This window comes from Bubalus bubalis, chromosome 8, assembly GCF_019923935.1.
Source record: "Bubalus bubalis isolate 160015118507 breed Murrah chromosome 8, NDDB_SH_1, whole genome shotgun sequence".
Lineage (NCBI taxonomy): Eukaryota > Metazoa > Chordata > Mammalia > Artiodactyla > Bovidae > Bubalus > Bubalus bubalis.
Genome location: NC_059164.1, coordinates 76,548,155 through 76,655,978, shown reverse-complemented (window position 1 = coordinate 76,655,978; position 107,824 = coordinate 76,548,155). Strand labels below are relative to the sequence as shown.

At 55.8% G+C, this 107,824-nt stretch overlaps 2 protein-coding genes across 20 annotated transcripts; one reads left to right on the top strand and one right to left on the bottom strand.

The window, feature by feature from the left end:
- Nucleotides 1–326: 326 nt before the first annotated feature.
- On the top strand, nt 327–9,676 carry YKT6 (YKT6 v-SNARE homolog). 2 transcript variants are annotated; one of them, XM_006051306.4, is made up of 7 exons: nt 342–608; nt 2,959–3,041; nt 4,252–4,352; nt 5,377–5,481; nt 5,745–5,810; nt 7,136–7,237; nt 7,909–9,676. In XM_006051306.4, the coding sequence occupies exons 1-7, from the start codon at nt 505–507 to the stop codon at nt 7,942–7,944; spliced, it is 597 nt and encodes a 198-aa protein (XP_006051368.1). In that variant the 5' UTR covers nt 342–504; the 3' UTR covers nt 7,945–9,676. The 2 variants fall into 2 exon arrangements, with proteins under 2 accessions (XP_025147149.1, XP_006051368.1); XM_025291364.3 differs by lacking the exons at nt 7,136–7,237; nt 7,909–9,676 and adding an exon at nt 6,994–7,131 and having other exon boundaries at nt 327–608.
- A 2,537-nt stretch (nt 9,677–12,213) lies between these two features.
- On the bottom strand, nt 12,214–103,606 carry CAMK2B (calcium/calmodulin dependent protein kinase II beta). Of its 18 annotated transcripts, none has more exons than XM_025291348.3 (24): nt 103,392–103,606; nt 70,081–70,175; nt 53,399–53,458; nt 47,649–47,703; nt 43,544–43,609; nt 38,146–38,218; nt 34,826–34,928; nt 34,650–34,733; nt 33,860–33,954; nt 33,574–33,696; nt 33,007–33,090; nt 32,177–32,219; nt 31,183–31,257; nt 26,155–26,195; nt 25,928–25,999; nt 24,421–24,465; nt 22,748–22,796; nt 21,310–21,423; nt 20,925–21,005; nt 19,980–20,093; nt 15,073–15,148; nt 14,852–14,946; nt 14,343–14,577; nt 12,214–14,072 (listed from the first exon to the last, which is right to left on the bottom strand). In XM_025291348.3, exons 1-23 carry the CDS (start codon nt 103,454–103,456, stop codon nt 14,345–14,347), a joined length of 1,941 nt encoding a protein of 646 aa, XP_025147133.1. In that variant the 5' UTR covers nt 103,457–103,606; the 3' UTR covers nt 12,214–14,072; nt 14,343–14,344. The 18 variants fall into 18 exon arrangements, with proteins under 18 accessions (XP_025147133.1, XP_025147134.1, XP_025147135.1 ...); XM_025291349.3 differs by having other exon boundaries at nt 26,155–26,192; XM_025291350.3 differs by lacking the exon at nt 24,421–24,465.
- Nucleotides 103,607–107,824: the final 4,218 nt, after the last annotated feature.

The following is a 107,824-nucleotide window of genomic DNA, read 5'->3' as shown; positions in this document are numbered from 1 at the left end:
TAGGGTTTACAAAGTACTGGCGTGTGGGTGGGGCTCTGTGTCTAACTGCTCAGAGGAAGGACAGCCCCCGTGACACAGGTGTTCCTACAGTACTCAGAAGGATCGGGAAGAAGCAGGGGGCGCTGGGAGGACTCAGGAAGGCTAGGGAAGGAGGGAGAAGGCCTCGGAGGGATAAGGACAGCGGGAGAAGGGTAAGGACTCCCACTGAGACAGCGAGGTGGCCTACGAAATCCCCACAGCCCCTCACGCGCACGCGCAGAACCCTGCACCACCCCCCTCGTTCGTGTTTCCGGCTGCTTCTTTCTGCATCCGGGGCACGAAAAGACTCCGTTAGGCCTCGGGCGGCAGCCCCTGACCGGAACCGGAAGTGGGCCCCGAGCCAGGAGAAGGAAGCCGGTGGCCGACCCGTCAGCAGCCGGCGGCGGCCTCGAGGGGCGGCGCTACGCTGCTCCCTGCGAACCGGTGCCGCGGCCAGGCGGGTGGCCGGCCCAAGGGCCCGGCGCCATGAAGCTGTACAGCCTAAGCGTCCTGTATAAAGGCGAATCCAAGACGGTGCTGCTCAAGGCCGCATACGATGTGTCCTCCTTCAGCTTTTTTCAGAGATCCAGGTGAGCGGGCCCTCGAGGGCGGCGCCCGGACGGGGAGGCCCGGGGTCCGGGTTGGAGACCGCCGGGGAATCGAGGCCCGGGGCTTGGCCTCCCGCATTGGAGCCGGTGGCCTTTTCCTCGGCCTGTAGCCCATTCTGGAATGTAGTCCGTAATCAGGGTTTTTCAAATTTTCCATGTTTTAAAAATGACCGGGGGGCTTTGAAAAAGTGCAGATTCCCCTAGGTTCACGCCCAGTTGAGTTCCAGCAATCTGTATCTTAAACCAGCAACTCCCCCTTAGTGGTTCTGATCCAGGAAGCTCACGTGCCACACCTAAAGCGCCACGTTTGTATTATTTGGCTGGGCTTTCCAACAGTTCGGTGTGAGAGTTCCTGGTACACTGTCATATTACGGAGGAAGTCACTGAGGCCCCAGGAGATGGATACCAAACCAGCCAGGACTCCAACCCAAATTGTATGCTCTTTACGGTTGGGCTCTGGTGGTACAAAAGGGTTCTACAGTGAAGATTTGGAAGGAAGCATGGAGGTTTTAGGGCTTACAAGCCTTTGAACATTTGCAAGGCACTTTAATGCAATCAAGTCCGTGTTAGAAGTAGCACAGACACTTAACCGCCTGTTCGTGGGAGGGGTGGCGGTGACTCAGGCACAAAGGGAGAAAGACCCTACAAAGTCTGTGGTCACCCAGTCTCCAGGTCTGGTGGCATCTGGATTCTGTTTGCATTACTTCATTGGGCTGTTTTGTTCTTGATGAGAGTGGCTTGCTGGTGGGATCTCAAACAATTCCTCCTGTTATTTTGTTGAAACTTTCTGCTGCTTTTTGGGTCCTTCTTGGTACTTAGCATTCTCTGTCATGACCTCTAGTCTCTGTTCTGTGTTGCTGCTTTTCTGTGATGGAACTTTGGGTGCTAACTTGGTTAACTCTTGATTCTTTTCCTTTCTCTCTTTCCCCTACCCACATTTACTGACGATCCTCAGAGATTTCACTTTAGGACTTTCATCTTACTGGTTTTCAGTATCCAGACCAGTTTCAGATAATTAATACAACTGCAGTACTGTAGGGAAATCTCTACAAGTGTCTCTTAAAACAACACATAGTCCAGTTGAGCCCATTGTTTTTCTCATAAGTCCTCCTGTCTTCTGTTCTGCCCACCTCATGATTACCAGAATGCGAACATCAGACCTTCAAAACGTTTTCCAGCTTTTCTAGCACTTGTATGCAGAATGTCACAATGAATGCAGTTCTTCCTTTGTCTAATTATAGTTCTACTCTAAGCTCTGTCTCTTTAGTTTTATTGCAAGGACTTCCTTATTTTAAGACTTACCTCTAAGGGATTTTTCTGGTCCTATTCACTCTCTCAGGATAATAATAACAAGTAATATTATGCGCCAGACATCGTGCTAAATGCTCATTTAGTCATCACAGCACGTCTCAATATATAGACGCAGTAAGTCCCTTACCAGAGGTCACACATCTCATAAGTGGTGGAGCTGGGATCCCAGCCAGGGAAGTCCACTCCAGACGTGAGTCCTCACTCTGCTGCATGGCTCTTGGTGTGATCTCAGGAGTATATGAATCTGCTGGAACCAACTGTGGATTCCACAAGTCAGGACCCTGCGCTGACAGCCCTTTATATGACATTTCCAGTCAGAGGCTTCTTGTTAACGCTGGTTCCTCCAGCTGGACTGTGACTCTTCTATGCTGGCCACATCTTTTTCTTGGGCCCATGAACCTCCTCCTCTCCCTCAGCCGTGGTACAAACCAGTTTCCGTTTCCTTGTCTTGGCTGAGCCCTTGCCCTCAATTCCGTCCAGAATGTCCCTGGCCCGTACAATGGATTAGCCCCAGCCGACCTGAGGCTAGAGCCAGCATTCACTGAGGATGCCTGTTGCATTGCAGGGTCCAGCGTGTGGCAGCTGCCATAACTGACTGTGCATCCGCTGAACAGTTTTGACCACTTAGGTGTCTCCATCACAGATTTTCTTTCTTCCCGCTTCATGGGAGTTAGTAGAGCCTTGAGAACAGGAGCTGGCCTCTGCTTCACTACTGTGTCCCAAATCATACTCTGACCAAAATGTTAAATTAACTATAACCTGTAGAAGATTCCCCAGAAGTCTGGAAGTGGGTTGTTTGGGTCTGCTCGGTAGCAAGCAAATGTGGTTTGAATGGTTGTGATAATGTGTAATTATCTGTATTCATGGTCATCGACAGAGTGTTTATTAGTTCTTCCTAAGGTTGGGAGGGAAGGAATGAAACCAGGAAGCAATGTCTCCTTAGTGTATAAGCTCAGGGGTCACTTTGCATTGTATTGGGGACAAGGTGACAGGAACAGGTAATATGTGTTGTGTTTCTTAGCGTCCAGGAGTTCATGACCTTCACAAGTCAGCTGATTGTGGAGCGCTCAGCGAAAGGCAGCCGAGCTTCTGTGAAGGAACAAGGTGAGAGGGCCCACCACCTGGTAAGCGCGTGCTGGCCCAGCCACCCCACTCAGGGGGCCCAGAGCTCTGTCCACAGGAGGGCTGCCTTGTGACGGAGAGGGCTCCCAGGCCCACAGTCCTCTGCTGGCTTCTCTCTTCCCTCCTCCTCCATTTCCTGGTATGCAAAATTCTATGCCCACTGATGGTATGTTGGTTGCTTGGTTAAATCACCCCCAAAAGCTTAGACTCGCTTACAGCTAGGGTCTGCCTCTCTTGGAGCAGTAAGCAGCCTTCCTGCTTTGTCCTCTTCTGCCTTTGCAGTTGTAAACGTCTCAGAAAAGGACCTCCACCCAGCTCTGTTGAGGAAATACTGTATTCTGTGCTGCTTAGTTCTTTTCCCCATGAACCTGGAGACCCCTTATTTTTCCTCATGACCTTAGTTTTTTCTTCCTTATGATTCAGGTTTCCTGTAAGAATTTTTATGCATTTATTTTAGGGGCATTTGGTTAGCTATGATATCTCTGAATCCTTTCCAAATGACAAAAAATCATTTCAAGGATTGTGACTGTTTTGCAGGAACCCTGTACAGGCTGTACCCTTGATAATCCGATGATGTCAGCACAGTCGTACTTGAGACCCCAGCCAGCAGTGGCTCATTCTTTTCTGGATTGGCTTTATCTCTTCCTCCCTCTCCTGCCCCATCCCCACCAAGGCTCACCACAGAGTGGAGCAGGCTAGGTTACTGTAGTGAGGAAGCCTGGGGCCCTGACAGGTGATTTCCTCAAGCCAGGAAATCTTTTACCGAGTTTTTTGTGTATATATGAAAATGGAAGCCACTTAGCTTGTCCAGAGTTCCATCAGCTTGGGAGCAGAGCAGAGCACCTCTGAGGGTTGAAGCTTCCAAGACACAGGGGAGCCTGACCTCGAGCTCAGGGTAGGACCTAGACAAGCCCCTGGGGCCGTTTCCTGGGATAGTTCTGCGCCACTAGTGGTCCTTCGACCCTGGCTTTGCGCACTGGGCCTTGGGACTTTCACTCACCCTGAAGCACGTGTTGGTCCACACTGCCAGCAGAGCCCCCACACATGCTGCCCTATGTGCAGGGCTTCACCATAAGCCTGGCTCAGAGCCGCTTTGCTGACCCAGAGGACAGAAGCCCAGCACTCTATCAGTCCAGCGGCTTTGGAGGGTGAGAAAGTCTAAAGCCCTCATGCCATCCTCTTGTCTCCTTAGAATATCTGTGCCATGTCTACGTGAGAAATGACAGTCTTGCGGGAGTGGTCATTGCTGACAGTGAATACCCATCCCGGGTGGCTTTTACCTTGCTAGAGAAGGTGAGTGTGTAGCTTGGCTGGACTGTACTTGGGCAGTCAGGCATGGACTGGGGCCAGGAGTGACGTAAGGGATGAAATAGTGTGTCCAAAATCAGCCTGCTTTCAGCCTCTTCACTCTAAACCAAGAGACAGTCTGGGAGCCTTCTCATTCCTGTCTGTCTCATCCTGCCCTACCCTGGTCCCCCACTGATTTCTGCTTCTCATCCTACTAGTGTCCCTGGGGCCACCTTGGCTCTCCTTGTAAGCCACAGAGTGCCAGCATCTCCCCTTCCTGGTGGGGCCTTCAGGTCAGCTCTGGCTGTGCTTTCGCCCCCACTCACTCCTCTTGCCAGCTGTGCTCCTGCTTCCGCCCTGAAAGTCGTGACTTTCAGTTCCTTCTGAGCCACACTAGGCTGCATGTTCTGCCCCATGACCCATCTCCCTTCTTCCCCTCCTCCCCTCTTTCAGGCCATCCCTGCACACACCAGGCTCCTCCCCACCTGCCGCGCTTCTGCTCAAGGAGTCCCCCTGCTGGCCCATCCTGCAGTTACAGCTGCTCCTTTCCCCAATGTGGGGCTGGTGCCTCCTCATTCTTCATTGTGTTTCTTTGTGGTGCGGATGATAAACTCCTCAAAGACCCTGACCCCACATCCCCTAAAACACTCATGCGTAAAAGCACATGAAGTCTGGTGGCTGCTTAAGTTCAAAAGGCTACTTAAATTCAAAGGATCTAATTACCTTTTTGAAGAATTGTTTTGAAAAATTAAAGCTCCAATATCCTTTTTCCTGGAAATTCACAACCTGAGAAAAGTGGAAATCTGTAATTTGAATTTCTAATAATTTATCATTCCCAGATGAGGTTCATATCAGGCTGGGCATACTTGGATTTTAATTCCAAGAATACTGAGGAAGAAGAAACTTGGACCTAGATTTTCTCCCTTGCAATTAGCCATCCTCCTCTGCCTTCTTCTGTGGGTCCTGGGGTCCTGAGAGCCTCTTTCGGATGAGCGCTGAGATGGGATTGTTGAGCTCCTCTGTCTTGCAGGTGCTAGACGAATTCTCCAAGCAGGTCGACAGGATAGACTGGCCAACTGGATCCCCTGATACCATCAAGTACGCAGGCCTGGACAGTCAACTCAGTAGATACCAGGTAAGGTGCAAAGGCTGTGAAACAGAAAAGCCAATGGCCATGATGGTTGTGACTCTGGGTGATGTGGAAGTTGATGTCCTCCTGAAGATCGCAGGAACCTGCGTTAAGACCTGAGCGCCTAGGCAGCCTTTTGCTTTTCCAGCATGTGTTTAAGCAGCCTGTGGTTTTTAACTTCCGAAAGTATATCCAGCTTGCTTGGTTTTGAGCCCTGTTTCCAGACAGCTACTCCAGTCCTGACATTTTTATTTTTGCTTCTTCCCTAGAACCCCCGAGAAGCTGACCCCATGACTAAAGTGCAGGCTGAACTGGATGAGACCAAGATCATCCTGGTAAGGAAGTAAATTAGGGGACCAAGTTCAGGAACAGAGAGGCAAAAAGATTTGCCAGCAGTCAAGCCCACGCAGCTGATGCTTGTTTTAATCATAGTCCAAGCACTTCTGAAAGTGGTGGTGGCCCACCTGTCCCTGTGCATCAGAGGCTTGAAAGCCAGACTCACTCAGACAACCACTCTGTGGTTCTGCCTCCATGGTGCCTGCCTTAGCCTGACCCACAGCCCAGCAGATTCCTTCTTTTCAGAGTGTGGGTTTCGGTGCATACTGAGGCTCTCTGACTAAATACAGGTCCCGAGTTGTCAGAAACAGGCCTGATTCAGAAGAGCGGGAACCCTGCATTTTACCTGAAATCTAGTTTGCAATTGCTGTTTTCTGCTTTTGTTTTTAAACTCTGAGCTACCTTTGGCTTTGGAATGAAAATTAAGAGATGAAAGCCTTCAGGCACCTCTCTGTCTTCTGTAACGTTTCTCCAGGTTTCCTAACCAGGCCCTGTCCCTGCCTTCTGCTGCCTCAGAGCCTCAGTCTGTGAGCAAGCACACAGAGGCAGGGGACACGCCCACTGTCTTTCCTTGTCTCTCCACAGAGTGGATGGGTCCAGGTCACCCAGCCCATTCTGGCTGCAGTGGTAAAATCTGGATTACTGGTCACGCTGCCTTTTATCCATCCCATTCATGTCTTGATCCAGTTAACTTTTTATGGTGGAAATCTGAGTTGCTCAGCCGTGTGTAGAGATAAAGAATGTTTTTGCTCATTTCTCATTCTGTGCCATTTCATATGTCCAAACCTAGGGTAATGCCAATTGCCTCTGAGGGCCTTGCAGTTTAAGCAGTGGCCATCTGGGGTGGGAGCAAGTCAGCCACTTCCTGATGGCCCTGGTGGAGGGGCTAGGGGCTCTTGTGAGGACCTCCATCCCTCATGTGTTTGGAAAGGGTCTGTCTGCCCTAAGTGCAGAGGTGCTCTCACAGAGCTGATAGTCATGAGATTTAGACACAGTTCCGCTGGGGGAAGCATGACACAGCTGTGCAGTAGGAATGTGTGTGTGTAAACATGGGCACAGGGGGCCTCTCCTGGAGTGTGGCTATCTAAGCCTGTGCTTTGGAGGATTTGGGGCAGTGCTTTAAGTCCAGTTAGAACCTTCTAGGTCCTCCAAGAAGGTCATTAGGCCCTGTGTCCTCCACAGGTCTGGGTCACTGTCTTGATGCTCACATGTGGGGGAGGAGCCAAAGGAAGCACTTTGCTGTGACTGAGCTTCGTGAGGGACTGGCGTCTGCTCACCTTGTGAACAGAGCAAGGCATTCTTTTGTGTCTTTCCTCTTGTCCAGCACAACACCATGGAGTCTTTATTAGAACGAGGTGAGAAGCTCGATGACCTGGTATCCAAATCCGAAGTGTTGGGAATACAGTCTAAAGCCTTCTATAAAACGGTGAGTGTGTCCTGGCCGCTCCTGGGCACCCCGTCAGTCAGCTCTCCCTGCCTCTGGGCTGCTTCTCCCCCTCCCCCAACCTCCCCAAGGCGAGGATGGGTCCTCCTCACCCCTGCTGTCTGAGGGGTGCCACCTTCCCAGAGAGGTTCCGACATTTCTAATTTGTTAACTTGGACTGAAGTGTTGCACCGTTTGGACAGTAGGGGTGCTGCATTTGCTTGATCAACCCACACGCGTTTGCTGTCATGATGATGGCCCTTGGAGGGAGATGCCTTTGGGGTTAGGAGGTATCTGAACAGGAGGTGAAGGAGAAGGTAACAGAGGCCCCATGAACCAAGTGGCTACCTCTCTGTTCTCTGAAGATATTCTCAGTAAGAAATACCCCCATGGGGTCAGATAACTTTATGGGGAGTCAAGGCTGGAGCGAAGGAAGAGACATTCTTGTTCTTTATACTCGGCTAAACAACAGGAAGTTTCCTTCCTTATCGATGGCATTAATGGAATGTGGACAGAATAATCTTGGGACTGTGAACTACTTCTGGATGGCTTCCCTCCACTTCTCTCTCCTTGGTGGTTCCAGAGCCCCTAGTAAGGCCAACTGGTCCCCTCAGAGCTCCCAGTTCTATATGTGCTGAGGTCTACCTCTTCAGCTCTGTTTTGTCTGTCTCAAGGCCCGGAAACAAAACTCGTGCTGTGCAATCATGTGACGGCTGCCAGCAGAGGCCCCTGCGCTGGAACGCCACCATCATTCACATCAGAACCACGGCCCCCCAGGAAGCAGAGCCACCTTGTAACAACCCAAGTGGGAGAGACTCAACTTCGGCTTTGGAGCTCCTGGGAGAAACCGAAGGGTGGATGGGGACCTGGGGGTGGGGAACGTTCAAATTCACATGTCTAGTTATTTCTGAAAAGATACTGAGGCCCCTAAATGTGTATTTGGGGGCCAAATGGAACCATAAAACTCAGTGACTCCATAGATGTTACAGGGCTCATTTCTAATCCCCTGGGAAGGATGTGGTCCCCCAACTTGTGCAAGGCCCATGGGGGGTTCAGAGCCAGCTCTTTGTGGATCTTCACATGTTTGGGTTTTGTCTGTATACTAATTATTAACACTACAAGGAGCAGGGTGCCCTGACTCCAGGACTGGGGAGGGACAGCCACTGTGGGGCTGCAGTGGGCATGGGGGCGGGGTGGGGGGCTCAGGCCAGTGCTTCCGTGTTGGGAGGAGACAGCTACTGGACTTCATAAATTCTGAGACCTAGTTTGCATTCCTGCTGAGATTGACTTTGACTTTCTGCGGTACCCATCCAGCAAGCAAGTTCGTAAAGAACGCTAGAAGTGGGGGAGGGGGCGCTTGCCCTGACTTGCAGTTTGGCTTTGAGCATCTGGATCAGAGCACGTGTGCTGCAGTCTCGTGAATAGTTGTCATTTGCCTCTCTGGTGACAAGAAAGACTGTTCTGACAATCACCTGGGACTTTTGTCTTAGCAAGTGACCTTCACTGTGGCCACAATTTCTAGGCACCAAGAGAAGATGCCAGCCAGCCTGGGGGCTCCCAAGCATCCACTTGTGGTCTGAGCTGTCCACACTCCAGCCCAGCCCCCAGCAGAAGCACTGCTGAGCACCCCGCCCCCGCCCTCAGCAGCATGAGGCCTATGGCTCTGAGGCCCAGCCCTAAAAGCAGGTGCAGGGAGCAAGCCAGGCAGTAGCCCAGGAGGTTCCAGCTCTTCTCAGCCTTGCTGGTCCCTTGGCCCTGCTGCCGTGTTGTAAACCGCCTCCTAGTGCCCTGCTGCGCTTCCTGAGGACGCAGGCTCCGGACACACCCTTGAGAACCAGTCTCTGTGGACGCTCCTGTTGGAGCGGTATCAGTGTGGTCTCATCCTCCGGTGTCCTTCCCTGAGCCCTCTGTTCTTGCCCTGTCGAGGAGGTCCACTGCCCTGACAGGAAGTGCCTGTGGCCTTGAATTCCCTGGCATGGGCCAGAAGTGGGATCTGCGTGGCCTCCGAGGACCCACCCTAAGAAGTTTACCTGCCAGCTGCTTGTTTTCTCTGGCCACTGTACCACCAGAGGACTTGGCCTAAAAGTAGCCTACCCATGTGAGTTCTGCCATGTTTACCCCTGAAAGGCGCAGGCCTGGCCTGCTCACTGGTCTCTGATGTGGCCATGACCACCCCTTAGGGATGATTGAGAGTTGTCTGACTCCTCCCACTTTGGAGGGTACTGGGGGTCGGGGGGTGGGGGTTGGCCAAGATTGGGAAGAGGGTGACAAGGGTGAGTAGGGCTGGCCGAGACCTCTGCATCCACCCTTCCTCCAGCTCCTCTTGTCTTCTAATGTTAAATCATTTGGCAAAGTGTATTTTAATAACTGCTGCCTAACTTTTCTCTGTGTTCTGTTTGGAAGGTTCCTATCTGGATAAAGTTGTCTTTTGAAATTCCAAAATAGTCTTGTGCTTTGTTTTGGGCTTCCCAGGTGGCAGTAGTGGTAAAGAATCCACCTGCCAATCCAGGAGACATAAGAGATGGGTTTGATCCCTGAGTCAGGAAAATCCCCTTGGAGTAGGAAATGGCAACCCACTCCAGTATTCTTGCCTGGAGAATCCCATGGACATAGGAGCCTGGTGGCTTACAGTCCATAATCACAAAAGAGTTGGACATGACTGAAGCAGCTAAGCACACAATGTGCTTTGAGCCACAGGGACCCCTTTCCACGGGAGCCCTGCCCCTCATGCCGTGCCCCTGCCGAGTGTGGGGTTCACCGTATCCTGGGGGGAAGCAGCCTCTACTTTAATGCCCCCATTCTCCTGTCCCCACCCCTTAGACCTTTCTAGCAGGAAGTGGGGGAGGGAGCCCCAGAGTAGAGAGAAGTCCTGCTCTGAGTCCTGTGACCTGGTCTTCACTGCACCGTAGAAACCACCTGGGAGGCTTCCTCACAGCCACAGCGCCGGGGCCACACACCCAGAAACTCCAGCTGTGTCTGCTGGGGTGTGGAGTGTCCTGTGCCCCCCGGATCCTTGCATCCTGGCAACTCTGGTCCTAGTTTAGGGAATGTCCTCGGCAGGTGGTGGTTAGACTGTGAGTGCTTCTCACCTATTTCATTGCTGGCCTGGGACTGACCTGGAGACCCCTGAAATAGGGAGTAGCCTGGGCATTTCCGGCTTTTCCTGCTCAGAGGACCCACCAGGGCATGCGCCCAGGGAGCTTTGCCCAAAGCAGGTGTTCTTTAAAATGACAAATGAAAGGCCCCTCACTGACTTCCCTCTGCCTATCCTGCCATCCCTACTTGGGGGGCTGCCAGAGGACAGTTTCAGAGTGCTGGATCACCTCAGGATTCCTGCAGGATCCCCAGTGGGGGTGGGGTGGGGCTGTGGCAGGTGCCCAGAGGGAGGCCTGGCCTGGAAAGCCGCCTCGGATTACAGCTGATAGGTGAGCGGAGCCCTAGATGCTGCGGTGGTGGTGATGACTCCTCTGCTCACTGGCTCTGTCCTAGATTCTCTGCACCAAGCTCTCTGATCTGCCCTGGTGCTCCCTGGGCAGCCCTCATGCCTGCCTGCACACCTGAAAGCCCCTACCAGCTACCACCCACAGGGCCAGAAAGGTGGCTGCAGCCAGATGCCAAGGCTGGACCAGGAGGCCTGTTGTGCCCTAATGGACAGGACTGAGCAGGCCTGAGGCAGCATTGCCTCATCAGAAGTCACTTGGACCCGTTGGTGTGTTTGGTGTATCAGATTGTTTGGAAGCCCGTATTTCTGTCCTGAGAAAGCTTAAGGTGTGAGGTACAGACAGGCAGCAGCACCTGGGGACCAGGAGTAGAGGGGAGGCTGTCCATCTCAACATGAGGGTGTCTCTGGGGTGTCAGCAAGACTGCCGGGGACTGCCCAGGAGGGAGGAGGGCACGAGGTCTTTGAGGAGCACAGGCAGGTCCCAACAGCCCTTGCCTGGCAGGGCCTAAACGTGTGCAGCCGTGAGAGAAGATGTTCAGAGAAGCAGGCAGCTTTGCATCAGTTGTGGCCATGCAGCTATGTGGCCGCGTGGTCAGAAAGCCATGGAGTCGGCCATGTGGCTATGTGGTCAGGCGATCAGACAGGTTGGATGGCCACGTGGTTAGGCAGGCATGCGGCCCGCGCTCGCTCAGCCGGTGCAGGCCAGGAGTGTTCCCAAGGAAGGTGCAGAGGCTTTGTATCCCTGTGGTGTGAGGGTGCAATGGGTGACTGGGTGCCGTGTCCCTCCCTCCATGTTGGGGGTGAGCTGCAGAGGGAAGGCTGGTGGGGAGCGCCTGGCTCTGCCCACCTGGGCCCTCAAGCCCCTCAGTCTGGGCCCACCTGGGAGCCTCTGTACCTGGCATCCCTCTGTCGCCCAGGTCTCAGCTCTGGGCTTCTGCTGTTCGGGTCTCCTCATGGAGCCTCTCCAGGCCGTGGCTGTCATCGCCTGCTCTGTCGTCTTTGTATCCCAGCCGCCACCACTCTGCTCCTGGCGTCGGTGTCTCATGTCCGTGCGCTGTCTACACAGCCCGCGTGCAGGCCCACAGGAGCAGCCCCGGGGGCTGCAGGCACCACGTGTCCCAAGCAACACGCACAAAGACCAGATAGGTGGAGGGAGAGAACGGACAGGGCAGCAGGGCTGGGGCCTGGAGCTCTTCCCATACAGATCTGCCCTCCTGATCTCATCTTCAGAGATCGCTAGAGTGACCAGAGGCTGGGGGTCCTAGGACTCAAGGCGTCATTTTTGGTTCCTGTGTCTGGGGCTAACAGAGGCCTTCAGGAAAACAGGAGGGAGGTGGGAGCAGCTGGCAGAGTTTGACCTGCAGCCTCACGGAGGGGCCCCACCTGGGCATGCCGACTACCCAAGATGGGCTTGGGAACATCTGGCCTAGGGCTTCTGCAGCCTGGCCAGCCCAGGGCCCACATGGCAGGGGAGGGACCTGCCTAGAGGTGAAGGGTCAGCTAGATACTGGCAGAGAGCACCCAGATACACCTGAAGCAGTTTGTCCTGTTTTCCATTTATTTGCAGTTTCCCGAGACAGAACAAAATAATAATTTTGTACACTTACAAGGCTCAGAAAGAAAAGACAATGAAACTCAGCAAAAAGAGAGAAGAGGAAAGGCCGGCCAGCACCGTGGGCAGCCGACCCTCTGCAGGGCGGGCCGGCCGACGCCGCCACACCGCGGACATCTAGCTAGAGGAGCGGGTGTGGCTTGCTCATGAGGGGTCATGCAAAAGAACTCTCCCCCAGAAAAAAAAAAAAAATCCCCAAATTATCCCAGACAGGCAGCTCCCTGGAGAGAACGGGTGAGCAGGGAGAGGAGAGGAGGAGGCCCCAGGAGGTGAGGGCAGCTGGGCCGCACGCTGTCCACGGCGAACCCTGCCGCTGCCCAAGGCCCAGGGAGCCCTGCAGATGTTTACCCTATGTCCATGGGTGGGGACGGCTGTCCTGAGCACAGCCGCAGACAGGCAGGTGAGCATCCACTCTGAGTGTCTGTCCATGGACAGTCCCCCTTGGAGACCAGCATCCTGTGTCCTGTGCCCCACTCTGGGCCCCTCCCTTGGCTTGTGTAGGGGGAAGATAAAGAAAATCCTTGTTGAAAACAACATGAGTTGAAGGGGCAGATATTGGGGTGGGGGGGTGCGTCCTGCACCTCTGGGATCATGACCCCTGACCACCCCCCAAGTACAGCCCAGGAGGCCAGGTTATACCCACCCCCATGCCAGGCCAAACACTTGGCTCTCTCTGCCACCACCTGACCATGCGGCCCATCCCAGAGGCTCACCAGAGTGCCCACCAGCACACAGGGGGACCCACCTCCCCACCCCAGGGTCCCTGTCGCTCGCAGCTCAGTGCAGCCCTCTGCTCCCTGCTGCTCTGGCCCAAACTCTAAAAGTGCAGCCTCTTCAGCAAACACTTGCCTGGCCCCTGCCTCAACCTGGAAGCCAGAAACACCCGCCCACCTCTGACCCCTCTCTCCTTTCTGCCTCACACCCACATGGGGACGGGGGAGAAGGTGGGCAAAGACGGAGAGGTACCCAAGCAGAAGAGAGGCCAGCCCAGGGGTTCCCTTCCTCAGCGGGCTACTGCCAGCACTGTCCTCGCCCATGTCTCCCGCCAGGTGTGAGATCTGAAACTAAGGTGTGCCTCTCTGCAACCCCTCCCCCAGTGCACCTCCCTGGCCCCGACTGGGCCAGAGCTGGATCCCTGAGCCTCCTTGGATGGCTCAGTATCCTCCCAGAGAGGCTGGCCCAGCCTCTGCACTGCTCACCCATGCTGGGAACACGGGGAGCCCACATCCACACCTTCTCAGGGAAGAGAGGAGGGAAGGGAAGTGGGAGGGAAGTCAGCCGTGCTTGGGCCCCCTTGCCACCCCCCCAAGCCCTCCCCCGACAACACCTGACACTCCTGACCAGGAGCCATGCACGGCAGGGAGGATGCAGACTTTTTGGGGGGTGGGCACCACCTAGCAAACACTGTTCCTCGGGCGGCAGGCCCTGGTGGACAAGTTCATTCCCCCGGCCAGTCCCTGGAGGAGGCCAGGAGTGGATGGACACGTGGAGCTTGGGTGGGGTGCGGCCGGAAGGTTCGAAGCCCCACAAATGCCAGTGATTTTTACAGCTTTTTCCCTTGTTTAGTTTTTTTTTCCGCTTCATCGACGTCAATTTTGTGTGTGTGGTTGTTGTTGTCATCTTGTTTTTAAAAAGAAATCACATCTGGTCTTGGTTTTCTGCAGACACAGGCACCAGGGGAGGAACGAGGCAGACACAAACATGCGACAGGCAGGCCGTGTGCCCGAGGGCAGCTGGGCTCCAAACACCGAGTCTGTCCCGTGGTGAAACCAGCCGCAGTGGCTCTGAAACAGAGCGGGTGCCAGGACGAGTGGGTCAGCTCTGGGGGCTGCTCTCCGTCTGACCCGGGTTTGGTGGCTGCAAGGTGGGCACCTGCAGGGCTGCCCTGAAAGGGGCCTGGAGACCCTGACCCAGCACCCCCACTCCCCTAACACCAGGCTTGCCTTATGCCCAGGAACCTGCTGGGCCACCCCTTCTGGCCACCCTTTCCGACAGCCTCCCCCAGGCTGCAGCCCCCACACCCCGGACTGCACTCCCCTCCCCCAGGGTCTCACCTTCACTGCAGCGGGGCCACGGGCGCCCCCGAGCAGTGGAAGTGCACGTTCTGCCACTTGCCATCTCGGCGATGCCACACACGGGTCTCCTCGGACTGGCTGGTGCGGGGCCGGCCTTGCCCGTCGATATACTGCGTGAGGCGGATGTAGGCGATGCAGGCGGCGTCCTCGCCGATGACGTGCACGTGCGGGTTCAGGATGGTTGTGTGGATCGGCTTGCTGTTCTTGGCGAGCACTGTGGGTGGGTAGGGGCTTGGGGTCATGCCTGCCCCCACCCAGCCCCTCTACCAGCCCAGCCTCCTCCAAGAGCACCATCTGGCTCCCCATCCCTCTCCCTGTGTGTCCTCACCCCTCATCCCTGTGGCTCGGGGATTTCTGCCACAGAGGGTGGAGCAGTGGCCCCTGACCCTGAGCACAGAGGGGACAGGGCTCCCCTGGGCCCCTGACTGGGGGTCCGTGGGCTCTCCAGGGGCACCCACCCTTTTACCCTCCCCCCGCCCTGCACTCACAGTTCTCGAAGTAGAATCTGTGGAAGTCCATCCCTTCAACCAGGTTGCCCAGGGCTTCAGGCTCAAACGAGGTCAGGCCTGGGTCGCAGATTTTCCTGGGGGGCAGACCCAGGTGAGGAGGGGCCCCTCAGAACCCGGTGCTTCCATCCAGCCCCCTCCATGTGGGGAAGCCCTCCAGGTCCACCCCCCCATCCCAGAACAGGCCAGGCGCCCCGACTCACGCGTAGGCCTCGAAGTCGCCATTATTGACAGCCTCGATGAGCTGCTCCGTGATCTTGATGATCTCCTGCTTCCGCGCTGCAGGGAGACAGCTGCCCAGTGACCCACACACCACCTGTGCCTGCCCAGGAGGGTCCGGGCAAAGTACCCCGCCCCCATCCCCATCCCAAGGCTGCCCAGCTCAGACTGCTCCCTTCAAGGCCACCCACGGCTTCCCGGTTTCCAAGTCCAACGAGCTTCCATCTTGTTTGTCTTAAATACAATATCCCTGAATGACACATACTGCATCCGTAGCACTGCTGCTGCTGCTGCTGCTAAGTCGCTTCAGTCGTGTCCGACTCTGTGCGACCCCAGAGACGGCAGCCCACCAGGCTCCCCCGTCCCTGGGATTCTCCAGGCAATAACACTGGAGTGGGTTGCCATTTCCTTCTCCAATGCATGACAGTGAAAAGTGAAAGTGAACTACCCGTCTGGAAAATGCAGGTCAGGGAAGCAAAGCCTGCCACGACCACCCTGCATCCCCAGTCCCCCCAGCCACGTGCACTGGACCCTCAGCAGGGGATGACCCTGTGACACTGTGACCACCCTTCCTGGCTTCTGCCCCCCAGGCATTGCTCTCTAGTCCTCCATGCACCCAACAGCTCTTGGGGGGTTGGGGGCAGGTGTCTACTAGGGGCCGGCTCACAAAGCAGGGAGTGGATTGGAGGCTGCAGGGCCAGGCCTCTGTGCAAAGGCCAGGAAGCAGAGCCCAGTGGAAAGCTAAGCGTGGGCCTCACCACCTTCTCTCCATGGAAGTCCACAGACTGCCGGCTGGCCTCCCGCCTCTTCCTGCCTCCACCTATTTGTGGTCCTGGGCCCCAGGCCAGTCCTCTGGCATCACTTTTCCATCCTGCACCCTCTACCTGAGGCCCTGGGTTGGCAGCCCTCTCCAGGTTCCTACCCACTTGACCTCTGGTCCTAGACCAACCCAGTCCCTGGGGTGCTTGCCTGGGGCCCCCCCTTTATCTCTTTAACTACCGTTTATTTTCAGGCTACATATTTTAAACACATGGAAGAAGCACAAAGAATAACATAGCCCACACCCTGCTGGTTCACATCTGAACAATTTTTATATTTGCTTTAGATTTCTTCCAAAGAGAGAAAAGCTTCCACATAAAGACACAGGTGCCTGTGTTCCCTTGAGTCTTGTTCTTCACTCACTCTCCCCAGAGAAGTACCACCCTGAGTTAGGTGCTAAACCATGCCTGTGCAGATACGTCGACACCCAAAGGCACACAGGAAACACACACATGTGCGTGTGCACACAGCCATGGACACACCCACACATGGTGATTCCATAACGCAGTAACACGCCAGCAGTAAAACCCAGACCCAAGAAGAGCACTGAAGGCGGCACCCCAGTTCTCTCCACACCCCTCTCCAGTCACGGCCGTGCCAGCCACGCATCTGTGCACCCTCCCAGGGGCGTTGTGTCCCTCTGCTCCCCGCAGTACGTAGGACCACAGGCTCTCTGCAGGGCCACTCCTGTGGATGCACATTCCCACCCAAGCAAGCCTAAAGACAGGCGTCTGTTGCTCTCCAGTGTCCAGCTGCCAGTGCAGCTGGGCTCAGCACACGTGTGAGTTGATCCACAGCCTACATTCCCAGAGCAGGAGATGCTGCGTGTGAGCGGGGGCGTGCCCCTGGGTCATGCGGCACACCGGCTCTGGACAGTGGCTGCTGGGTGAGCCCTGTGACACCCAAGGGGTCCAGTGCATCACGCGCAGGTGTGCACACGTGCCCCTTCGTGCACAAGGGTGCATACTTGTGCGTGTGTCTGTAGTGCCTGTGCACGCCAACCTGCCAGCACACATGCGCTTCCCCGTCTAGAAGAGACCCTCTCTCTGCACTGGCTGTGCTTCTGCTGGCTTCTGTTTGTTTGGTTTTTTTCTTACAGAACTCCATGTCTGGACTGTAACAAGGTTTGGGCTTCAGGCTGTCTCTGCAGAACCCAGGCCCCCGCTGGAAGCTGGCCTCCAGGAAGGGGGCCCAACTGCCCTGATGCCCCCATCCACCCATAGAGCTCTGTCCCAACACAGACACATGCGGGTGGTCCCTGTCCTCACCTGCTGGATACTTCACACCTCCTTCAGCACACCCACTTCCTCCCACCCCATAACACAGCTTCTCCCCTCTCAGTGCTTCCTCCACAGCCTGCCCACCTCTCGGCCCTCTGCCTGGGCGTTTCCCAATTCTGAAGGCCCTCTCTCCTCTGGACCTCATCAACCCCCACTCCCAGTTCACCTGTCATCTTCCTGGAAGTGGCCTCAAGCCTCAGTCTGTGATCTCCCACTGCAGCCCAGCTCCCCCACCAGATGACACCCCATGGGCCAGGGCCCCTGGGCTTGTCTGACAGCAGCACCTGGCGCCTGCCCCTCCCGTCCCTGCCCTGGGCGGCCGGTCACCCTGGACCCCGCTGCCTCCCTCCTGAAGCACCACATCCAGCCCCTGCTCAGGAGCGCCCACCTCCCACTGTGAGCCACTCTGTCAGCTCCAGGCCATCCTGCTAATCTCGCTAAGAGGACATCTACACATCCCAACATCCCAGACACTTGTCAATCCCCCTCTTGACAGACAGTGTGAGCTGTCTCCCCTCCCAACATAAGCCCTCAGCCAATAACCTTGCAGCTGGAATTGAGAGACCTTTTTTTCTGTTTTGTTTCCCCAAGCACTCTGATTTTATGATCGCCCTACTGAACCGTGGTAAGTGGGCCGAGTTTTCCACTTAATGAGGTAATAGTATTTTTAAACAAATCGTAATTAAAAATGGAGTCGGTGTAAAAAGAAAGTATTAAGTAAATAGAGCTCTAAGGTCACAGAACACATTGCAAAGTCTGAAGTTTGGGAAACAGCCCCCATGCCCATTCTGCAGATGGGAAAGCTGAGGTTGCACAAGCCCAGCCACAGCCCAGGAATGAGCCAGACACTCCTGACCTGTGGAGGGACTCTGCCCTCTCCTTCCTTGTCGTACAGAGCAATCCTGCCTCCCCAGGTGGCATACTACGCAAAGGGACTCCTGGTGGGGGTGGGGGGAGGGCTGGCTATCAAGGACAAGCTGCCCCCACCAGGCAACTCCAGAAACAGAGCTGAGGTGCATGGGCAAGAGTCTGGCTTGGGAGAAGTCCCAGAGTTGAACCGTAGCCCTGCATCCACTCTGGCTCTCTTGGGGAGAGCTAACAGGCTAGGGAAGCCCAGACATTAGCAAAGGGTCTAGGAGGACCCTAGTGACCCCAGGTGGACCCCAAGCAGCTGCAGGGGTGCCAGGAAGTCCCTAGCCACACCAGGGAGGCAGCTGCACAGGATCAGCCTGGATTGTGCATAATCCCCGATTATGGAGAACCCAGGGCAGGCCAATGGGCACCAACCCATTTACCATTGACAGCTGGCGGGTTGGCTCCCGGGAAAAGAGGCTGCCTGTGACCCACCCCAAGGATGGCCCTCTGCAGCCAGGCCTCTGTGCCAGTGGGGGAAGTCCCTGGCCCCAGAACTGGGAAGGGGCGGCCACTCCACTCTGGCGTTCACCCACTTGGCCCACTGAGTGCCAGAACTCACCCCGAAGTGACCACTCAGAAGTCCCTTCTCCAGGCTGGCCTGACCTGATCCCTTCACCCAGGACCCCCACACACATGGAAGCTGGCTGCTGGGAACCCCAGGTGGGAGGGCAGGAGGTAAGAGGGCCCCTCTTTCTGAGGGACACTGATAGGGGCCACCCCTCCCCAGCACTCTGTCCCTCCCCTGCACCCTGTAGGCCCAGCCACATGTGCCAGGAGTCCAGGCCCCGAGGTCCCCTCCACTCAATCCTGGTCACAGCCCCTTCTGCGGCCCCACCTCCAGAGTCAGGCTCAGGACAGACCCCCAAAGGGGCAAGCCTGTGCTGTGCCTCCCCTCCCCCACTCCATCAGCCTGTCCTCCGAGCTCCCTACCTGGGCTGGGCATGCCCCAAAGGCGGGTCATGGCCTTGGGCCGGGGTAATATTGCAAGGAGCCCTTGGACACAGCCCTCCACATCTGCTACCCTCAGCTTCGTTATCTGTGAAACTAGAGGCCATGAGGGTCCCGGATTTGGGGACACGGAGGCCTCTAAACTGGAATAAGACCCCGCACAATTGGGGACGGGCAGAGGCTCCGCTGTGTGCCCACCAGCAAGACTCAGCTCTCTCACCTCTGAGACGCATCTCCACTTCCTCTAGCAGAGCCTGAGTTCAGGCCACAGCCCCCCGAACCCCCGGCCTTCCCCTCTGCTCCCAGGGCCTCCCTCCCACCCACCTACCCCTGCCCTGGCCCCCAGGCATGGCTGGCAGGGGTGGGTGGCGGGGGTCGGCACCCCCACAGCCCGGCACTCACCCAGCCTCTCCCCCGCCATGCCCGGCCCCCGGCCCCGAAGCAGCTTCGCCTCTGAGAGCCCGGTGTCTCCCCGGAGGAGGGGGTGGCTGCCGCCCTGGGATGTCATCCATCCCTGTAAGCGATACTGGCGAGCAGTCGGCAGACGGGCTGCAGACGGCAGTGGTGGCTCCTCCCTGCCCGGGGAGGTGGCCCAGCCCCGCGCCCGCCCCCAGCCCGCCCCCAGCCCGCGACTCACCAGCCGGGCCGACCCCAGACGGCACACGCCCCTTCCTCACTACCACTACGGAAGAAATCTGCAGCTCACAGCCCCTGGGAGGGAGGCTCTAGTTCAGGGAAACCTGCCTCCTGCTTCTCTCCCCACAGGTGCGCATCCTTAACCGAACGGCAGCTTTGTGTGGAATTCCCTGGGTCCCCCACCCAGGAGCCGACCCCTTCCCAGAGCCAGGGGGTGGCGCACCTCAGCTGGAGGTCTCCACACCCGAGAGCCCCCAGGAGCAGCCAGCGGGGCCACTCAAGGTGCTACTTACACGGGGTGAGTGGGGGGCCTGGGAGAGCCGGAGACGGGCAGGGTGGGGGGCCCTGGGCTTCTGGGGTCCCCGAACCCCTCCTCACCGTGTTCAGGATGTCAGAGATCCTGGGGGCTGGGGTGGAACAGACGAGACGTGAACACGAGGCAGGCGGGGGACACGCAGGAGAGAAAACCTATGGGCTGATGAGCCAAGCCAGAGAGAGTGGGGGGGTACGGAGGGGTCATGAAGGGACAGAGAGGGATGGAGAAGGGATGTGGGGGGTGGAGGGGGACGTGAGGGACAGGGGTGACAGAGAGGGGCGTGGGGGACAAGGGGGAAGCTTCAGGGATGTTCAGGCAGCTGCACCTGTCTGACCAGGTGGGGGTGGGGAAAGCTGCTGTGGGCAGAGGGTGCCCTCCATAGAAGGGCAGCCTGGCCCAGGAGAGGAGAAAGTAGTCCCACCTGGGACAGGCCCAGGGTGGGCACCCCCAGGTGAGGACGGGATGGGTGAGTGGAGGAGTGCACAGAACGCCCAGCCCCTCTGGAAAATTAGTTCTGCAGGGAGGTCAGGCCCTTTCTTCTTCCTTTAAACCCATAGGCCTCTGGTCGAGAGGATTTCTGTAACAGCTCCTCGTGCCTGGATGCCCATATGAAGTCAGCGTGACTGACAAGGTCACGGCCCATGGCCCAAGAGGCAGGGTACATGGTTGCTCCGGGTGTGGGAGACCCTCAGGGGGTGAGGTCTGGGGCTGGACAGCAGTGCAGGGAGCCGTGTGGGAGGTGGGGGCGGGGGAGCCGGGGGAGAGCTGCCTTGCAGAGTTAGCGCGTGCGCCCCCTGATGCCTAGCCAGGCCGGACAGTTAGCCAGGCCTCGGCAGCCTGGTCCAGGGGCAGTTGAGGCCGTGCATGGCAGGATGCGGGAGCCACTTGGCAGCAGAGGCAGCAGGCCTGGGGCACTACTTACATGGGGTGGGCAGGGGCCCCTCGGCTTCTGGGGTCCCCGAGCCCCTCCTCACGGAGCTCAGGATGTCAGAGATCCTGGGGGCTGGGGTGGACAGGAGCAGACACGTGAGGAGGCGGCGGGCCAGGCTGGTGGAGAGGAAGCAGGCCTCCCGCTCTCTCCCGCCCCAGGGTGTGTCTCAGGACCAAGGAGCCCCAGTCCTGAGACCCCCCCAGGCCAGTGGAGAAGGCCCAGCTTGAGGGGCAGAGGTGCTGGGGAGCTGCGTTGAGGGGCTGTGAGGGGCAGGTTGGTGCCCGAGCTCAGCTGGCCCTTGGCCCTTGAGTGAACCCTCAGAGGAGCTGCTGGCCCCTCCAGGAGACCCCCACAGCAGCAGGGCCCGGCTACTTACATGGGGCGGGCAGGGGGCTAATGGGAGCCGGAGACGGGCAGGGCGGGGAGCCCTCGGCTTCTGGGGTCCCCGAGCCCCTCCTCATGGAGCTCAGGATGTCAGGGACCCTGGGGGCTGGGCAGACAGACGAGACGTGAACACAGGCAGGTGAGCACACGCAGGAGAGACAAGGGGGTGCAGGAGGATGAGAGGAGGCTAAGCTGGAGAATCACACGGTGGGGTCCAGGGCTCCTGGGGTACCGTCACCCCCGTGTGCCCAGGGCTGTGAGATCACAGCAGGTGTGTGAGGAAGACACAGGACCACCCACAGGGCTGGACCCAGGGCGGGAGGGTTGTGTACAGTGCCTGCCAGGACCAGCAGAGGGCAGGCCTGAGCCCACTGGGGCTTCTCTGCATGTGATGGATTGCCTAGCTGAGGCTGAGACTCCCCCGGCCCCTGCCCCGTGAGGCCCCTCAGGCATCTGCCGATCGTCTCCCAGCCAGACAAGGGGTTGGCATGAGGCTGGCTGGCTGGCCCTCTCCCCTGGGCTCCTTCAGTCTTGGGCCGTCTCAGGCCCCCGCCTGGTTGGGGCGAGGGCATACATGCGAGGACAGGGCCTGGGGGAGATCTGTGTGACCTCCAAGCTCCATGCCGACGGCTCAGGGCCCACAGTCTGGGGAAACCACACGAATGTCCACTCGCTCTACATCCAGAGGCCAAAGCCTTGTGCTCGCTCACTTCCACTCTAGGGCAGTGGGGGATACTCAGGACAGGGTCATCGCATCTCCCAAACTGGCAGAGCGGCCACCGCCGGCCCAGCGCTCATCTATGTAGAGTGTGGCTGAGAGGCAGGCTCCCCAGGCAGGGGCCAGTCACCTGGCATAGGTAGAGTGCAGACCAGATCCCCTCCCTGGGGCAGCTGAGAAAGCTGAGGGTGGAAGAGGGGCACCGGGGTGAGCACACACCGCCCGGTACCCTGGGGCACTGGTGGGGCTCAGATAGAGCCTAAGCCAGCTTGGCCTGGGATCCCTGAGTGGGGAACGGGGCACCTGTCTCTGCAACCTGCCCCCCAACAATGAGCGCAGGAAATGCCCCTTGCTGCCCATCCACGTATCAACTGCCAGCTGGGTAGGCACAGGTTTAAGGACCTTTGAGAGAAGAAACAGCAAATTCAACCATGGAAACTGGGTGCACAGCCCCTGGAGCAACTTGGGAGCCCATGCAGAGAACCGTCCCATCCAGGGCAGTAGCTTCCACGCTGGTCAGGGCGCCCAGGTCCACCAGGCTCTGCTTGGATGCTCTGCCCAAGACTGCCCAGTGCCAGTCTGTATCCAGCCTCAGATGGGGCTATGGGCCTGAGCAAGTCAGCCCCTCATCACAGGACGTGGCCTTTGCTGTCCCTGCCCCCCACCTGCCAGTGGCCTGCCCACCAGCCCTGCAGGCGGGGAGGTTGGATACCTTTTGTGTCTTCATCCTCTATGGTGGTGTGGGTGCTGTCAGATGACTCCTGGGGAGACATGGGGAGGCAGCGGGTCAGGACATGGCCTCTGCCCCCATGGGGCCTGGGCCCCAACCCCAGAAACCTACAGGAGGCAATGGCGCTCACACCATACGCAAGGGTCACCCATTTCTAGGCTGGGCCACCCACATCCCCAACAGCTGAGGACCCCAACTTCTCCTTCTGCCAATGAGATACACCCAGTGGAAAGATTAGCATGCTCAGAAGACACTCTTTAACAAGATAAAAACTGTTTTGGTTTTTTTTTGAAATTCCAAGACGCCTGGGGAAGCAGGAAAGCATCCACAGCCTTCCCACTTTGGCAGACAGGGTGGAAGCTGCCAGTAGGTCCTCGGGAAACTTGACCCAGCCCGGTCAGAGTGCGGCAGCACCATACCTCCTCCCCAGGCCTGCGCCATCCAGCCAGGCCTGGCTTTACCTCTCAGGTGGCCTGAAGGGCAGAGAGGTAGCCCCAGCACCTCCTCCCTCACCCTTGGCTTGCTGCCCTTCAGATATAAAACCAGATGCCCTCCACCTGTGACCGAGTTCTCAGAGAGCTTGCTTGCATCTCAGAAGGAACATCTTAACAGGGTTCCCAAGGAACCTGCCCCCGCCGCAACCCCCTTACTAGACACTGCTCTGGGCTCTGGGCCAAAAATGGGGCATCTACAGGTTGTAAGATCAGGGCCCACGTCACAGAATGTTGTCTCAAGGCCCCTTGCAGGGAAAGCAGGGCCCTCACCCCAGACACCAGGTCCCAGGAACACCTATCCCTGGCCTCAGTCACAGTGGATGCCCAGGCTCTTCCTAGCACCTCGAGGCTGGGTCAGCCCAGACGCAGTGGCCCACAGCACCCCTGTCCTGGTCTGTGGCCGGGATGTGTGGGGACCCTTTGAGGATCTCAGGCCCAGGTGGGAGTCTGGGTAGGGGTAAGGTAGTAAGGTCCTAGAAATGCAGCTGGGCTGCCCACCCAGCACTCCCACCACCCCAGAAAGCCAGCCCCTTCCCTGGCCGCAGGGTGAAAATGCTGATGTGATGGGAGCTGATGCCAGAGCAGAGGAAGAGCAAGGGAGGGGTCAGCTCAGCGGGAAGCACTGGGCGCGGTGGGCAGAGGTGAGCAATGGGTGAGGGCAGGAGGGTCTGTGCTGCCCCCCTCCTCCTGGCCCCATACTCGGGGGCACGCAGGGCAGCCCCCATTGGCCCTTCTCCCCTGGAACACCCAGCCCTTGGCCACACGCCGCAAAGGACACCTGGGCTCTTTCTGGCACCCTGAGCCTCTGAAGTGGGCCCTGCCTTCGGCTGCTCCTGATCAGGCTGGGCCTGGCCACCCCCAGGGCAGGATGGAGAGGATCTGAGAAGCGGAACCTGCTCAGGATGGGAGGAAGCCCAGGCTCCCGTGTCTGCCAAGGACTTGGTACAACTGTGCCTCCAAGGACGGCACCTGGGGCTTTTCCCCAAAGGAGCAGCCCGTGGACTTGGGGGCTCTGTCCTGCCTCAAGGGGGGCGGGTCACAGTACACCTGTCTCAGCACAAATGCTTCCCCAGGGTCAACATCCCAGACCTTCCCCAGGGCCAGGGGTCTGCCTCCCGGCTGAGCAGACGCCCCGAGAGGGTGGCGAGGAACACGCAGTACCTTGATCCCGTCCACGGGGTTATGAATGACGGTGGTTTGAGGCTCCTACAGAAGAAGGAAGCACAGAGGAAGGAAAGAGTGCAGTGAGAAGAGGAGAGCAGAGGCCCCCGGGCAGGAGCCTGGGAGAGGAGAGGAGAGGGTGGCAGCGGAGCAGGATGGAGGCAGATGTCCAGCAGGGAGCGGAGCAGCTGGAGAGGGACCTGGGGCGATGCGGATGGGACGAGCAGACCAGCCCGGGGCCTCGAGGGCACCAGTGGCCAGAGGCCGATAGAGAGAGTGGGCTGAGGGCAGGGGTGAGAAGCTGCACGCTGGGGTCCCTGCCTCGGGCGCTCTGCCCTCTCTCTTTGCTGCCAGACCTCCTGCCCGCCATGGGCAGGGCACAGGTTTGAAGATGTCATGGAGTGGGGGTGGCACATGGGATGGACGGGTCCGAGACGGGGCTGGCTGCAAGGCCGGCGTGCGGGACCCTTCCCTCCTGGGCCAAGGCCACCCCCCACACCTGTGCTCGTGGTGGATGCCCGTTTGGCAAGTCTAGCCTCCCCACGGGTAGTCCAGGGCTCGCTCCCAGAAGCAGGGCCTGAGGCCCGTGGGGACACCAAGTGTACTTTCTGCAAACTCGGGACCTGTGGACCAGCAAACCGCAACCTCTTGGGATTGCCTGCTCTACACAAGACACCATAGGCACACAGCAGCCTGGGCAGGAGGGCCGTGCTACTGGCCACAGCCCTGCACCACCGGCTCCATCCCCTGGACAGGAGCCTCCAGATGAAGGCTGGAGCTGGTGGGTCCCTGTGATCTCATGTCTACACACCCGTCCCCATCAGGGGAACCCCGGAACCCTCCAGGCAGCCACAGGCCAGCACAGCCATAGAAGTGTGTCTCCCTGTACCCACCGTGGCCCTGTAGGACATGGACTCTGATGGGGAACACCATGGCTGCCACTGCCCTAGACCCGACAGCCACTGCTAGGCTGTCACCAGGGAAAGCCAAGGGGTCTCTGTCTCCCTCCAGATCACTGGGTGGGCTCTGAAGCTAAAGCCAGGCTCATCCATTCTCCCTAGGGAGAAACCAAAACCCGCCCCTCCCAGACAATGCACCCCTGCAGCAGCCAGGAGAGGGGCTGGCAGCCTGTCACCACCCCCAGCCTGAACCACGCCTCCTGCAGAGCCAGCCCCGCTGAGTTCCCGGCCAGCCTCCTGAGAGCAGAAGAACCGAGGTTGGTGCCTGGACCCTGGGTCTCAGTCTCACCGGGCCCCTGATGGTTCCCACTGCTGACCATAAGTCAGCAGGGGGCTGTCCACTGCACCCGAAATGGGTTCCCTGGCACTGGGGTCTTCCCTCACCCCCACATCCTAGGGCAGAGGGGCCAGTAAGGCTAGGTGTTGTCTGTCAAGAGACAGGCTGGGAACCAGACCCTGGCTTTACCCCAGGCCTCCTGACAGTGGCCACCACACAGCCGGGGTACAGGAGAGGATGGCCAGGAAGTGGGGGCAGAGGGGTTCAGTACCAAGGCGGCTGGAGGAAGCGTCCCCTTGGGGCTGGTGGCAGCAGCACTGTTCTTGGTGCTATTCGTCTGGGGCTGCAGAGAGAGGAAGAGAGGCCATTAGGGGGAGCATGAGGCTCATACCCCTTCCTTGAGTCGGGGGAGGCCCAGAGGAGCTTTGGGGACTGGGCCACGCTGCAGGCTGAGGTAGGGGGCCCACCACTGCCCCCCGGGCCGAGCCAGAGCCTCACCTTAACTCCATCTGCTTTCTTGTTGAGTAAACTCTTGGCTGCTGCATTGGAGAAAACGGACATGGTGAGTGAAGGGCCTGGCTCCCACTGCAGCCCACCCCCTTGGCGTGAGGCAACCTTGGGTGCCTGCAAGGACCCCAGGTCCCCAAGATCGAGTGAGCGGGCCACCCCAGGTCCCAAGGCAGGGTGACTTCTGCCACCTGGGGCCCGCTGGGGACAGAGCAGGTCTATGTCCAGTGCTGGGCAGGGCCACCCTGCGGGCGGCCTGGCCAGGGTGGCCTGAGGACCCTTGTCCCCAGGACAGGGGCTTCCCCCAGCCCTCCCCCATGACCTTGGAGGACAACAAGACTTCTCTTCCCACCTGAGACCGCAGCTTCCAGGCGGGCAGCACGTGGGATCCCCCAAAACGAGGGCAGAGCACTGCCCTTGCCCCAGATGAGAACACAGGACAGGGCAACAGGTTGGGGTGGTGGGCACCTCCCAGTGATTCTCCATGTTCTCAGGCAGGGATAAGTGGGTTCTAGCTGGCCACCCACATAGGGAGGGACTTGTCCCAAGCCCAGGTGCCTGCCTGCTTTCAGCCCCCCAGACCCCCTCCCTCGGCAGACAGCACTTGGAGCTCTGCCCCACGGCCAGGCCCCAGGCCATGCCTCTCGGTTCAGAGCACACACACACAGGGCAGCCTCGCTCTCCCTCCTAGCCCCCCCGGCAGCCCCGGCTTTGGGCCACTTCTTGGCCTTGCTCTGGCAGCACTGACAGGGCCAACACGGGCCTCCGTGCCCATCCACCAAGGACCTTGAGCTCTGAGTCAGGCAACAAGAGGACACGCCTGGGGGAGGGTCCGAAAGGCCACCTGCACCCCAGTGTCCCACAACCTCTCAGATGCACGGCAGACAGCCCATCTCACCCCAACCTTCCACCCCACCGAAGAGGTCAGGATGGCCCACTCGGCGACTCTGCCTCTCTGTGCACCGGCTTGAGAGGTGTGACCTGCCACACCCCCACAGGCCCTCAGCCTCCAGCGCCTGCCCCCTCCACAGCAGTTAGTTTTAATTACAGAACTTAAAAAAAAAAAGAAGAAGAAGAAGTCAGCTTACCTTATGGAAAAGGAAAGGTGAGGAGAGGAAGAGAGGGAATGAGGAAGGAAGGAAGAGAGAGAAAACAAGATTTGTGGAGGTTCAGGCAGGGAGCGCAAGTCTGCAGCCCGGGATTGAGCGGCTCCTGCCTCGCCCGCCCTGCCCACGCTCACGCCAAGCGGTGCCCCAGGACGGCCGGTGCAGGTTAGAGAAGCAGCCCAGGTCAGACGCCAGGGGCAGGGTCCCTTGCCCTGGAAGAAGGTGGCACAGCCCCCAAGGCCGGCTCTGAAAGCTCTGGCTAACCAGCCCTGAAGTGGGGGCTGCCTGCTTGGAGGGACCGGGGAGCCCCAGCAGGTCTGCGGGGGGCACTTTGCTGCTGGGGACATCCCCAGAGACTACTGACTCTGGACGGCACATCAGAAAGACAGGCACTCAGACCCAGAGGGATGCAGCAGTTATCAAAATGGGCCCGCTCCCCACCAATAATATCTGCATCACATAGCCTGGGCCAGCCCCAGACCTCCTGGGTGGGCTCAGTTTAATTGTTCATTTACTCTGAGGGATCCTGATGCTGTTTCAGTTTGAGAACCACTGATCAAGGTCTCCAGTAGGGTGGCCAGGCCAGTCCCCAGCTGCTGGGCCCCCACCTGCTGATGACCTTTTCCTGTCCAGGTGGCCATCGCCACCCTCTGGGCTTTGTATGGGGACACCAATGACTGTCCCCAGCCAGAGGGCCCTGTGGGGTCATCGGAGAACCGCTACACTGGGCGCAGCTTTAGTCCCCAGGCTTCCTCCCCAATAGCCCCACAATACCCTTGATTTCCTCCTAGGATTCACAGGGCAAAATTTAATGAAAAGCCGGACTCCTGGCCCCACCTCTTATCTGGTGGGCCTCACCCCATGAGAAGCACCACAGGATCCCAGTGAGTGAAGGGACCCCAGGCCTTTTCTTGTCCCCCCAGCCTGGCCGCTCTGCAGAGAGCGGCCGCTCTCTCACTTGGTGAGGCTGGTCTCAGGACCACACCCTGATGCCAGGGCAGCCCTGCCCTGCAGGCCTCTGGGGCCACGTCCCGCTTCCACTGGGGGGATGCTGGAAAACCTCCCCTGGTGGCAGCCACGTCTGCCTCCCTGTAACTCAGCACGGAGGAACCGCCCAGCCCGTCAGATGTGGGAACTCCTGAGCCTCCAGGGCCAACAGCCTGACTCCTGAGCAGCAGGCCACCCCTGCTGACCTCACCTCTCTGCTCCCTTGCCCACCTCCAGTGCGCAGGGAGGGCGCCACCGCCCCTGAAGTGGGAGTCATGCTGTGGTGACAGAGCCCAGGGACCCTGCCTGTGCTGGCCAACCAGCTGGCTGGACAGCCTGGAGGAAAGTGGTGTCCACCCCAACTTGAAGGCACTTGTCGTGAGAGCTGAGCAGGTGAGCAAACTGACCCCCAGCCCCCAACTTAAGGTGGGCAGTCTGGGGAGAGTCACCTCCCAGTGCCACGCAGCAGTGATCAGCGGCACTCCCAGCCAGCTCTTCAAAACCAGTGCAGGCCAGTGCCAGTCTGAGAAGTCCAGCCGGGGCCAACTCAGGGCCCTGGTGGAGGTGGAGTCAGCTGTGCCTTGGGCTTCCCCTTGGGCAGGAAAGGGGGCCCATGGGTCAGAGCCTGGGTGGAGGCAGATGGAAACCCTGGGACAGCCCTGGGTCTTAGGAGGGTCCCCTTCAGTCCCTGATTCTGTCAGAACCCACATTCCAGACCATGCTATTCAAGACAGTACCAGTTCCGCTCCCTAAAAGCCATCCTTCTGGGGACACAGACCACACCACGGCCCAGGCTCTGGGAAGCCTGCAGCAGACACCTGTTATTTGAACTGACTCCCACATGCTCCTCCCTGGGAATCCCCACACCTCCATGTCTGGACACACAGCTGCCCCCATCCTGACCACAGCTCCTGTCTGCCACATTTCCTAGAAATTCACATCTCTGGCTGAGATTAACCAGGATCCTGTTGACTCCCATCTACATTAACGGTTGAAGGCATAGGGAGTTTCTTCGTGTCTTCTCAAGTCAAATTCATTACTATGCGGCAGGAACTGAGGTGAACCAACTAGGCACCCTAGACCCCCGAGGAGACAAGCAGAGCCCTCTGCTCTACCCCACCCCGGGTCCTCAGGGCCACGCCATCACTGAACCCCAGCAGTTTGGCTGAGTCTCCTCTCGGTGAAGGCCCAGTGGGACCAACCAGGATGCTTTGATGAACTGCAAGAGATCTACAGACACCCAGTCTTCCGCTGGCCGAGCGCTCTATGTCACCCTAGAGGCCATCATCCACAGAGAAGCAATGTCCCTGGGACTGAGCCCCCTCACCCGCCATGTCTGCTGGGTCCAGCACATTGGCTGAGGTGGGCTGTCCTAGCGGGGGTGTGAGGGCTCAGCCCACAGGGCCCAGCCATTACCTCATCCCCTAGCTCGTCACTCACGGACAGCCATGCTGGGCTCCGTCCACATGCATGGACCACCCCAGGACACTGCGGCCCCGGGCGCCCAGGGCGGAGCCGCACATGCTCGCGGCCTCATGCACCGACGCCCCACATCCACTTGCAGGCAGCGGGCAGTGCAGGCGGGAGCCCCGGGCAGAGAGCGGCTCAGAGGCGCCTGCCTCGCTCACCACCCTCGGTCTTCACCAGGAGCCCCTAGTCTCACCGTTCCCTGCCCCTCTGCCCCTCCCTCCCCCCAGGCACTCCAGAAAGGCCCAGAAAATGAAGCTGACTCAGGATAGCCCCCAAAAGGCCATCCCACTGGACCTGTCCACTGGGCTCACAGCAGGAGCGTGGACCCTCCTACCCAGGATGATCCTGCCCTGAGCACCCCAGGAGGCAGCATTTGGGGTCCTCTGGGTGGGCAGGCTGGCCTGCACATTCTGCAGGGTCAGGGGGAAAGAGCCAGGCTGGACATGTAGGGAAGAAAGGGCCTAGGCCTGGGAGCGGCTGGGCGTCTGCCCTGTCCCCGCAGACACTTGAGGCAGCAGCAGGAAAAGAGGGCTTCTTCTAGCCACACAACCCCATCTGGGGAGCACCTGGCTAGCCCTCAGCTGCAGCTCCGCCCCCCTAAGCTCGTGCCACCCTCAGCTTGGGTTAGGGCCATGGGCCCCCTAGGAGGTCTTGGGGTCTAACCTCATGAGGTCTAGCCTCATGGGGTCTGGCCAAGGTCACAGTCGGGTGACTCCCTGGGGGGTCTGCCCTTCACAGGCAGGGGCAGCAGATGGGCGGACTCTGCCTCTCCCCTCATGGGCTGGGGACGAAGTGAGGCGCCTCATAGAAGGAAACCAAGAGGAGGCCTTCAGTCATTCTCTGGGAGGCCGAGGGCCACGTCTTGGGGCTCACAGGGCAGACATACGTGTTTGAGACTAAGTACAGACCACACTGGCCTCATACGGAGCATGAGTGACGGGGAGTACAGTGCACGTCCCTGAGGGCAGGTAGGGGCCAAGTCCGGGGTGGATGGGGTGGCGAGTGGGCTCTCGTAGGCCAGGGTCTCTGCCCATGCCCTTCTCCCCAGGGTTCCCATTTGGGATTCAAACCCCCTCAGCAGCAGCCCCAGAAAAGAGGTTTCCTGTCTTTCTAAATAGGCTCTTGATGGACAAGTGGGGAGTGAGCCTCAGAGAGCAAAGGGCTCGGACCAGAAGTGGAGTGGGGGTCTCCCGACCCCCAGACTCAGGCATCGGGACCGGGGAATTTAGTCAAATGCACGCAGGGTGACACGGCTCGGGGGTCACCTCGGTTGGCCCCTCCTATAACAGGCAAGGCTGCTGGGACATGGGTGCTGGCTCCCTGCCCAGGGTGGGGGCTCTGTGAGCGTGTCCACGGCGGGAGCAGGGGCTCCCGGGGCCTCTGGGGTGGCTCTCAAGGCCCTGCTGGCGGCTGCGTGCAGCGAGGGGAGCTGCATGCCGACAGGCGGGACGTCTACCTTGTTCCACCAGCCCCATGGTGGCGCCGGAGGCCGCGGTGGACATTGTGGCCGGAGCGGTGGTCTGTCTGCCCACTGTTAGCACCGGGTTAGAGACGAGGGGAGGGGCGGACACAGACGAGGGGTGGGCGAGGTGAGGGAAGAGAAGAGACAAAGGAAGCAGAAGAAGATTAGAGTCAAAGTTTAGGTGACGGATGGTTCCAGAACCCCTTTCACAGGAGCGTGAAAACAAGATGGAGACCGATTGACATTGGGAAAAGCATTTGCCTCCTTTCTCCTTGGAAAACCCCAGTGGGGCCTTCCGGGTGCCCGGCCGGGCATGCGACAGGACATGTCCTATTAGTGTTGGCGTGACAGCATCCCCCCGGCCCGGCAGCACAGTATCACAGCAGGGTAACAGGATGGGGTGGTGCTGACGCAGACGGACAAGGAGGACGACCACAGACGCTCCCGCGCCGGCATCGCGGGCGACAGACAAGCCACAGGAGAGCGAGGGCGCGGCAGCCCCGCCTGGGGCACGTTGTCCCCGCTAGGCCTGCCCTGTCCCGAGGTCTCAGGGCCGCCGATAGACCCTCGGAGCGGCCGCACGCCCCCAGCCCTGCCCACCCTTCGTGCCCAAGCGGGCGGCCGCCAACCAGCGTGTCCGGAGCCTCCCCTCGCCTCCCCTCTCCCAACACAGAACGGGTGCTCAGAGGATTCAGGACAACAACGAGGCCACAGAGGTGCTGACCAATGCCTGGACAGACACACGGAACTGCGGCCCACCGGCAAGCAGCTCAAACACAGACCCAACACTCAGGGACGGGCCCTCGTGGGGCCCGGCCAGAGCCCAGGCCTCCTCTGAGGCCCAAGAGTCTCAGAGGGAGGAAGGCCGGGCCGGGCCGGCAGCAGAGGACGGGACTGTGGGGGCGAAGACAGGGCAGGCGGCTGGTGGAGGGTCACTCCCCAGGCTTCCCACCGCAGGCCTGCTGCTCCCGGAGATGGCTGTTCTCACCTGAGAAATTCCGTGTGGCCAGCATGGTGGTGAGGATCGCACCCTGGAGAGAGACATACGGCTGAGGCCAGGTGGAGACCCCCCCACCCCAACCCCGGGACCTGGGGTCAAGGGCTCTTAGAGAGGCAAGAGTTCTACACGTCTACCAGCTGCACCCAGAAAAGTCATCTCATGCAGAATTAACAGTGACCTGTCCTGGGCCCTAAACTATCCACCAAACCAAGCTTCTAAAGTGCTTCAAGACCCCTGGGGGCACTGAGGCTGGGGGTCTGCGTCTCCCCACAGCCCTTCCTCTCCCTGAGAGGTGCGTACATAGCAGCCAGGGGCCTGGTCAGGCCTGAACACTCGCCCTCAGCACAGAGCAGCCTGTAGGCAGGACGGGCCTGGTGCCCAATGGCCTCCTTGCCCAGGGTCCCCTCCCTCCTGCCCCTCTGAGCAGCAGAGCCTGGCTGCTCTCCTGACCAGAAGTGCCCTGGGTCAGAAGCTTCTCAGCTCACTCCCACCCAGACAGCATGACCGACCACAGGGCATGCCTCCCAGCCCCCTGCCACAAGGGAACCCTAGGAACACCTCGTGGGCAGCATGGGAGACTGAGGAGGGGCCAGCCGACATCTGGGCACCTTGGGTGTCATTGCCATGGAAGGGACCAAGTCCACCTGGCACACCTGGGATAACACCAACCAGCAGCCTGTCCTGGGTGGCTAGGACCCCTGCCAGGCCTGCTGGGACCCCTCTATCCACCCCCAGTGCAGGGCCCTTGGCACCTCCAGGTAGGTGAGCACGTGAGCATGGCAGGGCACCCTGGCCACACACTGGGGTCAGCATCTCACCTTGAGCTTCCTCCGAGCATTGAATTTTTTCAGGCACTCCACGGTCTCCTGCCTGTGCATCATGGAGGCCACAGTGGAGCGTTGCTGCAGGAAGGGAACGAGGGAGGGCGTTACTGCAAGGAGCCTTGAGGGGCATCAGCTGTGTCCCCAAGGGGGGCTCAAAAGAGGGGAGGTCAGAGAGAGGCTCAGGGCAGCAGCACCCCTGGGGCTCTTGTGCCAAGAGCTACCAGCTACTCACATCAGCCGGAGGCCACCTGTCCCCACTGCCTGCCTAATCTCCCAGTCCGTCACCTCCTATGGCCGTCCACTCCACCTGTCCCCATCACCACCTGGCCCTCACCCTCCTTTGCCACTTCATCCTCTCACACGCTAGATGGCGCCTCTTCTTCTCATGGAGCTCCTGTCCTCCCAGGGACTGAGGCCTTTAAGTCACCAGCACGTCCCAAGCCACATAGCATGTCCCATGCTCCCATAGCCCTCAGGAGACCACAGGACCAACCCACTGGATTCGAGGAGAGGGCCCAAGGTTAACATGCTAGGGGGTGGTCCGGGGCTGGTGCAACTTACGCAGACCCATGGGTGTTTCAGTGCCTCGTGTGCCGTGATGCGCTTGGCGGGGTTGATGGTCAACATCTGGTTAATGAGGTTTTTGGCTTCGGGAGTGACCGTGTCCCACTCAGGGGACGGGAACTAGAAAGGAAAACCAGGCACAGGGGAGCCTGAAGCCCCCTCCCCAGACAAGAGACAGAATTCTCCAAAGGGCCTCAACTGAAAACAGGGGTGTCACCCCACACCCTGCCTCTGCCAGCCTGCCTCCCCCAGATGGGGAGGGATGGGGGTTCCTGGCACTCACATCGTAGGCCCCGGCCTTGATCTGCTGGTACAGCTTGTGCTGGTCCTCGTCCCAGAAGGGTGGGTAGCCCACGAGCAGGATGTACAGGATCACCCCTGGGGAGAGCCAAGAGCCCGGGGCCTCATGCTGCTGCCCTCACTGCCCACGCCCAGCAGCCCAGCGGCCCAGCGGAGCCCACCAGCGCAGCCACACACCAGTCACATGCTGCTACGGGGTGTCTGGCGTGTGATCCCGGGATGGGAGTCAGATGCCCAGCCCTGGTACTTAACAGCTACAGGACCCTCAGCTAGTTTCTCAGCATTGGCTAGGGTGGGGGTCACTGCCCAAAGCCAGCAAGTCCCATGAGGACACTGGGGTCCTCAAGCACCCCCTCCTCTCCATCCCCACAGCCAGCGTCAATCAGTGTTCCTCTTTGGAGACCCTCATGTTTGCAGAATGGCATAAACAGCTCCTCTGCCCCCGATCCTACTTCACAGGGGAGGCCCCCCCCCCCCACTGCACTGACTATGGGGGAGACGCCCCTGGCAAGGAGGCAGCCCTGCCAGGGTGGTCCACACAGCCTCCGCCCCTCCGGTATCCATCCCCCATCCGGGCACTTGCTGCCCCTTCTCCAGACTGCTCTGCCGAGCGCAGGGCGGGGAATGGGTTGGTGGGCTTCTCGGCAACAGCCAGGGTTGTGTTAGTAATTCCGGTCTGGGTGGGGAGGGTGCTCCCAGCTGGGGGCAGCCAGGTGTGGGTCTGGTGCAGTGCTTGTGGGTGCAGCCCACCTCGCCCAGCACACCAGCCTCACCGCACGCCCAGATGTCCACCGGCTTGCCGTACGCCTCCTTGCGCAGGACCTCTGGAGACAGGTAGCCCGGCGTGCCAGCGAACCCTAGCATGAGGGGAAAGGGTGATGTGAAGGACCACAGGGGCGGCCAACACCCCCGCCCTGTTCCCTGGCCAGCCAGCCGGCCAGGTACTCACCAAACCACGCCTGCTGGTCCCCCTGCACCTCGATGGCCAGGCCGAAGTCCGCCAGCTTCACCGCAGCCCCTTTGCACTTGCTGGCCAGGAGCAGGTTCTCGGGCTGTGGGGAAGGTGAGCAGCCCGAGGGTGTGGGGTGACACCCAGGGGTGTCACCAGAGAGAGGGGGACAGAATACCCCTTGGCAGACAGGGGTGCACAGGTCCCCTGACCACATGGGTGTCCCCCCAGCATAGCTGACACCTTTGGCTTGAGCACACCCCAGAGCCTGCACCCCACAGTCTCTGTCCCCCACTCACCAGGGGCAGGGACGTAAGCCCTAGAGCTGAGGGAAGCTGGTTCTCAAAGTGCAAGCTTGTGAACTCGGGGTGCTGGGACCAAAACAGCACACCCTGGAGGCCCCAGCAGGCCATGCAGGACCCAGACCCCTGCTGTAGGAGGGGTTCCCTCCACCCACCAAGGCTGGCTGCACAGTGAGAGCGGCTGCTGGAAGGTTCAGGCACTTGCTGCAGGATGGAGACTCTCAAAGGGCAAGGAGAAACAACCAAGGGCCCCCGCGGCCTGAGCAGTGTAGGACATCCAAGTCCCACCAGCCCTGGGCTGGCTGCTCACAGGAGGGGAGGGTCCCGTGCCGACCTCCCAGCCTCGGGGAGCAGCGCCCTTGCTCATGCAGGAAGAAAGGGTATTCATCCCTGTCCCACTGGGGTGCCAAGGAGGCTGCTGCCCTGTGACCAGGAACACTTGGCCCTGAAGGCCCGAGGAGTTCCCTGCACACTGCGTCCTGCATGCTAGGCTCCTTCATCCCAGCCTGTCCCACCGGCCTCGCCACCTCCCAGAGGGCAGCGCTCAGAGCTCAAAGCCGCTGGACTTCCTCATCCCTGGCTGCCTGGCGCTCTCCCGGCCCTGAGCCCCCTCACCAGGCCACCCTCCCGACAGGAAGGTCTGCTGACACCATGCCGCCCACCTTAGTGCCACCAAGAAAGACAAATGCCGCCAACTGAACTGAGTTAACTCTGCTTGGACACAGGGGTGTGAGGACAAATCGTGTGGCATAGATGAAGCATGCCAGCCCACGAGGCAGAAACCAGAGCTTCTCCAGGCCCCACACAGCTTGTGGTCGAGGCTCCATCACTCCAGGTGACACGTGCTGGGGATACCGTCTGCCCAGCATGGCCGGGAGGCCCCTGAACACCTTGATTTTGCCAGTGTGAGTGGGGCAGGGGGAACCCCTACCTCCCCACAAACCCCACACCAAGAAGTCTGAAATAGACAGAACATTGCAAATCAACTATACTTCAAATTTTAAAAAATTGTTTTTTTAAAAAAAGAAGTCTGAAATACTACAGCTGGGGGCTTGACCCAGCTTCTACAGATCAGATTCCCCCAACCCCAAGGAAATAAACCAGCATTCTTTGGCTTCCCAGGTGGCGCTAGTGGTAAAGAACCCGCCTACCAGTGAAGGAGACATAAGAGACGTGGGTTCAATCCCTGGGTCGGGAAGATCCCCTGGAGGACAAAATGGCAACCCACTCCAGTATTCTTGCCTGCAGAATCCCATGGACAGGGGAGCCTGGTGGGCCACAGTCCACGGGGTCACACAGAGTCGGACACAACTGAAGTGACTTAGAATGCCTGTCTGGGAAGAAGGAGCTAAGGGAACCTGGTCCCTGGGAAGAGCTGGGCAAGAAGGCTCCTCCCTGGGAGGAGAGGGAAGGGACCCAGCTGGGTTGCACAGGGATGTTCCCACCGCCGGGCTCCACCCTGGCTCCCTCATAGGCACCAAGATGGCACCAAGCCCTTCTGCTCTCTCCACCCTCCACATCTTGGCTGAGAGGAAACCCACCACAGTACTGCTTCTGGAGGTCTATCTCGGCCAAGATGACAGAGGCCTCTCTAGAGGAGGAGGGATAGCCTGCTTCCCCCGACACCTGGTGGGAGAGAGGAGACCAACTGGTCCTAACCCCTTTTTCTTTTTCTCAGCAAGGATTCTGTGTGCCCTGAGGCCACACCTGGGCTGGGGAGAGCACCCATCTGCACTTCGGAGCTTTGGGCTCCAGGTCTGTTATGCATCATGAGGTCCAGGATGAAGGAGGGATGCGTGTCCTCTTCCCTGCAGCCCCTCCTCCCAGAGGCCCCTGAGTGAGGCCCATGCAGACAAGACACAGAGACAGAGGGGCACCCACAGGACAGGCAGTCAAGGAGGGGAGCCTGGGCAGACCCATGAGAGGACAGGGGACCACACACCACATGCAGAGTGGGAGCGAGGACACATGAGGGCACAGGGAGGGTCCCAGGCCTGTTCCTGGTGGGACATCCCCTCAAGAGCAGCTCCACAGCATCAGCTCACACACACACACACCCACACACCTCTGGGTAGCCCTAGAAAGATGTGACTCCATTCAGCCCTAGCACCCACGAGAAGGTTGGTCTCAAACACCACCAGCAGGGATGCAGGCCCAGGGGTCCCCCCACCCCCTGCAAAACCAACAAGAGAAGAAACTGACCCAAACTCAGACCTGGAGAAAGCTGAAGTCAAAGAAAGGAGGAGAGATTGAGAGGAGGAGGAAGGGGGAGGCGGAAGGGCAGGAAGGAGGAAGGGGGCGGGGGAAGGCTGCAGCTCCTCCTGAGGGCCCCTCCCACCACACAGAGGCCTGTGGGTGACAACCCTTGTTTTAAACGATTTGCATTTTGCCCAGAGCTGAGCCAAGGGCCACAGAGATGAGTAGAAAGGACTGGAAGTTTGAAGAGACCAAACTGGCCCCTCACCTCCTGCTCCCAAGGCATCAGCCCCACCTGCGGGTACATTCTCTGTGTCCCTCCTGCCAGGTCGGAATCTCAACTGGAGCCCAGAAAGCGAGACCCCGCGTGGACATGTGCTACTAGGCTGATTCTTGACAACTGTCCCCTCTCAGCCCTGAAGCCTAGAGGCATTGGGAGGGATGTGTACAGACACTTGCATGCGTACACACACACAAACACACATGCACACACACACACAGTCTCACACACATGCACAAATGCACGTGCATATGTACACATGCTCACACATACACACGTGTGTGCACAGACCCACATTCTCACAAGCATGCACCTTCAAACACAAACACATGCACACACATGTGCCAATGCACATGCACACACATGCACACACATTCTCATAGGCACACACCTTCACACAAAAATACACAGGAACACACATATGCAAACATCTCCCCCACACACGTGTCTTCTGGTGCACTGCCCTACCCCCGAGCCTCCCCTTAAACACGACATGCAGTTACAGACGACAGACACCTGGCACAGAGCAGGGGGGGACTCACCTTGAGGTCCCTGTGGACGACCCCCATTTGGTGGCAGTGGAGAACCGCCTCCAGGATCTGCTGGATGCAGTGACTGCAGCAAACAGCAGGCGCGTTAGTGCGGAGGCCCCGGAGGGGTGGGCGGGGCGCAGGAGAAGGGTGCTGTGTGCGAGTGGTGGGATCTCCAGCCCAGTGGGGGCCCGGGGGAAGCAGGGAATCACGGTGCTGCCTGCCACATGGGAGAGGAGACGCTGGCTAGGAGGGGGCCTCTGGGGCTCCCTCTTCACCCTCAAAGGTCAACACAAGGCATGCCCTCCCCTTTAACCAGGCCCACAGAGGAAAGATGCCTGACCTCAGTGCACTCCACCCCAGGCTCATGCTGGCCATGCCTGGCCCTGAGCTGGGTGCCCTTGCGGAGGGAGGCCAGGGCTGAATCTACACCCTGCAAGGCAGCTGGAGACCCAGACAATGGGAGGGGAGGGTAGAGGTGAAAGGGCAAGGGAGAGAGGGCAGGCCAGTGCCACAGTGCAGGGGTGATGCCCTGGGCACCAGTGCCCCTCTCTGTTCTGAGGCTGTGCTAACGCTCCAGTCACCAGCACACATGTGTGAGAACGGGTGTCATTTCATTAAAATAAACTTCATGTCCACGCTGGCTGCTGGCTGCCGTGCTAGACAGCTCAGCTCCATAGCAGCACTGGGGTCTCTGGGGGCAGCCTGGCACTATCCAGGGCCCCGAGCCAGGGGCTTCCTTCCAGATAAGGGAGAAGTCCAAGCCTCCTGGGGCATCACTGCTTGAAGAGAAAGGCCCAGGCTCTCCCCAGGCACCTCCCACACCTGGGCTTCAGCAATGGCCTTAGACATCAGACCCGGGTGCCTCCAGACCTAGATGCCCCCAGCCCTGGTGACCTGCACCTGCCTCCTCTTGGTGGTTGGGAAGTATCCAGCTGCCCCCAGAGCCAGGCACAGACCCCTGGAGTTCCACAGCGCCCCTGGAGCATTACCAGCCACCAGAGACAGGCATGCCACAGGCCGCCATAGCCCATCCCTGGGGTCTTGGCCCCAGCCCCTCTGGTGGGGGGGAGGGAGGCACAGGAGGGACTGCTCCTGCCGCGGCTAGACCGGGGAGGTGACTGAAGGTCAGCTGGAGGGATGGACTTTGTTTTCCTAACAGCAAACTCAGAGAAGGGACAAGAAACCAGGAGAAGGGACAAGAAACCGACCCATGTTCTCAAACAGCTCTGACCACAGAGCAGGTGGTCTCCACCTGCTAGAAAAGTAACCTGAGTGTCCACCCTGAAGAAACCTAGACCTCAGAGTCCTAGTGATGATGGATTTCCTGAGGTTTATGGGATCAGAAGGAGCTAGGCCCAAACCTGTGGGTAACAGTCCCCCAGCAGCCCCTCCCCTTAGATGCCTCTAAGGGCTGGAAACCCCACCCCCGCCCCAAGCCCTTGAGCTCTCCTGTCCCACCTGCTCCCAGGGCCTCCCTCCCTGCTTCTGTCCCTCCCACCATGCTCTCATCTGCCAGCCTCGGTCTTTTGTGGTCCTCACCCTCATCCCTGTATCCCCAGCTCCACATCCAGCCACTACCAGCCCTCCCGAGACTGTAGACATGGGCTCAGCCCCTCCAGGCTGCCCCATCAGGGGAAGTTCATACAGGGGCCTCTTTCGTCGTGGGCAGAGCTCAGCCTTGAGGTCTGGGGAGCTCCTCTGGGGCCAGAACTAGCCACTGGGTGGAGGCAGAGGCCAGAGGAAGCCCCAGCACTTGCAGTTGAAGCCACTGAGCCAGGGCCCCGGGGCACGGGGCACTGGCTTTCCCAGTTCCTGGGAATCTGAGCCCTGGGGAGCCATGCTGGGACATCACTGCATCCTCCTGGAGCTCAGCCCTGAGTCCCTGGACCACCTGCTCACTGCAGCATCCCACCCCACCCAGGGGTTCAGGGACCCTCAGGTCGACCAGCCCCTGCCTGTGTTGCTGTGGCCAGACCCTGGTTCTGCCCCTGGGGGTGTCCACCTGAGCTGTGTTCCCTGCCATCCATGTGGAACCCCAAGCCTTCCTCCACACCATCAGCAGTCCTCACAGCCACAGGCTGGAGTCCCCTGGGCCACTGGCCACTCCCTGAAAGCCCTGGAATGACCTGGCTCCAACCTCAGGCCTGCTGAGACCCCTGCAAGTCTTGATGTTAGCTTTGGGTCAATCCCATCTTCTTTCTTCACCCTCATGACCTTGCCTCCGCTCTCAACCTCAGGACTCTCTAGACCTCCCTCCGTGTGGAGCGAGCTTGGGGCTCCCACGTCATCCCCGCTGCAGTCACGTGGCGGCCCTGCACTCTGGGTGGCGTGCATCTCGGCACTGGACTGTGGCCTCCGTGACCGCAGAGACATGTTAATTCTCTCCTCTCATTGTGTCCTCAGCCTTGCAGGAAGGTTTCTTGGACCCGGGAGGCACCTGCCGCAGCACCAACTGATACATCGGCTCAGATGTGGGTGGGCAGTGCCCTCTGTCCTCCTCCACATCCCCTCCTGAGGATTCAGGGCTCCAAACTCGTGCCAGGATGGGGTGACTACACCTGCTGAGCCAGCACCAGTCTGCATCTCTCCCCGGACATCCTGGGACTCAGCCCGGCTGCTGAAATCAAGCCCTACAGTTCTGACACAGCCCTGTCCGCCCATCCTGCAAGCCCCACCCCAGAGAAAACTGTGCGGTATGCCCCTTCTCAGAGCCAATGTGGCAGCCCTGGCCTGTCTCCCAAGCCTTTTCTTCACAGCATCTCTGGGACCGTCGGGCAAGTGGCCTCCACAGCCAGCAGGTAGATTGGACTTTCATGTGCCTGGAGAGCAGTCCATTCTGGTCAGCCCACCCTCCAGGGACCCCTGGAGACAGCTCCTGGCGCCCTTCTCAGCCTGCTCCCACCCTGGTCTCCAGTCTGAGACCAGGGCCTTGGGGAACATGAGACTGACTGGCCCGTCACGAGGTCCCTTCTGCCTTGCATTCACATTATACCATCATCCTCATGAGGACTCCTTTCAAACGGAACAGTTTAGAAAGTCACTTTGTGGTCAGAATTGCTCCCCAGCGTCATTCCAGATGCTGGCCGGTCCTGGACATTACTCTCCTGGTTCCAGGCTCTGCTGTTACCTGGGATATAAGCCTTCCCCTCCCTTCCTCTTCCTCCTCCTCCCTCTCCCTCTCTCCTCCCCCTCCTCCTTCAGGATCAGCCAGCATTCTCACACACACACACCCCAAGCACCTCTCATGAACCATACTGTTTTTAGGGTTTTTTAAAAATGGATTTGAACTTTGCTTTCCCAGGTTTGAAAAAAAGACCCCTCATTTTCCCCACAAACTCCAAAATAAAGATTCCACTTTCTCTTCAAAGGACTCTCCAGCCTTCTTGGTTAGAAAAGCATTCCGAAAAGCTACTCCTGCCTTGCGTCCTCTTCCTCTAGAGATGTGACACTTCAGGAATTCATCAGATGCTCAGCTCTGAGCAGCACGGCCCCAGACAGGGCCCTGGAAGGGGGTGGGTGTGCTAGATGGGGGCCAGACTGCATCGTGGTTAGGGAGGTGCCCACCACTCTGGCCAGGTGTCTAGGGCTCCAGTTTCAACACAGCCCAGATCCCTGTCAGAGGAGGTCCCCCGGGGAAACACCCTCCCAGAGTGGGAGAAAGCCTTTACCCCCCCTTTCTGCCAGAGCTCCTGGTGATGCCCGTGGGTGACCCACTCACATGGGCATCCACATCACTCTCTCAGACCCTCCTGCCTATAAGCTAAGCACCAACACAAAGGTCAAACACACAGTTCCAGGGGCCAGGATTCCCGGCGAAAACAACAGCCAGACATATGGGTTTAATGCGTGGGGCTGGCTGGGAGAGATCCCCAAGAGCGGCTGCCTCTCACCCTCTTCCTCATAGTCTGGCTACCAGCAAGGTGGAGCCTAGGAAACTGAGCATTTGTTGGTGGTGGGGGACCCAAACTCCAGAGAAGCCTCCACAACAGAGGTCCAGGAAGGAAGATCCAGATCCCTGCCACCTGGACGGGTGGGAGGGAGCCACAGAATTGGAGGGGTGGGGTGGGGCAGAAGGAGGGGCACTGGAGTAGATGAGGCCAGGAGGTGAGAGTGAGCAAGGGTGGAGATCCAAGGACAAGGTGTTGGGGGGTTGGGGGACATGGAGTGCGGCGGTAGAGGTGGGCACGGGGGCCTCCCAGCCAAAAGCAAGGCTCCGCTGTGGGTCACATTCCCTCTCCAGCAAGACCATCCCCAACAGAGTGCAGGAAGATGCCAGGCCCCAGGCCGTGCTCCGTGATGGGCACTGAGGACCAAGGAGCCCTGGTAGGATGCTCCAGGAGGGGGAAAAGAGCACAGCTAAGGTAAGCCCTCCTGCACCCCCAAGGCAATCGGGGGGCACCGGAGGCAGAACTGGAAGGCAGCCCTCCTTGTCCGGGTTCTGCCCCAAGCCATTCCCAGGCTGTCATGAAAAGTGAACGCCCTTCTTCAAGGAGCCTCAGGAAAGCAGCTAGTGCCCATGTACCCTTGGGAGCCAGAGCCCCTACCGGCCACTCCACCCCACCACAGACCCCAACACCCGCCAGGCCCCTGGCCTCCTGCTGCCCAGGTAGGGGCCTGGGTGACACCAGAACCACTCCCACCCTCTCAAAGGGGCTCAGGCTGTCACTGACAGACGAGGTCGTCTGGGGGTGCACAAGCCAGTCACAAATAGCTACTTGTTAAAATAATGTTGATTAGAAAGAAAATACATATTCATTAAAGCCCCAGCAGCCTCGCTGCAGACAGCATGTCTGAAAACGTCAGTCCCCTTCAATTCCCCCGTGAGGGCTGATAAAGTCCCTTCACGGCACCCCCCCCCACCTCAGGCCCTGGCTTCCTGCTCACTGCCCCTCAGGGAGCCCAGGAAGGAGGGCCAGTGGGCACTTTTCCCACCAGCCCAGGCCCCCATGGCCTTCCCTTTCTGCCTCCAAGGTAACTTTGGGAGGATATCACAGAAAGGGGTTCCTGGCCTGTCTTGGGCAAAAGCATTTGGAAACTGTGAGTCTCCACAGGGAAGGCCTTGGTCAGACATCCTAGAGGGGCAAGAGGAGGCCCACCACCACTCTCCGTCCGCTCTCCCACCACCAGCCACCCCAAGGAGAGCCCCTCTGTGGGCCAGTTCCCACACTGGGGCAGGCTTGGGCCCTCTCTGACTTGGGACACGTGAGCTGCCGGCCCCCACCCTGACCCTAGGACCTCCCCAGAGGGCTCTGAGGAGGGCTTTTGCCCAGCTGACCATCTCCCTGGACCATGTCAGGGACAAAGTGCACGAGAGAAGATGGGGGCCAGAGGAGGAGGATCAAGGCTTAGGGAGGGAGGGCCGGGCAGGAAAAGACGGGGAAGAAGCATGCGAGGGCTCTACACCCACCTGGCATCCGCCTCACTGTAGTACTCTCTCGCCACAATGTCCTCAAAGAGCTCCCCACCAGTGACCCTGTGAGAAGAGCAGAGAGGGCCCCTCCATCACCATCACCACCTGCACCCCCACCACCATCACCCCCACCCCGTGCTCATCATCACCACCACCATCTCCACTGCCCTCACCTCCACATCCCCAGCACCACCAGCACCTCCATCTCCAGAGTTACTCAGGACTGACATTCCCCTCTCCATGACACTGGTCTCTTAAGCTCAGAAAACTGAGCTTCAATGATCTCAGTGACTTTCTCAGAGTAGGCAGCCCAGCAGGAGTCTGTTCTAGGCCTCTGCACTGTTACCCAGGCTTTGTGACTAATTCCAGGCCTGAGAAAAACTGGCTGACCCTCCTCGAACCCCCCAAGGCCAGCGATACGGCCCCTGCACAGGGCGGAGGGGCCAGAAGAGACAGTGCCTGGATGTGGCCTCCCCAGTGAGTGAGGTCACGAGGCATTCAAAGTCCCATCTCCAAAAAGAGAGTAGGACCTCCATCCACACACTCTCTTGCCGGTTGTCCCCTGCCCAGGAAGCAGCCTTCAGGTCCTAAGGTCAGGATGGACCCCCTGCCCAGGGCAGAAACCATTGCCTGGAGAGCCTCAGGGAACCCAGCAGGGATCCCAGCCACTCAGGATCCCCTAGCTGAGAATGTGGGTGTGGACAGCAAGGCAAAAAGCAGTGGCCAAGGTTGGATGCACAGGGGAGCAGGAAAGCTCAATCCCTGGGTCTGTCCAAGCTCCTCATCCCACTTGGCCAGCTCCAAGTCCACCAGAAGGTCCATCTAGAGCTTTTCTACCCCTGCAAGGTCTAGAGTCTCCCTCCTGTGCCCTGTGGGGACACCAAGGGACACACCCTCTGCAAACACACCCTCCTTCCACACCCGCTCCAGCTGTGCTGGCCCCACATGTTGGGATCTCCCCACTTGCATCTCAGTTCCCATTCATTCTTGGGAGCTGGGGCTTGGGTTGGCCTTGTTGCCCAGCACTCAGGGCCAGGCTGGTCCACGGTGACCACAGGCGTGGGCACTGCTGAACAGTGGCCCTGGCATGGGCAGGCTCTCTCTTAGAGAAACACAAAACTGAGGATGCAGTGAGTGCTAGAATGCCCCTGCTGGAGGCTAGATGCTGGCCCTCAGATCCTGGGGCCAACTACCCCAGTAGTGAGGAATTTTTAGGGTTCCACTTTGCCATTGGAGGAGACTAAAGCTCAGACCCTGATGATGGAAAGATTGAAGGCAAAAGGAGAAGGGGACGGCAGAGGATGAGATGGTTAGGTAGCATCATCTACTCAACAGACATGTATTTGAGCAAACTCTGGGAGACAGTGGAGGACAGAGGAGGGTGGCGTGCTGCAGTTCATGGGGTCGCAAAGAGTTGGACACGACTAAGTGACTGAACAACAACAAGGCTCAGAGCAGGTGACTGTCCAAGGGAGCAGAGCCTCATGTGTCTGTGTGTGCTTGTGTATCCATGTGTACATGTATGTGTGTGGAGCAGGAGGATGGAGTACTAGGTCCAGCCCAGAAGAAGAGGACTCGCTGTTTATTTTTCTGCACCCACAATTCACAGGTCAGGATCTGAAGGCCCCAAGTCCAAGCACAGGGCAGAGAGGAAAAGGCCACAGGTACTGACCAGGGCTGCAACAGGGGCACGGGGAGCCCCCCAGCCCAGTAGGTCCTGCTCTGAGCCAGGGACAAGACTTCTGGGTCCCCACATCCACAGGAGGCTCCAGCTGTGCTGATGGGCGTCAGGGGCCTTGTGGTCCAGGGTTGCAGGGCGGGGAGTTGGTTGCGGGGGGCGGGGAGCTACCGTCTCAAGCTGGCCAGGAAGGGCATGGTCTGGAAACCAGCATTCTCCCTTTCCTCAGATCCCAGCCACTCAGCATGGCCAATTCTGGGCTTCAGCCACAGCCTCCGGGGAAGCCCCTTCCTCTGTCCCCAGGCCTGGTCCCCAAGACCACGTGACATTCTGAGGCATAGAGAGTGGGGAAATCTGTCAGTCCCTGAATCCACAGAGCCCCCCCAAGTCGCCTAGGTCCAGGGGTCTCCTGAAGGTGATGCCAACTCAGGCCAGACACTTCTCCCCAATTCTGGGGCCACAGAGTCCCAGAGGGTCCACAGTGTGGCACAGGAAGGCTGCGTGGGGCTGGGCATGGGAGTGGCAGGGTCTGGCAGCATCTCCATGCTTCCACTCCTCCCCTCTCCCTCCACAGCCCCCCACTCTGTGCAGGCCCTCCTGCCCCTACCAAACAACTGCATGAGGCCTAGCAGTGTCCTGGATGCCCCAAAGAGGCAGCTTCAACAGGCCTGAGGGCCACAGTGGTTTGTGGGGAGGATGTGCAAAGCCCAAGGCCTCCCTCCTCCCACCTGCTCCAAACACACCCACCAGTTTCCTCTCACCAGCCCCCCTCAGCCTTTCCCACACTTGCCTATTGCTTGAGCCTATTGCAGGAGAGTCAAGGGCTCCCACACTCGTGCATGCGCTTGCATGGGTGTGCATACATGTACACACACGCGCACCTGCACACACATCATTCTCTCCCCTTTTTCTGCTCCTGAATCCCACACATCCTCCTGTCTGCTACCAGGGGCCTGGACTTGGCCACCCTCCAACCCGGGACCTCTATATTTCCTGGAAAAAAGCTGGTGGAGCTTTTGGGTCTGGGGACCCATGGGGTTGACAGCAAAGGGTCCATGAAACAGAACCTTCAGGGCACCGCCTTGGCCCAGCACAGGCAGTTGTATCACAGGTCAGCCTGGTCACCTGGCTGGTGTCTCAAAGTGGTGTCTGGTGGGACACGGGGGGCTGTGGGGGACAGTTCAAGCATCTCCAGAGGACCAGAGGACCCCAAGTAGGCCAGAGGTTCATTCCTCAGGCCTCCACAACCCATGGCCGAGGCATCTGTCATTTGAGGGAGGAGGTCCCTTCAGGACACACCCTGTCCCCGTGGCCAGGGCCCCCGGGCTGGGCTTCCCAGAGGCCACACGGAGCCACCCCAAACTACGACCGCTGGCCACCGCAGGGTCCCGAGTCACGCTGACTCAGGACAGCTAAACAGAGCCCCGCTCAGCCGGAGCTGTCGGGGAGTGAGGTGATGAGATCACTGCTTCTAAATCCAGCAGGAAGTGAGAGGAGGCAGGGGCCCCAGACGCTTTTACTCAGCACAGCTCACACATACATGTGTGCACATATACACCCATGTACACACTGAACGAATCACACATCCACCATCTACATCCACCCTCACAAAGCACACATGCAAATGTGCACACACGTGCATGTATGGTTTGTGAGAGTGGATATATATGCACACACACCCCCCACAGATCATACGCATATACACACACATGCACATACACACCCACAAGCCACATGCATGTGCTCACATGCACCCGTGGAAACGCATGCAAACAGGTACATTCTCCCACAAATCATCTGCACACTCACACTTTAGGCAATCATACACACACTCTTACATGCTGATGCCAACATACACCCATGCACACATGTGTATGTTCACACCCCGCATGTCCACACCAACACACACACATTCACACACACCACAAATCACACATGTACATGTGTTCATACAATCACACACACATGCACACATTGAAACCCACTCATGCACATGCCCCCACAGATGCCTGCTCATCAACATATATGAATGCACACACACAATCACAAACACACAGGCAGTCTTATGCACCCAAGCATACACTCATGCCAGCCCGTGGGCCCCAGTGCAGCAGTGATGAGAACACCAAGGAAGGTAACAGAAGACTGAGGGCCAGACCATTCCTCCGGGATCCTTCCCTCCCTTCTTCCCCTGCCTTGGCCTCCAGCACACCCTGTTCTGGGTAGTCGGGAAGGGGCCCAGCTGGGCAATCCCATCCCTGGGGGATTCCATACACCAATGCAAAGCCAACAAACCAACAAGGTAAGCTGGTGGGTGAAGTGACCCAGGAGTCGGGGGGCTGTCTGCCAGGGATACGAGGGACCCAGCCCAGGCCCAATGCTGGGAGCAGACGAGAGCCCATGTCCCTGGGCTCCGGCACTTACAGATCGAAGACCAGGTAGTGGAAACCTTCCTCGGAGATGCTGTCATGGAGGCGCACTGTGGGAACAGGAGAGGCCATGAGCAGGGGCAACAGCCCGGGGCCCACCCACGCTGCCAAGACACAGGCCCACAGCCAGCAGCACAACCCTCCAAGGAGGGCCCACCACGCCAAGGGCCTGTGGCTTCACACAGTTCAGGCTGGGGAGGGCCCGGGTGGGCACTGCAGGCAGAGTCTGAGGGGTAAGCCGTGCGCCCTTCAGGCCAACTGGCCCCAAGCCAGCATTCAAAGGCCTTGAGGGTCTGGTCTTTCCTTTCTTTTCCTTTCCTTTGCAGGAGGGAGACCCAGTCCCCTCTCAGTCCCTGGCCAGGTCCCCTGCTCCCAAATGCAGCAGAGAGCCGCAGGAGGGGGCAGGGTGGGGACAAAGGCCCACACCACCAGGACTGGAAAGGAGCCGCTGAGGGACTTCATGGAGAGGAGGGCTGAGGGCTCCACTGCCAACCCGTCAGGATAGGCTGAGGTGGCAGGGACCCCTGGGGGAGAACCACCTGCCCAGGGCCCAGTATGGCATCACTGCCGAAGAGTCAGACCCTGATTTCCCACTTCAGATCCTGCAGGGTCAGCAGGATGGCGCCACGGCCACCCACGCCCTCTCTGCTTTAGTTTGTTTTCCCCCTCTCCTGAGCCTGGAACAAGGCCTGGCCAGAGCTGTGCTGGATAGGAGTGGACGGATGAATGAATGAGGGAATGAGTGAGTGAACAGCGAGGAAGATTTCAGCACAAAGAACACAACTCCAAGGCCTCCTTTTCCCTAAGCTGGAGAAATGCCCGGCACTAAACGGCAGGTATTTCTAGGAAATTTTAGACACTTCCCGCCAGGTGAAAGATCCTGCCTTCTGTATCAGAAACCTACAGTGTGCCCATCAGTAACCATCCCAATCATCCTGAGAGGTTACAGATGCAGCAGCTGGTGCACAGAGAGGGTAGTGACTGGCTGAAGGCCACACAGTTCACACAACGCTGAGCAGCGGTGTGGACAGAGCTCCCGCTTGGGTCCTCTGCTCCCTGGGTCTCCTGGAAGTCTTGCTCTCCGCCACGATGGACGGGACTGCGGGAGCTGGAAGAGTGAAGAGCTGGCTTCTCCCAGGCCCCACAGGTCCCTTCCTCATGCCCTCAAAGCTGCTCTGGTTTCTAGCTGGCTGTCGGCATCCTTTCTCCTCCAGCTCTGGACTTCCTAAGGGCCCGCCAGCAGGGTCCTCACATCAGGAACCCCAATCTGGCTACAATGGCCCCAACCTCAGGCAAAGCCTGGCTTGGGGAGCAGGCCTCACTCACTCCCAGAAGGCAGGGCACCTGGTCACTAAGGACAAAGTGCATGGGCGGCTCCAGGGGGCACCTCCTCTCACACCCTGCTTCTCTCACCATCTCCCCCACCCACTGCTCGCTCTGGATCTCTCTGCTCAAGGGGCCGCTATCCAGCTTCATCTGATCCAGATCCCGGGGCCAACGCCTGGCACCCTCTCGCTCCCACCCAGACCTCAACTCTACCAGGCGGGTCTGCACTTTCCTAACATACAACAGACCGCTGGCTCACTGCACCATCCTCCAGGACTCTCCTGCAAAATCACTGAGTGAAACTCTCCTCCCGCCAACTCCTTTCTGGTGGGGCCCAGCAGGTCGGCCCCTCTGAGCAGCCTCCCCTGCCCCCAGCCGCTTCCCCTGGAACTCCAAGCAAAGATGGGCCCAGGGTGGAAGGGGGAAGGGAGTGGAGGGGTCTGCCTCTACCACCCTGCCAGGCCTGCAGACAGCACCCCCAGGGGGACACTCCTAGGGGGACCCTTTTCTCTTCTCATGCAGGGGAATCCTCCTTCCCCAGGGGAGTCCAGGGGTCCATAAATCTGGGGTCCTGATGAACTTCCCCTCCTCCCCCACAGTGGAGGCCACCCCTGCCCTTAGGCCCTGCCCCCTCGGAGCAGGTGAGAAGGGGCTGGCAGGACCCTCAGCCTGAAAGTCAAGGCCATGTGCACACACTCTCCCTTTTTTTCACTTAAACATTTTTAACATTTAAAAAATAGTTATGTACTACTTTAATGGTTTAGAAGAACACCCACCTAGCACAACAGACCCGTGATTTCACAGACGGGGCTAAGTAAAAACGGAATTGTCACAGAATCTATTTAAGTAAAAACAGTAAGTAAATAACACTGTGGGTGACATATAATGGCTGCAACTAGAGTCCAGGTAGTTCCTGAGAGTCCAGCCTGGGAGCAAGGGGTTGGGGGACACCAACAGCCACAAGGGGGTGTCAGGAGCCCTGGGACAAGCCTCCCACTGTGGGGCTTGCTCCTCCAGGGACCACACGGAGTCCCAGGCCAGGGGGCTTTCAGTGGGGGTGGTCCTTCTGCCCCTCCCAAACTGCCCCTCGAACCCCTCCATGGACTGCAGTACTGCAACAGGAGGAAGGACCCCAGGACCTATCATATGATCAGCTTTGGGAGGGAAGGGCTGTGGATGGCAGCATGGGTCCTGAGCTGTCAGAGACTGGAGACCTTTTACCCTCCACTCCTGCACTGGCCACCTCATCTCGGCAGGAAGTCCTCCCAGGGCCATCGTACTCCCTGGTGCCCACTTGCCCAGCTCCTAGATGGACTATCCTGCAAGGGAGGTGGGAATTTGCCATCCATAAGCCAGGCCCAGGAGAGAGAGGGTCAGTGTGCAGAGTGGAGGCTGGAAGGAGGCTGAGAGGAGGCTGAGGGCTGCCCTCCTCAGAGTCAAGGCTCATGGCTCTACTCACTCCTGATGGGACCCATTTTAAAAGGCTGTAGATGGTTCTGCCTACGATGGGCTCTGTTTATTCTGTCACCCACAGCTCCAGGGGCAGGGAGAGAAGCTTGGGACACGCTCACCTGCTGAGTGGCAACCTCTCAGGGTGGCCACGGCCCACCACTGAAGTGAGAGTGGAGGAAGCCTTGCCCTTGGCTAAGTCTCCACTCCAGGCACCCACCAGCAATGGGAAATATGCACCGAATAGGAATTCCAGAGACCCCAGGTGGAGGGGGCCAACCTCACGGACAGTCGGGTACAACACGGACATGTGTGTGGAGGGTACAACCCACAGTGAGGCCCTGGAGCTCATGTCCATCCTGGATACCCTGGCCTGCTTCCTGGGGATCCACATGGTGCAGTGGGGCTGCCCAGTCCCCACAGTGTACCCACACAGGGCACTGCCAAGGCAGCCCTTACCTGTCTCCTCTGCCCAGGTGCCTGCTTGTCTCTGCACAGAAACTAAAGCCCCGAGTGGTGCGGCTCTGCCTGTGGGCTGCTCCCTGGGGGCCTGACTCTGGGTACCCGCTCCTGACCAGACAGCCCAGCCAGCAGCCAGGAGACACCGTGTGCTACCGTGTTGGTTATGAGGGGCACTCACATCCTCTGATGAGCCTCCTTTAAGAGGAGAGCTGGGCTCCTTCAAACAAACAGAATAAGGTAAGGCGGCGGCATCACCGCTTCCTGACCAAACCATCAAAAGGCATGGTGCTTCTTCCAGAAGTTAAACACAGAAGCACCACATGGTCTAGCCATTCCACTGCGAGGTTTACCCCCAAAGGACTGAAAGCAGAGATCCAGAAAGAGACTTGTACACCCATGTTCATGGCATCATTAGTCACAATAGCCAACAGGCAGAAAAAGGCCGAGTGTCCACTGACGGATGAATGGATAAGCACAATGTGAAACATACACACAGTGGCATATTATTCAGCTTTAAAAAGGAAGGGAACTCTGACACCTACTACGACGAGGATGAGGCCTGAGGCCATTAGGCTGAGTAAAATAAGCCGGTCCCCGAAAGACAAACACGGTACGGTCCCATTGATGAGGCTCCTAGGGTGTCGAATTCATAGAGACAGAAAGCAGAATGGTGGGTGGCGGGGCCTGGGGGTGCGGGTGGGGGTCAGTGTTAACGGATGCAGAGTTTCCACTGGCAATGATGAAAAAAGTTTTGAGTACAGATAAGGGCGATGGTTACATAACATGTGAATGTACGTAACGCCACAGAACTGTACACTTAACACTAGTTAAACTGATAAATATTGTTCTGTATATTTTGACACAAATGTGGGGCACTGTCTTCCTTGTTCTCCTTCCCTCACCATCTCTCTGTCTCCGTCTTTATCTCTGTCTTTTTCTTTCTTTCTCCGTCTCCCTATGTGTCTCTCTCTGTTTCCCTCTGGCTCTGGCTCTGCTTCTCTGTCTTTTTCTTTCTGTGTGTCTCTCTCACTTTCTGTCACCCTCTCTGTCTCTGTCTGTCTGTCTCTGGAGCCCTGAGCATGGCTGGCTCAGAGCCAGGCCACCTGCCCAACTGCCCCAGGCCCCTAGACTCAAGAGAATCCTACCCTGCTGTTGCTGTCTTAAACGTCATAGTAAGTATTGAACAAAAGCATTGATCCCGTAAAATGTGTGGCAGCCTCAATCACTCAGCTGAACTGCTCCTGAATCCACAGAAATGGAGAAAATCAGTGCCTGTTGGTTGAGTTTTGGGGTGATTTGTTGTTAAGCCTGGACCACTGACACACTTGTGAAACATGCCCAGTCCACGAACAAGAAGACTGGGGCTCGGAGCAGTTCAGTGATTGCTACAGCTTCTCTGGGGGGGTGGCGGGACCCGAATCCAGGTCTCTGAGCTTCAAACCTCTGAACACTGCCTCGGAAACGAGGGTCTTCACAGCTTATGCCCTGCTTCCCAGGGGAGCCCTCTCAGCTCTTCCCAGGGTCCCTCTCTGTGGCCGAGGCCCTGGTCTGGGAGTGGCATGGACACGGCTGCTCAGCACAGCCTGGCATCCCTTGAAATAGAGTCCTGGGCACCATCCCGGTGCACCTGAGTCAAACATGGGTGAGAGGGCCCAGGAATCCACCCTGACAAGTTCCCTGGGTGCCTCTGAGGCCACAGGCCCCCCATCCCCTCTGTGTCTCCTGGCTACCTCCCAGTGTGGGCAAGGTCTGGGTCCTGGGCTCCTCAGAAGTCCCTATAGGGATGAGAAGTGAAGAAGGACAGGCAGCTGTGCTGTGGGGTCAAGGGGCCCCTCACAGCTGAGGCGGGTGGGCAGAAGCTGACAGGCCCCAGGAAATCTGCACCGACTTCCAGGGTCTGGGGTCCCAGCAGCTCCTGTGACCATGTCTGGGCTGAGTCTGTACTTAGTCTGGAGGTTGCAGAAAGAAGGGACCTAACGCAGGCAGGGCAGCACACTCCCTGAGGCCAACACGCGGGCTCCGGGGACTCCGCGGGCCCCCAGGGCAGCTGATTCCCACCCCAGACGGCAGTTCCAAGAGCCCTGGGCTGGGGGAGAGCAGAGGTCCTCCAGAATCAGACCTCGGTCCTCAGACCTCAGACCTCAGAGCTCAGGCTGGGGCTGGGCTCGCTGTGGTCTTTGGTTTCCAAACTTTTTTCCCTGTAATCAGGCCATCACATTGCTTTTCTGAAGCATCAGAATGTTAGGCTCCTGTGTGTTATCACCAGGATCTTGGCACAGAGTTACAGAGTGATGGGCAGGGACACATCCAGGAGGAACCCGGCCTTGAGGGGGCTGCCCCAAAGCCTGTGCAGGAATCCTTCTGGGTCAAAAGGAAGAGATGTTTCCAGGGGCATGGGTGGGAAACCTCAATGGGGAAGGAAAGGGACGCCTTCAGGGTCCTCCTGCTGTCTGTAATGGGGGAGCTGGGACCCCCTCCCCACCTCCCACCCCACCATGGGCCGCTCACCAATGTTGGAATGCTTCAGGAGACGGCAGATTCGAGCCTCTCTCTCCAGCTTCTGGTGATCTGGGGAGAGAAAGGGACACAGCATCACCTTGTGACCCTGCAGCCAGTGGCACCCTGGAGTCCCTCGACGGCATGCTGGACGGGCGGCCAACCATGAGACTCACGGCTGGGGGACGTGGCCAACACTTCCTGCGATGTCTACCCGGCTGACCACCACCCAGGGGACACGTCAGGTTGTGCCCCTCCCCATGCCCGGACCCCCTGCTGGCAGTGCTGGTGTTGGAATAGGCTGCCCAGGGCCTGGAGCGAGAGGCCCGGGGGAGGTATGGTTGGTGCTCACTCGGGGCCAAAAGTTTCCCCCACGTGGTGCAGGAAGAGAAAATGCCGGCTGTCAGCAACAGAACTGACAGCACCAGTTTAATCCTTTCCTTATCTGTCCTAATTCTGTTCTCTGTGGAGCTTTCTGCTGAGGCCTAGTTTGTTCATCAGAGGCAGCCGTGGGCTGGCAGAGCGGCGCTGTCGGCCGACTGGGGGCGTCCGACCAGTGTGTGGGGTCAGCCTGGGGCCAGGCCTTCCTTTGGAGGGACATGTGCGGAAGGGATGTGTGACCTGACAAACCCGCCCCCCACCCCACGCACAAACCTACAAAACACAGGCCTGCATTTTGATGGGTCCTGGTGTCGATGCCAGGTCAGCAGGAAGAAGGGTCAAGGCCTCAGAGGAGGCCTTCCACAGGATCTAACTTTTTACACAGGCAAGATGAGGCTCCCTAAAATTATGTTTTAGAGAGTCCTTTTGAAATTTATGAAACAAAGTGGTCATGGGCATGCAACATGATCCCCAGATTTTCAAAATGGTAGACTTCGGACCAAGTCTTAAAAATTAACAAGCATTACTCAGAAAGCTTGAGAGAAATAAAAATTCCCTAAGTCATCCAAAAAAAAAGCCTCAGAAGGAAGTCGCCCCAGGCAAGACTGCTACTGATCCTGAAACTACCCCTCCTTGCTCCAGCCCTGTGTGCCTCCTTCCACCCCCAGAAGCACAGAACCTCAATTCCCTGCCCCCAAGGGCTGAGCAACTTATCAGCCAGAAGTTTTATCTTTCAAACAAACAGAGGTGCCAGGAGGATTTTAAAAGCTGATGAGATTATAATGGCAAAAAAACTGAAAAAAAAAACACAAAAACCTATTTCCACTGACCAGAGAAGGCAGAAATAAATCACACAACAGAACACACCCATCCGTGTGCATATCACCCCAGTCTCCCAACATGAGGCCAAGTGGAAGAAGCTGCTCACAGAGAAGACCCAAACTGCACTTCATTCACATCAAGGCCAACAAGCAGGGCACTGGCACACGTGCGGCCGGATGGCGAACAAAGGCAGGGGATCAGGAGGGGGGTGCCACGGGGTGGGATGTGACTGGAGAGGGGGTGTCCGGGGCCTGGAACACCTGCCCCCACCCCTGCTTGCCCTGGGCCCTTCACAGTGAGGGCCTGAGGACAGTAATATACCAGAGAAGCCCACAGGATCACCTGATTCACTAGGGAAGTCCTGACAGCCCCACTAGCGGGACTCTCCTCTCAGGATGGGCACTCAGCCCGCCGCCCCTGACCCCCGCCGCTGCCCGGAAATGCTAATACCTCCCTGAGCTGCTCATCTGGCTCCTACCTGTCTTTCCAGACCCCTTGAGACTGGGAGGGCTCTGGCAAAACCACAGGGCAGTGGGTGGGCCTTCGGGACAGACCCGCACGTCTTGCCTCACTCCATCTCCAACTTGCCCTCACCTCCATATCCAATGCAGCAAACACCCCCCCATCCTGCTGGGGGGTGGGTACAGCATCAGTAGACAAGAGGCAGCCCGAGTCACCCACCATTCGGAAGGATACATGAAAAACAGCTACAGAAGGACACAAGCAGTATGGCTTCCACTTTTCCGCCTGTATGAAGCTCATAAACAGGCAACACCAAACCTAACAGGGTGGGGGTCAGGGTCCTATCTGCGAGGCTCACTCTAGAGGGGAGGGGAGTGGTCCTTACAACAGCCAGGATGGCAGCTCCCCTGCAGGCCGGAGTAGGGAGGCCTGGAGGTGCAGGCTGGTGGGTTCGGGGGGTTGTTCGTTTTTGCTTAGTGTTTTCTTTGACACTATCTGAAGACTTGTTCAAACTTTAAGCTGCAAGAATAGCACAAAGTGCTCATGGATGGGGCATTTCTGTATCATCTCTGTTCTTCCCATGCACGTACTAACTTCCTCTGCAGCATGAGCAAGTAAGCCCCATACTTCATGTCCTCTCACCAGGCTAACAGCTCGGTGTGTATTTTGTAAGAACAAGGACATTCTCTTACGTAATCTCAATGCAGTTACCCTACTCACTAAATCCAATGCAGATACAATACTCAGTCCAACCTACAGTCCATATTCCAGTTTTGTCCTTGTCCCCATAACGTCATAGCTCATTTCCTCCTGATGTGGATGGCTAATGAATAGCTCACCAACATGCAGACAGGGCCGGAGCAAGGCTGAGGTCAGAGAAAGCCCAGGATGGTAAGGTGATAAGAGCAGGGGTGGTCGTCTTTCCTGGAAAAATTGCCTGATTGCAGTCATAAATAAAAGTCAGGAGAAAATTCATGTGGAGACCCATCTTTGGGAAGCAGATCATTTAAACAACTGTATTACTGAGTCTTATCATCAATGGCAGAGCCCCATCCCAAAAACCTTGACCTACTCTTGAGTTTGTTTAGGGGATAAATTACTTGTTTGGGGCCAAGAAGGGGCACCAGGTTGCCCAGCCCAGGTGCAGATGTCTACCCCATGGCCACGCAGGTTATTGACCCTCTTGGCTGTCTCCTTTCCATATCAGGCACAGCAGCACTTGACCAGAGAGCAGCTCTGAAACTCTGTATCACAACACATGTTCTAAGTTGGTCAAAGTCCAAGTGCAGGCATCTCATTAAGATCATAACTGCTCTGCTGTGGGTGGCAGAATTATGAGTAAGTTTTATTCTTTATATTTTTTCCCCAACTTTGACAACAACTTTGTGTTACTTTTGACACAGGGAAAAATACTGTTTTGTTTTGTTTAATTTGGTCCTGTCTCCAGTAAGCACAAAGTCAATGGTTAAATATGATGAAGGTGTGTTCTAAAAGCTGCTGAAATATTTGCCCTGAAATTAAAAATCTAAGCTGATATTCTGTGACCTTGGATGGGAATCAGAAGCCATAGGAAGGGGCTGGAGAAGGAGGCTGTCGCTCTCAGGTCCAGTAGGCTGGCCTCAGGCCAGGGATGTGGCTGTGGGAGGAAGAACCCAGCATCCCAACTCTGCCCACATCCTCTGATTTGCTTTCAGATCTTCCTGACCCAGGAATCAAACTGGGGTCTCCTGCATTGCAGGTAGGTTCTTTACCAGCTGAGCTACCAGGGATGCCCCTCTAAGAAGTCGAGGAGCTACTATCTCTGAATTTCAAAATTAACATCGTAATAGACAACCATAGACATTGTTGGGGGAGTCAAATTTAACCCTGTCTGCTTCGCACAAGAAGTGCATCCCAGTCCTAAACTGTCAGTGAGAACCTGGGAGGACACTCCACCTAAGCCATCCCCTGGTAGACAGCAGGACATGTGGCGGGCCAGCGACCCTGAGCAAGCTCTGGGGCTTCTCGGGGCTGCCACACCTGCTCAGCCTGCCACCCGCCTCCCTCCCAGAACTCTGGCCCCAGAGACCTGTCTGGACTCAGAAGACCACAGCAGTGACCACCAAGCAGGCCCATGGAGAGAACACGGTCAGAAGGCTGCCCACCCCAACCAGGACCCCTCAGCATGCCGGGCACCCCAGCCTGGTGCTCCCTCCTGAGGAAAGTCCAAGAGTCCTCTTGAGCAGCCAGACCCTGCCATGCCCACTGCAGTGATGTCCTGGCTGGGCAGGCAGTGAGCAACCCCCAGAGGGGCCAACCAGCAACTTCCAGGGCTCTAGAGGTCATGGGGGCATTGAGCCCAGCTGAGAGGCTCAAAAGGGCCCTCCCACAGCTACAGCCTGGTGCCCCTGAAGGGTCTGGGTGTCCAGAGTTGCCCTGAGACCCAGGCACCTGCTGCTTGTGACTCACTGCCATGTCAGCTAGTGTTTAGTTACTAACACTGGTGTGTGGCTCGGCATGTGTCCCACACCTATGCAGGTTTGCATCCAAGGACGAGTGAGCCCTGAGAATCCACCCCACTGACACCCCTATGCATCCTGCCCCCAGACGGTGTTGGGCCCCCTCTCCCGCATTGGTCCCTTCATCTCCCCTCACGTACACTGGCTCTCGGGTCTCAGGGTAACCTTCAAAACAGGGTGTGGAAGAATGAGGGGCCAGGGAGTGAGGGCACAAGCCAAGCTCCCTCCAGCCTCCAGAACCCCACCCTGTTGAAGGGAGGCCTCTCTGCCCTCCTCCCACCCAGACTGAGCATGTCCCAGGAAGCCCGGGGACACCCGTCCTGGGTCCCAAGGAGTAGAGCAGCAGTACCATGAGCCCCAAGGACAGCAGGGTAGGGGGTGGGAGGACTCACGGGGGATGCCAGAGGGGGGTTTTGGAAGAGTCTGCCATTCCTGGGGGTACAGCTTCAGTTCTCACACCCCCTCTGATGTGATGCTCTAAAGGGAAACTCCTGAGTTCAGCCATCTTGTAAAAGCTCAGGCATCTTATGGATTTGCACCCATGGAGACCCACCTAAGTATCTGTGGGCTGGTAGCCAAAGATGACTGGTGTGGTGCGTCTGGGGCAACCTGACGCACACACATGACGTTTACACCTGCTCCCCAGAGTCAGCAGAGGCAGAAACAAGCTATTTATTTCTCCTGCCAGAGAAACACCCCCTGATAAAACACAGCATTCACTTACACCCCATGAAAGTGCTTATCCAACAAAACAAAAAGAAAGTCAAAGACACCAGCTACATGGGACCTGTGTTCAGTGGCTCCTGCACCCTAAGCTCCTGCCACAGCCCACAAGGCTTCACCCCGCAGCTCCGCAGCTTGTGTCTCTGGCAACGCAGGGCCTGGAAGCTTCTGAGTGATTCTACCTTGATCTTAATGCCAGGCGTGCCCCGCATCCTGGAGGTCCCCAAGGTGGGTGGCCAGGGGACCCGGGAAGGGAGGTGGCCCGGTGCAGATCCCAGACCCCAGGAGGCCCCAGGAGGTGGGGACAGGTCCATTTGGGGCTGCTACTCTGTTGTAGCTGGCACCCACCACCCACCAGGAAGGAGACGGGCAGGGGACCCCCAAGGAGCAGGAAGGGGCTGGCGCGGCCACACACAGCCATCGGGCCGCGGGCGCCACCTGGTGGTCTCAGCGTTAGCTGTTTCACTCTGATGCCCTGAAGAACGGCAGCGGGAGACTCAAACCAGCTCTGTACTATCCTAAACTCATCAGTGAGGCGGGCGCCCCCAGACACAGACTCCCAGATGGGAGAACCCAGAGCTGAGTCAAGAACGAAGAGGAGGCTGCTGAAGGCGGGAGGGGGGATGCAGCCCTTGGAGGCGGGAGAGGATGCCTGCACCCTGCAGGGTGGGGCAAGGTCACAGTGTAGGAAACAGGCACCCAGAGGGCTGTGTCCCCAAGATCAGGACTGGACCCAAGGCCCGGTGACAGCTGCCATCCCCATCCCCCAGCCTCCACCTGCTCCCTGGCTGTGGGTGACTCACAGCAGAGTGGGGTGGGGGGTGAAAGGAGCCAGGAGAAGGGCGACAGGAGGGACGTGGGTGGGTGGCTGGCCCCTCGCCAGCTGCCAGGAGCAGCAGCAGTGCTGTGACCGGCAGAAGGACACCCGCGAGGCGCCGGGCGGGGCGGAGGAAGGACAGGAGGCCCAGCCACCAGGAGGGGCTGCCACCCGCTTCTCCCGGCTCAGCCTGGGACAAGTGAGGAAGTCAGAAGCGAGCATGTGTCATGCTGGATCGAACACAAAATCCTGCGTGGAAGGTCCACACTGCCCAGCACATGGAGGGGGCTCTGGGTTGCTCTCTCCTCCTGGGTGGCTATTGGACCTCTGGCCGGGGACAAGGAGGCTGGAACATGTCAGGGCACCGGCTAGAGGTCACGGGCCACTGTGACTGCTGCCTAGGACACCCCGCCAAACCTGGCAGCTACTGGACACTGAGCCAGCGGGGGTCCAAGCCTCATATCAGGGTCAAGCCCCAACCTGGGGTCACTCCTGCACGAAGTGTGGAACACCCACCCCTTGTGGCTGAGGTCTTAGGGGAGAAGGGTGCCCACAGGGAAGGGGTGGACTGGGCCGGCTCTCAGGCTATGAGGTGTGGGAGTGTGTGTGTGGCCAGGCCCCAGGCAGCGACTTGTCTGTAGAATCACCCGCCTGAACATGCGGTGCAGGCGCAGCAGGAAGACACAGCTATGGGGTGCCCAAGCAGGAGCCCCTGCCCTCGGCTGCCTTCCTGTCCTCACCTGAGCAGCTGTGACCTCATGCCAGGTGTCCTGCACCAGCCAGAGACAGAGCCAACCCTCCCCCAGATGGGGGGATGCCAGACGTTGATGCTGCCCATCTCCGGAGATTGAGGAGAGCCGTAGCCTTCAGGGGGTGGCGGGTAGCTCCCACATCCTATCCTGTGTCCAGCTGTTGGTTCCACAGGGTGGGTGCTGCCCAGGCTCCATTTTCTCCAGGCTAAACCACATGTGTGGCGGGCTCACACCAACATCATCAAGCTGGGGCATGGGAGGCTCACTTATGGCCCAGACTCAAGTGACCATGGGGATACTGGGCACAGAGCCCTAAACAGGGCCAAGCTTTGTGCTCCAAGTCTCTTTCCCATGTGTGAAAAGGGTTAGGGAGTGTGTCTGGAGAGAGGCCACCGAAGGGAGGAAACCCCCACTGCTGGCCCCTCCCCCAGAAGCTAGCCCCTCCCCGCAGCCTGCCCTGCAGAAGCTGGGCACCTGGCCTGTCATCCTCCCTGCCTTTCCTGCTTCCCTCCTCCAGCCTCTTTCCAAGGCAACACTCAGCACCCCAGCAGTTGTCTCCCCTCTCCTCCCCAGGGGCTTCTTCCAAAGGGATGTGGGAGTCCATGGCTGCACATGAGAACAAGGACCCACTGTCCCCCAGGTGAGCCGCCCCGCTGGGCCCTGGGATTCCTCATTCAGGGTTCCCTCCTCTCCTTCCCACCTGTCTCTACTGCCTACATCATTGGATGGCACAGAGCTTTCTAGAATCTTCAGAGGCTCATGGACATCCACATCCCATTTCCTTCAGGCTCATGTTGATCACTACCCAGCATCAAGTCCTTAACTCACGTGTCCCAAAGTTGTGAGAGTCCAGCGGAACACAGCACGGGAACACAGGCGGGCAGCTCTTATGGTTCCAAGCTGCTGGGTCGGAATCTAACAGAATACCCTGGACATTGAGAGCAGCCAGTGGAGTCCACAGCAGAAACTCTGGCACTGTCCACAGTGCCCTCAGCCTGGGCACTTTGTGCCACCACCTACAGGATCCTCAGGGTCCCAGGAAGGGGGTGGGCAGGCCTGGGGGTGGGTGCACCAGGGCAGACAGAGGCCAGTTCAAGTGTAAGCGCCAGCATCTGCCGGTTTGAGCCCACTGCTGGTTTAGCCTGGAGGGAATGGGAGCCTGGGCAGCGCCTACCCTGCGGAGCCAACAGCTGGACACAGAACAGGACATGAAAGCTTCCCCCTCCCCCCGAAGGCTAGAGCTCTCCTCAAACCTCCCGAGATGTACGGAGTCAGCATCTGGCCTCCCCCCACCCAGGGGAGGGGTGGCTCTGTCTCTGGCTGGTGCAGGACCCCTGGCGTTTGGTCACAACCACTCAGATCAGCAACGGTGATGCTGGAGGCTCCAACCTCAGTTTCATCCCCTTTCTAGGCACAGGATGGAAGGCTGCAGAGGAGGACAGGTCTTTCAGGAAGGACATCGCCAGGCCAGGGTCTCGGCGGCTATTGCCTCCTGACAGGGCTCCCAGGCCTGGGACATATGGGACAAACCAGCCCGACTCCAGGGGCAGCGCAGCGTCCTGCAGCAGGGCCTGACCATCCGGTCACTGCCACCGGGTACAAGCTGGTTCAGGGGAAGGATGAAGTTCGCAGGGGAGCACGGTCTGAGACCCTGGTGGTTCCTCCACTCCAGGGCACAGGAGTACCTCGGGACCACTGCAACTAGAGCTTGCTGTTTACAGACCAGCTCTTGGGCTCTTCACAGGCCTGCAGAACTGCTCAGGGCCCTCGGCTGCTATTAACATCGCTCCCAACTTTCCGAAGGACCCTGGGAAGGCTGGAGGGTGGGGAGAGTGGGGCTGGGCCACCACCCAGGGGGACTGGCCCAGAGGCCTCAGCCATCCCAAGGCCTTCCCACCAGGCTTCTCAAGCCTTCAGCAGGCTGACATGCTTGAGCCCAGCCTGCTCACCCATGGAGTGCCTAGGGTCCTGGGGGCATCTCAACCTGCTCTGCACCCAGCACTGGGGGCCCCAGTAAAGTCTAGTCTCGCTGCAGCCCCTGGTGGCACCGGCAGGGCCATGAGGATGAAAAGAACGGCTGCCACTGTAGCTTCTTGTAGCAGATTTTGTTTCTAAAAGGCAGCCAGCAATTATCACACCAGCATCACCTGGCAGCCACACGGCCCAGCAAGGGCGCCTGTGCGCGTCCTGAGGCAGCTGCCACTGCCTCTCTGCAACAAAGAAAGGGCTCTCGAGGGGCATGAACAAGCTGCCAGGTGCCTGGGAGCTCGGCCGGCATCGTGCGGTTCCTCACCCCGGGGCACTGAGGCCTCTGAGCCAGCCATGTGGTCCTCAGAGTCCTCACTCCACCATCCCTCTGGTCTGGCCTTTCAGCGGCTCCTCCAGGGAGCAGAGGCGCCCTCTTCAGGCTCAGAGCCATCATTACCCAGCATGTTACCACTGCATTAAGACGTGGCATCTCATGATTGAGGCCCCGTGTGATGCACTGCCCTGAAGTCTGGTGAAACCAGGAGGGCCCCTAATGGCCTAGCTGTAGGCACCCCACCCTGCTCCTCCAGCCAAGTGGCGCTTCTCCCAGGCTCAGACCTGACCTGTCCCCCACTGGTGGCCTCAGCCCCCTGCAGGCAAGGAATTATTCAAACAAGCGGCCACGGCCCCCTGGGGGAACAAGTGGCACCCCACTGTCTCATCACCATGAAGCCTGCCTTGCAGAGTCTGCTGCTCACTGTCCCATGTGGCTTGTGTGACGTGAGTGGCCTCCCCGGGCTCTGAGCCTGTGTGGCGCAGCCTGCTGTCCACCTCAGCTCTCTGGGCTCTGTGTCCTGGGTTCGGTTGTGCCCATGATCCTATGGCGGGCTCCCGCCTTGACTAACAGGCAACAAAGAAGTGATCCGGCTATAAATGACTATCCTCTCATGTCCTCAGTTTTGTCAGCTGTAAAGTGGGACAGAAATCGGGTCCTCAAACCTGCGGGTGCCCCTTGAACCCCTGGAGGGAGCTCTTGGTGCATGTGGGTGGGCAGGGGTGGTAGGAAGGAGCTCTTCAGATATTGGGGGGATAACAGGAACAACCGATGAAACAACCTCCAGAGAGTCCGGGAGCTCAGGAACATTTCCCAATAACCCTGGACCAACCCCCCTTTTGGGGCTGGGCCACCTCCCACACTCCCTTGACCTTCTACAGCCCAATGGGGTGGGAACTGCTGCGGCCTGACTACACAGAGCATGTGTATCATCCAAGCCACCAGGCCCCAGAGGCCACGGGACCCAGGGTTCACAGGGACAGCCATGCCCCAGAATCAGACACACCCCAGAAGCATCAGCAGGGCCACAGAGCTGCCACTCTCGCCTCCTCACAGGTGAGGCCACCAAGAACACGGAGGGGGTGTCCCCGAGGACTCCTGCCCACAAAGCCTGGCCCCCACCCTTTTTCTTCTCCTCCTCTGCTTTCACCCAGTTTGGGGAAGTTTTGACTTAGCCTGTTTGGTTAACAAATTAATGACAAAGACCTGTTCTCTCAACAGTTCTGTTTAGCATTGCCTGATAAAACACAAAACGACCCGTTTGGGACTTCCCTGATCGTTCAGTGGTTAAGACTCCATGCTGCCATTGCAGGGTGCCACGGGTTTGATCCCTAGTTGGGAAACTAAAATCCCACTTGCTGCATGGTGTGCTCAAAAAAAAAAAAAAAAAACAGTTAAATCTTAATTTCAGATAAGCAACAAGTATTTTTTTTTAATATAAATATGTCCCAAGCGCAGGTAAACAGTTTTCTAATAGAAGCATGTCCCATGCAGTTTGGGACATATTTGTCTTCAAATATTTTTTATTGCCTATCTGAAATTCAAATTTTACTGCAAAATCTGGCCACCCTAGTCTGGTTCCCTCATTGCTCCCCCATCCTCCCAGTGGGATGGGAATGGGAGGGTCACCTCCCACAAGAGCCCCCAACCTTCCCTCTTACTCCCTACCCACCTGCACCAGGACACCTGCAACTCCACACAAACCCACGCCCTGACAACAGAATCTGGGAGAAATGGGTCTGTCCAGTTAAAGATTGACCCTGGGGCAAAGGGAGGGACCCCCACTCCTTTGCACCTTCTGGGTCCCTAGAGAAACCCCCTCCCATTGCCCAGGGTCCCCTGGAGCCCCTACTCCAGAGTAAGGTGCACCAAAGGCTGGCTGGGGGCCTAGGACATACTTATTCTAAAAAATCATTTTTTATTTGAAATTAGGACATTATACAGTGAGGCCCTGGCTGGGGCCCTGGGGCCCTGGGAGCTGCAAGGGAGGGGGCGGGGCTGCGGAATGGCCCCGTAAGGGTGCTCAGGTGAGGGAGGGGTGCTCGAGAGAGGGAGAGTGGGGAGGGGAAGGGAGGGAAGGGTAAGGGAGCGGGGAGAAGGGGAGGGGAGGGTGAGGAGGGGAGGGGAGAGGAGGGAAGGAAAGGGGGGAGGGCGCCCCAGCGCCCGCTGCGCATGCTCAGCCGCCCCTGCAATGCGGAGCCGGCGGCGCGTCCTCCAGTAACCCAGTTCCGCGAACTCCCGGCGCCCATTATCCTCTGTCTCGGGATGTCTTCCCGCTTGTGGGTCGTGGGGGCCGACAGGAAACCGGCAGCACGGGTTGCAGCAGGAAAGCAGGGGCCGGGGCAGGTTTGGCCAGGGGTGTAGGCTCAGCCCCAGAGCCCCTAGAGACCAGATAACTCCTCCGCATTACACCGCCGACAGGGGCGCTCCCCAAGGCAGAAGGGGCCATCGGGACCCTGCGAAGGGCATGACCCTACGTGAAGGTAGCTGGAGGTAAACCGAGCATCAGCCTGGGGTGAGGAGGAGGGTCAGAGGTGAGCCCCGATCTCATCGGTGGCCTCAGCCTTCTCACGGGTAGGGTGAGTCCCCCAGCTGTGCGGTGAGCACCCACTATGAGGTCAGCCTCCCACCTGGGAGGTCAGCCCTCACACCTGATCCCCCTGCGACCCTCGGCAGCTGGGTGAAAACTGGAGCTGCCAGCGTCCCAGGCTCTGCTCATCACAACCGTGGGTTCCTGGGCCACTCTGCTTCTGTAGGGTTCTGTTTCCTCTTCCGTGGCACAGGCCTCCGACCACTGACCTCGCGAAAATGCTGCTGAGGGTCAGGGCACAATACCCAGGGGCCTGAGCCCCTGCTCCGGTGCAGGCGTGTCCCTCCTTTCTTCCTCTAGGTCATCCGCTGACCGGGGTCATTTCTGGGACACCTGCTCGGGGCCAGTGAGTACTAAAAAGACACTTGGGGCCAGTGAGTACTAAAAGAGCTCGGCCCACAGGGTGTCCTCCAAATGGCCACCAAACGAGCCCTAAAGAGCAGCCACTTGGTGCTGACAAGGAGCAAGGGGAGGGGAGAGGGAGGCGGGAGCAACAAGAAGTGCCTGATGATGATCGTCTTACCCCCACCACCCCCGTCAATTAATTTTCCTCTAACTGCTTTTGTTAATGGTAGTTTAATAATCTCTTATTATTCAGTACATTCACAGACTCTGAATGTCTCACAATCCTCTATTTAATTAAGTATTAAATTTAAAAAATCTAACTCTTACTGCCTTTGGCACAAGCTGGATGTAATCTGCAGTGTCCTCGTGGCTCCAAGAACTGTCAGTTACCAGGTGGGACAGATTTTCTGTGTCCAGTGCCAGCATCGTCCTGCCGCTTTCTTTATCACTGGAAGCCTTGAAGGACTAAGCCAGTCTCCTCGGATCAGGAGTGGACCCCCCTCACTGCAGGGCTGGGTGAGGCCCCTCCACATTGCACGGAAAATGAAGCGGGCAGAAGAGGGGCTTCCCCTCCAACCTCTGAGTCTAATCTCTACTTCCCCACTCTCCCACTTGCCTAGAAGACTCCCTACCCATGGATCCCCTGCCCCCACCTTCCAGGACAACAGCTGGGGCAAGCATTTCTGAATGGCCTCTCTCGGAAGGGAGCGCTGTCTGGAGTCAGGACTCTCTGTGTGGATCAAGTCTGACCCTGCAGGATGCCGCAGGTGCAGGCTGCGAGGTGAACACCAGGACTCAGGGAGGAGCAGCGGGCTCCAGGCCTCCCCTCCTTGCTTCCTGACCACTCTCTGGCTTTGCCACAGAACTTCTCCTGGACTTGGACTTCCCAGATGCTCAGGTGTTTGGTGGCCAGGGATCTCCCTTGCAAACCCAACCCTGCAGCACACCTTCTTCTAGACTCTGCTCCACCCAGTCCCTGTCCCAGCTTCACACCTGGGAGACTAACCTGACTCCAGCATAGGCTGCACGTCGGCTCCTTCAAAATCCACTCACTCAAAGCATTCACTCATTCCAAAAGATTTATGGAGAGCTCACCACCTCTCAGGGCCTGGGTGGAGGGTAGGAGATACAATGGTGAACGAAACAGATGAAGTCCTGCCCACAAGGCCTGGCAGTGTGTGGGTGAGACAGCCATCAAATAAAAACAGGGTGCTTGGGTCCCAGATTCCTACTGGAGGCTCAAGGGAGACCCCTTTGAGGAAGTGTCATCAACAGGAGGTAAGCAGGTACAAAGTTCAGGAAAAGCATTTCTAGAAGGAAAGTGAAACTTGCTAGTCATTCAGTTGTGTCCAAGTCTTTGCCACTGCGTGGACTGTAGCCTGCCAGGCTCCTCTGTCCATGGAATTTCCCAGGCAAGAATAATGGAGTCGGTTGCCATGCCCTTCTCCAGGGGATCTTCCTGACCCAGGTATCAAACCTGGGTATCCTGCATTGCAGGCAGATTCTTTACTGTCTGAGCCTCAGAGAAGGCATGTGCAAAGGCCCTGGGGTATATAGAACCGGAAGAAGCCAGTGCCTGACCAGAGCTGCTGGGAGGGAGAGAGAAGACAGGGCCAAAGGCAGAGTTTCAGGCCAGGTGAGAACTTTGGGTTTTATGTAGCCAGCCCTCAAAAGGTAGTAAGAAGAGGGTGGGATGTTCATACATGTGTTTTCCCAGCCTCTGGGCTGGGAGCTGGGAAGGTGCAGAGATGAACTTCTGCATTTGCCCTCAAGGAGCAAATGATCAATGGAAAAATTTGTAAAGTGACTGCTTTCGGGCTTCTGGGTTTCTAAGCTGGTTGGGAGGACCCAGGGAGGCTTCCTGGAGGAGGAGTCCTAGAGCCTGCAGGCTGGGCAGGATAGTCTGGCAAGAAACGCGGAAGAAAGCAAAGGGTGTTCGGGCAGCACTGTGCTAGGCTGACTCCAAAGTACCTCACTCCTCTCTCCCTCACAATGCCCCTCTGGGGTAGCGATTAGATTTATCCCTATTTTACAACTGAGAAAACTGAGGTACAGGATGGCTAAGTAACACGGCCAAGGTCACACATTGAGGCAGTCAGGACCATGTGGCCAAGGCCACGTAGCAACCAAACCAAACCCATCAGCCAAACCCCACTGCTGGCCCACACTCAGCATGAAGATGAGGGTCAGGGGTCCAAGACCCTCTCCTTTTACCCCTCCAGCTGCCCATTCAGCTTGAAAAGGGTCTGGGGAGGATCAGAAGACCCTTGGGTTCCTGTACAGGGAGGTGGCTGGTTGGTTTTAGAATCCTTTTCCATTAGAGAAACATGCTGATCACTGTGGTAAAACGACGGGTAGTCTGGGATCTGCCACAAGATATGTGAGTGGAGGTGGAGCATGGGGAGGGTTACAGATGAAACAAAATTGCCCGAGCGTTGAAAACTGCTGTGTTGAAGCTGGGGGCTCATTCTGTCATTTTATCTATATTTGGGGGTGGTTGAAATTTTTCATGATAATGAGTTTAACAGGGTGGGGGGAACACCCAAGACCTTCACAGACCTGAGCAATGCAAGGGCCCAAGTGTGGAGGCAAAGCAGGAAGTGTCTTCACAGGGGAAGTGCTCCTGAGGGGACGTGACAGCAGGCGAGAGCTGGCTGCTCCAGTTCTAGACCAGCCCTGGCTAGCTGCCCTGCCTCCCACCACCCAACCCAAGCTGTGTCCAGCTGGAACACTGAGGCCGGAAGCAGGGCTGACGGAGCCCCAGGTCTGCACAGCCCCACAATGGTGCCGTGAGCCGGGATCTCTTTGGCCCAGCCTCTGGGACTCAAGGGCAGAGAGCAGGCTGGCTGTCAGGAAGCGGGCAGCAGGGCTGCTGCTGTAGGGGCAGAAGAAAGAGCAGGCGGTAATTGTGGAACACGGGAATTTCAGACTTCCACTGCTCTTGATCCTCAGTAAAGAATCTGCTTGCAATGCAGGAGACCCAGGTTCAATCCCTGGGTTGGGAAGATCCCTTGGAGTAGGAAATGGCAACCCACTCCAGTGTTCTTGCCTGGAAAATCCCATGGACAGAGGAGCCTGGCAGGCTACAGTCCATGGGGTCGCAAAGAGTCGGACATGATTCAGTGACTAACACTTTCACTTTAAGGGTATAAACAGTGCACTGTGAATATACTTGAAAGGAGCTGCCGGATTCCACAGAAACATACTCATACTCAAGTGGTTTTCTGCTTGAGCCTCACAAACTCCTATTCATCCTTCATGACCCATCCAATCTCCTGTGCTCTTCCCTGGGCTCCCACCCCGAAGATGGGGCTGGAGTGGTTTGTTTGGATGTGTTTGCTCATCACCCTGTCCTCAGTACCAGGCACGTGGGAGGCGCTGGTTAAAGCTGGCGAATGAGTGAAGGTCTCCCTCAACAGTCCAGGGGGCACCTGAAGGTGGGCTCTCTTGCCTCCTGTGGCCTGGCACAAGCCTAGGGAATGAAGCAGAGTGCTCCTCCTGCTTTAGAAACTCAACGTGTGCGGACACAGCTCCCAAACACGTGTGACAACGGTATCTGACCAGTGCCGCCCACCCAGTGTCAGGGAACACAGAAGCAGCCCTGCATCTGGCAGTACAGTACACAAAGCAAACGCTTGGTAAATATTAGCCTTCGTGTTATTGCTGTTATCAGTCTAGCTGCAGGATCTGAGCCTTCCTACCGCACACGCCCCAGGGCTGCACTGGCTCCAAGACCTCCTGTCTGCACAGTGCCCTGTGTCACCCGTCCCCTCCTAACAGCAGCAGCAAAAATGAGGACGCAGGACTGACCCCACTGTGCACAACCAGCTTCTCAAATGGGCTGGGACCGGAGTGCCTGCCCCTGGAAACACTCAGCCCCGAAGGCCTGGTACACAGCGGGCGCCCAAACACCCACACACGGCTCAGCGAACCACACAGCAGGCTCAGCCGCTCGCCCCCGCAGGCTGCTGGGCTAGAAGCTACAGACCCCACAGACGGAGGCGTTCTCTGCACCAACCGCAGGGCGGGATGTGGGCCAGGACTGCCGACAGTCAGGGCCTCTTGGAGGAGAAGGAGCCTCTCAATTAGATTTGTGTCTGGATGCTAACCAGATCGTAGGCGTGCATGGGAGGAGGTGGGAGAGGGCTTAACTCAGCACTGTCTGCCCAGGGCTCATCCGGCCCCTCTTGTCTAATCCTCGGTTAGAGATCTGTGGGATCCCCACAGCACTGGGGGGTGGCAGGTCCCACCAGACTTCTTCCCTGGTTCTCCGCCTTTGTCCCCTCACCTCTGTGCTCTGAATTCATCTGCTCGGGGAGGCACCTCCACCATGGCCTTGTCACACTCACTCACCGCATGTCATCCCCTCCCCCCACATCTTGCCCCACCCCCACCACATGGAACACCACTGGATCAGGGGTCTGTCTGTCTGCCCAGAACAGGCTGTCCCCCAGCAAGGGCCTGGAAAGTGCCAGATGGGGTGAGGCCACATGCCCAGGGCCAGCTCGTGGCCAGCATCACATCCATCCCTGCAGGTACCCCCCACCAGCCCTCCCAGGACAGTCAGATGAGTCCCCATGTGCATCCCTGGGTCCAGAAGACTGGCAGGGTCCAAGTCAGGAAACATGCCATTCAGGTGGCCCTTCAAGCATCCAAAGTCTTCAGGTCCCTATGTCCTCCTCTGGCCCATATTCTTGGGCAGATGACACTATCTGACCACGTCAGCCACCTGGTTGCATGGCTCTCCCCTCCAGCCCTGGGGAGAAGAGACGGGGGTTCCATGAGTCCCTAAATGAGAGCAAGAGTGCAATTCCAGGTGTGAGGGTGTGTGGGTGCCTCTTGCTCCCGGCCCCGCGCAGCCGCGAGCCCTGTTCACACCCCACTGCAGCCACGAATCCCGCTCCGATTGTGTCGCCAGGAGCCACAGGCCACTCCCCGTCCTCCAGCACAGGCTCCCCCTGCCCCCGGCTCCCACCAGCCAACACAGCCATTCTCTCCCTACCTCTGGCTGACAGCTTCTTGGTGTTGATGATCTTGGCCGCATACTCATGGCCGGTGCAGAGCTTGACACAGCGACGGACCACAGAAAAAGCCCCCCTAAGGGAGAAACAAGGAAACAGAGGCAATTAATCCCCCCAGTGAACACCCAGCATTCAGTCATGATGCCCGGCCTCGGGCAGAGATCTGTATGGGGAAGGGGTGTGTTAGCTGGTGTCAATGTTAGTTGCTCAGTCGTGTCTGACTCTTTGTGACCCCATGGGCTATAGCCTGCCAGACTTCTCAATCTGTGAAATTCTCCAGGCAAGAATACTGGAGTGGTAAGTCATTCTCTTTCTCCAGGGGACCTTTCAACACAGGGATCAAACCCAGGTCTCCCACACTGCAAGCAGATTCTTTACCATCTGAGCCACCAGGGAAGCCCCAAGAATACTGGAATGGGTATCCATTCCCTTTTCCAGGGGATCTTCCTGACCCAGGGATCAAACCAGGGTCTCCTGCATTGCAGGCAGATTCTTTACCATCTGAGCCACCAAGGAAGCCCTAAGGAAGGGGCACCCCTCCCCAAAAGACTTCCAGCCTCCTGGCACCACCCTTCGTGCCAGCCCCACAGGGGCCTCTTTCCCAGCAGCTCGCAGATCCCAGTTGACTGGCACACTCAGCTCCTGTGAGACCCCTGGCCTCAGCATCCTTGCGGACCAGCAGGACTGAGGGCCTGTCTGGGGGCCTCTCAGTGAGCACCGTCCTTCACTCTATGCCAAGTCCTCGAGACCCAGGGTCCTCCCAGAGCAATGAATGCTGGCCCAGCTCCAGACAGTGGAATAGGGAGGTGCAGCCTGTGGGGACTCACTGAAGGTTCTGGAGGGAGGGAGAAGCATCACATAATTACGCTGCAAAGCTGGAGGTGAAGGTCCCTCCCCCAGATCCTCCACCGCCACTACACAGCAGAGGCAGCCAGTCCCACAGCGGAGGAGACATTTACCTGCCCACAGCATCAGTGCTTCTGAGAGGAGCAGAGACCAGCCTGGAGGGCTGGGAGAAGGAAACCTGAAAGGTGGGGTGACCGCTGCCGAGGTCATTGAGAGGTTCTGCATGTGACTCCCCAAACAATGACCCTTGAGAGGAGGATGGTGTGCAGGAGGTGGCAGAGCAAGCCAGAGCCCCGAGAGCAGGCCCATGAGGGTCCTGGGGCCGGCGGGGAGCACAGGCCAGAGGGAGCCTGGGGTCCATCAGAAGATCCTCCACGGTATTCGACTTGTCACCACCGTTGGTTTAATTTGATTTGAGATCATTTTCGAAGAACATTAGACCCAGCATGTATGAGACAAAGCCAGAACAGGAAACATCTGGGGAAGGGTCCAGACTGGAGGCTGCCACGGGAGGTGGGCACAAAGGCTGAACACATGAACCAGTGGGGCGGGGGACACCCCTGACCACAGGCCCCTTCTCTGTCTTCCCTCCCCAGAGACCCTGCAGGCACAGCCCCCATTGGAACCCAGCACCCCCCCGCCCCTGCTGCCCACAGAGCCTGAGAAGCCCACCAGCTGCTTTAGCCCCGGCTCCAGGTGATGGGAAAGCAACGTCTTAAATACAGAACACATTTCTGCTATAATCCTTTTTGGGATAAAACTTGGGGGCTTTCCCTGGTGGTCCAGTGGTTAGGATTCTGCCCTTCCAACGCAGGGGGTGCAGGTTCAATCTCTGGTCTGGGAAGCTCCCACATGCCACAGAGAAACTAAGCCTGTGTGCCACAACTATTGAGCCTGTGCTCTAGAGCCCAGGAGCCACAACTACTGAAGCCCTCACGCCCTAGAGCCCATGCTCTGCAGCAAGAGAAGCCACCGCAGTGAGAAGCCCGCGCACCACAATGAACACTCAGCACAGTCAAAAATAAATATATGAATTTTTTTTAAGTCTAACTTACCTTTAAAAAATAGCAATAAGAATAATAAAATTTAAAAAAAAAAAACTTCATTAAGATGGACTATTCACTTCCTTGGGAAAAAAGTAAATATTACACTAGATCTAATTGAACATTTTCTTAACATCCCAGGTCTTTATGATCAATAGGTGTGCTTAGAGCTATATTTTTGCTTCTTCAAAGTCAGAACTTGGGAGACAGCATGTTGAGGCTTCAAGCAGGTCTGGGTTTGAACCCTGCTCTGTCTCTTCCTGGCTGCACCCTCTGAGCCTGTTTCCCCACCCACCCAAGGAGCAGCAAAGGCTCACGGGGCCACTGCAAAAGCTGAGCCAGGCCCCCAGCTGTCTGCCTGAGGCTGCTTTGGCCTCCTCCTCACCAGCCCGGCCTATCCCTGGTCCTCCCATCCACTTCCTGCCCAGGAGAGTGGAGGGTATCAGGTGTACAGGGCTGAGCTGCCACCTTTATGCTCTGGCCCCCAAAGGGCACGGACACCCAAGCACCGGCTCACAGGCCTCCATGGAATAGTCAGGGCTTCCAGTGCCAGAATCCAATCCCCACTGATGTTGGAAGTTCCAAACAGCCAGAGGGCTGCTCACAAGCCTGGTGGGCGCCGGGTGAGGCACCATGGGGCCCAAAGGTGAGCTCGTCCCTGGAGTAAGGAGGGGCCTACAGGGCCTGTCCACCTGCTGCTGTCCAGCCAGGGTAAGTACAGGACCAAGGGACAGTGAGCCGGGAATCCTCCCGGGTACACGGCAGGATGTGCCTAAAGTGAACAAGAGGAACAGCCAGATGGACCATCCCAGACAAGCTGCCCTGCTGCCCCATGTCCTTCTGGGTCAGACTCCACTGTCTCTTCTGCAGGGGGCTCTGGGTGAGTGATGGCAAGTGTCTGAGATGAGGGCAGGGCCAGGCAGGCAGGAGCCAGTCTCTGGAGGAACCAGGAACGTGGCAGGCAAGCTCCCGGCATCCAGCAAGCGCTCAATAACGGACCTTATAGGTGGCACTCAGGCTGGAGAACAGACTGCTCTTGGACACAGGTCTTTCTCTCCCAGAGTCCTGCCTGCTGGGAGAGGGGCACCTCTGGAAGCCCCTATGGGGTAGGGTTTCTCCTGCTCCAGTGACCCAGCTTGAAAAAAGTTTCTAGAAAAAGATGCCCTACCCTCCCCCAAGTCTGGTCACCCCACCCTGGTCTTCCTGGTCACCCAAACCTGCACCCCAGTGCCCATTAACTCTGAGGGAGGACCTGGGCCAGCTGAGGCTGTGCCTGGAGCAGGGGGGAGCAGCCGGAACCCTAGGGAGCCCTCGGAGCTCAGTCTTCCAGCTCAAGACCCATGGAAGTTTCCCTGAAAGCTTGGTCAGGTGCCTGACAAAGCTGACAAGCTAGAGGACTCTCCATGGCTTAACTACCTGAAGTGAGGGCACAGAGAAGCAGTTTGGCCCCCGATGACCACCACTCCTTAGGCCAGTCTCCCCCACCTCCCCTCTCCCATCCTTGAAGCCAGCTTCTCGGCCACCACCGTTTCCAGTCTCCTTCTGCCCCCTCCCCAGGCATCCACGCCCTTTCCAGCGGCTCTGCCAGTTGCTTGATGTGGATCACAAGCAGGCTCCCCAGAAGAGCTGATGCTAAGAAGCATGTGCAGTGAGGACCACGGGCCAGGCCCCTGACATCTCGAACATCACAGACACTAGTCAGGCGAGCACCTGCGCCATTCTCCCTCGAAATCTGCAGCATCTACCCACCTGAAACTTAGAATTACTGAGACAATGACAGGGACAAGAACCCAGGGCTGTATCCTAAAGCATAACCCCGCTGCCGCCAGGCAAACTTCTATGCATCCTTCAAGACCCAGTTCAATACCTCCTCTTGGAAATCCTCCCCAGTTGCCACAGGAAGTCAGCTCGGTCTCCTCCAGACACTGTACTCTACATGTCTTGGCTCACTTTGCCCACTCTATTATAATAATTTATCTGTTTCTGGTTCTCCACTGTGGCTCTCCATAGACAATCAAGATGCTGGGGACAGGCAGAGGGTCCAGACTGTGATGGGAGAGTAAGGACTGACCTCCAAGCACCATGAGCGGAAGTGAGTGGGCCTGTGGGACAAGAAGGGGCAGCCTTCTGGGAAAACAGGGACTGACTGGGAGGGGTCAGACTCTAGGGAACAGGCCAGCAGGGGAGGGTGAGCGCCCAAACCCTCCCTGAATGGGGAGGGGGCATCTGGTGGGGTGAACGAGTGTCTGTGGGAGGGTGGGGAGCGCCTGTAGGTGGAGAATGACTCCTGCGAGGCTGAGGCCATGGGGCCCTTGATCAAAGCAGAGGGCCACCGATGTACCAGGAGCCTAGCAGACCCCCACCCTGCCCACAGGGGGTCTGGGATGCAGACGCAGGGCACAGACCAGGCAGGTGGTGGGGCAACAGGTCCCTGGACTGCGTCTGGATAGGCTGCCTGATGCTCCAGTCGTCCATGAATGGCACGGCAGGTGGCGGCCAGCTGCAGGGTTGGAAACGCCACTTGGGGCACAGCTTGTGGGGGAGAAGCCAGAAAGGTGGGGGTCTGGGTGTGGGTGAAGTTCAGGGAGAAGGCGTGGTGGGGGCTCCCCTGAACCTCGAGGTCACCATGTGATGCCCGGTGGGGCACCTGCTGCTGCACTCAGGTTTAAAGTTATTTGAAGAATGTGATCAGATCAGGAGCCTCCTGGGCACCAAGTGGGGACTCTTAAGAATCAAGTAAAGCTAATAAAAGACAGAAAACACTTTTTCATAAAGCCATTTATAGAACGTCTACTGAGGAACCACAACAGCAGAGAGGCTGGCCAGGGGACGGGGGGTGGGGGTGGGGGAATGAACCCCGGAGCTGCCTGGGGTCTGGTCAGCTGCACATGGGTGCCCAGCACTGCTGAGGCCATGCCAGCCCATGGTGGCACTTGAGGGTCACTCTCCTGCACACTGGACAGAAGCAGCAAGCCAGCAAGTGGCTCCCAGCCCCATTTACTCTCTCATTCCTCCCGTCCAACCTGAGGGTATGCCCCTGACCCTGCCTCTCACCTGTCTGGGACACAGACAGCCCACTGGCCCTTGGGGGCAGGGTCCGGACTGGGTTTCCACCTGCAGGGCTCTTAGCTTCTCCCATGCCTGACCGCCTGCTGCCACCTGGAACTTGCCCTTGACATGGATTACCTGCTGTCCCCATGGCACTTGCTTTGGGGACCTGCCCCTCCCTGCTCTGCTGGCCAAGCCCAGTGGACCAGCCTACCTTCTGCCCACTGAGCTGAGCTGGTGTTGGTGGGAAAGGCTGATGGGCAGGAGGGTCTGGTCTTGCCCTGTCCCCACAGTGGGGCTGCAGAACAGGGAAGCGCTGACAATGGACGTCACTTCGGGACCCTGCATACTGGGCCTGGGGCTTCCTCATGCAGGATGTGTGGAGGCCCTGGCGCAGAGCAGGCATCAGACTCATGTAACCGGGGAACCCCTGCTTCTGCTTCTCCACGGCTGCTCGGCACTTCCACTGCCTCCTTTCTGGCGTAGCATTTCCTCTCTCCACCACCCCCATCCCTGTGGTCCATTGGAGGACAGGGCCCCTGCACCTGACTCTGGCTCTCTGCCCTGTCCTGGCCTCGCAGGTACTGGCCTGGCTGCCAACAGGGCTGACACGGCCCTGTTGTAGACACACCTGGTAGCTGAACAACCTGGGAAATCCCCATCCGCACTCTGCTAACTTGGATGTTTGGGGGCAGGAATTCTTGACAACCAGCCAGAGCCAAGGGCCCACATCATATGTGGACCAGTCCATGGGTTTCTTAAATTGTAGGGCCAAAAACAGCCAGAAGTGCTGAGTAAAAGAACCAAACCCTTGTTGTTCTGTTTTGTAAAGGCTTCCACACAAGTGAGAGGCTGGGATGTCCTCTCAGTGAAAATCGCCATCCTGGCCCCCCGACTTCCCAGGCAGATCCACAAAAGATCTTTCTGGAATGGGCTAAGCAGGCGGCAGATGCACTCGGCTGGTCCAACAGTTTTATTTCCCATGTAAATTAACAAACGGGTGTTCTTTTAAAGCAGCCTGATCACCCAGCCTGGGCCGCCCCAGTGGGCTCAGCTCAGAAGGGTCTGGGCCAGGGCTCAGGCGGGGAGGCTGAACAGTCCAGCAGATGCGCTCACTCACCACACCAGGCCCTCCGCTTGCCTGGATTTGTGAATTTCAACTAAATCAAGCTGCTGCTTATTTGTGTGGTAGCAAAAAAATTTTTTTCTACCTTTGATTAAAATGACGGGGGAGGTCCGTTTATATTTGTAATCTGGACCTAAGCAATTTGGTAGAAAATAGGGACTTGTACATGAAATTGTTGTGGGGGCTTTTTCTTGCTTATAATAATAATTTTAAAAACAGAATCCATGCTCGAGGCAGAAAACGGAGTAACCAAGGTGGTTTCAATAGAGCGAGTTGAAGCCGCCTCCACCTTCGGAACCCATTGCTAGAGTCCCACGATGCTCTGATGTGTCTCGGTGAGGTCTACGCCACAGGAAGGCTTTCCTCACCAACACTCAGGAATCTCTTGCTGTTTATATTCTGCTTCTTCCTCTTACTACTTCCCCACCCTGCAAACGGCTCTACCACAGTACCAACTGGCCGTTACATACTGCTGTACTGGTGGGCACCAGGGGGGTATGTGACCCTCCCTGGCTCCCTGGCCTCAGGGTTGGGCAGATGAGGAGAGCGTGCTGGCTCTGACAGGACTTGGGCAAATGTGTGCCGTGCCGGGCAGGGGCAGGAGGGCCCAGTACAGGGGTAATGTCCAGGCCGCAGGCCCATGAGGGCTGTCCGTCGTCGACGGCCCATGGAGCTCAGGGAACCATGTCGCCCTCCTGCCCTGAACCCAGAACATCCTGGGTTTCAGAAACAGGACCTGAAGTAGCCAAACTAGAAACCGATGCTAAACAACATTTAATTTTGTTTGTGAACACCCAAATCACTGTGGTCTCTGTGGCCTCTCAGTGTGCCTTTTATCAGCGGGTGAGTTCCGGCTTCGTGTTTGGCCTTTTATATTTAACATCACTTCACACACAGTTCCCATTCCCTGACCTAGATCATATATGTGTCATCTTCATAGTAGAGAACATTCCTTCCACGGATAGCCAAGCACTTCCTCGATTGGCAGGCACTTGGGATGTTTCCAATTTCCCTTCTCGTAAATGCCTGCCGTAAACATCTTGGTTATTTCTGTAGAGTTGATTTCCAGAGGCACAATCGCTGGGTGATTTACAACCATACCAGCGATGAAAATGCCAGCTCTTGCCACTGCCCCACTGTCCATCCCTGGCCTTTCCAAGGTCCTTCTCTGGAATCCCGGCAGCTCCTCGGCCCCAACCTCTGAGCTTGGGCTGGAAACTCAAGTCATAAGTCATCCATGCAGTGCTAGTGAACTGGGGTCACCACAACATGGTACCCAGGCTGGGCAGCAGAAACCCCAGATGACTGTCTCACAGTTAGGAGGCCAGAAGTCCAAGACCAAGGTGCTGGCAGGGTCAGTTCCTTCTGAGGCTGTGGGAGACTGCTCTAGGCCTCTCGTCAGCTTCTGGGGCTTCACGGGGGATCCTGGGCTTGCAGAAGCATCACCCCCATCTCCATCTTCATGTTCATATGGCATTCTCCCTGTGTGTCTCCCTGTGCCCAAATTTCCCCTTTTTATAAGGGCACACAGAAAGGGGGGTGGGACTTCCCTAGTGGTAAAGAATCTGCCTGCCAATGCAGGAGACACGGGTTCGATTCCTGATCCAGGAAGATTCCACATGCTGCGGAGCAACTGAGTTCAGCTGAGCAACTGAGCACCACAACTACTGAGCCTGTGCTGTGGAACCCGAGAACCGCAACTACTGAGCCCATGTGCTGTAATTATTGAAGCCTGCACTCCCTAGAGCCCATGCTCCACAACAAGAGAAGCCCATGCATCGTAACTAGAGAATAGCCCATGAAGCAATGAAGACCCAGCCAAAATAAATAAATAAAAAATAAGGACACAGTTGTACTGGATGAAAGCCCATCATCCACTTCACCATAACTAATTACATCTACAACCACCTTATTTCCAAATAAGGTCATATTCTCAGGTACTGGGGTTAGGACTCCACATCTGAATTTTAAGAAGACACAGTTCAACCCACAGCACATGCTGACCCTCCATTCTGCCTTAGGGAGTCGGAGTCTGCCCCTGTGTGTACCAGGCAAACATGTCCCAAATTACCATCCTCAAATATTAATTCCACAGGATACTAACAGATATTAGGTACAAAGGGGGGCTCTGTGGGCAAATACGTTTAGAAACCAGTACGTTAAACAGTGTCTTCCTCCCTCCCTCCCTCCCTTCCTCCCCTTCTTTTCTGTTGCAGGACTTCTGCACTGTGAATTTCCCACTAGTGAGTGTGAAGTGCAGCCTTTCTCTAACTTCTTTGATCAGAGCAATCTTTACCCAAAGAAATCTCAAGAGGGCCAAGAGAGGGTAGGGCAGGGAGGTCTTCCAGTCTGCAGCTGCAGCACCAAATGGACCCATCGACAAACAAATGGCGAGAGGAGGACAGAAACGCCCCCTGAGGACGCCGCATCTCAGATGGAGAAAACCCACGCGGGGCCTCCTCTTCCCTCTGCCCCTCTGAACAGAGCACCCAGGCTACAGCGGCCGCCCCTCCCCGAGGATGCCCCCTCCCCAACCACACAGGCATCGAGGGCCCCACCACGGCCCTCCTCCCGGACACCCTGGGGAGTGGAGTTTCAGGTGGATGAGCCAGGAATGTCACTTCAGAGAGGACGTTTTCTTCACATTTCTGACGATGCTGAGAGCAGATGGAACACTCCGTGAGCAGAGAAGGTGCTGTGTCCTGACCACAGAAGACTTATGACAAGATGCACCCTACAGCCTAAGGAGGTTTAGATGTAAATGACCACGAAGGGTAACCCTTTCATGTTTCTTTGGCATTAATGTCATCATCGTTAGGCTATACAGTCACATCAAGTTTATGAGTCCCACACAGATGAGTATAACTCAACTTTGACACGTGTCCATGACACTGCATTCCTCTTAAACCCTCAGGCCTCACACTTCACACTGTCACCCTCAATACTAGCCAGACCCACCCACCACCACCCCTGCCATAGCCGGGGTCCTCAGGGCCCAGTTCCACCGGGTATAGACATCCTTGAGAAGCTTCCAGGAGGACTCAAGGCAGCAAAGCCAGTGGAAACAAGATGGTGGGCACCAGCCCAGGGAACGTGGTAGGGTCTGAAGGGAGTGGGAAGCACTGAGATTACTGAATGGGTACAGAGTTATTGTTTGGGGTAATGAAAAAGTTCTGAAAATGGGTACTGGTGATGGTTATACAACACTGTGAAGAGACTCAATACCACTAAACTCTACATTTGTTGTTGTTGAGTCACTGAGTTGTGTCTGACTCTTTATTACCCCATGGACTACAGAATGCCAGGCTTCCCTGTCCTTCACTATCTCCCGGAGTTTGCTCAAATTCATGTACATTGAGTCCGCAATGCTATCTAACCATCTCATCCTCTGCCACCCTCTTCTCCTTTTGCCTACAATCCTTCCCAGCATCAGGGTCTTTTCCAATTAATTGGCTCTTTGCATCAGGAGGTCAAAGTATTGGAGTTTCAGCATCCGTCCTGACAACAAATATTCAGGGTTGATTTCCTTTAGGATGGACTGGTTGGATCTCCTTGCAGTCCAAGGGACTCTCAAGAGTCTTCTCCAGCACCACAGTTTGAAAGCATCAACTCTTTGGTGCTCAGCCTTCTTTATGGTCCCACTTGCACATCTATACATGACTACTAGAAAAACTATAGCTCTGACTATACATACCTTTGTCAGCAAAGTTACATCTTTGCTTTTTAATATGCTATCTAGGTTTGTCATGGCTTTTCTTCCAAGGAGCAAGCGTCTTTTATTTTTATGGCTGCAGTCATTGCCCGCAGTGATTTTGGAGTCCAGAAAAATAAAATCTGTCACTACTTCTACTTTTTCCCCTTCTATTTGCCATAAAGTGATGGGATCGGATGCCATAATCTTAGTTTTCTGAATGTTGAGTTTTAAGCCAGCTTTTTCACTCTCTTCTTTCACCCTCATTAGGAGGGTCTTTAGTTCCTCTTTGTCTTCTGCTATTAGGTGGTATCATCTGCATATCTGAGACTGTTTCATTATAATACACCAATCCTATCAGATTAGAGCCCCATCATTATGACCTCTTTTAACCTTAATTATCTCCTAAAGAACCTATCTCCAAATACAGCCATATAGAGGGTAGGGCTTCAACCTATGAATTTGGGAGGACACACAGTTCAGTCTACCACAAGCATTTATCAAAAAAATCTTCAACTAACATCATAGTTTTGGTGAGAAAGTAGATGAATTTGAAATAAAAAATGCAATATTATTCACATTATCACCAAAAAATAAAATACTTAGGTATAACTCTACAAAATATGATGAATGAAATATACTATACTGATGAATGAAATAAAAGAAGTAAATGAAAGGAGAGATATCCCATGTTCATGAAAAGGAAGATTGATGTCAGAATGTCTGTTCTTTCCAAGTTGATCTATAGATTCAATGTAATCCTAACCAGAATTGCAGGAAGTTATTTTATGGCTATTGACAAACAAATTCTAAAGTTTATATGGAGAGGCAAAAATCACTTCTCAACCTTTTGGTTCAGATCAAGTGTAGCAGACAGAAAGGCAAAAGACCCAGAATAGCCAACATAATATTGATGAGAGAAGAACAAATGTAGAGGATTTATACTGTCCGACTTCAAGACTATAAAGCTATGGGAATTAAGACAGTGTGATTTGGTAAAAGAATAGACAGTAGATCAATGGAACAGAACAGACAGCCTAGAAGTAGGCCCACACAAACATAGTAAACAAATTTTTGACAAAGAAATAAAGGCAATTCAAAGAAGAAAAGACTGTCTTTTCAAAAAATGAAGTTTGCTATGGACTGAATATTTGTTTGTGCCCATCCCCCACCACCAAATTCATATGTTGAAATCCTAAGCCCAGTGGGATGGCATTAGGAAGCGAGGCCTCTGGGAGGTGATGAGGTCATGACAGCAGAGCCCTCATTAACAAGACTAATGCTTTATAAAAAAGACTCCAGATAAATCTTTCTACCCCTTCTGACACAGGATAAAGATGACCATCTAGGGAGCAAGTTCTCACCAGACTCTGAATCTGCCAGAGCCGGGATCTTGGATTTCCAGTTCCTAGAACTGTAAGAAATAAATGTGTGTTGTTTATAAGCCACCCAGTTTATGGATGCTGTAGCCAGGCTATAGCAACCTGAACAATCTGAAACAGTACTGGAGCTAGTGAACATCCAGATGCAAAAAAACTAATCTAGACACAGACCTCACGCCTTTCACAAAAAGTAACTCAAAATGGATCACAGACCTAAATGTAAAATGCAAACTACAGAAGTCATAGAAGATCTTATAGGAGAAAATCTAGGTGACCTTGGGTTTGGCAATGACTTTTTCAGATACAACACCAAAAACATGATCCATAAAAGAAAGAATTGATATGATAAGCTTCATTAGAATAAAAAACTTCTGCTCTTTGAAAGATGAGTTAAGCAAATTTGCAAAGCACATATTTGATTAAAGACTTGTACACAAAATATATCAAGAACTCTTAAAATGCAATAATAATAAAACAAACAACCAAACAACCTGATTAAAAATAGGCCAAAGACTTTAACAGACTCCTCACCAAAGAAACTATACAGATGGCAAAAAATCATATGACAAGATGCTCCTTATCATATGTCATCAAACGCACATGAAAACAACAATGAGATACCACCACAAATCTATCAGAATGTACAAAATCAAAAAAACTGCCAACACGAAATGCTGGTGAGGATGTAGAGTAACAGGAGCTCTCATTAACTGCTGGTGGGAATGCAAAGCGGCGCAGCCACTTTGGAAGACAGTCTGGAAGTCTTCCAAAAAACAAAACCTACTCTTACCATATGATCCAACAATCATGCTCCTTGGTATATGTCCAAAGGAGTTGAAAACTTATGTCCACACAAAAGCTTGCACACAAATGGTTATAGTAGCTATAACTGCTAAAACTTAAACACAACCAAGATGTCCTTCGTAGAATGAATGGGTAAATGGACATTGTTGGGATGTCCCAACAATGAAGTATTATTTCTCTCTAAAAAGAAACAAGCTATCAAGCCAGAAAAAGACATGACGGAATCTTAAAAGCATATTACTAAGTGAAAGAAGCCAATCTGAAAAGACGACATACTGTATGATTCCAACTACATGACATTCTGGAAAAAACAACATTATAGAGACAGTAAGAAGTGGTTGTCTGGGACTCTGGGGGGTCGGGGGGTGGGAATGAACAAAGGAGCACAGAGGACCTGAAACGCTGTAGTGACAGGCACACGACATTGTATCTGTCAATCCTAGAGCTGTGCGACAGAGCGAGCCCCGTGGCAACTGTGGACTTCAGTTAATATTAACTGCATGCTTTATAAAAAGCATCCTGAGCCGTACTGGTCACCAGCTGTAACAAGTGTACCACGTCCAAAGGGAGATGGTTATAGGAAAGGGAATTGGGGCCCGGCTGTGAGGTAAATATGGAAACTCTCTACTTTTCATACAATATTTCTGTAAACATAAAACTGCTCTAAAAAAGAGTCCATTCAGTCTTCTTTTGAAGTATAAAGAGGAAAATTAAGTATTTTTATGACAGACATTGGGGTTGGGGGATTTTTTTAACCACATGTGGAAAAGCCTAAGGAAAACATCAGTATATCAGTCACATCGAAACCCTGACACTCCAGCGTGACCGAGGACCCGCACAATGTGAGAAGGGTGCTCGGGGCTGTCATAGACTCTCCAGACGCGACAGCTCCCAGGACTGCCCTCTACAGTTTCCAAAGTGTCTGTCCCCTGGGCTCTCAGGACCCCCGTGGAAGATGGGAAGGGTGGGGCACCAATGCCTTGCTGAACCCGTGGCACTGTGGGTGGCAGAGGCGGGACCTAAACGCAGACCTCCCTTTGATTTTCCCTCGTAGCACAGTTGATAAAGAATATGCCTGAAATGCAGGAGACCCGGGTTCAATTCCTGGGTCGGGAAGATCCCTTGGAGAAGGAAATGGCAACCCACGCCAGTATTCTTGCCTGGAGAATCCTATGGAGAGAGGAGCCTGGCAGGCTACAGTCCATGGGGTTGCAAGAGTCAGACACGACCGAGCGACTAAACCGCCAGCACCGCCGCCCACCCTTCCTGCACATTCACCTACCAGGTGCCCTTTGTTGGCTCCGAAAGAAAGGGGGTTGGGTGGGGATGGATGGAATATTCCATCGAGGGCAGAGAAGGAGCAGGAGAAGCTGCGTCTGGGAGAGGAGGGGCTGTGGGTGTGTGGCCAGAGCCGAGGCTCAGGGGCTGCCTTCCCCCTGACCCTACCCAGGGGTCTGGCTCACAGGCCGGCTCTTACTAGTTACACAAAACCAAATGTTCTGGTGATGTCAAGCTTGACCTGGGTGTATTTACACCACAGGAATGGGGAAGCAGCATGGCTCAGGATACCCCCGTCCCAGCTGTTAACACTGATCAGCTGTCACTAGAGAGGGGACTATAACAGGGAATGCCACCGCTCCCCTCCCGCTCTGTGGATGGTGTGGAATGTGGGGAAAGGGGTGGGGTGGATGAGATCCTGGCCAGGCCAGAGGCCTCTTGAGGGCAGATAATCCAGGCTGTCCCAGGACAAGACAGGGCCCCAAGGTAAGAGCTGATCTCCGCCAAGGGCTCCTCTCAAATCCAACCTGTCATATGCAGCCTCGGTGGGCACCCGCCATTCCTGGGCCTCTTATGGGATGAGGCTCACGCCTACATGCTCCTTGCTCTCCCCTACCCCACCTCCCCTTCTCTGTGTTGGTGTCTGACCCTCTCCTTCTCCCTCTTTCTCTCAGGTACAATCCTTAGCAGCAAGCTCCCCAGATGACTCAAGTTGAGAGTTTGCATTAAGCAAAGACCAAAACAAGGACAGAGGTGGGATAGGACAAAGGGAGGCCCTGGACCACCTTGGACCCCTTGATGCCTGGGGCCCCCTCCTCCCACTAGGCCAGGGCAGAGCCTGCAGTTTGGACCTGGCCTTGTGCCCTGCAGTGACCTCTGCAGAGGGTGTTGCAGGGAGCAGGTAATGGGAGAGTTAGAGGCCCACTTGACGCATGGTGGGGGGGTTGGGCACGTGCTGACAGGACAATAGGAGAAGGAGCAGGAGGGGTAAGCAAGGCCTTCTGCAACTGCACAGCTCAGTATTGGAGGAGGAGGCACCCGCATCTCTAGAATTCCTCTCCTGCCTACACGAAGAGGCCTCAGCCCGGCCCAGCCCACCCACGCCCAGGCCCTCTGTTCATCAGCTTCGGGGTAGCTGAGCCTTGAGACTGACCGAGGTGGCCTCATCAGCCCACGGGTCACCCGGAAAAACCATCTCATACCTGAAGCACGAGGTGAACTCAGGGACAAGAGAGCAGTGGCTTTGGTTTCATTTCTGTTGATGTTTTCGCCGCCTGAAAGAACTTCCACTTCATCTTCTGTGAGCTGCCTGCTTAGGTCCTTCATCCCTATTTCAGTTGGAATTTTAGCTCTTTTCTTATTGACCTGTAGGACCTCTTTATATGTGAAGGCAACCCTTCCTCACCGCATGCAGCCTCCGTGGCCCACCTGCAAGGAGCAGGAGGCTTATTACACGCTTGGCAGAGAGGTAGCAAGGCACATTTTTGTCGGTCCCTGAAATAAATTGGGATGCTGCAAGGGCAGGGCTTGGGTCTGCACTTGTTGGCTCCTAGAATCCCGATGGCACAGGATTCCAGCTTGTCAAGGGAAGCTGGCAACAAGCTGGGGGGCAGGGCAGCAGGAAGCCACATCTAGGCCTGCAGAAGCCTGGGGCCTCCACCACCTTGTGTGCCGGAAGCACCCCATTCAAGGCTCTCGTCCTGGGTCTCTGGCCTCCTCTCCTTACTCCTGGCCCCATTCCCCACCTGGGGTACCTGGATGTCCCTCTTGAGTGCCCAGCAAGCAGAAGTCAACTCACCCTGAATTATCAGACACCAGTGACCATAGAGGTTCCCAGAACCATTATGGACTTTTCACCTGTTTTCCATCAGAAAAACCAGCTCAGAGAGAGGGCCCTGGCCCTACCTGGACACCCACGCCTGCCCCTGGTCCAGCCATCTGGGGTGCTCTGGACAGAGGCAAGGTGTCACATCATGGACCTCCCTTTCACTGACACTTGGACAGAGAGGGCCAAGTTGTTCCACCACCAAATAATTGTAAACATTTTGGTATTTTCAGAAGCATTGAACATATTATGGGAAGGAAGTAAAAGTCCCCTTGATTATGAAGATGACCAAACCGTGTGGCCATGGAGGTGTCAGTGACGAGGCTCTGGGGAGCTGCCTGCCCGCCTCACCCCACAGATGCAGAGACCTGCTGTCCCGGCAAAGGGGTTCTGTGGTGGGGGGTGTACATGCGAACCCTGAGGAGAAAAGCTCACACCCTCAGGTTTCTGGTTCAAAAGGAAATCTGAATTTGAGAGTGTCAGAATCCTCAAGGCTAGAGGCCGAGGCTGTGTGTGCCCCCAGAAATCTCCATGGTCAGCGGCCCTCCACTGATGGCCAGGCCAAGTAGGCCCAGGAAGGTCCGGCAGAGGCACCGAGGAAGCTGGTACAGGAGTTTCCAACGAGAAGCAGCTCACACCTGCTCTGCTGGGGTCCCAGCCAGCCCACCTGCCCACCTCAGGCTGCCTGTCCTGATCTGGAGACACTGACATCACTTCAGGGCCACTGCACTCTTAAGATGCCTTTATCAGAGCCTGAGCCCAGGGCCCTCTCCAGCTGTGCTTCCATCTGCTACCTTCATGCTCAGGGGCCACCCTGGAGGGCCATGGAACCCGGCCAGCATCCCCAGAGCTGGATGCACCCAGCACCACTGCAAGGGCCGGTACAGCCCAGAAAGCAGCCCACGTGGCTGCCCTCCCTGTGTGACTGTCGACAGACCAAGGGCCGATTCAGAAGCCATGGGACCGCTGAATGCACACACAGCCGCAGCACCTGGGACCATGTTCCCAGCCTGGGTCTGTGAGCCGCGGCCCACAGAGCAACCTTCAAAAGCAGCTCTTCAAAGCCACGTCCGCCAGGCAGTCATCAATGGGGAAAGAACTGAGTCAACCCCCTGGGGGCCTGAAATTACTGCTGAGGCTGTGCAGCTCACGGAGGACAAGCAGGAGCAGACAAGGGAGGAGGGACAGCGACTGGAAGGTTCAGTGGCCCTGGCGGGAAGCAGGGCATCTGGGCGGGCATGGGAGCAGCACCGCCTGCCTGGACAGATGCTCTGAACACAGACGGCAACTCACCACCCACGGTGGCCCAGGCCCAACAGGATCTGGAACTTAGGAAGATGGGCTTCGTGGCCATTTGATTCCTTTTTCCTGGAAGGGGTAGGCATATCCATTAAAGCTCTAGGGACTTGTTTTTCTTTTATGTTTCGGGTCAATCAGACTTCATCCTCCTTAGGTTGTATTCTCCAGGAACGCAAATACCTGTGTGATTGGCTCACAGATGCCCAAGCATCTGACAGGTGAGCTTTGTGGCAAGTCTCAGAGGAAGGAAATGGGATTTCCACAGAGTCAATTCACAGAGCCACAAGGGACCCCAGAAGGTCATTTGACCCAAACCTCCTGGTTTCTCAGGCTTCCCTGGTGGCTCAGACGGTAAAGAATCTGCCTGCAATGCAGGAGACCTGGGTTCAAACCCTGGGTCAGGAAGATCCCTGGAGGATGGCAACCCACTCCAGTATTCTTGCCTGGAGAATTCCAGGGACAGAGGAGCCTGGTGGGCTACAGTCCATAGGGTCGCAAAGAGTCAGACATGACTGAGCGACTAAAACTTTCACTTTTCACTTTCCTGGTTTATAGAGGGGGAAACTAAACCCAGAGAGATTACACGGTGGCCCAAGCCACACAGCCCAGTGTTGAGAAGTCGTGGCCAGTGGGAGGAGACCATGTATTATGTCTTTTAAAACAGCCGCGAGGCCCAAAGTGTCCATTGACAGGTGAATGGATAAGCAAAATGTGGTCCATCCATACAATGAATATCATTCAGCCTCAAAGAAGAAGGAAATTCTGACACATGCTACAACATGCGTAAAACCTGAGGACAGTATGTTGAGTGAAATAAGTCAGACACAAAGAGGCAAATGCTATGTGCGTCCACTTACATGAGATGTTCAGAGCAGTCAAATTCAGAGACAGAAGGTACAACAGGGGGTGTCAGGGGTTGGGGGAAAGGGAAGTTTGTGATGTTTAATGGGGACAGAGTCCATTTTATCAGATAAAAATGTTCAGGAGATGGATGGTGGTGATGGTAACACCACAACAGAAATATACTGAACACCGCTGAACTACGCACTTAAAAATGGTTAAGATGGTAAATTTTGTGTTATATATATTTTACCACAATAAAAAAAAAAAGGAAGACTGGTAGGATATGTAGCTGTATGTCTAAGAAATCACTAAAAAAAAAAAAAAAAAAAAAAAAAAGAGAGACTTGTACTTGTCCTGCTAACTTTAAAGTCAAATTTTCAAAAGGAGTACCTTTAGAACCACGTGCCATACCTTAACCTCTGCTGACAAACAAAGAACATTTAGAGAAAAAAAGCATAACAACCCCAGACAGAAAACCACGAGCTGAAAGGAACAGCTGTGACGGGCTCAGTGCTGCCAGGCACAGACAGGGTCCCTGATCTGTGGGCCAGGCCAGGGCAGAGACGACCCAGTGGGCAGGAAATGCATGCCTTGCCCGTGGATGTCCTCCTTGTCCCACCTGGCCTGGAACCACCCTCCTTAGTTTGGGCACAGAAAAGCGGCTGGTCCACAATGCCAACTGCACGGCACTGGTGTCCTGGACGGCCCCCTCTTCGGCTCTGGGCTGCGTCCTCCTTAATGGTCACCCCGGCCCCTCCCCCCAGGCCCTGGCCTCAGAGACAGTGCAGAGAAAGCTGAAGTACCAGAGGCCTCCAGACTGGGCATGGGCTCTGCCCTCTCTGCCACGTAGTCAGCTCCTTGCACTGTGTGACTGACCTCACAATGACACACCCCCTTCACAGATGAGGAGACTGAGGCTCTGAGAGGTGACCCTTCTGCCCAGGGGTGCAGCACCAACCCACTATCCCCAAGAGAATACACTCGTGACTGTCCCCTCCTGTTGGTAAGGACCCACTTCAATGCCCCTGCCACACAGAGCCCAGGCCTCGGTGTCCACTCACCTGGGAGCCCCAGACTGACTTAGGCACAGTGGAACCTGGAGATTGTGCAGGGGGTCCACACAGATAGCACCCCAATGGGGAAGCAAGGTGAAGACCCTGCACACTCCAAGAGGTGATGCACAGAAGTCCCCAGTGAGAGCAAGACCCAGACCCCCACCCAGTGCCTGTACTGACCGTTGGGGCTGGGAGATGCAGGAGATGGAAAAGCAGAGGGGACTGGAACTCAGATGACAGCTCAACCCGGCGGAGGAGCCTGAGAACGGGCAGGCCGGAGAAGGCAACCCCAGGACGGCCTCAGGAGAGACCCCTTTGTTGTGTGACCACTAAGTTGCATCCAACTCTTTGTGACCCCATGAACGGCAGCACACCAGGCCTCCCTGTCCTTCACTATACCCCAGAGCTTGTTCAAACTCATGTCCGTTGAGTCGGTGATGCCATCCAATCATCTCATCTTCTGTCGTCCCCTTCTTCTCCTGCCCTCAGTCTTTCCCATCATCAGCGTCTTTTCCCACGAGTAGGCTCTTCATATCAGGTGGCCAAAGTATTGGAGCTTCAGGTTCAGCATCAGTCCTTCCAATGAATATTCAGGGTTGATTTCCTTGAGGATTGACTGGTTTGATCTTGCAGTCCAAAGTATTCTCAAGAGTCTTCTCCAGCACCATACTTCAAAAGCATCAATTCTTCGGTGCTCAGCCTTCTTTATGGAGAGACCCTGAAGCATCCTTTAAGTAAGGAAAGGAGAGGAGAAGGGAAATGGATGGACCTACCCAGCCCCCAGTCCCTGCTCCACAAGGTCCAGCCAGCAAAATGAAGGGAATGCCCATTGGTCGCCATACCAGGAAGAGCCTGTACGCAGATGAAGGAGGAAGGGAAGAAAAATCTAAACTTGAATCAGAAAAGATAGCTTAACTCCCACAAGACAGGCCGTCCTAGGCAGTATGTCCCTCAGGCAATCAGTCAAGATGAGCATTTGTTCATGGGTCAGAAAATAAAAATGCAAGTGTACGAATGCGCCCACTCTCAGGCCACAGAGGAATCGTGAAAAGCACCGCCTTTCAGGCACCACGGTCAGCAAGCTGGAAGTCTCTCTCCTGCTCCACTGCCCCATCCAGATTCGAGGGGCCAGAGACCCTCAGGGAAGGAAGGGGCACGGATGAGGGGACCCTGGAGCCCACCCCACGCTGGAATGACAAGACTGCCGGAGCCCTGGACTCAGCACCCAGATCCCAGTCCAGGAATCATGGATGGTGCAGTCCCAGGGGGACCACTCAGGACAGAAACAAGTAGAGCCCCAGCACACGGATCAACACCAGGGCCAGAGCTCTGAAGCCAAGGCACCTACTGGTCCCTCGAAGTGGAACCCTGAGCTTGAGGTGTTCCAGCAGGGTCCGTCCCCGCCTGGTCTCCACAGAGGGTAGGAGGACACTCACCCCGTGTGGCACCTGGCCTCTGGATTCCCAGCCGGGCCCTGCTCCTAGGGACTCCCAGCTCCTGGACTTCTGGGGCCTTCCTCGGCCAGGGATTTGGGGATGAAGCCAGCAGGGTTCACAGCCTGCCCTGGGGGTGCCCCAGGGGACAGAAGGAGTGGGAGACATGGGAGCCTGGAAAAGGGGCCAAGGAGAAGAGAAGGAGGTAAGGAGAGGTGAGGGGGAGGACCAAGGCAGGAAGGAGGAGCACAGGGCAGGCCCAGAATGGAGGCAACTAGACTTCCCGGAATCACAGAGCCGGGGGTTTGGGGTTTGGGCTCCACCCCTACTCCAGCCCTTCCCATCACTGCCAATCGCACTGACAGCCTGTCCTCCTCCTCCACCCTCACCCATCACCCCACCCACTGGGACCCACCCTTCCTGCTCCCAGAGGAGCCTCACCCTCCAGCACCCATCCGGCATAACCCTCCTCCTTCAGTCAGGGCCAGGTGAGAGGTGAGAGGATGGGACTCTCAGGAGCTGTGTCCAGGGGCACGGTCTGGGTCAGGGGTCGGGCTGGGGTGCGGCCTCTTGTTGCTTATCATGGCCTTGTGTCCACTCTGAGACCACTCTGGACCCAAAGCCGGTCTAGGCTGTGGGAAATGAAACACCAACCAAGACTTGGCAGAGTACGAGGTGAGGTCTGTGGGTCTCCCCTCCCAGCCTCTCATCCCCCACTGTCTAGCTCATGCCAGCCTCCAGCTCCCAGGCAGTTCTCAGTTGCTTCTGGGCATGCTGACAGGTGTCCCGGGGTGAGATGGCGCCAAGGCTGGGGTAGAGGGAGCCGGGGGATGGTTGTCTTGGCCATGGCGTTGTGGGCCCTGCCCTCAGACACCACAAGCTGACTCATAATGTACTCCATTTCTTTTTCTGCACGAATAATTCTCCATTGTGTGGAAATAACACATTTTCTTTATCCATCCATCAGATGATGGACATTTGGTTCGTTTTTACTCTTTGGCTATTGTGGATAATGCTGTTATGAACAAGTTTTTGTGCGGATGTATGCTTTTTTCTCCACAAGATATCAAATATATTAATATTTCCCTGTGCTATACAGTAGGTCCTTATTGTTTATCTATTTATACATAGTAGTGTGTATCTGTTAATCCCACACTCCTAATTTATCCCTCCCCTGCTCCTTTCCCCCTGGGTAATCATAGGTTTGTTTTCTCTGTCTGTCCATCTATTTTGTAAATAAGTTCATTTATCATTTTTTAAGATTCCACATATACCACATAAGTAGTATCACATGATATTTGTCTTTCTCTGTCTGACTTCACTCAGTATGATAATCTCTAGGCCCATCTATGTTGCTTCAAATAGCATTATTTCATTCTTTTTCATGACTGAGTAACATGCCATTGTATATATGTACAATATCTTCTTTATCCATTTATCTGTCAATGGACACTCAGGTTGCTTCCAAGTCTTGCCTATAATAAACAATGCTGCTATGAACATTGTGGGGCATGATCTTTCCTAATTAGAATTTTCATCTTTTCCAGATACATGCACAGGAATGAGATTGCTGGATTCTATGGTAACTATTTTCAGTTTTTTAAGGAACCCCATACTGGAAGAAACACAAACTGGAATCACGATTGCGGGGAGAAATATCAATAACCTCAGATATGCAGATGATACCACCCTTATGGCAGAAAGTGAAGAGGAACTCAAAAGCCTCTTGATGAAAGTGAAAGTGGAGAGTGAAAAAGTTGGCTTAAAGCTCAACATTCAGAAAATGAAGATCATGGCATCCGGTCCCACCACTTCATGGGAAATAGATGGGGAAACAGTGTCAGACTTTATTTTTCTGGGCTCCAAAATCACTACAGATGGTGACTACAGCCATGAAATTAAAAGACGCTTACTCCTTGGAAGGAAAGTTATGACCAACCTAGATAGCATGTTCAAAAGCAGAGACATTACTTTGCCAACAAAGGTTCGTCTAGTCAAGGCTATGGTTTTTCCTGTGGTCATGTATGAATGTGAGAGTTGGACTGTGAAGAAGGCTGAGCGCTGAAGAATTGATGCTTTTGAACTGTGGTGTTGGAGAAGACTCTTGAGAGTCCCTTGGACTGCAAGGAGATCCAACCAGTCCATTCTGAAGGAGATCAGCCCTGGGATTTCTTTGGAAGGAATGATGCTAAAGCTGAAACTGCAGTACTTTGGCCACCTCATGCGAAGAGTTGACTCATTGGAAAAGACTGATGCTGGGAGGGATTGGGGGCAGGAGGAGAAGGGGACGACAGGATGAGATGGCTGGATGGCATCACTGACTCGATGGACGTGAGTCTGGGTGAACTCCGAGAGTTGGTGATGGACAGGGAGGCCTGGCGTGCTGCGATTCATGGGGTCGCAAAGAGTCGGACACGACTGAGCGACTGATCTGATCTGATCTGATCTGATACTGTTCTCCATAATTGCTGCACCAATACATTTCCACCAACAGTGTGGTTCCCTTTTCTCCACACTCACTCTAGTATTTATTATTTATAGACATTTATTTTCTGATGATGGCCATTCTGACTAGTGTGAGGCAATGCCTCACTGAAGTTTTGATTTTTTAACAAGTTGTGTGTATTCTGACTGTGCTGGGTCTTCCTTGCTGTTCAAGGGCTTTCTCTGGTTGCAGTGAGCAGGTGCTACACTTCTCTTCTGTGCATGGACTAGTGTCAGTCGTTTCTCTCTTATTGTGGAACACGGGCTCTAGGGTGCACGGCTTCAGTAGCTGTGGCACATGGGCTCAGGAGTTGTGGCACACAGGCTTAGCTGTCCCATGGCATGTGGGAGCTTCCTGGACCAGGAATTGAACTGTGTCCCCGAGCATTGGCTGGCAGGTTCCAAAAGTCCCTTTAGCTCTGGTTTGCATTTCTCTAATAGTTAACAATGTGAAGCATCTTTTCATGTGTCTACTGCCCATCTGTATGTCTTTGGGAACGTGTTTTCATATCTCTTGAGTACATACCTAGGAAGGGAACAATCTGAGACACTGTCAGAATGTTTTCCAGAGCACCTGCCCCATTTTACATCCCCACCGGTAACACATGAGGGTTCCAACTCCATATCCTCACCAACACTTGACATTGTCTTTTTTATTCTACTCATTCTAGTGGAAATGAAGTGGGATCTCAATGTGATTTTCATTTGCATTTCCTAAATGACTAATGATGTTGAGCATCCTTTTGTATGTTTATTGCCTACTGGTATATCTTCTCTGGAGAAATATCTTTTCTGGTCCTTTGCCCATTTTTTCATTAGGTCATTTGTCTTTTTACTGTTAGGTAGTAAGCTCTTAAAATATTTTAAATACAAGTTCCTTATCAGATATATGATTTGCAAATATTTTCTCCCTTTCCATGGGTTGTCTTTCCACTTTCTTGGTGGTATCCTTTAAAGCACAAAAGTTTTTTTAATGTTAATTAAGTCCAGTTTATTTTTCTTCTGTTGTTTGTGCTTTATGGTGTTGTACCCAAAAAAACCATTGCCAAATCGAAGGTCACAAAGATTGACTCCTAAGTTTTCTTCCAAGAATTTTTTGGTTTTAGCTCCTACAATTAGGCCATTTTGAGATAAGTATGTTGAGCATCTTTTTGTGTGCTTACTGATCACTAATATATCTTTTTTTTTTAAGTTTGTTTATTAATATTTATTTATTTTTGGCTGTGCTTTGTCTTTGTTGCTGCAAGGGCTTTTTCTCTAATTGCAGAGAGTGGGGCTACTCTCTAGGTACAGAGCACGGGCTCCTCGTTGTGGCAGCTTCTCCTGTTGCAGAGCACAGGCTCCAGGTTGCCGGGGCTTCAGTGGTTGCGGTGATGGGCTCATACGAGGTGCAGCTTGTGGGCTCCAGAGCTCAGTAGTTGTGGCACACAGATTTAGTTGCCCCATGGCATCTGGAATCTTCCCAGACTAGTGATCAAACTCATGTCCCCTGCATTGGCAGATGGATTCTTTACCAATGGACCACCAAGGAAGTCCTATCTACTTTCGTATCTGGCATTAGATAGGGTTCCAACTTCATCCTTTTGCACATAGATGCCCACTTGTCCACTGGTTAAAGGAACCATTATTCTTTTTCCATTGAATTGTCTTGCCATCCTTGTCAAAAAAAATCAACAGACCATAGATATATGAGTTTATTCTAGACTCTCAATCCTATTCCACTGATCTATGTGTTTATCCTTTAGTCACACTATCCCCACATTTATGCCAGACGATATCTGCTCTGACTTGATTGGTATAACAGTATAGTTAGTTTAGAAATCAGGAAGTAGGAATCCTCCAACTTTGTTCTTTTTCAAAATTGTTCTGGCTCTTTTGGACCCCTTACATTTCCCTACAAATTTAATTTTTAATTTTTTATTCTTTTTTAACAAGTAGCTGGAATTGTAATAGGTACTACATTGAATTTATAGATCAGTTTGGCATATACTGCCTTTTTAACAATATTAAGTCTTCAGTTCCATGGACATAAAACATCTTTCCATTTATCTAGATCTTGAATACTCTTCAACAGTAGTTTGTAGTTTTCAATGTTCAACTCTTGTATTACCTTTTTAAGAATTTCTTACTAGTATTTTATTCTTTTAAAATATGAATTTTCTTTCCTAATTTTATATGGGGTTGAACATTGCAAGTGTAATGAAACATATTGGATTTTTGTATCTTGATCTTGTATCTTGCAATTTTGCTAAATTCATTTTTTAGTTCTAACAGCTTTTCAGGGATTCCTTGGGATTTTATCTATACAAGATCACAGTATCTGTAAAAAGAGGTAGTTTTACCTACTCCTCTCCTATCTGGGTACCTTTTATTTCTTTTTCTTGCCTAAGTGTCCTGGCCAGAACCTCCTGTACAATGTTGAATAGAACACTCTTTTCTTGATTGTTTCTGGTCTTAGGGAGAAAGCATTCAGTTTTTTGCCATTAAATATGTTAGCTGTGGAGTTTTCATAGAGGCCTTTTATCAAGTTGAAGAAATTCATTTCTAACCCTAGTTTGTTGAGTATTTCTAGCAGGAAAAGGTATTAGATTTTGTTAATGCGTTGTGTCTGCATCTATTGAAATGATCATACATTTTCTTTGTTTAATCTGTTAATCTGGCATAACACATTGATTGCATTTTGTATTTTGAACCAACTTTTTATTCCTGGAATAAATTTTGCTTGCTCATAATGAACCCTTTTTCATGCTGCTAGATTTGTTTCACTAGTGTTTTGCTGAAGTTGTTGCATCTGTATCCAAAAGGAATATTGGTCTGTAGTCTTAAGATGTCTTTCTCTGGCCTTAGTATCAGGGTAGTTACTGGCTTCATAGAGTAAGTTGGGAAGAATTCCTTCCTCTTCTATTTTTTGGAGAAGTTTGTGAAAGATTGGTATTAATTCTTCTTTAACCATTTGATAGAATTCACCAGTGAAGTTATCTGGACTGAAGGGACTTTTTTGGGGGGGACATTAAAAATTTATTAATTATTCACTTTAATTGTTACAAGTCTATTTAGAGTCTCCATTTCTTCTTGAGTCAGTTTCAGTTGTTTGTCTTTCTAAGAATTTGTCCATTTCATCTAGGCTACCTTTCACTTGGTACACAGTCATTCATAGGACTCCCTTATCAGCCTTTTATTTCTATAAGATTAGTTGTAATGTCCACTCTTTCATTCCCGATTTTGGCAATTTGAGGTTTCTCTCCTTTTCTTGGCCTGACCACTGTTTTTATAACTACAACCTTCCTGCTAACTGGTATTCTTGAATTTCCTTAATCCAAAATCTGAAGTATAAATCACCTTCTACCCCCATCACATAATTTGTTTAGGGTTTACCACCTGTTTCTCCCATCAGTATAAGCAGGCACCCTCAACTTTGTTCACTGTTTCCTAAGCATGCAGAAAATGCCTGGCAGATGATACGTGTGCAGGCAGATTTGCTGGATGCGTGAAGGAATCTGAAGTAAAGCAAAATAAACCAGGAAAGTTGCAAATAGTAACAATAATAATAACAGGAATGATCTTAAAGCTCTAAACATGTGAGGTCCAATAGAGTAACCACAGCTGGTGCGCAGCCCTAACAGCCTGGAGTGTGGCAGGTTCACGCTGAGACGGGCTGTAAGTGTAAAGAGACTCAACAGATTTCAAAAACAATATGTTTTTAAATTTGAGATAGCTTAACAATAATTTTTGTATTGGCTATATGTTGAAACAATATTTTGGATAAACTGAGTTAAATACATACACTACTAAAGTTCTTTTCACCTGTTTCTTTTTAGGTTTTTTCAAGTACCAGAAAATTTTTAATTACACATATGCCTGACATTTGTGGCTCAAGTTTTGTTTCTTCTAGAAAGCTCTGCTCCAGATGACTTGGATAGGGTCAGGGGATAATATCGAGTGTCTGAAAAAAGGAAGGCAAATTCCAAATGCGTGGTCAAGTAAGGCTCTTACAGAGCCCAGGGAGGGAGCGGGCGCAGGCACCTGGCCTTGGGCACAGAGGCCCCTTGCAGGGTCTGAGTCTGTGCTGCCCACTGATCACCACTGAGGGGCAACCACTCTCCTCCGGTCTGATTCAGCAGGTCTGGGGTGGGGTCTACAGGCAGCCGGGGGCTAGGATGCACCACCCTGATCGCCTTCTTCAGCAGGTACTGCTCCCAACTAAACCAGGACTCTTCACCCAGAAAGCCCCTAACAGATGTCTCAGATCAAATCAAGGGCTTTGAAAATCAGGCTACACCTCAGAGTACAAGAACAAAAGCCACATGAAGAACTTCACTAAGAAATGGGCAAAATGCTTCAACCCCTTGGCATCCAGCTCTGTGGCCAGCACCCAAGTCATGCCACCCTTCACCAGGTGACAAGACAGGTGACCACTCAGGCCAGGCATCTGAGACCCCCAAGACCACCAGCACCTCCTGCCCCCAAACACCTGAAGGGCCCCCATCTTTTAGTGGGTGACACGAAGCCACTTTGTCAGGCACCACTATGCACTAGGCATGGTTCTAAGCCCTGGAATTCAGTGTGGGCTGAGTGACAGGGAGGCAGGAACTGCCCTTGGCTCTTCAATAGAAACAGGCACCAACCTGGATATGCCCAACACCATGGAGGGTGTTACATCCAAAAACAGGACACCTTTCCTGTTTCGTGGGAATGGTCACAGCATCTCCTCCCCTCAGGGCTCACTCACTGTTCATAAAGCAGGGAAAAAAGGTGGTTCTCAAATTAGGCCTGTAGAACAGCATGGTTTATGTATCCTCCAAAAAATGTTCTTAAATCTATGCCCAGCTATTGCCAATCTGTTCCTGAATTCAACAAAAGCTTGTATCTGGCTTAACAAAGAAGCATAACTTTAGTTATTTTAGGATCATTATGTCAATGCAAAAAAAAAAAAAACAGTCCACCAGGAGTTTTGGCCACTGAACGACCTAGTGACCCTCTAACCTAGGAGACAAAGGCCACCCAAAAGTTATGAACCTAGGAACACCACTAGCTGCCAATAAGGATGTTTTCATTTTAAATAGATTCAGATCTTTATATGAATAAAATATACATTTCTCTGTAACATGCCAATATGGTAATTTTTGGAAAACCAAGTTGATACATAATGCATTTTTACATTTCTACACTAACAAAGTGACTTGCAGCTGTGAAAGATGCTTTAAAAATAACTAAATCAGATTCCATTTTGAGGCAGGGAGAGAGAAGGAATTAAAAATTTTGAAAATATATTTGAGATCTCCAGAAAGGCTTCATCTCTTGCCTTGGACCAGGTGGCCTCAGAGAGCAGTGGGAGGGACAAGATGTTTCCAGGGAGCAGACGCTGTTCATGTCACCTCCACTTGGTCTTTCTTATTAAAGCACTTGATAAATTCCAGGCAACTCAATGTGGACTCTCTAAGGGAACCATCTCTGATAGAATTTCACTTTAGGTAGAAGAAAGAAAATCCAACATTGCATCTGTCTTGCCTAGGCTCTTAGGGGATCCTTCAGATTGAAAAAAAAAAAAAAGGAGAGGAATACGTTCTTGGCTTCTTTTTGATCAAGACCCCTGTGCCCCAACCCAGGACCCCACCAAAAAGTGCTCCTTCATCCACCATGATCATGCCCTCCTGATAACCCTGGGAGCCCCTGTTTCAAACACAGCATCCTCTCTTCCCTCCGTCTTGCTTGTCAGAGAACGGGTCTCCATTTGGGGTTTTAAAAATAAGGCCACCATATATACATCCATCTCTTGATTCTAAGAGAACTGGCAGGCACTTATCTGTAAAAAAAAAAAAGTCTCTGACATGACGGATCATCATGAAAAAGTGTTAGAAGCAAACAAACTGCAGAATCACATATATGGTGATTCCATTGTGTTTTTAAACCATATATATGTGTGTGTGTGACGTATATGCATGTATACAAATGTGTACATATATATATACCACACATATCCTTATACTAACATTAAAACAGGCAGTCCAGGTTCCTCTGTGGAATGAATAAACTTGAGTGTGAAGGAGTCACATTTACTGCACATAGTTATGTATTGATTTTTCTTTTAAGATATTATCCCTGTTGTCTATTTCATCATTAAAATCAAATAAGACTTGCTGGCCCCAAATGGGGTAGAGTATTGGTTGTCACAGAGGGACAACCATAGGAAATGATGTCTTTACAAAAAGGAGCCATAGGACAATGCCTTGTGCTGGAAAAGCACAAAGAGGGCTCAGTGAGCAGCCTGTTAAGGACAAGTGAGACCCTGAGGAGTCCAGGGTCAGAGTGGACCATGAGTGGACAACCGGGCCATGAGTCAGAGAGTGGAATAATTGCCTTTTAAAAACACAGAATGGCGTACGGTCATGAGCTTCTGCGAGAAGCAGAAAGCAGATTCTAGTCAACAGCCTGGACTCAAACCCTAGCCCCGTGTGGAGTGTCTCTGAGTCTCAGGCACCTCTTCTCCAAACTGGGAGTGATCACGGTACCTATTTCACAGATCAAGCACCTTAATGTAATAAGCACCATTTAATTGCTAGCGACTGTTACCAGGAGAGAAAGAGTGCAGGTAGCAAGCACAAGATATATTCTTAGCTCTCAGCAAAGTAGGTTATGGTATAAAAATACCGTTCAATAGTAACTAAACTAGCCTCACCTTCATGTGCATCTCACAGCAGCCTCAACATGTGCGACTTCTTCTCTAAATACCCTACATTAGGCATCTGGACTCCGACCCTGGGGGCCACCCAGCAGGCAGAAGCCACTGGCAGGGTCACTCACCCCCTCCTCACACGTGCAGGAAACTCCACTGTGGGCAGGCCAGACACCCACCCGCCTTTGTGTCAGATGGTGCCCAGAGACAGGGGAAGACAGAAGCGGGGAGAGGCTAGGTGGGGGAGGAGCAGGAAGCGGGCATGAGAACCTCTCCAAGGGAGCGGCCAGGGGGATGAGCTGTGGGGCCATCAGAGGAGGGGGCAAGAGCACTGGCAAAGGTCCTGGGGCAGGAAGTACCCGATGTGCTTGAGGGCGGGAGAAAGCAAACACAGTGATGAGTCCTCCACCCGAGTCCTCTCTTCCCTGGCAACCAGGCTTCGGCGCTCAGGAGGCTCACCATCGATTTGCTCTGAATTTCCTGAGTTTATCTATTAACCACCAAGCAGGCTGGTGGCTAGTGGAGAGGATGTCAAGAAAGCACGGAAGGTGGATGGTGATGACCCTCCCCCTGAGGGGTCAGACCCCAGGACAAGACCTGCTCTCCCCCAACTGGGGCACACTGGATAGAGTCAAGGACACACCAAGGTCAGCTCGGGGCCTGCCTGAGGTTCAGCGGAAGCTGGGAAGGACAGGGGTGCCCTGGACTGGGAGTGGGGGCCTTCCTGGCTGATGGGGGCATATTGTCCACTCTCTCTGAGCTGCAGTTCTGTGTCTATAAAATGGGAAGGGGGAGTATGAGGGGGGGTTCCCGAGCAACTCAAATCAAATAAAATCAGGCGTTCAAAGTGATGCGCCACTTAGAGGTTGTTACAATGGGGCTCACCTTCTCTCAAGGGGAGGGGTCCACGAACCCCTGAATTACATCCAAAGCCATGTGGGAGCTGCTTTCTCCTGGAGAGGGGGATCGCTCAGATTTTAAAGGGGATGACTCCCCAGAGTCTAAGCTCCGGGAGCCTGAACACAAAATGCACAAAATTCCTACTCAACAAACAGCCAGACAAGGTCAGCACCAAGCCCAGGAAAGGGGCTGTGGGGGAGTGGGCCCAGGGGAGACACGGAGAATGTCCAGACCCCCACTGGCACCCCCACCACCAGAGCCAAACTCTGAGGAAACCCTCGCCCCTGGGCACCAGCAAACCCATGGTGGGACTGGAAGAAACACTGGCAACACGGAGATTGCCACGAGGAGAGGAACACGAGGTACTCCAGGTACTACAGTCACTACACAGAGCAGCAGCGAAAGGCAGACAGCGTCCCCACACACAGATGCCCCGAAGACTAAGCTGCGGGAAAGCGCAAGTTTCCAGATGTTTATATAAAGTTAAAAACAAAGCACCCCCAAAGAATGGGGTATGTTAGTTGTGACTCTATCTGTGTGCAAATGAACCAAGAGTCTAAAAGGATAAATCTGAACACATCACAGTTGTTGGCGGAGAATGGTTACTTAACATTTCTTGGTAAGGCTTTATTTCTGATGTTTTTTTTAAAGAACTCTAAAGGACAGGGAGGCCTGGGGTGCTGCAGTCCACGGGGTTACAAAGAGTTGGACAGGACTGAGCAACTGAACTGAACTGAAAGCCAAAATGACAAAAGAAGAAACAGTTTCCAATTCCAGGTAGAAGGGAGACAAGTGTTTATTTTATTACTCCTGGAAGTTCTTTCCATTTAAAAAAATCTATCCAATATGAAACATTTTTAAGCCATGTTGCTGGCCAGTTCAGTGTTGGGCTGAGTGTTCCGCAGCCTTGATCTATAACTGTCTGTAACTTAAAGCCAAAGTTAAGGCTCTTTACCTGTATGCTGGTGTTGGGGAGCTGTGCCCTGGCCAGGCAAGGAAGGGCAGAACCCCAGAAAACAGCTTTTTCTGGCCCTTGAACCCAAAGCCCAGGCCCCCAAGGGCCGATCCCAAGCACAGACAGTGGCGGGCGGCAGGGGGGACGACAAGTCAGAGAAGGGATGGGGCAGGAAGGGGACAGTCCAGTGGCCATGTCACGCGAGCAGCTGTGGGCCTGTGGCCCAGCCCTTCCCGGGCAGGGAGCTCAGTGTCGCCTGACTGGTGCCAGGGGCTGCAGCTTTAAATAAACTTGGACTCATCCACCTGGACCAGGAAGCAATACCAACTGAGCGTCGGGCAGGCCAGGCATTGTCAACAACCGCCGACATGGTCACTGAGGACCCCAGCCCTGGGCCGAGGTGGTGGCCCCAGTGCCTGACCCTCCCTCCTGACACCTGCCCCACTGCAGCTCCCCCTGCACTGGCCCGGCCTCCTCCCCACCCAGTGGGGCTATGAGAGGCCCCTGGGCATCCCTCAGTGGGCCTGGTGCCTGGAGGCTCTGCCAAGGGGTGCTGGGCCAGCCCATAGGATGGGATACCTTCCCCTCCTCTCCCAGGCCCCTGGTCCCCCTCAACAGCCACGCTTCCTCACCTACTCAAGCCTCAGGTCCTGGCTCCCTTTCCACAACGGCTCACACTCCTGCTGACAGGAGGGGAGCCCGGCTTCCACTGCAGGGTCTACCCCCCTCCACACCCTCCCCGAGGGCAATCCCAAGGACCTCCATCCCCCAGTGTTGGTATGGATCGCAGCAGCCAGGATAACCAGTTGTGGCCCCTGGAACTAGAGCCCTGGGGTTGGGACGACCACCCTGCCGGGCCGCTGGCCCAAAGAGGTTCACAGAAAAGTGAAGGAGCAGTCCGTGGAGCCAGGTTCAGGCAGAGGAGATGGGGTGAACAGGAAGAGGCACTTCTGCAAAGGGGACGCGGGGTGCCTGGTGTGAGGGCCTGGGCACAGAGGAACAACAAGAAAGTCCTCTAGAATGGGGTGACCTTCCTCCCACTGCTGCCCCCTGCTTTGTCCCCATCTGAGAACCACCAGCCCATCACCCTATCCTCACAGGCTTGGTCCCAGACAAGCCCTGGAAGCTTCCTCAGGGCCCCGGGTGTATACACAGTCTGGGTGCTGGACCCCTCCCCCGCTTCTCTGCTCTGCTCTCCAGGTCCCCCTGCCCTGGGGACAGGCACTCAACCAGCCCCCCACCTGAGGGCCGAGGAATTTCTGAATCCCCAGGGCCCAGCCTCCTCCGACCCCATCATGGGCTTCCTCCATTCCACTCCTTCACTCCTCAGCCCCCCAGGCCTGACTGCCATCCTCCCCCACGTGCAGGGAGAGCTGGGGAATTCACATGCCCCCACACTCCTCCCAGCTCTCACCCACAATTATCAATGATCAGCATCCCTCGCCAACACAAGGTATCACCACAGACGTTTCTTAATAAAGAGGGAAAAAGGGATCTGCCGCTGGAGGTGTAAGAGGAAACCTCGCCAGCGCCCCCACCATGCTGGAGGGATGGGGGAGGATGGAGGAGAGTGGGGCTCTGGCCGCCGCCAGGCTGGAACCGAGGGATTTCAGGAGTTCTGGAGCCAGACCAGGAGATGCCAGGTGAAGCCACCTTGATTCACAGAGTGGAGACTCCCAGGCCAGAGAGGAGCCCCAGATCAGATTCGGGGTAGAGCCCGGCGGCAGAGCCCCGACTAGGGCCCTACACGGCTCACATCGGTGAGCAGAGCCCAGGAGCCACCTGTTCCCTCCACGAGGCCCGACCTGAAAAGAGCCTTCAAAGTCCGTCCTGTTGCCTCCCCGCAAATAACTCTGCGGAACTGCGCCCCCTCCCACCCCCACGACCCTGAGGGCCATCAAGCTCCTCATCTTCACCCCCGTGACCTGATCCCAGCTCCCTGACCTCAGCCCCCAGCTCTCCAGACTCCTCTCTCCCGGAGGATCTGGGGGGAAAGCCTTCAGAACCCCAAATCTCCTGAGGACCCACAGCAGAGGCTGTTCCCACGCGGCGCGGAGCGCAACGGGCACCCCCCGCGTAGATGAAGCCACGCGGAGAAGCAGGCGCAGAGCAGGTCCCGCCGCCCCCGCGCCCGGCCGCCCGGTGGGGGTGGGGACAACGTGGCCCGCTCCGGGGACGACACTCCGGGCCAGGGCCGCCCCCTCCCCCGCGCTCTAGGCCCCGCGGCCGAAACCGCGCGCGGCTCCTCTCTGACCTCCCGCCGCCAAATGCGTCACGTCTGCCGGGCGCTCCGGGGACACCTGCTGCCGCCCCCGCCGCGCCGAGCCCCGCGCCTCGAGCCGGGGCCTCCGGTCCAGCGATCGTGCCGGACAGGGCCCAGTAGGGCCGCACGCGCCGCTGTCCGGCGGCCAGGCCCCGAGGCTAGGGGGTCGAAGCCGCGCGGGGCCGTGCGCTCCGGGCCCCGAGCCGGGAGCAGCCGGGGGCGCGCGGGGCCGCAGTGCGCCCGGAGCCGGCGGCGCAGAGGGTCTGGGTCTCCAGGATCACCGCCCTCGGAGCTCAGCGCCCTTCGGGGTCCCCGGCTCGGCCCGCACGCGCCGCAGCTCTTACTTGCCAATATCCTCGTAGAGCTGGTACTCGTCGGTGAAGCGGGTGCAAGTCACCGTGGTGGCCATGGCGGCGACGGACGGGCTCGGCGTGCGCTCTGCTGCGCTCGGGCGGCGGCGACTCCGGCTCCCGCTCGCGGGCACGGCGGCGACACGGGCGCGGGCGCGGGCGACACCTCGGCTCGCGGCGCCGAGCGGGGGCCGGGCTGGGCTGCGCCGGGCGGCGAGCGCACGCGAGATCTGCGCGCTCCGTCCCCGCCAGGAGCGCGCCGCACACCTACGCGCGGGGAGCGCGGGCGCCGCTGTCACCGCCGCCGCCGCCGCCGCCGCGCCCGCCCCGCCCGCCGCCCCTTGCACGCGCCCCGCACCCGCATCCGCGCCCTGCACCCGCACACGCACTTGAGCCCTGAGCCTGCACCTACACCCGCACTCGCGCCCTTCACACGCTCTCGCACCCGCTCCTGCTCCCGGCATTCGTACCCGCACCCTCTCCCTGCACTTGCTGCGCTGGCACTCGCACCCGCGCCCAGGCGCCTGGGGCCACGCACACGGGCAACCGCTGGCTCCCTGAGCTGACTTCGCTGCCTCCTGGCGACTCCCTTGCCGCGCGCACATACACAGGGGACTACACGCAATGAACCCAGCCGCCTTTCTCCTCTGAAGGCCTGCTTCGACCTGGACCTCAAGAGGGGACGCAGGTGCACATGGGAAGGGGGGAGAGCCCTCCCTCCACAGACTCCTGACACCCCCACGGGGACATGCACAGGACCCCTCCTGCCCGGCCCGGGTCTCCACACTCCACACACCACACCGTCCAGCCTCCCTGGCAGAGCCACCCAGGAGCCTCCCAGACCAGGTGTGCACACTGGGGACACAGGGAGTTCTAGGTGAAAGGGTAGAGGCTGCCTGCTCCCCGCAGTCTTAGCCCCTCCCTCTTCCTAGCACTTGGCACTAGGGGCTCCCGAGCAGAGGTCCCAGGAACAGACATTTCCTATTCAGAAAGAGGTCCCTGAATCGGGGAACAGTGTCTGGTCCATCAGCATCGTGGGGTCCTGAGAGCTCACAGCCCCCTTGCCCAGGTAGAGGTATGTATTCTTCCTCTCCCAGGAATAGTCCACCTACCTGCTCCCAGCTCTGGCCTGGAAGAAGATGGTCCATCTTGAGAGTGGCCCTGGAGAGAAGGACAAGTGAGCAGGAGGAGGGGCAGGAGAGGTTGTGCTGACCCCGTTTCCCACAGAAGAGCCTCTCCCAGGGCCACACCTAGGCGACCATCTAGAACCAGGACTCCAAATTCAGCAAAGACAATCTACTGGGCTCCACACCCCCACACTCCTCAGAGAGGAGAGGGCCAGAGTGAGTCTTGGGCAGGCCCAGAGGAAATGAAGCTTCCAGCTGCCAGCCCTGGATTTGGGTCGTTCTGCTGCCCTGCTAGGAGCCACTTACTGCATGTCGGGCTCCCCAGGAGTAGGGTCTGGGCCTGTCCTGCTCATCTCTCTCAGCTTGGTGGCCAATCCAGGGCTGGCTCTAAAACTCACAATAAATGTCTCCTGGATAGAAGATCTAATGCAGGGTTTAGGGGGCAGGGGTGTACCCAGGGCCTCCTCGACCAGGATGCCTTTGGCACACAGCTGACAGGCATGTGAGCACACCAGGTGGTGACCAATCCCAGTCCCGGCTGGTTTTGCAGGCCCAACTTGTACCCAAAAGAGGGCTGGAGGTCGAGGAACACTTAGGGGACAAGGTGAGATCTGGACTGGGGGGCAGATAGGGCCCTGTGGTGGGCGTGGCTTTGATCTCTGCAGGGCAGGGCAGAGGTGAGACCTCCTCCAGGCCTCAGTGCTGGAACCAGAGTGCCCCAGGTGCCTCCCGATGGGCCGCCGCCCACTTCTCCTGGGGCAACCGGGGGAGGACTGGAGGCCCCTCATGGACTGACAGAGGCTTGCTCTTGGGGTTGTGTTCTGCCCCACAGGGGCCTCTCCCCAGACATGCTGGGCCATCTGCAACACTCTGAGCTGCGGAAGGAGAAGGAGGCAGTCCCACACAATAGAATACAATTAGCAAACAAACAAAACAAAATTGCACCCCTCAGTAAATCAGGCTCTCTCCAGGCTACAAGCAGACCTTGCACACTGCCAGGGTCACACACACTCCTTCCAGTGCGAGTCCATGCGACGACACAGTGGCATTAAAGTCATGATGACAGCAGACAGTGACTTACATATATGCATTCTACACGTGTTATCTCATCTAATTCTCAACCAGTCCTAGGAAGCATATACTATTATGATTCCCATGCTACTAGGTGGGACAGCAGAGCGACAGAGGTGAAGTAACTTGTCCAATGTCACGCAGCCAAGAAGTGGCTGAGGCTCAAACCTTATTTCCCCATTAAGACGCTTTTCTCTTTTATTTTCACACACACATATACAAACACACAGTCACATAGTACATACCCAGCACACACTCACACACATGCACAATGTCCTGCCACACTGGGCAAGGATACCACAGCACTCTGGGTATCTGTTTTGAGGTCCTTTCCCCTGGGTGGGGAGGCTGCCCAGATCAAGTTTACATGAGAAGTCAGAGTCACTAAAAGGGTGTGATTTGAGGCCCCCATGTTGTTCTTGTGAGCACTGGAAGTCAACAGGGCAGCCCCTCCTCTGGGCTGGGACATTAAAGGCATGACATCAAGTGACCCTGAGGGGGGCAGGGATAGCAGGGTGATCAGAGCATCACAGTTGAGAAGGAGTGAGCTACCAAAGAGACCCAGATTGTCCCTGCCTATACAGTCCCACCCCTCAACCCCACTCTCCACCTCCAGACCCAGAAGGCTCCTCTCCAGCAGAGTGGAAAAGCTGGAAGGGAGAAGGGCTGCCAGCCAAGACACTTTCAGGAGTACTAGGCCCCAGAAGCCCTCTCATCTGGTTTCGGCCTCCCACCCCTACTGCAGGAAGGGCCCTCTTCCACCCGCACCCCCACGTCATCTCCACCTCCCACCTCATCCTTTCTAGCTGGCTTTCGTCAGTAAGGAGGGCTCTCCCTCCCAGGTGGCAGCTGGGGCGGGTGTGGGGAAGATCAGTTCTGGGAGGTTATTGTTAGGACGGTCACCATGGCAACAAGCATCACATCTGCAGAGCCAAAAGTGCTGCACATGGGGCTCCTTCTCCCAGGAAAGCCACGGCCTTCCCTATCCCCCTTGCCTCAAGGGATTGCTGTCATGGGAGGGATGCCACAGCTGCCGCTTCTCCCAGGCCCAGCCGTCTGCCTGGAAGAGCAGGTTGCAGTACCCCAGAGCAGGAAGACCCTAGTTCGTCAATCTCCAGTCATCTGACCCTGACACGGCAGGCCGTGCAGGACACGGTGGCAGGCATGTGGGGAGCGGACGGTAGCGGTGGGGCTGTGACAGTGGGGATGGTGATAACGTGCTAGTGGTAATGATGGTGATGGTAGCGGTGATAGTGGTGATGCTGACAGTGATGGCGGTGAAGCTGGTGATGGTGATAATGGTTGTTGTTGTTGAATCGCTCAGTCATGCCCAACTCTGCGACCCCATGAACTGCAGCACACCAGGCTTCCCTGTCCTTCACTATTTCCTGGAGTCTGCTCAAACTCATGTGCATTGAGTCGGTGATGCCATCCAACCATCTCATCCTCTGTTGCCCCCTTCTCCTCTTGCCCTCTATCTTTCCCAGCATCAGGGTCTTTTCCAATGAGTCAGCTCTGCACATCAGGTGGCCAAAGTATTGGAGCTTCAACTTTGGCATCAGTCTTTCCAATGAATATTCAGAATCGATTTCCTTTAGGATTGACTGGTTTGATCTCTTTGCTGTCCAAGGGACTCTCAAGGGTCTTCTTTAGCACCAGAATTCAAAAGCATCAATTCTTCGACCCTCAGCCTTCTTTATGGTCCAGCTCTCACATCAGTACATGACTACTAGAAAAATCATAGCTTTGACTATATATATATCTTTGTTGGCAAAGTGATGTCTCTGCTTTTTAATATTCTGTCTAGGTTTGTCATATCTTTTCTTCCAAGGAGCAAGCATCTTTTAATTTTGTGGCTGCAGTCACTGTCTGCAGTGATTTTGGAGCTCAAGAAAATAAAATCTGTCACTGTTTCCACTTTTTCCCCATCTATTTGCTATGAAATGATGGGACCAGATGCCTTGACCTGATTTTTGAATGTTAAGTTTTAAAGATAGTGATAATGATGGTGGTAATGGTAATAATGATGGGGGTGATAATGGTGGTGATGGAGCCCCTACCATCACATCCGTGTTCCTAGTGGCCAGATAGCAAAAGGGAGGATGGTCTGAGGGCCCTCATCAGTTTTTGGTCACATAACCCTCTTCCTAACGGCCCATTGTCCAGAATCTATCCATGACTTCATTTAGCTGTGAAAGATCCTGGGGAAAAGGTCTTGACCCAGCTAAA

Excerpts from the sequence above, each read along its gene's own strand:
- CAMK2B (XM_025291348.3), bottom strand. The coding sequence starts at position 103,456 with ATGGCCACCACGGTGACTTGCACCCGCTTCACCGACGAGTACCAGCTC. Across the intron at positions 70,176-103,391 it reads CTCTACGAGGATATTGGCAA|GGGGGCTTTTTCTGTGGTCC; the intron begins GTAAGAGCTGCG and ends TTTCTCCCTTAG. Across the intron at positions 31,258-32,176 it reads GGCCACACGGAATTTCTCAG|TGGGCAGACAGACCACCGCT; the intron begins GTGAGAACAGCC and ends CGGTGCTAACAG.
- YKT6 (XM_006051306.4), top strand. The coding sequence starts at position 505 with ATGAAGCTGTACAGCCTAAGCGTCCTGTATAAAGGCGAATCCAAGACG. Across the intron at positions 5,482-5,744 it reads GTCAACTCAGTAGATACCAG|AACCCCCGAGAAGCTGACCC; the intron begins GTAAGGTGCAAA and ends CTTCTTCCCTAG. Across the intron at positions 7,238-7,908 it reads CTAAAGCCTTCTATAAAACG|GCCCGGAAACAAAACTCGTG; the intron begins GTGAGTGTGTCC and ends GTCTGTCTCAAG.